The following is a 122,439-nucleotide window of genomic DNA, read 5'->3' on the forward strand; positions in this document are numbered from 1 at the left end:
TACTATTGAAGTTAGTGTTACATCAAAATAATGTAATAGGTTGGAGACGATCTTAAATATGATCTCTTTTTTTTAAGGCTCTTAAATATGTTATTTGGTTATGTAATTTATGCTAGCATATAATTAATATCCACACACATACGTCCATTTGTAAAAACAAATGGACAAATTATAAATGTGGAATAATGCAAGGATATCATGGGCCGAACAGAATCTTGGCAAATCCCAAAAGGACTCTAGTCTCTATATTATTAATTAAAAATAGCCGTTAAATTGATGCTCAGTTCTTATACCCAAACTCAAATATATGATTAGTTTCTGTCAAAAAAAATAATTGTTTACATGCACTTAACTTCTTGGGCTCACATGATTTTTTTCGGATAAAAGTCGTTACAAAAAATTAAAAATATGGTATAAATACATGATATTCGATGATTAGTTGGTTTAAATCTGATACAAAAAATAAAATTTTGAATATAAAATCTAAACATCTTTATCAATTTAATTACCCTTAAAAAGCAGGTGCCAAACCAAATTTTTATTTAAAAAAATAAAAAATAAAATTGTTCGTCACTACTAGTACAAGAAAGTAATGTACAGTATTTTCGCATGATTTGACAGAAAGGAATTAAGTAAACCTAACTTTGTCGAACGAAAAGTCTAGCTTGAAGTAGACCAAACAATATAATTTTTTTATGCAAAGAATGCAACCATGTATTTAATTAGATTATATATATATATATAGACTGAAATGCTTAAGTTGTTTATGTGATCATATGCTCTCCGCATTCCTCAAGATTAGTTCACTCCAAGTTGGGACTTAATTAGTTGATGGTGATCGAAAATTTAATTCGCAAACGGAGTCGGCGAAAATTAGATGACATTAAAGGAAGGGCGTTGGAATGGGTTGAATAGGTGATCGAAATCAGGGTTGATATTTGAAGGGATCCTGTGGCTAGGGTAGGCTCCAGCCCCACTTTTTTTTTTAAAAAAAATAGTAGTTTTAATTTTTAAATTTTCTTAATTCACTCTCATGCTTTAAAAATAAATTAAATAAAACTTCATACCCATGTAAAAAAAATTAAAATAGAACAATTCTCACAAATCACACTTCATTCACGTCTATTGTTTAGTTTATTGTCGTAGTTTTAATTTGAAATTATGCGATTTTAAAGTAAAATTTGACAAATCTAAAATTATCTTGCATATTTAATTGAAATTTATTTTCAATTGACATAATATTGGCTAATGATTTATATAAATTTGGATTTTTACCCTAAAAATCTATTGTTGCGAATTTTGGTAAAAATAACCAATTAGTTGAAATATTTGAGAATTATTGATGCTTCAATTATTTTTGGTATTGTATTGTTATTTTTCGATTTATAATAACAAAAAAATTAAATATTTACGAGATTTGAAAATTAATTCTTTTGTTGAAATTTTTTGGGATAATTAGATTTCTAGTTCGCTAACTTAGGGAACGAAGAAAATAAAAAATATTAAGTTATTTTTAACCAATATAAAGCATAAATCTACTACGGTATAGATGTGATCAAAATATCCGTTTTAACCAAAATAATCAAACGAATGAATTAATTTGAAAAATTGTTTAGTGTTTATTATTTTTTGTGTTTTAAAATATCGATTAGTTCAGTTGAGTTTCGGTTTTTAACATAAAACTTTATTTTGGTTAACCGACATATCGAACTTTTATATAAAAAAATTAATATTATTAAATTTTTTTAATTAAGTTTATTAGGATATAAATATTAAAAAAATTTAATAAAATTTTATTGGACAATTGAACTAGACTTGAAAATATATTTTTTTAAAAAAAATTAAATTTAAATTTATTGTGTTCAATTTTTATATTAAATTTTGTTAGTTAAAGCTTCAATTTTTTTTAAAAAAATTCTATAAGTTCAGTTAATTCGGTTTATAAAAAATTTTCGGTCTGGTTGTAACGTTCGTTGTATTCGGTTAAATTTGCCGGTAATTCAATTTTAAAAAATTTGGTTCGATTTTAATGGAATGCTCACTCTAACTATTACTAACACGGGGAGGAGCCAGCTCCAGCTAGTTTTTATTCCTTGCTCCGCCCCTAATTAGGGATCTGTAAGTATATATAATTTCGAAATTGAAACCTATATATACATATATTAAATTAGAGAATTTTTACTAAACAGATTCTATGGATTGCCAGCACTAGCTGTTTTGAAGCAATCTACAAAAAAAAAATCCCAAAATTGTAGATTGTTTCTTGAATGAGAAATTGTAGATTTGCAGTGTGATCTTATTAGGCAAATCAATTGATGGATGGATATATAAGGTTTAATTCGAGTGGGACGTACAGTGGGGTCACTCTCAAAAAAAAAATTTCAACAAGCTTGTAGTATATTAATATAGTTATATGTATATAACTAAGGAGAAATAGTTTAATATTTGGTTTCTTGACCAGGGTGATCACCAAAAAATTGTCCAAAAAACTAGGGTTTCTATTTTTGGTGGATGGATCAAGCTAGGGTTTCTTGGCTTGTATAAAGACTGTGATCCTGACCAAAGATGTAGATATCAGCTATTTCCTTATTTAACTGGTGAACATCCCCACAATCACCATTTTGGAAACAATGGGGACTTCGTAGTGTTCTTTCCATTATATATAGCTTGTCAGTAATTCCAAGTGAACTCTTAGCTTCCAACTGACTATATATATATATATATATATAGAGAGAGAGTTTCGATTACATGGACAACCATCATGGACAACTACGTGAGCAACAGCTGATGTGACACCTTGTACATCCAATGGGTGTCAGCTGTTGCTCACGTAGTTGTCCATGGTGGTTGTCCATGTGATCAAAACTCTATATATATATATAAAAAGATGTGAATGTTACTTATATAAATACGAAACAAGGGGAATATTCATATATAAAATCTTGAGAGGATCGATGAGATTAAGTAAGAATAATTACCATGTGTTGATCTTGCGAAAACCGAGGCTTATAGTTAATTCAAAGGGGATGCTTAATTCGGATTCCTGCTGATGTGTTGTTCATCACGTTGGGCTTTGTTTTGATGATTGATTTTCTTGATCTTCTTCTTCTTGTGTGGAATCCCTCTAGCCTTAACTTGAATCTCCTTCACTTCCCGCAAATAAAGCCGGATCGACCCGTCTCCGAACGGGTTAGTCTCTGGTGATCCCCCGTGCTCTTCGTAAGCTGCTCTGAGCCGTCCGACCAGAGCATCTAGGCTGCCCCAAGCCTGCCTCAGCGGGCATGTGCACGGCGCCTGGGGATCGGGCTGCCCGAAGAAAACACACCCATGCAAGTGAACCTTAGTTTTCCCGAACTGGTCTAGGTATCGGAGGAATTCCAGAACGTGGTTGTAGTTAAACTGTGAGAGTGCAACGGAAGGTCTCATCTGGTTCTTCAAGTACTGACCGAAAGTGTTCCAGTCTCTTCTCTTCTGGGATTCGTAGCGGCTGAGCTGCCGTGGAAATGGTGGATTACTGGCGGAGCCTCCTCTAAAGATGATTGGATTCATGGGTTTAATTAATTTTGGAAATCGGACAAGAAAAAGAGAAGTTGGAAGAAAATGCTGGAAATGGATTGGATTCTGTGAACAAAGACTGGGATACTATATTGAGGGGACACGAGATTCTATGCTACACTTGGAGTACTTTTCCCCTATGATGTGGTCAAATATCAACCATTGGATCATCAACACATATGTCAATTTCCATAAAAATATAGGGGTCTCACGTGATCTAATGATATTGAAATAGGGGAAGAAACACTCGCATAGACTAACCCGGAGACATGATATGGACCCTTAATTAGCTTTCAAAGTGCTTTAATTTGTTCTTGATTTTTCTTTTTTTTTTTTAGTTTTTTTATTTATATTTTGTTTTCCCCCTCTCCTTTCATTATTCATTTTAAACTAAGGCTCCGCTTGGATAGAACTATTTTAAATCTATGGATTTCAAATGCATTTTTGTTGTTTAGAGAATTAAGTAGTACCACAAACATCAAATCTACTTCTTTTATGTTTATATGGTAATTCATGGTAGTTAGGATGAATTTTAAGTTCATCCAATAAAGTGATGATTTAGAATCCTTTTTAATCCATCTAAGTAATGTGTAAATAATTAAGTTATGAATTTGAGATTTCTCTATGTTTCATTGTTAACACAAAAATTATAATCGAAATCTATGGATTTGAATTACTAAAATCCATGGCGCAACCTAAGTGTTTGATAGAGCTTCTAGCTAGGAAGCACTTTTCAGTTTTTCCTTAACAATTTATCAAAATTTGTAAAGGAAAAGCTGAGAAGTGCTTCCTAGAAACTCTCCCAAACACTAACTAATTCTGGTTTGTTTTTAGTTTGAAATCTTACTCATAATAAATTATTTCTAAATATAATTCATTCAAAAAATTGAAAATAATAAATAATCTACATTACAGGCTTTGGAGAAATTTCTCTTATAATCTATACATAAGTCATAACATATCATAAGAAATTTTTTATATATTAAATTGTATATAATATATACATAAAATTAATTATAAAATATTCCTTTTAATTGATAAAAATATCATAAAAAGCTATTTTTAAAATTTTGTATATAATATATACATAACATATCTTTAATTTTTTTAAAATTTTTATCTATGTATAATTTTGAATTTTCAAATGATCATTTCATCCATGACGACATTAAAATTATTAGGAAAATTCATTTTTAAAGATTTTAATTTTATTGTATTCTCTAGATGTTTTACACAGATTATTTAACACGCAAAAAAATTAATACGTATGAAATTCCAAAAAAAGAATTTAACATTATGCACTTATCGTGTACCAAGAGGCATTAGTGTGTGTATAAAATTAAACTTGAGGCTCTTATGTAGTTATATTGTTAACAAACTTTTATGCGGTGGTTCGTTTGTTATTTAATACCAAATTTTACCCTATTTTATTTAACACATTTGCTAGTTATAACAAAAAAAATTATTATCGTAAATTTATCAGCACATAAATTAATTTGAATATATCTAAGGTAGTGTTTGCAACCTCTAAAAATAAGTGATTATGGAAATTCTCTTTATTAATTTGTGAAGAGAATCTCCATAATCACTTATTTTTAGAGGTTGCAAACACTACCTTAGATAGTGTTATTTAAATGATCATTTCATCTCTGATTTAAAGATTATTAATAAAAGAAAAATTCATATAAAAAAAATATACAACTTTTTAAAAGAGTAAAAAATTAATTTGGTACACGAACTATTGGTTAAATATCAAATTGGTACATGAACTATTGTTAATGGTTTAATTGGTACATGTCCACCGGATTCCGGTCAATTTCAAGTGACATTTTTGTAAAATGTCCAATTTGCCTTTTATTACAAAAAATATACATTTTATTTTTAATTTTAATTAGATATATTTGTACATTATATTTTAGACGTAAAAACTGATTTGATTTAAAATTTTATTTTTACATAATATTTATTATATTAGATATATTAAATAGATTATATATTTCAACGAAAAGGATTAGATAAATTATATTAAGGCATACAATATCTACATAATTATATATAAATAAATTGATATCAGGGAAAATAAATAAATATTTTTAAGCTAAAAATTTGATTTTTGTGTACATAATTTTTTCATTAAAATTTTGAAAAAAATATTGAATAAATAGTGATTGTGATAAAATATTTTTTAATATTTTAAAAATGTAAAAATTTATTAGATATATTATTTTAATAAAAATATTACGTAAGGTCTAATAAAAATTAATTTAAATTTTTAAATTATATTTATAATAAAAATTCATCAAAACATCAATTAAACTCCGCCATAACGTGTCACATGTTTTTTTAATCAACAAATAAAAAATTAAAGTTTATTTAAACACAATAATTTTATAAGAGAACATGACTAAAAATAAATTGAAAGGCGTTCTCGGTTTTTTTGACGAACAAAAACGATGAAGCTGGTTTTAAAACAAAATAATATTATTGCATTTGTATTATCAAAAGACAATTATACCCTTTTCTTCAAAATAATTTGGTCAAAATCCAGTGGACATGTACCAATTAAGCAAATAACAAAAGTTCGTATATCAATTTGACATTTAATCAATAGTTCATGTATCAAATTAATTTATACTCCTTTTCAATGTTTTTGGAACCGAACCGGACCGGCCGGTTCAACCGGGAATCGGTCGGTTCTCCGGTCTGGACCAACTCCAAAAACCGGAAAACCGGTCCAACCGATCAAAATCGGTCAAGAACCGGTTGGACCGGTCAAGAATTGGAAAATCGGTTCAACCGGTTGAACCGGTTTTCAGAATTTTATTTATTTATTTATTTAAAATTTAAGATTTTTTTTATGTTTAAAACTTTAAATTTATTATTTATATATATATATACATTATTATTTATAATTTTTACTTTATTTAAAAAATTATTTTAATAATTATTGTTTTTTAAAAATTAAATAATTTATTATTTAAATAATTTATAATTATAATTGTTATTTTGAATATATTTAAATATTTATTTAGTTTTCAAAATATGTTAAATATATATTTTTTTGTCTATTTATATAATTTTTGAGTTTTTAAAATTTAAAATATATTATTTATTATTTTAAATTATATAAACGGTTTTCCGGTTCGACCGCCCGGTTAAAACGGTCCGACTGATTGGACCGTTTTTTCCAGGTAAACCAGTTCGATCACCGGTTCGGTTATGAAAACACTGCTCCTTTTTTAAAGTTCATTTAATCTGTACATCTTTTTGTATACGCACGCATCACTTATCCAAGTGTATTAGTTTTCTCGTTATTTTTTTGAGTTTTATATGGTCAAGAGTATCGCGTACAAAATATAGATTCTAACGGAAAAACAAAACAAGAAACACAAAAATTACTAGTATGAGACCGACACGTTATTTTTGTTAGACGAATTTCCTATTTGGGTCACCCATAAAAAATATTATTTTTTATGTCAAACATATTATTTTTTATTGTAAATATAGACAAGCATAGTTGACCCGTCTCACAAATAAAGATTTATGAAATCGTCTTACAAAAAATTTACTCAAAAATAAATGTTTTAATTTTCATGTACGATATGCCTATATTGATGAATATAATCCACCTTTGACATTTGCCTTTCAAATTTATATATATACTAATCGCGTCTGCACACGTGTTGCGTGTGTAATTAAAATATAAATATTATTTATTGTATACATATATTATATTTTTGTTTCAACCCAATTTAAATTTGAAAATAAAATGAAAGCACAAAAATGGAGGAAAATCATGGACGTACAAATGAAGTTTGAAATAAAGATAAAGATAAAGATTTTGTTCCTTTTTTATGAGTATTTTAGATATTAATTCATCTTTGGTTACACCAAACTAATTTTAATTCGGTTAATAAATTGTGCTCTTCTTTAATAATATAATAAATAAGATATATATATATATATATATATAATCAAATCACGTGTCGCTTGTTTATATTACGAAAAATAACCTAATGAATTTACGCGGCATACAAATTAAGTGAGATTGCATGAACCAAGTCAAAAAATAAATTTTTATAAATTATTTTTCCTATGAAATTAATACAAACATGGATGTTAAATACTTTATTTTATCCGAATAGGTTTAATTTGGTTTTTTTTTCCTTCTTTGAATTTGGGGAGAAAAAGATGGATGAGTCAGATTTGTCATACATGCTTCAAAAAGATGATAACTCGAGAAAAGATGTGTCATTCTTTTGGTAGATGAGATCCTAGCATATGGGTAATAAATATCCAAATCATGCATTCAACGGTTCATATTTTTATACATAGGCGTAATAAATTATATATTGTTGACGTGACAAATCACGGAACATTAGATATTCTATCATTGTGATATTACCCATATGCTAGGTTAAAATCTATCTGTTTTAAGGTTCCTAAATTTGAAACCTCAAATTACAGGAAATAGGCCGTAGGTTCAAGATTTGAAATAAATAAGATAAAAAGTAATACCCTTTGATATATAATAATGATAAAAAAACTATTTTGACATTGTCTCATAAGTCAATTTTGTGAGACGGATTTTCGATCGACCGAACTGATGATAAAATAATATTTTTTATGTCAAAAATATTAGTTAGGGGTGTCAATTCAGGTGGGTCGGGTTGACGAAAATAACTCTAAAAATTTTATCAATCCGAACCCGAACCAACCCGAATCCGACTAACCCGATCAACCCGAACCAACCCGATTTTATTTTTTATTTTTTAACAAAAAAATTAAATAAAAATTTAAAACACAATAATAATAATAATATTTAATTTAATCATATAATAACAAAATCTAATCTTATATATAATTTAAATTTGAACTTTTAGTTGTAGAAAATTAAAAGTATACCTATTACAAAAAATAAAAAAAATATTTTAAAAAATATAAATTGTACAAAATAAACATTAAATGACGAAAATCTATTATATTAATATATAATATTTTTTTTTCAAACTTACAACGTATAAAAATGTAGTAAATCTATCTTAATTTTATATAAAAATAATAATTAAAAGTTTCGGGTCATTTCGGGTCAACGCGGGTTGACCCGAATCCAACCCGAACCCGATTAATTTTTTCGGGTCAACCAGATTCTAATGTGGTGTGTATTTATTGGTATATTAATTTAAATTATTTATAAGAACATATATGGTGATATTCTCTATCCATATAGTCTCATGTGCACTTACTATGTTGAGACAAGTAGGGGATGTTGGACCTGCATGCTTTCTATTCCTTACCAACCAGCTTCAGTAGCTAATCAGTTGTTTACTAAATTCTAAAAATCGGTAAATGATTTTTAATTTAGTCATAATCAATAACTTAATTGTTCTAGAAAATCATCAATATATATCTTAAAATATAATCAATAATTAACGTAATTAGAAGCTCGATAAGAAGGAAAAATTTCATGTTAGGTAACAGTACTACTTAAAAAATATTTATCTTTAGATGCAGTACTCTTAATTAAAAGTATGAGTCGAATCTTAAGAATCTTAAAACATACACAAAAACATACACAAAAGGAGTATTAGCCTCAACGAGCTGAAAAGAAAATCTTGCAATTAGATACTGTCTCCTTAATTGTTACTTTATCTTATCTCATGTGTTTTTTTTCCCTAGTAATGCTATTAATTCCCTCTCCACTTGAAATATTATATTTCACATAATATATGGTTTTCTTCTTCCTTTTTTCAAAACAAAATAACAACAACAACAATAATATTTCAAAAAATTGAGATTAATTGTAATATATAATCCGGCCCGGCCATTTATTATTTCCAGCAAATTAAACATAATAAAATCACATGGATAAAAAGAAATGATACATTCATTAACATTACCTGTGCGGGCAACCACCATTTAAACCACTTTTTACTCGTACAGGTACAGTTTGGATTTTGGAACTGAATCGGCCCCCCTCCCATGTTAAATTTTGGGGCCTTCAATTTTTATTTTATTTATTTAATTTTTTTTTGAGGCCCTTGTGCATGCATGCATGCCCCACTAAAATTCTCTTCGTCTTTTAAAGATGTTTTTTGTTTTTTGTCCAAATATCATCACTTAATCTTCGGACCTACCCTATTCAATGTAAATAAAATCCATTTTACAAAATTTATAATTTTAGTGAGTCAAGAGCCAAATGTAATCTTTAATATCTTATATATATCTTTTATATTTTTGTGCAAAAACAAGCTAGAGAAAAAAAAATCCTTTAGGTTAAACATTAATGTTTCAGTTTTTAATTGATATTGTCATTTGTCCCTCTATACATGGTTCCAGACTTCCAGCCAACCCTAGCCTAGCTATGTCACGTGATTTCGGAAAACGTACATATTGAATAGAAATACATTCTAGCTAGAAATATACGGTTTTGTGCATTTATTTTAATTTATGAATATATATACAACCGTATATTTCTATATATGCGTGTGTATTGAGCTTCATAGAAATCTATATATATATATAAGCTTAATTAATATCTTCCATGTAATTATGTAGATATGTTATACCTTCTTACATGAAATATTTTCAATAATATAACTATAGTATATTAGGGTCTAGGGATATATGAAAAAGATAACTCGTTTCACAAAATTATTATATCATCTCTAATAACAAAATTATTATAAAATACCATAAAACCCAAACATAACAAAAATCACCCTACACTTGAATTTTTTTAAAAAAAAAAATCATAAAAATTCATGTAAATTGATATCAAATTTTTTAATATATATAATTCAGTGTGAGATACCAAATGATCTGGACCATATAATACAATAATCTGTCGGATCGAATTAAAGGAAAAGGAATATTAAATTGTGTGATTCCCGTATCGGGTCGGACCAAACCTCTCTTCTAGTCTATTTGTCTCTACTTCATGAATATTCATGCCCCCCTTCACAATTCATCGTCCTATTTTATTATTTGTATAATTTATTTTACCTTCTCGTTGTCCATTCCTTAATAATATATACATATATTCAAATTTAATTATATATTAATATCCTAAAATTATATTTTTTATTATTATTACTACAAAATAGTATTTCATATTGAGTGCATGCACTTTTTTTATTTGGGTTTTAGGAAGAAAAAATCGTAGCGAACGCCTACTACTCGTCGATTTCCGAATAGGTAAATCTTCGAACTTAATACATTGATTTACAAACAACGTTAGTTATTTAAACCACATAATACTAGTACAATGATAGATTAATTTTGATCAATAAAATTTTGATAGGGAGAATTGATATCGTTACCATTTAGGTATTGTTTGCAAGCTCTAAAAACAATGTATTATAGATTTTTTTCTTTACAATTTTTTTTAAAAAAAACCCATATCACTTATTTCTAGAGCTTATAAACATTCCCTCGGTATCGTGCTTATAACTTATTCCATTAACTCGAACCCTTGTCTGAGAGTGTGGACATTCATATTTGTACTTTATAGTGCAATTATATTTTTTACAATCAAAATTCAATAATTTAGAAAATATAATGAATATACATAAATGATGATACAGATTGAATATTTACTACGTACTTTTAATTTTTACAGATGAAAGGAGGTAGTGTAGTACCTATGAGTTTGAGATGGTCAGTACGACTTCTCCTTACAGGTAGTTAAAATATTAAAAATAAATACAAAATGTACAATTCTGTGATTCCACCAACCCAATTTATTTTTATATATTAATTTCATATATATATGGAAAAATAACCATGATTTAGCCTGATTAAGATGGCTAAGAAAATTTTAGCCAATTTGTAGGCCCAAGGCAACGTCTCCGAACCAATTTGTAGGCCCATAAAGGCCCAACCATAATGTCTCCTTGTGCTAAAACTGACTAGTAGGTACAGATTTAAACTGAAAACTTTAAAGCCCATATATCGGTCTAGTACCAAAATGGATAACAAAGGAGGAATTTATCATTAAGAGATTGTTTGGTTGAATTTAAAACAAAACAACTTGTAAGTTATTTTAATTTGTTTGGTAATAATTTGGTCAAACAACTTATAAACGATCAAAATAAGTTATTTGAAGCTTATAAGCTATTTTTTAAAAAAATTGGGATAACCCGAAGTTTTTAAAAAAATTTTATTTTATAATTTTACTTCTCCAAAATAGACTTTTATATTTTCATAAATTTCCGTCATGTTCTCCACTTATTAAATAATAAATATTTTTTAAAAATGAAATTTCCAAAGAATATCAATTTTTCAAAATTTAAATATGAAATATTTTTATTTTTTGTAATATAGGTTTAATATTTAAGATAAAATTTTAAAAATATTTTTAAATAACATTCATAGTATTATACATTTTTTTTAGTAATTTTGACAATAAAAAGATCTTATAATGTTAAACACATCAACAGCTTCATTTAAAATAAGTTTATCTAAACACTTTAACAACTTATTTTTAAAATAAGTCGTGACAGCATAATAAGCTCTTAGAATTTATAAGTTGTTTTTAATAAGTTTAGCGTAAGTTCAAATTGCAAAATTTATTAATTATTAAACTCGATCGACAAATGGTTAAATAACTGATCAAAGAAGACACATATAGTGTTCGTAAAATATTATATTTTAAAAAGTGATTAAATTTATATATTATGATAAAGTGAACATTAATAAGAAGAGGGTATATAAGTCCAAAAAAACTGATAATCGTATAAATTAATTTGTGAAACGGGTATCCGACCGACCCAATTTAACTAATGAAAAATAAGAAAATTATTATTTTTATATCAAAAATATTATTTTTAATTAACTACAATATATATTGAATCAATGAATATAGATACTCGAGACCCACTCATATTATTTAGTAGTGACATGTTTTCACTTTTTTTATGTTTGAAAATAAAAATAAAATTTTTAAAGATACAATAGTTGTTAAATAAATGATTCTCATACCACCTTTTAATAAATCAACAAAAATTATTTTATTCTTAATTTCTTATTATCGAGAGCACATATTTATACGTTGATTTGAAAGATTAATTGTAAGAGATAATTATCTATTCTATATCTCTATCCTTTTAAATATATCACTTTATTTGTAATTAAACAAAAATATATGGGGTAACTCATAACTAATTTATTTAAGCGAAAACTAAATCATAAACTTTTTTATTGATTGCGAACATCCCCTCGATGATAATCATATTTGAAAAAAATATTGCATGAAAACCTAGTGATAATTATTAAATGTCAATTATCTATATCTCATTTTGTAAAGAATGAGAGTGTTGTCTTCTGTAATTAACTAATCAAACAATACAATTATTTATGTGAAAAATAAACAATACAATCATTCAATACTTTATATTATATATGTACGTATATGTGATGAAATGAAGAGATTTTTAAAATAATTAATAATATATAGGAATTTGTTTTTCTTTTTGAAAGTGATGTGATATGTAGGAAGTTTAGGATATTTTAGGATAGTAATAATTCATAATTTCCTCCAAAAAGAGATAAAAATCTAAAATTAATTGCAGCGTGACGAATCTACAACTCAGATTCATATGAACCACACCTCCATGGATAATCCTGTCATTTCACGATGGACCTAGGCTCACGCCTCCGAATCCCAGGCCCATTTATGTCCTTTCACTTCTACTGTCCCCAAGCAAACCTCGAGCTCAAGCTGCTCCAATGGCTTCCGGGATTACGTAGCATTGGCTTCTTCTCCTACTTCCTTTTCGCATTTTTTCACCTTCTCTCACGCAGAGATTGTAAAGTGTTTGTACCCACACACAGAGATATATATATATATATATATATATATACATACATACTATATCACTCACTCCGCAGTTCAGCTACTGAAATCCCCCAATTTGTTCACATTTCATTCGTTTCTGAGGCAGTATAGATTTGTTATATCAGACCGTCACCCGCAAAGATTTTGGGTCTCTCGGGTTTGTTTTTGCGGTGTGAGTTGTACGGAAGACGATGCCTTTGGTGAGAGCTGAGGTGAGGAATTGTTATAGACTCGGAGTACAGGAGCTGTACAGGGAGGCGAACAAGGAAGATCCGAAGGAGATTCTTGATGGGGTCACGGTGGCTGGTCTCGTCGGCATCTTACGTCAGCTCGGGGATCTCGCCGAGTATGTTATTCCTCAGTTCTGTCTGTATGCGTCTTAAATTTCACTCTATTGTTGATATTTGGAGGTTTTCAGTGGTCTTAGAGTTGGGTTTATGATTTCTATTGCAATAAGTTGCCTGGTTGGATTTTAGATATTGTAGCTTATGTATAGTAGTGACAATTACAAACCCAACCAAATTGCTAATTTCGTGCATTGAGAAATAATATAATGCTCTATGAAGCAGCATGCGAGTGTGATGCAAAACCACTGTGACAAGGAACTCAACCAGACGATTAAAACAAGTCCATTTGTGCATCGGATGAAACATTTGAAATTAGTTTGTTGTGCTTGATGATGATGTCACTGTAAGGATCACATATTACAGAAATAAGGCTTTAATATGTAACGATGGATGTCAGCCTCGATGGCTACGGTTTTGAGTTAAAGTTGGCTTCAAACATGTATGTTTAGCTATTTTTCATACTGTTTCTAATCTCTATTTTTCATTCAATCGCATGAATAAAAAGGATCCTGAGGTGTTATTTTAATGTGTCATTGATAGTTATTCTGCAGAAGCTCCTGGTTCATCACAAATAAATGTACTGGAATGATGCTGTTGTTTACAATCCCCATTTGTCGAAATTTTCGTACCTGATTGTTTATAATTGCTGCACGTCGTAGGTTTGCTGCAGAAGTTTTTCATGGGTTGCAGGAAGAAGTGATGGTTATGTCTTCTAGGAGCCATAATTTGAGAGCCCGCATGAAACAAATTGAATCTACACTTTCTCCACTTGAGAAGGTTGTTCTTGCACAGAGGAGCCATTTGCACTTTGCTTATACAACTGGTATAGTTGAGATCCTAGCTTTGTTTTTTTACACCCTTATTGTTCAGATTGTATCAATCACATCTCCTTTCACTTGGCCATTACACACAGCCAGGTGCCCTCTGGTCTATTTATTGAATTTTGAGGTGGATGGATTGTTGGTCTTATGGTACAAAGATTTTTCGTATTTTGAGTCTTTATGAGAAAAATGTTTGCAGGTTCTAACTGGCATGCTCATATCCAGTGCGACCAAAGTAATTTTGTGTACAGTGATATGCCTCAATTTATCATGGCTTCTTACGAAGACTGCCGTAGCCCTCCCCGATTACAATTGCTTGACAGGTATTGGCAGCTCTTAAGATTATACGATTATCTTTCTGCCCATCCATTGGCATAATGGTTTTTCCTTTTATAGGTTTGACCCTGGTGGCCCTGGATCATGCCTGAAAAGGTATTCAGATCCAAATTTATTTAAGAGAGAATCGGTGGCATCCGGTGAAGTAAGCGACGAGAAAGTTGCAAATGATAAGAAACGTCTCAGAATTAAGGTATTGTTTTTTCAAAAGAAAAGTTGAAGCAACATCAAGACACACCAGAAGAACATGCATAAGCTGTTTGAAGAAATATGCTTATGCTTCATGCCGCTGAACTGCTCCAAGGACACACTTTTTTAGATTCAGTTAAATTTCTGTGTATCAGCAAGCCCTTGACACCTCCGTGTGTCTGAAATAACTTTGGTCATACTCATGACTTGCTTTGGCTAAAAAATTCTTACCTATACGAGAAAGGTCTGAAGTTCATGATTCTGATTTATGTGAAATGATCAAAATGAATCAAATGATGTTTACACACTAGCCATTGGAGTTTGTTTTTTTTTTTTCCTCTCCCCCTCCCGCTCCCCCCCACCCCGATTTACGGCCCGAGATATGTGCTATGCAATATTTTTTGTCCTTCCAAACTTTCTTATCTGCTATTGGACTGAGGTTGTGAAACTTCAACAGAAAAAAAAGATGTGGGCCAGGAATGGGGAACTAGCTCAAGGGGCATCGTTTTCCCATCATGACGGCAGGTGCATGTCATTTCATACTTAAACTCCGGTGAAGACATGGAACTAACACGTTAATTGGATTGTTTAATGTGCAATATTTACTGGTTTTAGGTGGCAGGACTAAATTTTTTAAGTTTGAATTTTGCAGAAAGCAGGCCACTCGATTCAATGTTGGTAATAATTCCACTCAAATAATGTCCGATATGGATGACCAATCAAGTTTAGACCTGAGAAATGGGTCAACTTACAGTGAGGGTGATTTCCATCCAAGTCACTCTGTGCAAACGGAAGAACCTGGGTCACGAGAATCCATTTCTTCTCCAGTAAAGAGGCACTACGTTGATGATGAATTCTTAGACTACATTTTCCTCCAGGAAAAAATTACCGATGCATATGATTATATTCAGATCAATCTGTCACAAGACCCAGCAGGCTGTAGTTCACCTTCTATTACTTGGGACGAAAAGATAGAAGCACTCGAGCCTAAAGCACGAGAGCGTGATTGTGACCTGACACAGAAGGATTACCATGATAGAAATCAAGAATCGTTTTCCCGAAAGTATGAAGTAGAAACTCTTGGTGACACCTCTTCAAATTTTGAAACAGTTGGAAAAATGGATAATCAGCCTTTGAGTGAAGCTCTGCCGACGTTGGAGCCTGATGAGATCCACCTTGATGATATCGAAAGTGAAACAGGTTGTTTAATGGATGCAATGAACACCATTGAATTTGATCATCAAATGGAGTGCAGGAAAAGACAAGAAATAGAACATTTTCCCAAGATGTGGGGGAAAGCAGTAGACAGTGAACTGGAAATAGGAAAACATAATTCGGAATGTCATTCATCCTATTCTGAATCCGATTGTCTGGTCAATAGTTCAATGTACAATGACAGTAGTGGGCATAACCCCATTTCAGTGTCTCCAAAATCCACCTCTGCGCAATACTATTGTGATAATCCAGTGGCATTCAAAGATGTATTTGATTCAATGTCTTCAGTGGAGAAGGCTTCATTGCCAGCTCAAAAGCCTCCAGAGTCATTGAACCATAGCAGTCTGCCGGGTGTTGATTCTTTTGAGACTGTTAAAATTGATAGCATCACAAATGAAGAATCTGTTGCAGGCACTTCACTTTACTCTTTCAGGGATGACAACTCTGGTGTGCCAATGATCAACTGTCCAAGCAGTCCCGCGCATCAGAAACCTGCAATAAAAACTTCATATGTTACTCCTGTCATGTTCTGGACCAATGGTGGCTTGTTAGGACTCGAGCCTTCAAAACCACCAGATCTCAATTTAAGAAATGGTATTCCTCAAGATCCTGCATCTGCCAAAGACGAAGAAATTAATACATCTAGTCAGCTTTATGGTGATAAAGATTCACAGAAACCATATCAAATACAGACGTTCAAATATTTTGAAACAGGCCCTAATACTCAAAGCTTTATATGTCAGGAACACCGAGAAAGTGGCACACATTTTAGAAAGCCATCTTGGAAAATCTCACCTGCTGATTTAGGAATCAAGCTTGGAATAACTAGCTATTCACTCTCTTCTAATAATGCTAGTTCTCCCCAAGCAAGGGCAATGGCACCTGCAAGTTCTCTTCCTGCTAATGCGATGCTCAAAGATGCCAAAAAGGGTGAAGAAAATAGCAGGAGCGCAGTTCAAATAGCTGACCTGCGCAATAGAATGCAAACTACTGGATCTAACACAATACCATTACATGGTAGAGAAGATAACTCCTGCCCTTCCGGCTACCGAAATTCTGGTTCTTTTGAGCGGAACCATAATCAAAGTGTTGCATATAAAAAATTTTCTGGACATGCTAAAGGTTTGTTTGGCTGTGAATCATCTATACTGTCACCTTCTTCATCTCCTCCTTTAGGGCACCTGAAAATATCATTTCAGCCAATAGATGGTGTGGAGACTTCCAAGCTAAAGCTAAAATTTCCCGATGGAAATGTTAATCTTGAAACCAGCAGAGATATCTTTCCTTCTTTTCAGCTGGTCCCTGAGATATCCATTATACGGCAAAACATTGGTTCAGACTCAGACGACACATTCTGTAGATCATCTTCTTCTTTGTCAGATGATTGTCTTAGTCATCAATCTGAATCAAATTCCGTGCAGTGGGAGTCTGACCAATTACATCATGGGAAGGACCTTGACTTGTATGATGATCTTCGTAGAATCTCCTTGACATCTGCTCCAACAGATCATGGAAATGGTAGAAGTCATGGAGAGATCCACTATGGACTTCAGTTTCCTTGTGTTGAATACGACGAACAAAATTCTGGCAGTTCGTTTGATTTTCAAAGCTTGGAACCTCAAATTCAAGTCACCAAGGAACCAAGGAAATATGCCAATTCGAAGGATATTGTCAGGCGACAAGGTATACCTACTCCCACTACTCCACCTTCAGTGCAATGGCGGGGTTTGGAGTCCCATCGTGATGATAAAGAAGGCAAGAGAGAAGCATTTATCGAAGGATCATATTTTGACTTTGATCTTAACTTTTCGGCATCGACAACTTCTCAACAACCTAAGCCCGCCCCCGTCGATCAATATCAAGATATCGAGAGTGCAAAAATGCAAGATATCAAGGTGTTATATCTCGGATACTCCCGCACCCACCCTGCACCCACACACTTGTTTTGACTCAATGCAGGAGATGATTCGAACTGTTGTGAAGATACCCATTTTACTGCCCGCATTTAATCTATATTTTTTTTACGCAGCAATCGGAGTCGCAGACATCCAATCAAAGAAGAGATGCAAATCAGCTCAAAGGCACGGATGAAAAGGAAGATTTTTTGCACCAAATTCGATCCAAAGTAAGTTGCTTTAGTGGACAAATGTTCTAATTTTTTTAAAAGACTAGCAAGAAGCTCGGGTCTTGCACTTGAATACCGTATTAGATATAATATAAAACAAAAATAACTTTAGAAGTTTAAATTACTCACATTTAATAAAATAAGTAATAATCAAAATTCAAATAATCTATTTATTTTATTTTTTTGAGATACATTAAGTTTCTAATAGTAGTTAAAGGTATTATGTTTGAATCTTAAGTTTCTTTCGATAAATATGAATTAAGTTTTGAAATTTGCTCTTCAATAATTATATTCGACTTATTTATATTGATGAATTTAATTTTTAATATTTATTTTTATTGTACAACAATTTATTTAAATATTTTTGACACTTATAATGACATTCTAATTTACGTGACTACAAATTTTGCTTCATTTATAATTTATTTTAAAAAGTTAAGTTAAAATAAATTAATTAACATAAGTTTAATATTATTTAATTTGTTAATGCAATACATTAATTACCATTTTGTCATTACATTGAAATGCATCGATCTATTTCTTGCTTTCATATCACTTGCATGTAGTATATGGAAAATATACTAGGAGGAAATAAGTGTTGAATTTGTTGTTAATTGTTAATGCAATACATTAATTACCATTATGTCATACATTCAAATGCATCGACCTTTCTTGTCAGTTTAATATTAAAGGTATTAATTTATATTAATTATAGTTTATATAAATAATCATCATCATCTAATCATCTTAAATAAACTTAGTCATTATTTTTTGAAGAGATTAATCATGTTATTATATTATGTATAAATTATAGTTCACTAAGTATTATTTCATGTGAATTAATAGTTTTAATTATTATTTATTATGTATAAATTATAGTTCACTAAGTATTATTTCATGTGAATTAATAGTTTTAATTATTATTTTAATTCTCATTCTAAACATATCATATTAAATTAGCCTTTTTTTGTCTTTCTTTTCGTTTACCAACTAAAAATTAAACACATCAGTATAATGCCGCTGAATTATGATCATTTTTAGTTATAAACATTTGATTATTAATCACAACTCTCTATTTTTTTTCCTTTTTGGACCACTTTGAACTTATAAACTTATAATCATAAATTACGCATCCTAATCATTAATTAATAATTAGTAATAGTAATAGGAAACAAGTTTAATAAAATATAATAGTAAAAAATTATTATGCAATTCATGAATTTTTATTGTTTTATTATTATCAATGAAACAACGATAAAATCTTAAATTCATACCTTACTTATTTACACAGTAATACAAAGTAGAATAGATTTCAAATGACACCTTATTGGATAAATTTGAAATCCATCATAATTAATAATAAAAAAAATCAATAATTAACATGAAATACTATACAAACATGTAAAGGGTGAATTTCAAGTTTATGGGTGTTACTTCTCTAAATAGCAAACTTGTATTTAAATATATTTGAAATCTTTTCATCTAAACACAATTTAAAACTCAACAAAAATTAGTATAATATTAAAATTTGTTTTTTTTAGCAAAAATCATTGAGTGAGTCAATTTAAAACTCAACGAAAATTAGTATAATATTAATTTTTGTTTTTTTTAGGAAAAATCATTGAGTGAGTTTTGTGACGACGTGTTCATTTTTCTTTTCTTTCTAATGTGGTGTGTATTTATTGGTATATTAATTTAAATTATTCCTAAGAACATATATGGTGATGTTCTCTATCCATATAGTCTCATCTGCACTTACTATGTAGAGACAAGTAGGGGATGTTGGACCTGCATGCTTTCTATTCCTTACCAACCAGCTTCAGTAGCTAATCAGTTGTTTGCATAGTCCAAATATCACAAGCATTTTCTGCTATGTTCCTTTTGAATCAGTGTAAGGACGCGATTCTTCAATCAACTACCTTGAGTGGATTGTTGAGAAAAAATATATGTGATCATGATACTAACATGAGTCATGATCTTGTAAAACTACTAGCATGGAGATAATTATTCATATATCACTCTATGAGGCGGTAGTATCAGAATAGCTTGTAAAGAAACTGTAGTTGTTTAAGATGTAGCACTAAGAAGTAAGAACTCACCTCTGTGTACACCTTTGTTTTGTGGCTCCAGTCATTGAATCTGAGGCCAACTGTTATTGGTAAATCAAAATATGAGGATCCCACCTCTAATGTCCATGTATCAGCCATTCTTCGGAAGGTGAATGCGATTCGCCAGGTATCAATAATCTCTATGTCTTCATAAACAAAGAGATAGTTAGATGAATCTGCTATTAACTTGTTTGTGCATTTCTGTGTCTCTTTGTTGGCAAGTCAGGTTGTTGGAAGTGATGATGGGGAAGGTGAAAGCAACTGGAGTGATACTTGATTTTTCTTCTGGGGTGATTTGCAAGAAAAATGGTCTAAGCCATGAAATTTTGATTTCCAGGTTAGGCAAATCCGTGATGCATATTTGTGAATAAGCCCTTTTCCTTGTATAATTGATTTGTAGGTCTCTTGTGAATTGTAACGACGCCATCCTCTTTAGTCCAATTTACTGCAAATTTTCTGTAGTCTATGCTTCTTTATCAGATATGTTTCACTTTCACAGGTTATCTATGCTAGTAGCATAGACTCAGTAGTGTTTGAGATTGCTTCCAAAAAGTGTTTCTGAGTTTTTCCTCAAAATTTTGTGAAGGAAAAATTCAAAAACACTTTCTGGAAGTAATCACAAACACTATCTTAACCTTGTTTCATTGGTGGTAAAACTTATCCCCACATTCAAGGTGATAGACTGGTTGGGACTTGGGTCTATGGCAAACAACTCATATATACAACTCAAGTGACAAAATATACATCATATATATTTCACAAGTACGCTTACATAAATTTACATGCTCTGTTCCAAATTTAAATTTGACAATCACATGATAGAGCAACCATGAACATTCTCATCACTGAACATGTATCTAGTTCCCTCATCAACAAGAGCAGAGGAGAGTGGCTGCTGGTAGTAGCCATGCCCGTGCCCATTGTAACCATGCACAAGATAGTTGTATACTGAGGGTGGCTTAGACTCCGTTGAATGTTGAAGGCCTCCACCTCTGCTTCCGGAGTAGAAGTTCTTGATCGGAGCCGGGCTGTCAAAACTATTGTTACTGAAATAATACTTGTGGGCATAGCCGTGGTATTCCGGGTTATAGGGATATGGCCAGATCTCTGCAACCCGACCTGTATTCCTCACAGTTTTCAGGATTTTTTTCTGATCTGCCCACCCCATCACCGTCACCTTTTGCATCTTCATATCTACGTAGATGTTGTCCACTCCTGCAAGTCCATTAATTAGTATAATTGAAGGGTGCAGAGTTTCTAGCATTCTTGTTACTTTCTTTGATTGTACATCCATCATATGTTTCAAATATTACATAGAACAAATTTGATGCTATGGCACGTGGTTCGATTGTCAAATCATTGGAGAAGTGGACCTAATCGGGATGTTATTGGAATGAATATATATCTCAATAAGATGTAGAAACAGAGGAATAAAAATAAAATACCTTTTAGTTTGGAAAGAGCTTTTTTTATTCTGGTCTCACATCCTGGACAATCCATGTGCACTCTCATCTCCACAATCTGAAGAGCAAAAAAATTAAACCGGCTCTTGCCTTGCTCGATTCGGGTAAGAGATATTCTCCCTTGTAATTATTGTATTTGATACTTACAACTTACAAGTCACATCCATATCATTATAAGACTTATACAAAAAAACACAATTCTATATTCATTAAACATAAAGTACGAATGCAAAAAAGCTCATTAAAAAGTAGTGCTAGTTATAACGCCGGAGTGAAGTAAACTTAAAACATCACGGGGAAGTGTTCTGAATCTAAACCATCACTAAAATTTGAACATTAGATTGTGAGATAATATTCACATCAAAAGTGAAATAAAAACAATGCGTGTATTCAATTTTTTTTTTTGTAGCACATACATAATAACCGAATTATGAAGATGAATTCATGCTAATTTTGGGTAGGATTTATAGCATATATAAAATAAAACATCGATTTTAGGTTGCAAGCTTAAGCGTAAATTTGGTGAGAGGCACAAAGCCTACGCACACACCAGTGCTGATGATGAAAATAAAAGTAGAGATTATCAGCTTACCGACATATTTAGAGTGGACTTGAGAGATACTCAATCTTGCGAAGAAGATTTTGAGGTGTGATGAATTTAAGTAGAATTTTTGTTCTATATATAGAGGGAAAGTTAATTGGAGAGCAAGCTGTGTACTCTTGCTTAAGCATGCAAGCAAAGATGAGGAAGACAAATAATATATAAAGTAATTACCCCGAAGTTGGCTCGATTAAATAATTATTAATTGACCATCAAGTGACAGCAACATTGACGCAATTTTGTGTGAGAAACATATACTTTGCTTGTTTATTTTGGAGTTAAGTCTATCTTCTGCCCGGAATAATAATTTTAATCATATCTCAACATCATTTGATTATGCCAGTTTCTCACATTTTAATAGAATCGGGCATATCATTGGTGGAAAAAAACCGTGGGTGTAACAAAAAAAAATATTTTATTTTTGAGTTAGTATATCCTTTACCTCGAGTGATTTCATCATATTTCAACATCATTATATCATGTGAGTCTCTCACGTTTTAATGAAAGTTATAATCATACTTTAATGATCAAAGGGTTAAAATTTCACATATCATATAAGAAAAAACACTGCAGATACACGTAGCATAAAAAAAATCATTTATTTTAGAGTTACTTTATCATCTACAAAAGTAATTCTATTACATCCCAACAACATTTGATTTAATGATAGAACATCGTAAGTTGATGATCCAAGGACTAAAATTTCATTATATCATACGAGAATAAACACTAAAGGGGTAGCACAGAGAAATCTTTAATTTTGGAGTTAGTCTATCCTTCGTCGAAGTAATTCTTACTCAATATCTCAATATTATTAGATTATATGAGTCTCTCACGTCTCAATGAAAATTGACATTATACGTTAATGATAATATAATTTAAGAATCGGTATTTATTTTAATAATCTTTTACATTAATATGTTAGGTTGGTATCGATGTGAATCGTAAAGTTTATCCAATCCTGGATAATCATGATAAATGGTTTATTCTATGTGCACCTAATAATATTTGATGGATGCATTTGCTCGTATAAGAACAATAATTTAATGCCGTTGGTGCTCGGCGGGACATTGGGGTTTAATCATAATTAGCAAAGTCCAACTCGACAGATCAATCTAGTAGTATATATAATAACAATAGAGAATATAGTTTTATTTAATTTAGCCATCATTTTTAGCTTCAATTTCGACCATTAAATAAGTGGAGAAAGACTTGGTCTTTCAAATGATTTGTTAATTACCTGGTGATGTCACATATATATGACGTTGTACAATGACACAAGCAATAATTGAAGTCAGACGACTTAACGTGGCAGAAAATCTAATACGAGCACTTTTTGCTAGGTAATTACTGAAACATCGACTACCACTCCTCGGGCTCATCTCGCCAATACCTTTTTTATTTATTTATTTTATTTATTGGAGCTTTCAATTTGTAAGTCAATTCTCCATTCTATTGTAATTAATTAGGTATTTAGAATCTTTTAGATCCAGTTTTTTATTTAAAAAAAAAAAAAAACTTTTAGATCCATTCTGGACTATTATATTATTTTATTACCTCTAAATATTCGACTTTTGAGTCGTTTGACAACTTAGAAATCACTTCGAAGCCCACCAGTAGGCGAGAGCCCAATTCTAAGTGGCCCATGCGCAATCCTTAGCTACAAATTCAGAAATTCTACAAATTAAAGACCGAATCTGTCGATGCTGGCTTCAAAGCTCGGATCATGCAGGTCAAATCATTTGACCTGCAAAAAGATTCAGGTTGTCCGTACACCACTCGGGCACTACCCGGGTGGGGTAGCATCGACAAATCCCTAAAAATCATGGTATGGTATCGCGTAATAGAATGAAATGTTTTTTTTATTTAGAAATTCAAATTTAAAGTTAACAATTTTTTAAATCGAAATAATATGAGATAAAGATATATAATGAATTTGTAAATTATGGAACTGAATGATTAAAAGGTATTTTTCGAATTATGGAAAAAACTTCACCAATATATATTACAACTTTGATAACTTGTTTGACTCATAACGAAATGAAGATTCATAATATAAAGATTGATAAAATAAGACAATGGTGCACTCGAGCCACACATTGAACAAAATCAGATGAGTAATTAACAATCTCTCATCCGGTGTTTAAAAAAAAAAAATTTAACAATCTCTCATCCTCAGCATGAATGGAGTAGTATGGAGTAGGGGTGCAATCGAATCGATCCGAGTATCATACTATTTGAGCTCGAGTTGGACTCGTATTTGACTACCCGAACTCGAGCTCGAGCTCGATATATATATATATATATATATATATATATATATAAATAAATATAATATTATATGTATTATATTTATATACTTATATTTACTACTCGATCATATATATATAATATAAATATAAATATAATAAATATAATATAATATAAATATAAATAAATAAATAAATAAATATAATATTATATGTATTATATTTATATTTATATTATATTATATTTATTATATTTATATTTATATTATATATATATGATCGAGTAACACATACATTGAAAGCTCGAGCTTGATGTATGTTCGAGCTACTCGAGCTCGAACTCTAGCTTGGTCAAATCGAGCTCGGGTCGAGTTTTGACCGAGCGACCACTAGTAGAAAAATCGCGTAAGACTTCGGTTAATAACCGAAGTCGTAGGCACTTAATTACCGAAGTAGTGTCACGTGAAGTAATAGGGTATTTTTTTACTTCGCTGAATCACCGAAGTCTTATACCTTAAATTACCGAAGTCTTTGGTCATTTTTTGGAGGCAGAATTGGACTGGTGCCGAAGTAAAAACATATATTTTACTTCGCTAATTTCATAAGTTACGAAGTCAAATATATTCTTATACTTCGTCAATTAATGAATTTGCCGAAGTAACAACTATGATTTTACTTCGGGTTTTGGACGAAGTTAAATATTGTCTATTACTTCGTTAATTTTGTATATAACCGAAGTAAAATGTATTCTTTTACTTCGATTTTTAATCAAATTTTCGAAGTTAAATATTGTCTATTACTTCAGTAATTTCAATAATATACGAAGTGAAATAATGTCTTTTACTTCGTTAATTTCCTATATTACCGTATTAAAATGCATTCTTCGAAGCAATAGAAAACATTTTCTAAATTAAGATTTAGATAAAATAATGCCATAAATATATTTTTGAAACTTAAAAATACACTAATAATATTAATTAATCCATCCCAAAACGACACATACATAAATCAACAAGTACTCTATCCACCAAAATACACTAACAATTTGAAATGACATATTCAACCACCAAAACGTGTACACATCCACACGTATTTCGTAAGAATTGCTACCTAACTGAGAGTAGGAATGTCGTAAACTGGATTCTAGCTTTCCATAGGTCCCCTGAAGTTGCTCTATGTGACCACTGGTGAAGTCCTGCATAACATAAAGATAACGTCCACCTCATTTTTTATCTTTAGATAACAACAAGGCCATTTGTATGTATAGTAACTTCCTTACGTTTACTACTTCAAGGAAATATTTAAACCAAATTGTTATCAAAATCATATCAACTTAGTTTCTCAGCCCCTATTTGGGGATTGAACTTTAAGGCCAAAGAACCAAAGTTTATGATCATGAATTCATGATCAGATTAGGAAAAAAGCCATTAAAAACCGAAGAGACTTTAACCTGGATAAGTTGCTGGGCTAGTTGAACTTGTGAACAGGTGCCTTTTATCTCCACGGTGATTTCATCATGCAGGCCCCTACTCTCTTGTAATCAATATTTGCTCCCTGAACTCCAATTATATCCTCTGCATAAGAAAGTGGTACTTGCATTGTCTGTGCAACCTGCCACAAGGAATCAACATGGCATATTTACAAGAATAAATAGTGCAAGCAGTAACATCCAACTCCTAAATTCAATGAACAGAAGCAATATTCAAAGTACATGCCCAAACCTGAGTGACAATAGGCCCGCCAGAATGTCCTATTGCTGAAGGGCGGCTTCCAAGTCCATGATCTACTCCATACACTGAAAGTCTGGACGAACTAAAACGGGATTCTAGCTCTCTTTCACGGTCAAGGAAGAGTGAATCCCGCTATGGAGAAACAGAGTAATCGGAACCTAGTGACGTTTTTGGGGTAGTATGCAGTGATGTTTTCTCAGCCCAAGCTTCTACTTGTCGTTCTTGCGTCGCCGGAGCATTATACTGCAAAAATGAGTAACATTCTCACGATAGTCTCGTGATCGCATGAAGCCAAAAAACCTATACCAGGAACTTACACTCTTCTCAAATAAAGGAAGAACTGTGTGATCCACCAAAAACTTTCTCAGGTGACCCACCACAGCTTCCAAGCCTTTTAGGATTTTGACAGCTTCTCCTTGTAAATCAGCAACCCTTTCATCGGAACTAGCATGATTTGCAGATCGAAGGCAGATTTGCAAACTGAAATGTCAAAAAAAAAAAGAATACGCAGCAACCTATTTTGCAAACAAAGAATTGGACAAGCAAGAGTTGCAAATTAATTTCCATAAAAACACATAAAACCAACTGTACTATTAGTTATTTAGTTTTTAAAAACCAAAAAGAGTTTTTAAAAATGGAAGGCTTACAACCACCTCTGTCGCGCAAAAGATCAATGTGACTCTAGAAATTAAATCAATTAATAACATGAAAAGTTAATTTGCATCACAAAAAGTGCTTATGTTAAAAGACCAAAAAGGTTTAAAATAATCATCTGCAGTTTTCAATCTCTAGGAATAGTTTCACAAAACAATTGTAAACTCAAAAATGATTTACCCAAGCTCAAATACAGGAAACTGTTTTCAGAGCCCACTTCACCACCACCAAAGACTCCTAAGGAACCAAATTCTCCTATTTCACCTCCTAGTGAGAAACCACCAAGCGTTCAACGACCATTGACTTATATTAGCACTCTCAATCCAAGCCAACCAATGGCTATCAGCCCACCATCTACTAGAGCATCATATGCACAATCTCCACCACCTGATACTTCGAGTATATCCCCGTCACACTGTCAACTCATGTCAACATCCACCAAGCTACTCATTCCCTCCACCACCTCCTATGCATTCGCTCTCGGAGTTTGTGTTGCCACTTTAGGTGAAAACTAGCTAGTTATTTTTATGTAATAAATTTATTCACAATGTCATCTAATTTGAGTTCCATAGCTAAATTGCATTTGGAACGCTTTCTAGTTTATTTTTTCATTCAATTCAACTCTAGTTTCAGAAAATAAAAGAGAAAAAAGCATTTCAGTTGCCGCTAGCGAATTTCTCAGCTTATTTCATGTAAATTGGTCGTATGAAGCACGAAATTTTTATAAAAATAAGTAAATAACGGCGTTGTCGATACAGTCATATTTAGAAGAAGAATCAAAGAAGATGCGCACCAAATCAAAGAAAAATTACCTTAAATCAGAGTGGAGTTGCTTTTTTGAATTCAAGCATTCCAAACTCCAAAACACCTTAAAAATGCTTGATAAAATGCTCCGTGAGCTTACTCTCACTTTAAATTCGGTAAAAAAAATCAAAGAACACAAAAAATCAATGTGAATTGTTATGATATGGGAAAAGAAATCAAAAGAGGTTAGGCCATTAGAGCTATTCCTGGAATTTGGAGGGGAAATTGGGATTTATTATTATTAAAATAACAAATGAAATTTAATGGTGCGAAGAACTTTTCCTATATTCAAACCCCGAAAATTGAAAATTAAAATTAAGGAACTCAATAATTAAATACATAAATATGAACTTCGATCATTCAAGCTAAGCCCTAAATTAATTCATTTGTTTTTGTGTCTTTTCCCAAATCTCATATATACCATGTTTCCTATCCATATGTTTATCCCTATAATAAACCGAAAATTGTAAGTAACACAAATTATTTTATTCAAAATAAAATAATAAGAATAAAATAATAACACCAAGCAAAATGAAATGAAAAGAACGAGAACACATAATAGGTTTTGGTGCAACAACATTATCCAAGCACGATTAATACCAAACAAAAGTCACAAAAGTAGAGAATAAACAAAATATGACTTGAAAGATAACTCCAATAACCAAAGTAACTAGACGTGCTGAAACGACCCTAACTCTATAATTAATAAATAAATATGCGGAATTTTTTTTTTTTTATACTTACTAAATAAAATATGCACATATATGCCCATACATACATGCACAGAATAAAAAGATTTAAAATAAATAAATAAATAACTTAAATAAAAATTGCATTCTTTAAATAAAATAAATATCTGAGTCAAACATTTAATTAAAAATACTGCATAAGAAAAATGATGTAAAATTTGCATGCACTGAAAATATTCAAATAAAATATTCAAAATCACAACCACTGAAAAATAATTAAAAAGTGTAACATGCTGACATAATTAAAACATGCAATGTGACTCAGACATCTATCACGGTCACGGGGTCACTGCATGTCCGCTCATATGTCCTCGCCGCCGGTAGGAGCTACATCCTCCCCTACGAACTCACCTGCACCATACCAGTGTAGTGAGCCTAGAGGCCCAACATGCTAACATAACAAGGGTTTAAAATAATTTAAATCACTTTGATACTAATACATAACATATACATGAATGAGCATGCTTAAAAATATCATGGCATAAACATAACTTAAATTAACTTAAATAACATAATACATAAACATTGTTGAGCAGTTAAATTTCTAACATCGCATGGTTGTATCCGTAGTGTAACCTTAAATCATACATTAAATACTGATCAGCGTGGAAACCAACGTACGTGGCGGTGACGAATCACCTCTTAAATTGGCAGTAAACTGCCCTTCAATAGTTCACATATGGAGACGAATCCCCCTTAAATTGTCACACTACTTCAACTTCCAACATAAAATATTTTATTATTGCTCAACCTTAAACATTTAATTATGCATAAAATTATTTCATGAATGCATGTACTTAAATAAAATGTGTGTCCTTCATATATATTTAATTTAATTTCTTACTAACATATAAATATTAAAATAACTTCAATGCATAAAAATAATTAAATATATAATCAGGACACATGCAAATTTCTCATGGATTGTACTGGACTGCTGACCCTAACACCCAATCCCATTTACTTAAATCTGGCCCATTAACACTGAGACTGGCCCAATAACATACTTAAGCCCAATAAAAATTATTCTAAGCCCAATTAAATAATTAAAGCTCATTAAAACATTCTAGGCCCAATAACAACTTAAACTGGCCCAATGGGCCCAAAAGCCCAAAGACTGGCCCAATAACTTTTATGGGCCCTAAAGCCCATAAAAATTAGTGGGCTCACTTAATTAAAATTATTTAAGCCCAAATAATTAAATTCAACCCAAAAATAATTAAATGGAACCCAATTAAATTTTGAGATTTAATTAGGCCCATTAAACCATTAATTAAACTAAAAACTTAAAAATAAAAATACCCGAGCCCAACTAACTTAACCCGGACCCGGACCCAACTAACTTAACCCAAAAACTTCCAGACCCGACCCGGACCCAAGACCCGACCCGGACCAGCCCTGAAACCCTAAACCCGATCAGCCCTTCCCTTCCCTTCCCTTCTCGGCCGCCGCGAGCAGCAGCCCTTCTAGGGCTGCTGCCGCCCTTCTAGGGCTGCTGCCGCCCTGCTCCGGCCACCCCTGGCCGGAGCCCCGCCGCCCAGACGTAGCCCACGTCTGGGCGGTTCGAACCTAGCCCCTGCCCCCGGCCCATGCATCCCACCGGTCATCCGCCGAGCCCCCTTCCCCGAAACCCTAGCTGCGCTTCCTTGGGACCCGATCGACTCTAGGTGGTTTCCTGGGCTCGTTTGGCTCGAGCCACTCGAGCCATTCGGTCCAGACCCTCCTCACCCTACCTAGGACTCTGACCAGCAGCCATACCAGCCATGGTGGACCTAAAAACGTGAACATGAAGAAGGAAAACAAGGAACCTTGCGCATAAACCGAAACAACCGAACCATTTTCTGAAAAACTTGAAAGTTTTTGATGCATACACAATCCACACAATATAATATCTGATAGGTACGAAAAAAACGGAAGAAAATCATGCCTTTCACCGAAATTGAAGAGAAAAACGTGCGTGGGACGATTCCGGGACGACGGGACGACGAGCAACCTTGAAACTTCGAAGAAATTCGGCTATGGAACCTCCTTGGCTGTGGTTCGAGGAAGAAGATGATGAATAGTAGGGAGGGAGGCGGCTGAATGTGTGAGTGATCGGTTAGGTTTTTGGGTAGATTAGGTTTTGGGTTTTTAATATAATTAAAATAGGTTTTAGGATAATTAAAAGTTTTAAATATAAAATATAAAATTTAAAAACTCCCATTAAAAGTTAAAATCTGATAATTTAAGCTAAAAATATAAAAATACCGAAATTACAAATTTAGGAAATTTTAAAAATAATTAAAAGTCATTAAAATGGCTAAATTTGGATAAAAATGGACTCCTAAATTATATAAAATTAAATACTAAAAATTTTGAGGCAATAAAACTCAAAATAATATTTTTGGGCTAAAAAAAATGCTCATTGAATAAATTGGCTAGAAAGTTGTCATCTCGTCCGTCCACGGTCCCGTCTACGCGATCAAAACAATTAAATACTAAAAATCATAAAAATCACTAATTATGGGTTAAATGCTTAAAAATAAATTAACTCATGCACAAATAATTCACATAATTATTTAACCCATAAATATAAAATTTAAATAATTAAATATCCTAATTATGCATGCAGATTTACGTATTTAAAATACCGGGTGTTACACGTGCAGAATAGTAGAGATATTCCAAAGACCACGAAACTTAAAAATCAATGAAAAATCTAAGCATAAGTTGAAACTTGAAAAGAACAAGAATAACAAGAACGTAAATAGATTATGGCATACCCTAAAATTTGAACTTGGAGATGAAGGGAAAGCTTGAGAATGGTTCTCTGATGTTGGTAGGGAGCAGTAGAATGATTACCTAGAATTTAGGAGAGAAATCATAGACAAAACAACAGAATGGACCAATTATTTACAAAAAATTAACCCCAACAGCAACTGACTCGGGAAGATAAAAATTCTCACTAGAATACAATAATATATGTCAAATGAAAAAAATATGAATATGAAAGAAAATGATCAATATTTGCAGGGTAGCGGTAGCAGCGACATTAGCCCCAAGTTGCTCGCAAGGGTTTCAAATCTGAAATTGGGGAGGAGAATATATATAAACATAAGCATGACAAAAAATAATAACAAGAAGTCAATATATGTGCGTGTATATAATTTACCAGACACGCTTCAAAACTAACATGAACACACTTGTTGAAAAACTACATCAGTTCAATACAAAAAAATCAGTTGAGCACTCACCAGTAAAAAAACCAAAACCAAAAACATGGATGTTAAAAAATGAATGTTATGAGCAATAAATTAATATATACAATCATAGAAACTTTAAACTAAACATGAACTCACCTAAGAGCTACTCCAAAAACTGCTGCTCCGGCCAAAATCACCAGCTAATGTAAACAAATGGGGCGACTTGGTTCAGCGCCTGACCTTTCTATCCTAAGAAATTTGAAAGAATGTACAGATGGATTTTGCAGTACTCTTCCGATAAGGGCCTTCGAGAATTATATGTTGTATATTGTCACCACCCTACAATAAATGTTCTATACTCGATGACTGTTAAAAGAATGCGAAACAAGGAAATATCTTACAAATCAAAGCAAAAATCACCAACTTCTTGGTTTGAATCTCCAACTTTGAGCAGAGTCACATAGTCCCCGCAACGCAATGCACCACCAGAAAATTCAACCTAACAATATAGCATATGTTAAACCACGTGAAAATCTAAAAAAAATAAAAAAAAATTAAAGCAAAGCAGACTAATAGAGTGCCTAAGGCCAATCAAAATTTTGCCACTCACTCAAATGAAACAATAATAAAAAAGGCAAGCACAACGGTAGATTGGCAGCAGCGTAACTAGTGAAATAAGTATAAAAAGTAAAAACAGATGAATTAATGTGAGAATCAAACAACAAGAACAAAACATCTCGCCAAACATGTATAATACAAATAAAAGGGCATGTAGAAAAAAAAAAAGGGAACCCGATCTTCATGTAAAAAGAGATAAACATCTTTCAAAACATCTAAAACCCAAATTGATACCAAAATAGAAGTATTCAGACCTTGGGCTTTCGAATTATGGCATTGGAGAGCCGTTCCTGGCGGTGGTGGATGCTGGAGATTCAAATCGGCGGCCTTTAGGTTGAAGAAGAAAGGGATCGCGAGCGGGAGACGATTAAGGTGAGTTTCTTTTTTTTTTTTTTTTTTACTTAGTGATAAAACTTGAAAGAAACATAAGTAATATAGGGATCCGATTCATCTTTTTTACTTCAGCATTTATAATTAAAAATTTTATTTTTTTATTTTTTACTTCAGCAAAAATAATACGCCGAAGTAAAATGCTACCAAATATTATTAGTGAAGCCCGGGTTTTTTAAGTACCGAAGTAGAAAGTGCACTTTTACTTCGCATGTGTTATTGCCGAAGTTGATTGTTACATTTTACTTCGTAATTACTAATTGCCGAAGTAATTAGTGGCGAAGTAAAATGCAGAAATTCTACTGGTGGACTCGCGAGCTACTTACGGGTAGCTTTACTCGTTTGCACTCGTAGTATGAAGGCATGGACTATATACCTGTAAGAAGATTATAAATATTTTTCTAAGAAAATGAAAAAAAAAAAAAAAAAAAACTTAATATTTAGTGCCTTACTATATAGTATGGACTATTCTATGTCCACATGTGTTCGTCAGTTTCAATATGTTTGATTTCTGTGATGAAACTTATGACAAGAATGTACTAATTAATACCACACACTACCTATTTTCACCGGTGATCAACACGAAGTTCATCACTTCGAATCCCTCACCTCATTTAATTTGTTTCTTGCAAGCAATTCCTCACTATATATAAATCACATGATCCCGAGTTGAAGCGAATCCAATATCGAATATCATCAACTTCTCCACTAAACAAACCCGACGAATCGAAACCCATGGCAGAAAAGGAAGGAGCCATAATCAAAAGTGGCCATGAAGAAGGGCTCAAAATGGCTGCATCCCTCCTCGACGAATTCGAGCTCCCGGCCGGTCTACTTCCCTTAGCCGACGTTCTTGAGGTAGGGTTTGTGAGGGCCACGGGGTACATGTGGATCCAGCAGAAGAAGAAAGTGGAGCACAGTTTCAAGATCATCAGCAAACTCGTGAGCTACGACGTCAACATCACCGGATACGTGTCGAAAAAGACGATCAAGAAGCTCAAAGGAGTGAAGGCTAAGGAGCTGATTCTGTGGCCACCAGTCAGTGAGATCACCATCGCTGATCCTTCAACCGGGAAGATTCAATTCAAGAGTCTTGCTGGTATCACCAAGACGTTCCCGGTCGAGGCGTTTGCCGCCGGGCAGTGATCATCATGAAGCTAGCTAGTATGTCTATCCATGCATTCCCCCGTATTTAACAATGGAAGAATTAAGTCAAGATTTTGCTTTCTATGAGTTCTTGTTGTGAAGTATTGTATTTGATGTCTGATGCTTGTTTCAGGCGATTAATTAATATAGAATAAAAAGGTTTTCTACTTATGTAATGGAACAAGTATTATTTACACACAATTTTTGCTTTTGTACGTTTATATATGGATGCTAGATATACATAATATATATTAACGATCCGTCACGTACATGCATTTCATAAAGAAAAAATTGAGAAAATTAAATAAGGAATAAATAAATATACGGAGTCGAAAGAAGTTAATAAACTGATTACATTGCGAAGGAAGAGAGATCGAATTGCAAACTTTGAGACTTTGGTATCGGGCGGGTAACATGTAATTCGCTGATGGGTTTATTTTTAAATAAAATAAAAATGTATTAAAATATTGATTTTTTTATTAAAAAAATCAAATCAAATAATAACACCATCATAATTCATAAGTACAAACTAGAAAAAAATAATTCAAATATTGAATTTACTAATAATATCAAAACGGGTGCTCAAAGGATAACATCATCATAACTCAAGTACAAACTAGCAGCCCATCTGGGAAAAAATTGATAAAGCCCAACAAAAGATTTTAGGCCCAACAAATGAATGACGCGGCCCAATGGAGGCAGATATAAACCAGGTAATCCGGTAAGGCGGTCGGGTGAAATAATATCTCATCTTTATCTTTTCTTTTATATAAAAAGGGGTCGCCACGGCCTAGGGTTTTTCAGCAGTTAAAATAATTTGGAGGTTTTTCTTGTTTTAGGGCAATTGCGAGGAGGAATCAATTCTGACCCATGGATCTCACCAAGAAACGCAAGGCTGACGAGAACGGCGGAGCGTATTTCGTTCCGACCGACCTTGAAACCGACACTTTTTCTGCGCAACTGTCGCGCAGCATGTCCCCGGAGGACGCTGAGAAAATCATCGAACCGTTCACGAAGGAGCAGATCCTCCCTATCCTTCGCGCTGCGATGGTCCGTCACCCTGACGTCTTGGAGGCCGTGCGCGCGGTGGCTGATGCGGACCCTGTGCAGCGTAAGCTCTTTGTTCGCGGACTCGGTTGGGAGACCACAACCGACAAGCTTCGCGAGGTTTTCTCTACCTACGGAGAAATTGATGAGGGTAACAGTATTGTTATTACTGATAAGAACACTGGAAAGTCCAAGGGTTATGGTTTTGTGACATTTAAGCACATAGATGCTGCTATATTAGCCTTGAAGGAACCGAACAAGAAGATTGATGGCCGCATCACGGTGACTCAGCTTGCGTCTATGGGCAGTTCAGGTAACTCTCACTCGGGCGATGTGTCGACGAGAAAGATTTATGTTGGTAATATTCCGTTTGAGATTACTTCGGAGAGATTGTTGGCTCACTTTTCGATTTATGGAGAGATCGAGGAAGGGCCATTAGGGTTTGACAAGCAGAATGGCAAGCCAAAGGGTTTCGCCTTTTTTGTCTATAAGACTGAAGAGGGAGCGAGGGCTTCGTTGGTTGATCCTATGAAAAACTTAGACGGTCATCAATTGATTTGTAAATTGGCTACTGATAATAGGAAGCAGAAGCCTAACATGGGAGGAATGGTCACTGGGATGCCAAATGCAGGTCCCATGGGCTTTTCTGGTGAAGGGATGCCTGCTTCGAACTATGGACCAGGAGGAGGTTACATGGGTTATGTTCAGGGCCCAAACATGCCCCAGCGGCCACAGCAAACTAGTGTGATGCATCAAAATACAGGGTTTAATGCTGCTATGGGTGTGCAAGGTGGGCAAGGTTATGGCGGTGTGTATGGAGGTGGGCCATCACAGTACAGCAGTGGTGTTAATGGTGCTGCTTCAGGGGATCTTGGCGGAGGATTGAGCAACAATGGAGGATACAGAATGCCTCCTAGTACTCTTGGGATGCAGAGCTCAGGAAGCTACCCAGACAGTGGGAATTATGGGTTTCAACCGGCATATCCATCTCATCAAAACCAGTCTGGAACTGGGCCCAGGTTTCCTTCATATCATGGTGCACCACCATATTATTGAGGTAATTCCTTCTTGAAAAATTTTAATGAGTTACGTAAACTAACCATTTGCATTACTTTGCATGTCACATGCGCTCTTAAAACTTCTTTTGCATTTTTACTGCTATCTTGCTTGGTAGTGATGGTAAATTCTAGCTTGCGACATTCTTTATGATGTTTATGCTGGCTACATGTCCTGTTTAGTTAATTGAACCATTTATTTTGCCACCTTGTACAAAACTAAGACTTAAAGCCATTCAATTATTAGGAAGATTTGGAGTTTGTGTGGCATAGCAAAGTGATGTATAGCAGTATAGGTTAAATATTTGAAGGTTTTGTAGATTCAGGAGAGGATCTTCTCCTTATGAGCATAGTAACCCAGAAATCTGTTTCCCTTGCTTCCTTGGTTTCAGCTAATTATACATAGAGAAACAATTGCTGCTTCTTTATAGCCGCGCATCATAGTATATGAAGTCTTCTTTTTCTTCACTTATACGAGGTTATGAAGAAGCAAAAAGGAATTTAGTAAATTGCATTTTATGCTCGAATGTTAACTTGTGTTCATATATTGCATGTTTATATGTTTTGATTTGGATAATGGATTAAGTTACATATGGGTGTATGTTCAGGTATTTTGACAGCTTCTTGGACGCAAATGCTTTAAATGGTTGTGGTGATTACGTGATTGCAAGACTATGAAATCTTTGGCTGATTAATGGACTGCTGTAGATCTTTGGCTGCTTTAATCTCTATGTGCTCCAATAAAGTTGTGGATTAAATCTATATTTCGCTAGGATGAGCTCGAAGTTTTTACTTGGAACGTTGCTTTGTAATTTGATAAGTGACTGAAGTTTCTTAAAATGTTTGGTTTTGCCTTGTTATTGTAGCTATTACATTCCCTTTATTTAGCTTTTATTTTTTTATCTACCTTTTCATAATTGTACTTTTGATTTTACTATATGTGGTGTCTTTATGTTATCTGTGTAATTATTGCCTTTGAGATGGTGCTGGAATCTGAATTAGCTTATGCTTCTTGCTGTTGGTGAAAGTCGGCAATTCCAAATTTTGTCGCTGACATGGGGAGATGATAATTTTCAGTATATTGTTGCTCATCTGTGAGTGACTGGATAAATTATGTGGTATAAATGATTTCTACTTTCTTGATCAAATAGTGACAGGTTGCAGCTCTCCTTGTAAAACATGCTTTACCCTTCTTATCTTGGCTCGAGGGGCACTTCTAGAAATTCTGGGACTCTGAAATCTCAAGTTAATTTTCCATTATTGTGTTGAAGATGGGTGCAAAGTGCTTGATATATATATATATACATATATATAAAATATATATATATATATATATATATATATGTCTGGAGAAAGTTTCTGGCACTTGTTGACTCTGCAGTTGATACAGAACCATGTGTGATTACTTTTGAGCTGATTATTCTAAGAAATAGAGTGCTTTGGCCTGAAAAGAATGTTGATCTACTTGTACAACATGTACTTTTCACTTCTAGAAATTCTTGGACCGTTGAAAATCTCAAATTAATTTTCCATTATTGTGTGTTGAAAATGGGTGCAAAGTGCTTGATGTATGTTGAGGGAGAAAGTTTCCGGCACTTGTTGACTCTGTAGTTGATACGGAACAATATGCGATTACTTTTGAGCTGTTTGTTGACTTTATTCTAAGAAATAAAGTGGTTTGGCCTAAAAGAATGTTGATCTACGTGTGCAACATATAGTTTTAGAAGACTAAAGTCCCTCTTCCTTTCAAATAGATTGGGTATTCATAAGTTTAAGTGTTATGCGATCATTTTGTCTAACCGTCAAAATTGTTTTTTTGTTGGGGTTTCTATTACTACAATTTTATGTGATTATTTTTGCTAAGATTACTAATATGTGAATAAAATGTCTCGGTTCACACTGCTATATTAGAATGCATTTGTTAATGGTTTGCAAGATTCTAAAATGAAATAAATATTAGTGTATGCTTACTTTGCTACTGATTAATCATATTTGGTCTGGAATCTTGCTGAACTTGAAAATTCATGAGGTGTTGGATGTTGATTCCTTGCATGTGTTTTTCGTGCATTCCTTGGCACTGTGAGATCATGTCTAACTTATCATATCTCAAAGACAACATACTTGATTTGTAAGTATAGGGAAGGCTGCAAGGTTGGGTTTTTCCCTATGAGATCCCCAAAAGATCTAGCTGAAAAGAGGCCCCATCCCCATTTGGCAGAATTGCAACAATAGCTGCATTGGTTCTGAAGTTAGATTGCCGATCTTCACTTGACTATTAAGATTTAGCTGAAAAGAAGCCATGGCCTGATTTGGTATCATTGCAGCAATGTCTGCCCATGGATCTGAGGTAAGATTGTTGGCCTTCAAATCGACTTTGCATGCGTTTTCCCCTTTCTTGCATTGACGGTCAAGGTGATTCGTCACTCATATCCAAGGGGACTGGGATTGAATGGAGTAATTAATGCTGATCCCGGGCCCTTCTAATGTATTGTGCAAGTGATGTGCGTCGAGTGGAAAGATAAAGAGGGATATTTTTGGATCAACAGGAGGGTTTGTGTTCATTCACAACTGTTCGCACCCTTTGGGGGATAGTACGGTGGCAAAGCTCCTGTATAAAAATCGAAGTTTCAGATTATTAACTATTAGATGTCATTTATACAGTTCTAACGCCGAACCCCCAATATTTGAGATTTGTGTGGGTGGCGTTGCAGAATGCAGCTTACAATTTCCGTGTAATGTAACACAAAATTTAAAGATTCGATCACCTCCTTGGCCGAGTGACTTTGATTATAACTCTCAAGCGTTGTGTTTGCGTGGGCATAAGGTGTACTTGAATTATTTATGTTCGAAATATTTAAAATATTTTTCCCATTATTTTAATCGAAATTAGTCAAAATTAATTTTGTGCATGCATTATGTTAGCTGACTCAAAATATCAGTGTTTTAAAAAGCGCGAAAAAGCGCCGCTTAAGCGCGATTAAGCGTGAAGCATGAGCAAAAAGTTTCGCTTTAATAAAAGCGTGAAAAAAGGTCAACCCCTTGGTTGATCATATTAAGCGCAAAAAAACGTAAAAAATCTCGAAAAAAGCGTGAAAAAGCTCGAAAAAAGCATGAAAATATAATTTTTTTAAAATAATATTTAATTAAAATTTTAATTTTTTTAATTTTTAATTTTTTATTTTAAATGATAAATATTTATTTTAAAATTTTTAAGTTTATATGTTATTTATTCTATTAATTAATTTAAAAAATGAAAAAAGATTTTTTCACGCTTAACCTTGTTCTAAATTAGCTTAAACTTGTAAAGCTTGAAGCTTGACCGTGACGCTTCGTCACGCTTGACGCTTTTTAAAACCTTCTGTGTTTTTCTTGTCGGGACATTTCGGTTTTGTTTTTGCATTAATTTCAAGATACGGATCTTTGTTCTTGCTCTCATATTTACATGTAAAATTGTTTTTTTTTTTTTTGGAATTTAACATTCACTTTTTTTCCAAGACTACTTTTTTGGATTATCATATCATAATAAAATGATACATAATTTAAGATGTAATACATGGTAATTAGAAAAAAAAAATGTTGGATGTACACTTTGTAATGTACGCTTTAGTTTACATCTTTATTTAAAAATTTTTTCAATTTTCTCATTAAATATAAAATTAACATACACTAAAATGTACATCTATCATTATTCATGAAAATGTCTACTTCCGAAAACAAATCAAAGCACTCTACGTCAATTTGAATTTGGACTCTTAAAAGTGTACTTTCTTGAATTATCAAGGATAAAAAGAAAGAGAGTGTAATGCAATGATTGCGTTTTTAAGCTCTAACTTAAAATCCCTCTCTTCCTCAAAAAAAAAAAAATCTCTGTTGCAGTATTCTTAAAAAAAAATAATTCGTGATTCGAAAACACAGTTGTGAGCGCGCAATGTGCAACGAAAGTATATCAATGACAAATACTAAACGAAAATTGAATACATTCAACTTATTTTTACTGAGTTTTATGCTATTTTATTTTTCAATTTATAAAAAAAAAATTGTGTTATATTTCCGTGGGGGATGAAAGCATAATGATTACTCCTTTGTTTAGAGGTGGAAACGGATTTTCGAGTTTCATTTCCAGTTCCAACACACATACTTGAGTTCGAATTACAACTAAGAAACTGATATCACTGTCCAAATAAGAACTTGTTGACTGGCACTTGGTGAGGATCATGGCTGCAATTGTTGTTTCACTGATTGTGTTATTGAATTCATGATCGGCTTCGTCACTTAGACTACCTACCTGTACGAGAGAGTAGATGGAACCTATAACACGGAAATATGAATCCTCTCATGTTGCCAAGAGGCTAACTAGTTACTAGCCAGTCTCTATAGCAAGCGATGCCAGTGCATCCAACTTCCACACTCAAAAGGAGTGTTCATTGGAGGATGTGGAAGCGAGCTGGACGATGGTGTGGCTACTGTTGGTTATTGGTTGCGGGAAAAACAAGCTTTGATGCAAAGTAGTTGTATGTTGAAAATTAACAGCCAGGCCAAGAATGAAAACATTAAGAATGGAAAGGGTGTATTGTGGTGGAGGGTCACTGTGCCATCACAATTCAAGCTTCTTTTCCTACTGCTCAAAACTACTGAACAGTTATCAAATCCCAAAAGAACCTCAAAACATCATGCTTCCCTGTGATTATCTGATGTAATCAATAGTTGGGTGTGTGTGTGGAATTGTCAACATTAAATAATATGGTGGACAATTATATAAACACGAGTTTCTTTCTTTATTCTGATTATTATTTGGTTAATAAAAATATAGAAGCACTAATAAGGAAAGGTCTCGTTCTTGGCTGTTAGACTCGATGCATGCTTTAAAAAACGAGTAAAATATCACACTCGAAGAAGAAAACATAATATTGATAATCCTGGAACCAATCTGTCTTTGAGAAAGGTGTTATATTCTATCTAAATATCTTATCATGGGCGGAATGCCAAGACAGCAACTGGACACAAGTTCCTCCAGTTGGTTCACAGAAAATTTGCTAAAAGAACCCAAGTAAAAACAGAATGAACATGATTATATTGAAATAATTAGACATGCTGGAATTCCGTCAAGAAAACAGATCATTTCCACAAATTGATGACCAAAAAATAAATCAAAAGGAATTGATGCAAATACATCAGCGACTTAATGTGTTACCTATCAGAACTGATTCCCAAAATGAAACAGCCGAATGATCAAGCACGTTTTCCACTGTTAGGATTTGTTTTTGTGCACAGGATCCATCGTCCCTTTGCACGACGGCGTTTGATGACTGCTCTTCCATCGGTAGTGCTCATACGTTTGCGGAAACCATGAGTCCGAGCCAATGATTTCCTGGACCTGTTCCTCTTGGTTTGACAAAGAAGGTATTTTTTTGCCCTCACCACCAAGCCACGTCTCTTATTAGCCCTCATGCCAATGCTGGGATTCATGTCCAAACCCAATGATAATCCTGAAATTCAGTATAACCAACGTATTTCGCTTCTCAGCGTTCAAAATGTTCTGCTACAATTAAGTTTTCATTGTTTCTTGCACTCGACATATTTGCCATTCATTAATTCACCAAAAAATTAAAAAATTTGCCGAGTATCTTCATGTTTGAATATAACGGACCAACATCCATTCAGTTTAACAGAGTGTACTATATCTAGCATCGGGAGCTACATTTTGTTATTGTATTCATTTCAAGATTCAGAAATATCCTATCTTAATAATTCTTCAAGATTAAATTTCTAAATAAATTCTTCCCCGATTCCTTTTCAAAAATACATATCACATGATCGTAAGAAATGACATCCCTAAGCTCAATCATAATTCCAGTATTCCACACAAGCGGGCAAGGAACAATACCATCAGAACCAAACAACTGAAACAATTAATCAGAACTCTCCCGAGAATTACCAAACAACTAAGAAGCATGCTATCAATACAATAATACCATTATGGCATTATTATTTCACCTAACACCACCAGACAAAAAACCAAAGAAAATCCTAAATTCGATACAGCAAGTAAACCAATAATTCATGCATACATCATACATTGTCATTAAGCAGAAAATCCACAAGCCCACAAAACAAAATCACGAAAACCCAACAATCAAGCCAAGATTATTCCTTTTTCTCACACTGCATTCCAGTAGAAAACTTCCCAAATAAAGACCACATGACCTATTGAGCTATCCAAACCAGAAATTGAAAAGAAACAAAAAATAAATTCAAAATTCAAAATTCAACTAGTTACCCGAAAAGAACGAGCGCGAAGTGGAAGAAAGAACACAAGAAGGAGTGAAGGAGCAGTGGAGGAGCATCCCCCCTGAGGAAGCTGCGGCCCTGGATTTCACGTTGATTGAAACAGAGGATTTTGCTCTCGAACCCGTGAGAAGCGAAAGTGAAGCCGTGGCGCCATTAACATTGCTGCCTCTGTAACAAGTAATTGTTCCCACTGATACGCAGCAAGCCATTTTTATCTTCTTTGCTTGCTCTCTCGAGTGCCTTATCTAGTTATCTTGTTCTTGGAACGATTTGTAAATTTCAAGAGTTTGTGGGGGGTTTTGTGATTTATATATAGTATGTTTGGGTTTCGGCTCGAAATTGGATATGTTTTTAGTTCATATATTTGTTATGTTTATGGGATTTGGATCAAACCCAAAATGATAATGATTGCAAGTCACAGTTAAACCTGAAAATGAGCCTAAAAGTTCTGAACGTAAAATTTTTCAATAATTATAATATTTCAAATTGGGCTTTAAAATTTTATCGAAACTCTGTTTCCAAGCTTACATATCTAAACAAATCGGCTCACACTCGAATACCATTACCAACGAAAGCCCAACTGATTTCAAAGCCCATACATGTTTTTGAATGTTAAATTCGGGCCCAATTATTGGAAGGCCAATTTATTTCAAAGCCTAGATCCTTGCTTGTAGGGCCACTTCGGCCTAATCTTTGAGGAGCTCTTTTGGAATGGTGGGTATATGCATGCGATGCATTTATACTGAACTTAGTTATTTTGCATGAGATACTTAATGTTTTTGTAACTAGCCTAATGATCCATAATGTTGAGGTACTTGCGTGATGATTGTGGCATTATTTTGATGATATGATTTATGTTCTGTCAATTTTCAGCATACCTGATGGGTTGTCCGTTTTGGCGGTGTGATTTTAGACCCAATTGTTGTTATGCAGCCCGATCAAGTCAAATCTATGCACGTTCCGGATGAATGTAGTGTTTGGGAGAATATATAGAAAACACTTCTCAATTTTTCTTTCGCAAAATTTTATAAAACTTTAAAATTTTGTGAAGAAAAAACTGAGAACTGTTTCTTATAAGCTCTCTCAAAAACCACGGAAGTGTTAATCTAAAGGTAAGATCATTTGCCCTAAAAATGTAATCAATCGAATGAGTATGAAAACATATATCTTTCCGAGTATGTTACACCAATATCTACAACATTAATATATTTATGAGACCGTCTCACGGATTTTTATATAAGAAAAAGGTAAACTAAATTTATATTTACAATAAAAAATAATAATTTTGACGTAAAAATTAATATTTTCATAAGTTACTCAAACAAAAGATATATGGCATAAAATTAACATATGAAATCATCTCACATAATTTGTTATGAGTTGTGATTTGATAAATACTTAAATTTAAGATGCAACACAATCCTTGAATCGATACGAGTCTCACCTAAAATAATGTGCCGATCCCAATGGATGTGATATAACCGATGGACATGGTATGTAGAAGTGACAGAGCAGATGGGGACTATTTGGGAAATTGCTTCTCATCTTTTTCGAATGATTAATGGAGCAGTGAATGACAGACAGCTAGCGCTTTTGTGGTCCGACTTCTTATTATTTGTTTGTTCATGCTTTAACTTTTTTTTTTTTCTCTTTTTTTTTTAATGGAAGTTTCTATATTCCTTCGTACATGTAATTATGTAAACCAACATTATAATTTTTTAAATAAACATAATATTTTTTATTATAAATTATTTGTCATTTCTATATAATAGCAAAATTATAAGTAAATGAATTATAAGGATCAATCAAAAAATATATATATATAACTATTTCCGACGCCCTATATTATAGTTCAAAAAAATTGAAAAGAAATTCACGAACATAGAAAACAAAATTCTTTTTTCGAGTAATCACAAAAATTAATATAAGATGATCTCATTAGTCAATTTTATGACATGAATATCTTATTTAAATAACCGTGAAAAAATATTATTATTATTATTATAAATATAAAAACAATTGTATCGTTACACCGGATAAATATTCATTAAACCGTCTTACACAGTTTGAAAAGTGTCATGTTTGTTAAGATTGCTATTATTGCATGCTAACTTCGATTAAATTGATGGAGAGTATGGAAGAAAAAGTTGTTTAAAAATTCTCATGAAAATTTGATTTTAATATTTGTTTATTTATCCAATGAGTATGACGTCCCGTCGGCTACACTTCCATATGCGACAACGAATCCAATTAAAAGCATATATATATTATTGACGCACACTTACAAACAACACAAAAAATTCATAAAAAATGATTTTATGTGTCAATTTTATGCAAGAATAAGAAACGAATCCCCACGGTCCCACCCGACACAACTAATAAAAATGTAATAGTTTTTATCTTAAATATTATTTTTTATTATTGATATGAACGTAATATTCATTCATAAATATAAATTTATAAAATTGTTTCATGAAAAATAAATTCTACATATATTAGAAAAATGTTTATCATTCTCATAATGTATTTTTACAAAAGATGAACTATGATCTTCTGAATTTAAAATAAAATATAAAATCGATCAATTTTCACGTGAACATGTTATATGTTATTGGCAACTCTACTAAAGATATAAACAACTAAACAAGCATCCAACGAATGCAGTGCCCCACACATTTACCTCAAAGTGCACTTTTCACTTAATTATTAGCTATCAATAATGCATAATTGTTGTGTTCGTGCCTAGTGGGACGATGATGGTTACGTGCGCTTTTATCAACACAAAATGTCATATAGACTATATAGTTAATAGTTAATACAAAGGGCAATACACTTGCAACATTTTTATGTGCACCAACCGATGAAATATAATTAAGGTAACAATCAAACATCTCCAGTAATTAGGAGAAAACAGTGCGGAGAAATGATATTTTAGGATAGAAAATTTGATGTGTTCGAAAAATCTTATATAATATTTTTACTTAAAATATAACATATATCTATATCATTATTACACATTTTATTGATTTTAAATAATATAAATAAATAGTATATTAAAATTACTTAATAGAGGAAAGATGTATTTTGAAATAATAAAACACCAAATCAAACAATCAAAAAATTATTTACACAAGGTATTTGAGAAAACGCACGAGCAAATAAAACAAATCAAAGTATTGTTATAGTACTATTCTTCGTTAAGAAATTAATATTTTTCCAAACATATAACTTTGAAAATTCAAAAATCATATTTGTAAATGTGTTAAATCTCTCTGAAGTAAAGGGGGCTAATTGCATACACACTCCCTGTGAAAAGTCTAAAAGCCATAAAACCCCTTAAGAAATATTAATAGGCTAATGCATCCCTCAGTTTTTTAAAATGTAGCACATTTCACCCCTATGTTATATAAATTCGGGCACATTTATACCCTCTCATAGGGGTTTTTATGCTAATTTTTTTAAAATATAGGGTCTAGCATGCTATTAATTTTACACAGGGGGTTTTATGTCTTTTAGACTTTTTACATGGGATGTGGATGCAATTAGCCCGAAGTAAAGGTGTTAAAATAGGGTAGACCCCGTTAGATTGATTTGTTCCGTCATACAAAATTGATGGTCTGACTCGCCCCGCCTAATGGTAGATTGTAACGAGTTGTGTACCGACCCATCCCGCAACTCTTTTTGAGTTTTTTGACACCTCTGCTCTGAAGTCATGTCTGGGACTCACTCGATTTCCCCACATTTCACAAAATCTAGTGAACTTGAAAAAATTGTAGATATCTAAAAATTACTCCGTTGGAAGCATAGATTACCTATAACAGTCTAAAACAACTTTTTTTCTTAATATAAGCATTATCATCATCATTACTATATAATGCCAAATTTGTGGACGCCTTTCAAACATACTTTTTCTCGATAATTTTGCTTGATTTTAAACTCAAACTGGAGCTTTGAGTCCCGAAAACCCAGCCGCGCGCCTGCCATAATGGCGAATACTGCAGGGTACGAACACTTGGTTCTTGAAATCCTGTTTTTTGTCTTTATCCCGCTGCTGCTACCAGCGCCAGGTGCTAGCTCGGAGCAGGAGCTGGCGCTGCAGGTGCAAAATAATTTCACCTCTCTCGAAGGAAGACAGCTAGCCAGCGGCTGCAATTTGTTTCAGGGAAAATGGGTCATTGATGATTCGAATCCTCTCTACGAATCCTCAACCTGCCCGTTCATAGACCCTGATTTCGACTGCATAAAATATGGTCGCCCAGATAAAGATTTCCTTAAGTTTTCTTGGGTACCAGATGCCTGCACCTTGCCCAGGTAACACGTCCATTGTCACGCAGCTTGGTTTATAGTCTCTGTTAGTTAGTTAGTAACAATCCCCTGTTCTTTTCACAGAAATGGATAGTTCTTTTTTATACAAGAAGTGAAAATATATGGTCTTTCTTTTTTAATGTGGATCTTGATGATGGCTGATTCTCTGTAGATTTGATGGGTTGGGATTGTTGAAGAGCTGGAGTGGGAAAAAGATAATGTTTGTGGGAGATTCATTGAGTTTGAATCAGTGGGAATCTCTTGCCTGTATGCTTCATGCGTCCGTCCCCAATTCCAAGATCTCCTTCCTTAGACGTGATTCGCTGTCTTCTGCTACGTTTCAGGTAGAAAAGTTTCATTCTTGTTACCCGCAGCCGACAAGTTTCCGGTTCACATATTTAATGGTGTCATGATGCATTATGCTTCTTGGGCATATGAACCTTTTTTTAAATGCTTTGGCTAGTACTATTAGATTATAAAGTTTTCTTTTTTAAAAAACAATAAAAATATGTAAATTCTAGTCCCAAAATGTATTTTTTTTTTAACCCCGACCTTTCATTACTCCAAGTATTCATTTCTTTTGTAAATGGCCACTTGTTTTTTTTCAAGTTAGTCCAATGCATTGTACCACATGAAAAAACGACATATCCTATCAGTAATTTAATTCATAAGATAACCGAATTTATATATTCTTTATTTGAAATCTCATGCGGCACTATTTTTTTTTCTCTTAATTGTAGGATTATGGGGTTACATTATTATTATTCCATTCTACATATTTAGTAGACATAACCCGAGAAAGCATTGGAAGAGTACTGAAATTAGACTCCATTCAACAAGGCAATGCATGGAAAGGCATGGATGTGCTTATATTCAATTCATGGCATTGGTGGACACACAAAGGCAAAGACCAACCGTAGGCTTTCCTTCTTTTCTATCTTAATTTCTTCCATCTCCATTAGAAGTAATGGGAAATATGCTGATATGGAGAGAACCATCTCATACATCATCTGTTTTTTTTTTTTTTTTTAATCTAATCATATGTTTTATTAGTTGAACATGTTGGTGTTGCTTTTCTGCTTGCAGATGGGACTATATACAAGATGGTTCCACCATAATTAAAGACATGGATCGTGTGACCGCGTTTTACAAAGGTTTGACGACTTGGGCTCGTTGGGTCAATCTTAACATTGATCCTACCAAGACCCAAGTGTTCTTCCAAGGAATTTCTCCAACTCATTATCGGCAAGTACTTTAGAGACGGGGGGAAAAGAATCGTTGTAATTAAAAAGCATTCAAATTATTTAACCACTTTCTTTGATAAGTTCATGAATCCGCTGTTTCCTGCAACAGGGGTAAAGACTGGAAGTCAGGATCAAAGAACTGCTACGGCGAACGACAACCATTGACAGGTTCGTCATACCCAGCTGGTACACCCCCGCAAGTAGATGTTGTCAAGAAAGTTCTCGCGGGGATCACAAAACCGGTGTATTTGCTCGACATTACAACATTGTCACAGTTGAGAAAAGATGCTCATCCGTCGGCCTACAGTGGTACTCATTCCGGGATCGATTGCAGCCATTGGTGCCTCCCTGGATTGCCAGACACTTGGAACCAGTTACTATATGCCGCTCTCACCGTGTGACTGTTTTAAGATTTTTTAAAAAAAAACACAGAAAAAAAAAAATTGAGGTGTATGGGACAAAGTCTCCACATTATGTAATTGACATCAAATCTGAAAATACTGATCATTTGAACACCTTATAAGCTTTGTGAAAAAGAATCAATGCACATTCTGATACCCAGGAAACATGGCATAAGCATTAGTTTATATATTCAAGAGTACAGTCGAACTGAGTATTCGGTCGGATGCATACTGGAAATCTGGTCAAATATGCATCGTGGATTACACGCACCGGAGAGTTGAAGATTTTATGAAGTTTGAAACGTACATTTGGAGTTTTAGGCGTGTCGTTCAAATAGCTAAGTTTCATAAAACCTTCAACAAGTGAGGAGGGACCCGAGACAAACATGTAGTTTCTTTTCCATCTTTGATCTAACATAGACAACAAAGAATAACAGTGCGAGAACAATAACTGTATTACATATTCCATTCCAACCGATCACATGTTCAATCTTCTCATCGAAAATTTCCGAAATTCCGAAATGCCCGTAATTGTATTCACAAATGGCCGTTTATGTAAAATTTCTTTACAAGAAAAAGTATGGTACGAGGGGGGGGGGTACCATTTCTGAAGCTAAGTTTGCTGCAGATCAGTAAGAAACAGAGGACCTGTAAACAAGTTTCTGTTGATGCTGATTGTTGTATTGCACGTTGCAGGATCGAGCTTTATCCCTCAGTTCTTGAAATGCTTTCATTGTCTCCACATCAAAACCACCCGCAAACTAAGAAAATAAAAGCCGAAAAAACCCGACATCATGAGCAGCTATAAGATTACAGAAAGCATTTATTAAAGTTTACTTTGGTCAATGAAACACGGGAGTTTTTTCATAGAAGATAGATGCATGTAAGAAACAAGAATTTATGTACCTGATGAACCCGGAACGCAAACTTTACACCTTGAAGAATGAGCTCTTCTTCTTCCGGACTGCCCCAAATCATTTCAAGCTCGGCGGATATCCGTTTCATGTACTTCATGGCCAGTTTCACTGATGCCAGCTTGATCTGCAGTTATAGGAAATCATGAGTAAGTACTTGACCAAAAAAGTGGGGCAAATTTCTCAGCTTTCTTTCGAATTCTTTACAAAATTTATTAAAAGATTATCAGATAACAAAATCTAGAAACAAAAAGTTCAAAATCTGTCAGTCTCATAAAACTAGGAAGAATTCAATAAAGTGATGGAATACAGACAAGGAAAACAGGCGTGGGGCAAACAAAACCAGGCAAAATCTCTCCATCCCCTTAGTCAAATATCCTCGTTGTTTTAATAAAGACGTAGTAGATTGTGCCCTCTTCATACAGTTTCCTTTGCATCCCACAACTTTATTGTTGTATAGATAACCTAAAAGGGACCACTGAGCAGACTATCTAATCAGTTAGTAGCTAATAAATTGATCAATTAATTAGCCAGCGATGGATCTTTTACCACGGAACAGTCGACAGTCAAACTCTTTTTTTGTTTAAAAAAAGAAAATCTTTTCAAGTTCTTGCAGTGAAAAATCACCCCGCTGTGTTTCTTAGTCAATCTTGAATTTTCTATGATGTTTTGCTAGAGGGTTCAATGAGCTAGAATCATCCAATGATTCAAATGACTCGAGAGCATAAGAAAAGGTTAGAATTCCAATTCAGATAAATCACAGATTCATGCCAGTCACAGTTAATTAGTATTTATTTTAACCTGGTGGATTCTCAAAAACAGAAAAATCACAGAACATATCACTTGGTAGAAAGTTGGCAGCTAGTTTCATATTTTAATTCAAGAAAAGATTAATTTTACCTGGCTTACGTAGCCGGTATCTAGCATCCAGTTCATAGGAATTTGAAACGCATTGTATCGTTTGGCAGCTGATTCTCTCATTCTTGACAAGTTGTATACTCCATGCTCCAATCTGTTATAATATTTCAACCATTTGAATCTAAAAACAAAGTCATCCAGACAAATCAAATGACAAAAGTAGCATTCATTTAACTTTACTTCTCAAACAAAGACTGCATTTTCTTGAGAGCATGAGAACAAGGTTGTCTGGGATCATCTCGAAATGTCGAGGCCTCGGATTCGAGCTTTTTCAAATCACAGTACCCGAACGCTGCTTCTCTTAAAACATCTGCCTTCTGCTCAGGCCATTCAAAGTGCTTCAAAACTGCCCTTTCATCAACCTAATCAAAGACAATCTATCTATCACAAAATCTAACCAAAATAAAACATAAAGAAATGCCACAAATTACTATAAAAAAACATGGAAAATATTTACCAAGAAAGATAGCTCGTCATCAAGCCATTTAACAAAAGGCACTACATCTTCTATATCTTTGAAGGCAGCACCTTCAACTTCTTTAATCAAAAACCTGACGAAATCCCCTTGAGTTTCCACATCTGTCTTAATCTGTTATTTAAAATAATTTAAAACAATCAACATAAGATAAAGATTTAATCTTTCTTGATCTGCTATTTGAATTCATTAGCACAATGAAAACAACACTAAATTTCATAAAAGCTCACATGGTTTCATTCAATTTTTAACTTTTTGTATTACCAATTCGGATTTCGAATCTAAAGTCTCTGTCATATATTTTGGAAGTAATCAGAAAAATTCCAAGAAAAAGCGCACCAGGGCCGGTCAATGTCACTATGTCAGGCCCAGCTTGGTACAATTCAATTCAGTAGCAGTACGAGTAAATAATACGGTAAATATAGTAAAACTTACAGCCAGTAAATGAGAAGAACGGTTCGCAATCTCCCCTATCATATCCTTGGCCGCAGCTCCGGCCGCCTGGGTATCGACTGAGCCACCACCTCCGTTACCGGAATCCCGCCTCGAGTACGCGTCCCTCCTCATAAGGGAATGGTAGAACTCGACAACCTCCGGGGCCCTTCGAACCTTAGCCTGGACAGGCCTTGTTGCCCCTTTGGGAGGAGGCGGAGGAGGAGGTGGTGCAGCTTTCGAACGTGGTGGTGGAGGAGGAGGCGGTGGAGGACATTTCGGGGCGGAAACTTTCACCGGAGGCGGAGGCGGAGGCGGAGGAGGCGGTGGCAGAGGAGGAATGTTGGAAATCTCCGCCAACGCACGGTCAGCTGAATCGGATAAAGAACCATACGAAGGAGAAGACATAGAAGAAGATATTAAAGATGAAGAGGAAGAACATGATGACAAAATTGAGGTGGATGGCCTCGGCGGCGGCTTAGGAACACGAGGAACGCGGGGTCTCAGCCCCATTAACCCATCAGAAACGTCTGGAATTTCTTCAGAATTACTCCGAGAATGCCGCGGCCTTTCAGATATCTCAATTACTCCAGCATTTACCTCTTTCTTTACCTCGATTTCTGGCTTCAAATGAATCGTACCAGTTTCGAAACCACCCAAGTTAATACTATTTTGGGTCATGCATTTTCTCAAATACTTTGTTGTGGCACTAGATTTATGATTATTCGCCGCATCGTAAAACCTCGTAGTGGTTGATGAAGATGACGCCTCTTCTTCTTGCTCTCTCTCCGCGACAGCTTTCTTGATATCGGATAAATCAGCCTGCATGGATTTGATTTTCTCCTCATACTTCTGGTTTTGTTTGGTGAGCTGCATGTGCAAATACTCATTCTCTTCCCTGAGTCTTTCATTCTCCGTTTCCAAGCATTCGATTTTCTTCCCGGATCTTTCCAGTTCTGAATTCTTGCTGAAAATCTCACTCTCCAGCACAGGAACAATGGCGGCCGACTCTCTAAGCAGCTTGTGCTCCAAAATCTCAGTTTTCAAGCGGGACTCCCGTTCTCGTAACTCTTCCACGAGGCGTATGAGCTCGGCGACGTCAGGGGGCCGAGGCTGCACCTGGGCGGAGGCGCGTGGGAAGTAAACGCCAAAAGAACGTGAATAGGCGGCGGCGGCGGCGGCGTTGGATCCCTTCTGCTGCTTAGCTGAGCTTGGGGTAGATATCGACGGTGTCTTAGGGGACACATCAGGCTTCACCTTGGCATTCGCCGGCGATTTCTGCAAACCCATGGCAACTTTTACTTTGCCAGCCACCATTATCGCTTTTAAAATTCAAAGGAAACTCACCTTTATCGCTCCTATATTGAAATTTTTACAGCGCCATTATTTGAAATCTGTATAGAGAAGGACCAGACTTCATTGGTCACTTTCTTTGTTATCTGTATTGTATGTGTACTGGGCAGCATTATACACAAACAAAACTCCTAGTTATTTCATTCTTCGAACGTGTCCCCTGTGAGTGAAGCTCACGCGCTGGCTCCGAAGGTGAACTTTGTTTTGTCTCTTTTCATACTTGGCGTGTAGTTGTAAGAATTTAATTTTTTAAAGTACTCCGAACGTTAAATAATTTAGAAAAAATCGAAAGGCCCTTCCTTCTAACGGTCGAATTGTAGAATCTCGATAACTTGATTCCACATTACCCCAGATCTTCTTTTGGTAGCTTTTAAACTGGACTTTGACCCTCGATGGATTATGAAATCTAATTTGCTTAATTATTATTTTATAAAGTAAAGTTTTTCGAATTCTCTAGATATCCCCAACTTATATATAGAATATTCATTATCAACTAGTACAAGTTTTAAACTTGTGTCTATTTGTGCATAGTAAAAAAAATGCAAAAAATTAAAAAAAAAAAGGGATCTAATTTAGGGATATAGGTGGAGAATCATAAATAATTTTGAAGGATGATAAATCACCATCAATACAAGGGGGCTGAGCAAAATGAATGTGACCATTACCCAACTCTGCTCCTTCTTTTTCATTACATTTTTTGTCTTTTGTTTATTCCATCCCTGTCTTTTGACCCGATCTGGTAAATCAATCAAATGCCCATTTCAAATATGTTTATACATTGAACAATAATCTGTTAAGCTGGACTAAATATAGAATGGGATTTAATCACAAAAAGAAAAGAAAAGAAAAAAGAGAAATTCAATCATTTCTCTTGAGCTAAAATTTGATCTATCAAATCTTGAAACCTGAATGACTGGGAAAAAAAAAGTTTAGAGAAAGCAATTAATTTTGTGAAGATAACGTGGCAATGTGTGAAGGGTATGAAGGGAGTGTGACAGGAGTTGGGGGGGAATAAATGAATCAATGTAAAGTGGTCCATTCGGATCCTCAAATTCTTGCACCACCCGTTGCAACGCCCCCTACCCTTGTTATCTATCTTGGTAAAATAAAATGTCCTGTTTTTCGCAATTTCGTTGACGATTTACCAAAATAAATTAATTTGCACGAAAAATATAGTATTTAATTTTCACGATCGAAAATCTCTATCACACGACAATTCCACAGATCAATTTTGTATGATCAATCTTCGATCAGACTTAACTTTTAAAATGTTATTTTTTTTATTATAAATATGGGTTAAATTGTTTTACCGATCTTCGTGCCAGAAGCTTTCTCCTGTATTTATTAATATAGGGGCACCTACAATTAGCAAGTCGATGGGACTAAAAATGGTATGAAGGACAACTATTTAGCCATTAATGTCGTGACGGCATCCAGTTCTTCTCCATCTTCTGCCCAACATTAGTTTGATATTGGGCTTATTGGGCTCGATTGGAATGACACAGCAAGCCCAGTACAATCATGGCTGCCGAACATTGGTTTCACATTTTTTTCGAGAAACAAAATTAATGGCCTAATACGGCAATTTCGGCCGTAATTTTGATCAAAATTTTTTATTTTTTATAAATATAAGAGGAACAGTGTGTTTGGAACATAGGATTTCTATGGTATTTTATGGGATTCGAAATTACAAATATCATTTTAGTGTTTGGTAAAATAGGATTTCGAAATGAGATTGGTATTTGACGGGATTTCATGAGATGTCATTTAACTAAATAAAACTCTTATGAAATTGATCGGATTTCGTACGATTTCATAGGATTTGAGTTAAAAATTATATTTATATAACTTAATCGTAGATTTCAAGTTTTCTTTGCAAATTTTACAAAATATCATTTATCTAAAAAAAATTATTTTATCAATTGACACTATTATGTTTTAATTTTTTACCAAATTCCAAAATGAAATTTCAATACCATAAATTTCAATTTCAAATCTAATTCCAAATTCAAATCTAATTGCAAAACCCATTTTTTATAGAGCCAAACACACTGGAATTATTGCTCGGATTTTCATAAATTTTAATTCATACAATATAATTTGATGATTTTTTTTAAATATTTAATTAAAATCCTTTAAAATGTAAATAAAAGGTTAAGAAATATGACTAGTTGACTACCTATGGAATAGCAGTATTTATGGGCACAACTGGAGACTCTTTCTTAGCATTGATTTGCGCTGAATTGTCTTAATTTAGTAGTATTTCTAAACTTGGATATGGATGGTTTGAGTTCGTGTTAACAATTAACATCAAATAATATCTTAACGTTAAATTCTACCCAAATTTGATTTGAATATGTCGAGTATATAAAAGTATATGTACTTCATGCAACCAAAAATAAAAATTAGATTATTATGAGGATGTTATTTTTATGTTAGTTAGTACTGAATCTAAATTGGTATGTTGGTATGACCTCGTACTATATATAATAGATATTTAATAAGCATGTTGTAACCTGTAGATCGTCATTACTTTTGTGAAATATATTTTGAACTGGGAAAATAACATATTTATCTATCTAAACTAAATAAAATAGAAAGCAATTGTATATGCACCCATCGAATAAACTTGCTGATGAAGGAAGAAACGATGGTTAAAATTCATATTCATATTGTTCAAATCCGCCGATGCCAGTTTGCCTTGTACTAGTTGTGCTGGAACGGTCTTACCCAAAGGATTCTTATCAATAATAAATTCCTGCCATACGGTGGATTTCCATATGCAACTTTAAATTTATTATCCCACTTAGTAAAAACAATATTATTCCATGTCAAATATATTATACATCAATTACTATTTATAAAAAGTAACATTTGATTGGCCAAATTTAGATAGTGTTTTAGAAAATTTTTAGAAAACGGTTTTTTCACAAAATTTTGTGAATAAAAAACTGAAAAATATTTTCTAGAAACTCTTCCAAACACTATCTTAATAAGATGATTTTCCATCGGAACAATGAAAATTATTATTTTTATATTTAAAATATTTTTTTTCTACCGGAGATGTCAAATGTATTAGTTTTTGTGAGTTTCTTAATCGAATGAAAATTCTATTATTTACATGAAAAATAAATTACGTAATTGTATGAGTGGACCGAGTCCATCAATTAATTAGAAATTCATAAAAACTTACATGATATCATTCTCATAACAAGAAATTATTATTTTTTATATTTAAAATATTATTTTTCATTACAAATATATTATTAGTTATCTTATGAATAATATTGGATAATATATACAAACTTTAGTGAAAAACACTCTTTGTTTTTTTAAATAAAAACACTATTTGTTATATCAAAAGTATATTGTTATCCCGTTTAATTGTAAGTATGACTCGTGTTTATGAATATCTGAAGTCGAAAATAGAATAATATTTGTAAAACTTAAATGTGCAGACTAGGGATATCTAAGTCCTATAAATCTTAACTGGTTATTTGATGATAGGGATATTTTATAGGGAAAAAAGAATGAGCAAACGAGAGATATAAATTAAGAACTTTCAGAAACGTCATCGAATGAATAAATATATATAATATAATATAATATATTGTAATGATAAATGTTCTCGTCACTGCTTTGTATTCGAAGCCTCGACAATCTGCAAGGCAAAAATGAGGAGGCCAAAGATCTATCTGTTTGGAGACTCCATTACGGAGGCGTCGTTCGCAGATGGTGGGTGGGGTTCTTCTCTTGCGAATCACTTCTCTCGCACGGTGAGGATTTCATAGGCTTGTTTTGTTTTTTTTTGTTTGATTTGGGTTTTTTTTTTTTTTTTTGCTTTTGCTCTTGATTGACGAGATTCGTATTGGGTGTTGATTTTAGGCGGATGTGGTGTTGAGAGGTTACAGTGGGTACAACACGAGATGGGCTTTAAAGGTGAAAGAGAAGGTGCTGCATCCGTCGGAGAGCGGCCTTTCTCCGGCGGCGGTGCTGGTGTTCTTCGGCGCGAACGACGCGTGTCTCCCAGAAAGATCTAGTGCTTTCCAACACGTGCCGCTTGAGGAGTACAAGCAGAACCTCCGCACTATTGTTGCGTTTCTCAAGGTATTCATGGGAGAACCTACTAGAATCTTGGCAAATTTTACTTTTTACAATACCTCATTATTTACAATAATTCCATCTTTACTTATTACAGTGGGTGATTGTGTAATTTGTAATATCCATTTGTTTGTTTCTTCTCCACTCAAATATGTAATTTTAACCGGAGCATGGACTAAAACGAAAGGCAGGGGATGTAGGGTACTGGTTCTTCTTCCCCTCGATTTGATCTTGTTAATTATTTCATGCTTTTAGATTTGTGACAAACTTGATGTTGGTGTATTAATTTTGCTAGCATACATACATCAATTTGGTCATGTAAACTTTTATTTTTTCTTAGACGTCTGCTTTTATTTTCTACTCTGAACATAATAATATCCTTGTCGTGCTTTAGTCGCAATGCTTTGTGTAACATTACTACCTTCTTTTTTACGGCTTCAGAAGCAATGGCCTTCATCTTTTATTCTACTCGTCACGCCGCCTCCGATTGATGAAGCTGCGCGTCTCCTGTAAAACAAACTGCATTTCTAGTACTTTCAAAAATTTTAAGAATGACATTCTTTAAGTTGCTATGCTTTTAACGTTTCTTGTTGAATGTAAAAATTAATTCAGTCATCCGTTGAGCGAAAACTCGTCCGGCCTACCTGAGAGGACAAATGAAGCTGCCGGAAACTACGCCAAAGCATGCCTCGCAGTTGCATCTGAATGTGGAGTTGCAGCTGTAGACCTCTGGACGAAAATGCAGCAGTTTCCTGGATGGCAAAAGGCTTATTTAGCGTACATATGCTTCTTCTTTTGTTCTAAATCTTTCCATTGTAAACAGGGTGGATCCAGGAATTCGATGGAGGGATTGGGACGAAATGGGGTGACTTAATGAATTTGGGGGGAGATGAAAACAGATAAAAAAATATATATAGATTTTTTTTCCGCTTGATTTGGTCTTATCCCCTTTGTTTTTTTTATCGAATCGTTCTCTTCTCATGTAATATTTGAACCCGTTCTTCTCGTGCAGGGATGGTTTGCATCTAACTGGGAATGGTAACAAAGTCTTGTTTGAGGAAGTGGTCGCCCGGCTCAAGCAAAAAGGCATAAGCCTGGAAAATCTGCCTGCGGATCAGCCTCTCCTTGCTGATATTGATGCCAAAGATCCTCTCAAGTCTTTTGAGAATTACTATATAAGATGAAGGAGAGGAGGATTGGTTTAGCAAGTGTTCTGTGGCTGAAGTAGAAACATCAGAGCATATGGGATCTTTGGTAGGATCAGTTGGTTAATCTCTATTAAATATGTTTCGAGTTAAAAATAAAAAGAATAACACTAATAATACTCTTATCCTTCAAATTTGTAGATTTTTTCTACTGTTTTATGTAATGTTTGTTTGATTGGATTGTGGATATGCTGATAATTTAAAACAAATCATTTTGTTCTGAATAAAGAAAACTCTGCTAATATTCTCACGGTATACTCACTTACTCGGTATAAATAAAATTATTAAATAATGCTATAAAATCATCCGAACGAATTTATTTTACGAGTAAAAATTAATTTGGTATATGAACTATTGATTAAATGTCAAATTGGTACACGAACTTTTGTTAATGACTTAATTGGTACATGTTCACCAGATTTTGACCAAATTATGATGAAAAAAGGGTATAATAGTCTTTTGATGATACAAATTAATTAAAACATTAACATTATTTTAGTTTCAAAATCAGTTTCATCATTTTTGTCCTTAATAAAAATGGAGAACGACTTTCAATTTTTTATTAGTCATGTTCACTTATAAAATTATTGTGTTTAAATAAATTAAACTTTCAATTTTTTATTTTTTTTATATATGACGTGAAAACCCGCAACCGCTACCTTTTGGCGCGCACTGGGTAAACCTTCGCACTAACGCAATTCAATTTTTTATTTGTTGATTAAAAACATGTGGCACGTTATAGCGAAGTTTAATTGGTGTTTCGATAAGTTTTTCTTATAAATATGATTTAAAAATTAAAATTAATTTTTAGTAGAAGTTTCTTATACATTTTGGTTTATATAACTACTACGTAAATTAGTAATGTTTGAATTTGAGATTGAATCTATTGTTCATTGTTAAAATAAAATTATAATCGAAATCAATGAATTTGAAATCTTTCGTCCAACTAACTACGTGTTGCAAATTAGATGGACCACACCGTCGAAATAAACACATTTTAAAAAAATATATTTAAAATAACCATACATAAAAATTATAAATAATATACATTGTCAAAATAAATTAACCATGCATAAATGATTACAAATATTATAAAATTTTCAAAATTAATCAATTATATAAATATTATTATAAATATTTTAAAACTTATTAACCATACCTAAAGTTAGGCATAATAAAACTTTAAAAAGAACTTCTTGTTGGTTTTCATGGCTCTAAGTTCTTTCCATGTTAGAAGAACAGCGAATGAAATTATACACTCTATTACGTGTTTCGCTATTTCCTTCCCCTCCCAATTTGTTTGGGAAAGTGGAGATTTTTCTTTTGGTTGGTGAATCTTATAATGACTGATTTGTTTTTGTCTTAATATTATTACAAACTTTTACCGTATAATTTTTTTTTTTAAAAAATAACGGGTCAATCTGTTTCATTCGACGATCCAAACACGTCACCAAATCGCAATGCAGTACATCCGTTTGTAGTGACGAGATGATTGACCTGATTAGCTCAATTTGACAACTCTACTCTATAATAACTATATCAAGCATTTTAAACTATATTTATCATAAAATTTGAACCAAATACAAGATGATGATGGAAGGAAATCAAAAGATGCTTTAAATATTATATATAAATCGTTATGCACATTAGTTATGGTAAAGACAAATGTGCGCTCCAATACTTATTATATATTTATATACCGAACACACACAAAAAAAAAAAAAAATTAATTTGATACACGAACTATTGATTAAATGTCAAATTAATACACAAATTTTTGTTAATGACTTAATTGGTACATGCCCACTGGATTCCAAAATGTCTAATTTACCTTTTATTACAAAAAATACACACTTTATTTTTAATTTTAATTTTAATTATATACATTTTTATATTATATTTTAGATGTAAAAATTAATTTGATTACAATTTTTATTTGTACATAATATTTATTATATTAGATATATTAAATAGATTATATATTTCAACGAGAAGATTAAATAAATTATATGAAAATATACGATATCTAAAGAATTGCAAATAAATAAATTGATATCGAAGAAAATAACTAATTATTTTTAGTTAAAATTTTGATTTTTTATTAAATAAATAGTGACTGTGATAAAATATTGTTTTAATATTTTAACTATGTAAAAATTTATTGAATATATTATTTTAATAAAAAAATTACTTAAGTTATACAAAAAAATTAATTTAAAATTTAAAATTATATTTATAATAAAAATTCATCAAATCACCAATTAAACAACGTCATAACGTGTCACACGTTTTTTAATCAACAAATAAAACATTGAAAGTTTATTTAAACACAATAATTTATAAGAGAACATGACTAAGAATAAATTGAAAGTCGTTTTCGATTTTTTCTTGTGGACAAATTGATGAAACTGGTTTTAAAACAAAATAATATTATTGTATTAATTAATTTATATTATCAAAAGACAAATATACTTTTTTCTTCAAAATAATTTGGTCAAAATCAGGTGGACATGTACCAGTTAAACCACTGACAAAAGTTTGCGTACCAATCTAACATTTAATCAATATTTCGTGTAACGAATTAATTTTTACTTGCAAAATTTTTTTCTTGATTAGTTTATTGTTGTTATTATAATTATTATATCATGATACAAGCAATTTTAAGACAATATAGGATGCGTTTACTTGGCTTGATAATCATAGGATAAGCTTATTCATCCAATCTCATCCGTTGTTTACTTACATAAACTCAATTTTTCTCAAATCTCGTGGCCCGTTATTCAACTTTGATTTATGGGATTTGTCATCCTTAATTACATAAAGTATAACATATCCTTGACAATATTTGTAAGAATTTTTTTTTATAAAAAGTCTTATATACCCTCCTTTAATTCCTTTGTTTCCCTCTCAATTTCTCCTCTTTTTTTTATAACTTAGTTTATCAATTTTATCTATTTTTAAAAATGCATATTTTCCCTTACAAAAATACATATTTTTATACTAAATAATTTTTATAAGAGATAATCAAATTTGAATCAATAATATTTTACAATATTCAACAATAATCCAATCCAAATTATATATAAGATTATTTATTATAGGTGGAGGGTAAAACTGTAATTCATCCATCAATCGTTATTTCATTCCCAAAATTAATAACTCAAAGTAAACATGTTATAGTTTATCCATCATTATTCTACATTCTTCAAAACTATGTTGATAATCCTAGTATAATTTATCTCGTGTGATCTCATCCAACTAAGTAAACGGAGCCATATAGATATATAATCATCACATTATATTAAAAAATGGTAAAGGATTTTGTAATCCAAACATTACCAATTGTTGTCTTCTAAATTCTAATTCTATTTCTCATTAAAAAAAAGTTCAGGACAAGCACGTAACGTGGCCGGATATACTAGGCAATCGGTATACCTAAATATTCGAGGACAAATATATTTTTAATATCTTCTGGTACTAAAAATATAACTCCTTTTGTCAAGTTTTGGTGATTGTTTTATTATTTAGTGATCTCATTTCAAAGCAATTTCAATAGAAGATGATCAAGGATCGTTACATACTTGAACAAAAACCATCGAAGTCAATTATATGGTCTATTTAAAAGAATATATTAAAATTTAGACAACTAGTTAATAAGAATATGTTAACTTGCATATCATGTGAGAAATTCAATACTTACAAAATTATGAAATAACCAAGAATGCCAAAAATATATACATATAAGTATCGTATGCCAAAAAAAATATTTTACATGAATTTTGGGGATGCCATGAGTATGATGGTTAACAAGAAAACACTCTATAATTAGTTAGTTAACAAAATGAGTTATTAGGAACACGAAAGTCATCGATAATACTTTTTTATACAAAAATTCGTGTGATACAGTTTGACGAGACAATTTTATAAAACAGATATTTTATTCGTCCCGATTTATTGAAAAATATTATTTTTTATAATTAAAATATTACTTTTTTATAATAAATATGAACCGAATCCATCTTTAAAAATCTTTAAAATATAGAAAGAGATATGCTATAAATGCTATTATTAGAAAATAGAATACAATGTCCCACCACCTGCACAGTTATTTCCCAAAAAATAACCGTGAAAATAAATTGACATTAAATTGAGAATTCCAGTTGTCCCAAAACTGGTAGTTGCCTGCATGATACGCATTTAGTAGACTGCAGACCAAACACAATTAAATTTTCGCAGTATATTGCATCCATTGTTGCTAGATTATACAATCTGGAAAAAAAATTGAATCTTTCCATAGAAAGAATAATATACATTACTATGTTTGATGCTGACATGTAGCAAATAATACAGGAACGCGTCAAAAAATCATTGTCAAGAGGTTGTCGCGTCTGGTGCTGCTGTCGTAATAGCGCCATATATTTTCTTGGATAATAATAATTATGATACATACTACGATTCCTAAGGCCGACGGAATTTGATTAGGGATGTAGTATAATAAAATTTTTAATTAATTCTTTACTCAAGGATTAATGGTGGCTCTGATTTCCTTGTTTCTTGATTATATACTTGTCTTTAATGATGGTGATAATAATTGATCACCCGTTTTGGAAGTCAATAGTCGTGGGCCATTGCAAGTATAGACAAGCCACCCACTTTTTGTTCTTTCGTTTTCCTTTTACCTTCCCATTTAAGTTTATGCCTATAAATGTTCATATTTCTTCTATTTTACTCTTGACATAATAATCCTGCCCACCTCGATTGAATTTCTCAGCGTCACTGCATTTGCATCTATTTTCTTGGTGTTTCTTCACGTTTTGGAGATACCCTTTTGCTACAAAGGGGGAAAGTTACTGACTTTATGTGGGGTTCTATTAACTGGTATGTGATTCTTGGATAGCCCATTGCTATTAATGTGTTTCTTCGTATGGTTTCACCGATTCAAGTAATGGATGCGCATCTGAATTCTTTTTTTGGTGTGAAATCATGAAAAACGGAATGGGTCTTTTGTGTAATCTTGAATTAGTTCTTGACAATAGTTTTACATGGTCATTTGTTAGAATTTGATTTGAGGCAGTGAGGAGTTGTGGTAAGGATTATGTCAAATTGTGATGCTTGATCTTGGTTCCTATGGTGTGAAATATCCGAACAAAGGGAGGTTCTACGTCTTTCACATTGTTGATTATTGAAGTCATCTTCATGTAATCTTTGATTCACAAGAATAGGAAGGGGAACTGTATTATCAGTAATTTGCGAGGCTGATAGGTTCTTACGCTGATGGATCTATGAAACCAAGTATACTTAATTCGAGAACTTGCAATTTTTGGTCCCTTGACTCATTTGATGAATTTAGAATATTCCTTTTTCAAATTTGTTGGTGTCCTCTTCACTTTCCTGAAAATCTCTCGTCTCGAATATATGGATTATAAGAGAGAGATGATGTCTCAATCTTGAGTCATCTTTATATGATTTGCTCCATCCTTATATGTACCATATTGCAATGTGAGCTGAAATAATTAAATACCAAATTGACTTCATCTTGTTCCGAGATAGAATACAGATTTTGCATTAAATTTGCTCATATTTTCTTTTTACAATCTCCTTTTGGGTGTTCTATTACATGATAGCGCAAATTCTTGACTCATGGCCTAATCTTGAAACGTTTTCATTTATTGACTACAAAAGCATGAAATAGAATAAATTTACAGCATTTCATGGTTGATATGTAGGCTTGTTTAGCTATTTAATCCTGTGAGAACGCTAGATATGACTTCGACGATATTCATGGGATACAGTCATCTGCAGGTACCTTTGTTGTATACAGTAAGTATCAAGAATGGGTTCGGGAGTTTGGTTTAAGAATATAATCACTAGAAAGAAAGCCAAGGGTAAAAGATCACAAAAATCGCAGGTTAGACTTTTTTTTTTGGTATTTCAATCTTGCTATAAAGTCTGACTACTGAACAATTAAGCCAATATTATACAGATATTGCAATTATAAGTGGGCAAGTAGAACTCCAAAGATTATTCAATCCTTTTCCTTTATTTGACTTTGAACATGTAGCTTTCTGGATTCTGGATATCTGAATTTATGCATTTTGTGTTCGTGTTTTCGTTATCGAGCAGAAGTATTCAGCATCCGACAAGTCAAATGGCTATAATGAGGAAGTCTTGGGGAAAGATTGCCCTGTATTGGCCAATGGGACTTCTGAGGGAGACCATATACGAATCCTAGCTGAGAATAGGGCTGCAACTCGAATTCAGACCGTGTATCGAGCATATAGGGTATGTGATACTTCAATGTGGTGAATAACGTACTTGTCAAGCTTACTCTTGTTTACTCACAAATGTGTATTTTTATCTAATTGTGAAAACTAAAATAATAAGATGAAGATGTAATTTTTGATATGATTATATTGTGATTTAGCTATAAGAAAAATTTCCATGTACATGCATTCCAATGCATTTTCGTCTATATAAAGAGGTGATTATATTCTAAAATGAGCCTGCCTAAAAAAGTGTTCAGCCTCATGGTTATTGTGTCGTGTATGAAGGTCTCTATGGTTGTTCAATTGTCATTATATATCTCTATCTCTCTATTTCAAATACAACATTTGTTTTAGGCTCGGAAGAAATATCGCCAAATGAAAGGAATGACAAGGTTCAAGGATCTGGTGCAACGTGATTCTGTCAAGAAGCAAGCATCAACCACGCTACGTCATCTCCACTCATGGAGCAGAATTCAAGCCCAGGTTAGAGCTCGGCGAGTTCATATGGTTACTGAAGGTCGTCTCAGGCAGAAGAACCTCGAGAATAAGATGAAGCTTGAAGCAAAGCTTCATGACCTCGAGGTAAGACCGAATGCTTCCTCCATGTGGCCAGTATTTAAATGTTTCGAAATTGTATATTGAACTTGACTCTGCCATATCCTCCACGGATGGATTACCTGACAGGTGGACTGGAGTGGAGGTTCTGAGACAATGGATGAAGCTCTTGCAAGAATACATCAACGAGAAGAAGCAGCAGTGAGGCGGGAGCGAGCAATGGCATATGCCTTCTCTCATCAGGTGTGAAAAAAAAAAAAATCCGTGAATCAGAAGAGATATATTCAGATTACAATATAGATTTTATATATGCTTCTTTATTTTATTTTGAAATTTAGTTGAACGAAACATTTCCTACCATATTTATCCCATGGAAATGGAGGGTGATTGTTTTAATATAATTCTAATATCATTAAAAATTTTAGTTATTTGGGGATGGTATCATCAAATCATGTGTGTGGGACTTGGTAGCTGAAACACAGATCCTGTGCCGTGTTGCATGCTGTCTTTGCTAACCGAGAGTAATGACCAAAACCATGTTTTTTATTATTTTAATTTTTCAGTGGAGGGCCAACTCCAATCCGAATTTTGGATCAGGAAACTATGAACTTGGCAAAGAAAATTGGGGATGGAGCTGGATGGACCGGTGGATTGCTGCTCGACCTTGGGAGAGCCGAGTTCCAACATCAGCAAGTCCAAAGAAAGCACCAAGTCACCAGGCAAGTAAGACTCCTAAAAACAAAACTCCTCCGTCGATCAAAACATCAGTTAAAATCAAGTTGGTTTCTCCTAATGGAAAGGCTGCTGGAAGATCCCGAAAACTGTCTTATGAAGCATCTGAGAAAACATCTGTTCCGAAAGTGAATGCCAAAGCAGAAGAGGGTGAATCCAAGAATGAACAGGTTGAATCCTAAAGTCAAGTTTTCAGATTCAAGAAGAGTGTGAGTAAGAAAAACAGCCATTCGGTCTTGGCATGCTTTTGCTTGTTGAGCTTGAACAACTGTGTGTTTATCGGCAGCAAATTTCAAAAGTAAAGAAAAATTGGATTTGGGTGTGATTCTTGATTTACTGTACATTAGGAAGAGTGTAATTTATCATCGGACCATTCTGTAAAGTATATGTCAGACCCGGTCTCTTCTATTTCTGGTTTGTATAAAGTCACTGTTCTGTTTACTTTCCAACGTTTCAATCAAATTCAAAGGAGAGTTGTGCTGATTTATTTCAACGGAGTAGTGGAAAACACAGGGAAATTGGTCATTCCAACTCCAAAAAACATGCGTATGACATTTATCAATAAATTCCCGTAAGACGACGGAAAAAAACTTAATTAGCTTATATTAGGTATTTGTCTGAATGAGAGGTTGGGGGAACCAACCCAACACAAAAGTGAGTTGGAGACGTAGCGGCCACAATTACATCCCAGACATATTCATTAATCCTATTGAATAGGAAACTATACTCTCCCATACATATAAAAGAAGAAAATATCAATTTTGTTACAAAACCAAACAAATGTGGTATACAAAAGATTACAAAATCATGGAAGATCGTCTGTTTGAACTGATCACTCACTTCATTAATCTTCTGCATCTTTATATAGCTTCAATAATCCCGTTCTTTTTATTTAGCTACATTATGGGCATATCTAACGCCTTCAAAACATCTTTGAACTCAAATTCACGTGTTTCTTTGTTGAATCGCTCCACCAGTTTATACCTTTGATCGTTTAGGTAAAAAGACTGAGCAGTTTCCAAAAGCCACTTTGCCTCTGAGTCACTCAGCTTGCTAGGAAGCACTACATTGCCACGAATAAGCACCAGGTTTTTGCTGTCTGCAAATTCTGTGTAGCATGAAACAGTAAAGTACGGAGCGGCTTGGGTTCCTCTGGCTTTATAATCTTCAAGACCAGTGAAAAGCATGTGTGGCATTTGAACTGCACAAGTTCGATACATAATCAAGCAACATGAGATGTGTTCTGGTAATAAAAAATAATCAGCACTTTTCGTGAGAATAATCATGTACATTTTGAAAGTAGTCTGGCAAGTCTCTTCACGCACTCTTCAAAAGTTTACATTATTAAGGCTACCATTTATATATTAAGCAGTCCAATCCTCCATTATCTTTATGTAAGTAAACATCATGCTTCCACAGAAATCTTTGGAGATTATGTCAGGTTAAATAGTTCATACAGTTGTACGAAATCCTCCCTATCTTTATTTAGGGCCATATTATACATGATCAAAAAATGGGTAAATTCAGAAATGACCTTGCACAAACATTGTTGTATAGCCGCTTCCTTTCCACATTGGAATTACAAAATAACGGCTGCAAAAAAATGAAAAATTAAAATCAACTTGAAGAAGAAATGTTTTAAGAACAAAAATCAAGTAGATGACTTACCAATCTACTGCTCTGTGCTCCACCAAATGGTATAATTTTGCTTTCATTGATGCACCAATATGGCCCCTTCCCAAGTGATACTGAATACAACAAAATTATTAGCAACATCTGGACATTTCCACATAAAAAGTTGTTTTTCACAAGTGACTAAATTTATCGAGTGGAAGCAAAATACTTGAGGAAATTACATCGTCCCAAATATCGGCAAGTTCCTCGGATGACTTATTCTTTGCCCTCTGAATATCAATAATTTCTTCCAAAGGCTTTAATTGTAATGGGGTAAATCCAGTCGCGAAACTAAATGTTCTATGGAAGCCAAGTGAACCCCACTTCAAGAAATTACCGGAAATCGCAGGCTTGTCCATACTCGTAAATATTCGTCCCATAGTTGAGATGAAAGTATAACCATGTTCAGGGGATACAAAAGAACATGAAGCATTGCCACAGAGAGCCGCCACTGAAGAACATAACCTCCTCCTTGCAACTTTGGACGCCACATACATGGTATGTTTATCTGCAGCACAACAATCTAAAATATTTCAATGTCTTCATTCAGTCGAATGGGAAAAGTAAAACACACAATAGACGAGGGAGAATCCGTTTCTCTTCACAAGTGAATCTTGATATGAGAAACATTGAAGAACTCTATAAGTAGCTCATCTGAACACAAACAAGGACACACATACAGAAAATATCAAATCCACAATTCCACAGCGTGTCTCTTGTTACTTCTGTTGAGACACTATTTCAGCCAACAGAGCCACTTCATACAAATGGGTCGAATAACTCAAATCATGATAGGGTAAGCTGATCAGGGACTTTCTAGGACTTTTCATCAAACGTTTGGTGGATGACATTGCTAAAACAGATTCGTGCTTTTCACCAAACCAATGCAATTGCTTTATTGTGATCTTTAACAAATGTTCTTGCATTTCGAGGTAATAAATTCAACTGACCTGCAATTACGCTGAATTCCAAGAACGTGAATCCTGAACATTGAGGGAATGTGGAACCAGAAAATATTGTTCGCCGATGCAGAGATCGATCAAGGTTTTTCTGTTCGCCGATGTACATACCTCGCAGAAAAGGACCAAGAGTACGGTAAGCCCAACTTTAACGGGCTTGAGCCCAATAACTGGGTCCATCATTTGGAGTACCGGGTTGTTTGGGCTTACAAATTGGTTATCATTAGGTTCCATTTGGTAGCCTATATTATTAATATGTGTATAACTAATCCTATCAAATCTCACGTTTTTCTCATCATATTATTTATTCATCTATTAATTATTTATTTTACATCAATCAAATTATCAATTATTTATCTTACATCAATCAAATCATTTAATTTAAATTACTATATTACCCTTATAAATAATATTATTCATATTTTATTTATTGTTAAAAGGGTAAAATGATAATTTGTCATTTTTTAATATAAAATTTTATCAATCAAATCAATAAATTATAATCCATCAATCAAATCAAATATTATATACACTATCATTTTTTATTTATTTTTTATTATATTATATTACTTATCTAAGTATTATTTATCATATCATATCTATCAAACGGTAACTTAATGTGTAATTATCTTCTCTCTTTTTCCCCGTTAATAATAATAATTAAAAAAAAAAAGAAAAAGAAAATGCGAGAACAAATTTTCTACAAAATAGTTTGCGAAAGCACCGCATGCATGTCAATAAATAATTATATTAAATACCAAGTTGTAATTTTTGAACTACTCTTATTGCATTCACTGAAAAGTTAATGTAGATTGTCTCAATACTAATATCCCTATGACTCTATCTCTTTGCACGTGAGTTTGTTTGTATAACTTATTTATTCTTTTAGTAAGTACTTTTGTTAAAAAAAAATTAGAAATTAAATTATAAAGTTTAAAATTTTATGATTTCAAATAAGTCTTTAAAAAATTAAATTTCTCGTGTTAAAAAATAGAGGGCATTTTGAGGATTTCAAAAATTCACAATAACACCAATTTGTCTCTATTAGGCCCAAACTTAATATATAATAATATAACAAAAAGTTAGATAATCCATAATTTTAAGGTTACAAAGAAGTACCTTAAAAAAAGGTTAGAAAAAAGTTAAAATCTCGTTGACCCTTGTCATCTATTTACTTAAAAAGATGAAATAAAATCAACAAAATCTGATTACTAAAATAACATAGGATCTAATAAGTGTGTGTGTATATTTATATATTTCCATTCGGTCAATTATGATTTTTAGTATTGACTAGCGCCACTACGTGTGAAATGCTACAAAAGACGACAGTGTAAAGCGTTTGTTATTTGGCAAAAAAATAATGCCAAACCTCATATTATAAGTTTTTTGTATATGAATGTCACAGATGACAATTTTCTTCGCGGATTTGTTATTTGACAAAAAAATAATGCCAAACCTCATATTATAAGTTTTTTGTATATGAATGCCAGGATGACAATTTGCGTATCCGCGGGGAAAACCCGAAACGGGACGGGTTTGGGGAGTATTTTTGGGTATGGGTTCGGGTTCGGGAATTTTTAAAAATCTCCGAAACATATTGGGGAGGGTACGAGGATGCTATCCTCATCCCCGAATCCGCCCCGATAATAATAATAATAATAATAATAATAATAATAATAATAATAATAATAATAATATACAAATATTTTAATTATCAAATTTTATTAAATCTAAAATATTATTAAAAATTAAAATTAAAAATATTATTATTATTTCGTTTATATATATATTTATACATTATATATAATACATCCGTTTATGATAACGTAATTTTTTATAACATAAAAATATTATTTGAATCTCATTCATGATACATATACATATAAAAGATCTATATTAGTCTAATCTAAATATATATATATATATATTATTTATTTTGATAAATTTAGAAACAATATATAATCTTAATAAATTTTTGATACATAGTATATTCTTTAAAATAATAAATTTGATTCATAGAAAGATTTTGTATTTAAAATATTTTTATTAATTTTAAAAGTTAATATTATAAGAAAAAATTTGACCCAAAATATTTAGGTATTTTATTATAAAATTGAATTATAATTTTTATATAATAAAATTTACTAATTCATATATATATATATTATAATATAATAAAATTTATTCATAATATATGTATATATATATATATATATATATATATATATATATATATATATATATATATATTTTTGGTTATGGGGATGGAAACTTGGTCCCCGCGAGTATGGGTACGGGAAATCTCCGATAAGAATTAATGTGGATTGGTGCGAGTATGTGGATCGAGATTGAATTCGGGGACGGAGATGTTTTAAATGAGCCCATATATACAAAAATCTCTGGTATATATATAAACGCTCATTTGGCTTTCAAGAAATGGCCATTTAGGACAAAAGTTTAAAGAAGTTTAAAAGTCTATAATTTTGCTCATGACTTATAACTCATCTGATATCAAGATCTAAAATTTGGAAAGCAATTCTGAACAATCAATAATTTTAGTACATGTTGAAGTAAGTGTCCTCACTCGAGTTATCAGTATTGCCCTCGGTCCACACTAATTCATAAATCTTCACAAAGGAGCAAACATTAACATATGTAAGAATGAAATTAAAAATTATGAGCATAAGAAGTGTTTGAATTAGTGGAGTATGTGAACATTTGAACAGTCGTCACCCTATCTGTAATAATCGAAATAATTGAATCGACTAAGTCAAAACATACAACAACAAAGAATAATCCTGCTGAATTGCGGAGTTTTGCTCACCCCTACCTTTGACAAGAGATTTGGAGTAAAAGTATGTTTTAATTGGATCTTGTTTGCATCTAAAAAGAAAATAATTATAAAACAAAATAGTGGATGAAAAGGTCCATTTTCCATGACCATAGAATGTGGCAGTCCCAATTAAAAGAATTTGGAGATGAATGGAGTTGGTCCACATATATCTTTCACAAAACACACACCAAAAGGCTTCTAATTTTCAAGCCAAGATAAACAAGAAAGCTAGGCAATTGGAAATTAATTAATGACATTGTTTGCCGAGAAAGCAACTTGTGATACGATCACTAATTAATGGGATTGGTTGGGGAGCAATGTTAAAGTTCGTGCATGTATATATATTAGAATCGGACAATTTCTTTAAAAAGTTTAATGCTGAAAAAGATAATGTATGTAATGTACCTGTGTGTCAATATTGTTTGAGGGGGCTCTGAATTCTGAGACAGGTCTTATTAATGACTACTATTGCTTGAAATGAATGGTAAAAGTACTCGTGAACTTTATTGGTATGTGCTAAAAACAATATACAGATTTAGTTGCACATGCGTGTATTAAATTGTGCTGTTACATGCTCAATAGCTAGCATGGCAAAGGGGATAACGAGTACGACTGAAGAGTTCGAGTTCGAGTTCGTGTTCGAGCGGGCTTCTGGAATTTGATCGATGAAGGCATTAAACGTATGCAACTTGCTTTCAAATTTATCAAGTCTAACCAACTCCATGTAATCAATTTTTTGGCTTCTTTTGTTTGGGAAAAAAGGTTGAATAAAAGAAAATGCGTATAAAGTTTCATTAATGTAAACTTCACGGGTGTTGATTCTCCCTATTTAATAAGGTCACTTCAGCTGATTAAAGGCAGTATATATAATGTGGCATTGACTATGCTCGAATTCACTGCATCCACTGTCATACAATTTGTCCCTTAGCAACTTCTACATCCCACAAAACTATAACCAACAATAAGTTCTCATGTCTTTCTCCTCCACTAACTTTGCTGCCATTTCTTTCACCTTTATAATTTTCCTCCTGGACTTGGCCACACAGCACTCTTTAGCCAATGTCACAGCAAATTCAACCCGCCGGCCTAGGCCGCAACGCCTACTTTCAGTCGATTATTACTCCAAGACTTGCCCTCAGGTTGATCAGCTTGTTGCATCCGTAACCTCGCAGCAGTTCAAAGAGGTCCCCGTCTCCGGTCCTGCCACCATTCGCCTCTTCTTCCATGACTGCTTTGTTGAAGTAAGCCCATGACTTCTTCTGCATTAATGCGAAATGTCTTGATTGCTCAGATCATCATTGATGATTCATTGCCAAAATCTTGAATGATTTTGAGTGATGCATCGAACTTCGTGTCATGATGAGCCTGTGATAGCTCATATCATATGGTTCACTACCAAAATCTTGACAACAATTTTGAGTCACACAACAATCTCACCAGCCCATTATGACAGCTTAAACATAACATTTGATTACCAAATTTTACACGAGCACCGCGAAAAGAGTCTGGAATTGTTTGCATGATGATGAACAACGCTTTCGAATTAATCCAACGTTCTCCTTTTCGTTGTGCTTGTAAAAGGGTTGCGATGGCTCCGTACTTATTTCGACGAAACAAGGAAGCAAAGAGTTGGCAGAAAGGGATGCGGATGAAAACAAGGAGCTGGCAGTGGAGGCGTTTGATAGCATAAATAAGGCCAAAACGTTAGTGGAGAGCAAGTGCCCTGGAGTGGTATCATGTGCAGATATCCTTGCGATTGCTGCAAGAGACTTTATCCATTTGGTATGTGCAAAAAAATATCCCAAGACACTGGCTTTTTCCTGCCTTTACCTCCACCTTTTTGCCTCGGCAATATATGCGCTTCACATGTTCTTTGATGGTGACATTTAAACTTCAAATTCTAAAGAAAGACAATTAATACTAATGGATAATTTTCTATCTGGGATTTTTGAATAAAATGCACACTAAACTTTCTTGTAGATTTGTATACTTCCTATATATTAAATTAACTACACAAACTTCTGGTAACTAAGTAAAGTAATACACCCGCCAATTACAAAACAAGATTCAAGTTCAACCAACTTTCCGGTAAATAATAAACAAATTTAACCAATCAACTAAGCTCAGTAGCAGATCACTTAGTTTCTAGCAAAGAGTTAAGTGTGTGAATGCATGAAAAAACAAGGAGATAAATTATTTTGTTAATTTATACTTGTCAGATTGAAGTGTTGTCATTTTTTATAGGCGGGAGGTCCATACTACCAAGTAAAGAAAGGAAGGTGGGATGGGAAAATATCAATGGCAACAAGAGTAAACGCCAATCTCCCCCGCACCAACTCCACCATAGATGACCTAATCCAGCTCTTCAAATCCAAAGGCCTAACACTTGAAGACCTGGTAACCCTCTCGGGTGCGCACACCATCGGTTTTGCGCATTGCAAGAACTTTCTTGCACGACTGTACAACTACAAGAACACGACTAAACCCGATCCTTTCATTGATCCAAGGCTCCTCAAGGCCTTAACAATGTCTTGCCCACGATTTGGTGGGAACACTGATATTGTAGCACCATGTGATGTAACGACACCATTCTTGTTTGACAATGCTTATTATGGAAATTTGGAGAGTCAACTGGGAGTTTTAGCTTCTGATCAAGTGCTGTTTTTGGATCCAAGAACAAAGCCTCTGGTGCAGGCGTTGGCTAAGGATAACGCGAAGTTTTTTCAAGATTTTGCGGTGGCTATGGATAAAATGGGGTCTATTGGAGTTAAGAGAGGACGAAGACATGGAGAGAAAAGGATAGATTGCAGCATGCATGAACTTTAGTGATCACTCGAGTTAAATTTCCCTGACTTGTGGTAGATCATGAACTACAAATAGATTCACATTAAACTAATTGGACTGATTAATTATTCGTGTAACACAGAAATAACTGAGATTGCTACTTTCTGGTCTGTTTTTTTTTTCTTGTTTTATGGAGGGCATATACTTTTCCTTTGAATTCTTTAGCATTTGCTGCTTGTAGTTTGGTTTTCGTTTGTTTGTTGCAATGTCTTGATTCTTTGTGAGTTGGAAGCACCTGCTGTGATTCTTGTGATATCAGACATATTTGGATTGAGATCTTTTTGTTTAATCACTTACTTCATGTTGACTCTTTCTTGTGGTGGGGAATCTTTTTTATTTTTGGTCTCCATCCCAATTCTGAGTTTTTGTATTATTTATTTATCAATGTCAATGAATTTAAAACATCCTCATAGTTGATGTTATTGAAAATCCAAGTTTTAAAGTATTTTCCTGATCATTCCCTTGAATTGAATCTAAAAGACTCTGTGTAGATGACACATGAAATCCTGTATATTGTACTTGGGTGAATAAAATAAGTTTACACGTAAATAGATATATAAACTATAAAATTAAAATATTATTTGATGCGAAGAATTCTTACGGAGGCATAGACTTAAAAACGAGTGGTGCATTTGAGAAGTAGTTGTAGTTCGGTGGCAGCCAATTACCTATTTATCGATGGTGATTTATGCTATTCAAATTATCAAACAACTAACAAAATCCTCACCCCTCCAAGAAAAGATGATATATTGTAATAAAACCAGGATGGGAATACCGCCATTTAGCTGTCACTGAAAACAAGTTGGCGGACGACTAAATACAAATCATACAACACCGTGCCATATCATTGTTCGGTTTGTTTTGATGACAAAAGAAGAGGTAAAGGAAGACAAAAGTGACTTGATTTGAAGGCACTACATATGGAGCTGCGAGAACTCACAGTAACTCTCCATCTACAATCACTTCAGACGACAAAAATGTGCACACGTTTTTCCTCATTTACCTTTTCCACACTCCCATTCGATAATAGAACGCATGCTCCTACTCGTAGTTCCAGCGGCTTCAGATTTGATAGATTGGCAAGGAAAATGCTCAAAACCTCTCATGATCACCTGAAAGAATGTAAATCAACAAAGCCAAGAAATGTTGCAAAATCAACTTAGTAAACCATAGAACTATAGTTCCTTCTCTCAGGCATCCAACACCAGTAGTAGAATCAAACTCTTCTGAGTTAAAACGTAATTTTGTTACTTGCTAGTTTCATTCAATCCGCTACGATTTAGAATGTAGAAACAGGAGCAAGAGACATAAGCAACCAAAACCACGCGACCACAAAAATGTCTTCAAGCTTCAAGGTAAATTTTCATTCATATATATGCAGTTGCCTCTTAAATTAAAATCCATAAATCTTGTATTTAAGATAAGAAGCATGAGGTCAATCATCAATGACACAATTCTACTAGCTAGCCAATAAAAAAATCATGCCATATTTACTCCATGACCCACGCAAGTCCTGAAAATTAAAGGCCTCGATCAGGAAGAAAGCCATGATAGGTTGAAAAAGGGAGCAACTATAATGTTCCATAGGAACAGGCTCGACCGAGCAACATTATAAGAAGTGTTCGGTTGTCCGCATATTGGAGCAAGATTCTGAAGATATTAAAGCTAACAAGTGACTAAAATTAAAATATGTTGTTCCAACACTTTCTTAATTGCCAGAATTTCTTGTAAATTAAAAGCAAATGAAAATTTATTCTAGATATGTAACCGAATCATTCAATCAATAACATAGAATTCGAGAGTTTGATCTCTTGGAAACCAATATTTAGGTAGTGTTTGCAAACACTAGTTAGTCACCCCAAATCCCAAACACAGAAAACAGAAATGTCAAAGACGTCGGGCTAACGCAAGCGAAAATCGAAAACCAAAATTACAATGTAATAAGGAATAAAAGCCATCAATGGCATCGCAAAATAAAAGGGGTTGTGAAAGCAAACCAATCGCAATCATCCAGGTCGATTAACCGATGTGGCAACTCCATCCCTGCCGTTACTAGAGGAAGAGGCGGACTCCTGTTCTCTATTATTACTGGAGGTAGTCCCGGCGGTTAATGAAGGTAGAGGATTGGAGCCTTTAATGATCCAACCGAGAGCGAAAAAGGAAAGACCTGCGAGAATAGCTGTCCCCCAAGCTTGAGAATACCACCTGCTGTACTGTCTAATCGCGAAACGCCATTGATCTCTCAGAGTCGCCGCGTCCGGATTGAACGAATCCGGAGGGTTGGGATAGTGGGTTCTGTGTGGGTGCCCTCCACCGCCGTGAACTTTGGATGGCTCCGTCGTAGGCACCGCTTTGTCGGCGGGTTTGGCATCTTTAGCTTTCTGGTCGGTCATCGGTGTGGCTTTTCACTGCGGGAGGAGTATCCAGCTACTCGTTGAGCAGTTCAATACGGCGTCGCATTTAGAAACTCTTGAGAGATGGCACTAAATTTTTTAAAAATTAAAAATTAAAAATTATTATTATTATCATCATTAATGATAAAAAGTTTTTATTTCAACAAATTCAGTTAATTACAATATAAGGCCAACGAGGTGTTCAGAACTTTAACAACAGAGAGATTTATGTCAAATAAAAAAATAAAAAAAAAGATCAAGTACAGACTTTTACTTAATTTTTATTTTATTATTATTCTCAAAATCAAAACCTTTTTTTCAATATATTTCAAATTATACTCAAATTCGAACCATTTCCCGTCATTATTTTCATATACTTAGATATCATTTTATGCATAAAAATCGAAAACCAAAAGCCTTGTTCGATAGAACTAATACTTTATTTTTTGAGTACTAAAACTAGACAATTAAACTTGAAATCCGTGTAGCCAAACGATAATTGTCAAATCCAAAATTTGGGTCAAACTGTCATTTGCATATATTTCACGTTAATAAAAAAAGTACTTGGGTGCACAAGTCGAACATTGTAATATAACCAAGGGCTAAGAATTTCTCACAACTCCAAAAACTGGTACAAAATCATGATCAGAAATGAAACTAGCATGATTCCCCAACCAAATATCATTTTGCTAAATTTCTCGTCAAAATTCAGAAATACAAAATGAGAATCGATAATATATGTGCTTCAGTGCTTGCAGTATTGATGCCTAGATATAGTAATATCTAGTGCGCCAAATACAAATGGTGGAAAATGAATAGAACTCGTATTACGCTCTCTCCAAACACAATAACAGATGAGAAATGGGGATAGACAAATCACCAACATGATAATATACTAGTCGCTGACTAAAAGTGGTTCCATGTACCCAAAATGCACCTGTTCTAAAACATCGAACTCATTTGCGAGCTTCAACCTTCTTTTGTTCTTTTGCTACATGGATAAATAGAAAATTCAGAAAAGATGTGAGTATGGTCGGCAAAGAGGGAGTAAATTGATTATTAGTCAGCTGGTAGATTCAGACATATACCAGCTTTCTCCTCCTCCCGCTTCCTAGCAGCTTCCGCTCTTTGTTCACGTATAAGAACCAGACGATCTGCAAGTAATCCAGAGAAGAATATTCCAAAAGGCATAAAATTCGTTATAATACCTTGTCAGACAAAATTGTTTATGATGCATTAAAAATCATTATGATGCTTTGTTCACATGTAAGCGCCAGATGTTAATGAATTGATAGCTCTAAACGAAATAATATGTTCAAACCAAAATATTGCAATAACATAGCAGTAGAACATGATTAGATCCAGTCCATTAGAAATAAAAAATAATGGACAATAGAAGTTCCTTGAAATGAAAAGGAAGGTTGAGTAGGCAAAACACAAGCAAAGCCGTAGATCCTAAGTTCTATATATGTTTTTTTCTGAAAACCTATGAAACTCTAGTAACCCCGTACGCAATAAGAACTTTCAGATAATCAGAAAGCTCAGGAAGTTAAATAGATCCTAACTTCGATCACTGATAAATTGGTTGTGCAACACTTTATATGCATAAGAATGGCAAAGCAAAGTTATATTCACACTGCTAACTTTTTAGATATGGATTATCTAACAAGAAAGTGGTAACCATTATCAAAGAAAAGTTGCCATGATCCATAGATGTGTCAAGGATAACATAACAAGGATAATGCACAATTGCGCTCGGAAGTTGGAAAAAAAAATACCTAAATCTTTCTTCGCCTGTTCCGTTTTCCCTTGTTCCTGCAGCTTCATGTACCTTTCATGTGCTCTCTGCTTTTCAATCTCTTCCCTGACAACAACAAAGTTTTCATGCAAGTTATAATAGGACCATTCACAGTTATAAATCATGAAACGAATAATAGCATCTTCTCAAGTTTAATTCTTGCAATCACTAGATCACCTAAATTGACTCGTGAAACTTTGAACATTTTAAAAGGAGAATAAAAAAAACTCATCCAAGCTGCTGCAAATGGGGAACTTAAAGTGCTTTCGCTATACCAAGTAAAAGGACATAAAAGAGTGTTCTTCGGAAATTTCTAATGCAGAGGACAAAAAAATGTAAAAAGTTTTTATTAGGGAAGTAACCAAAAGGAGTAATAGAGGACACGAAAACCGGCAGCAATCACATTAAAAGAAAAGAACAATGGCAGCATTTCCCACATTGGCAAAATGCTGACTATGGTAAACAGGTATTGCAGTTTGCTCGCTAGTAAATTAATTCTTAATAATTCCATTTTTAAAGATTTTTCTCCAAATACAGAAGCAAAACAAAGAATGTACAATAATCTAATGGGTATCATCAATGCAAATTCACTGACCTTTCACGCCTTGAAAGCTCAGTTGTTTTCTCTAACTGCAGAAATAAAAGTTTATGGATCATACAAGGACAGCTATTGAGAAAATAGTCAAATTACTCGAACTCACGTCAACGTCACGTGCTTTTAGATTCTTCGACTTCACCAAGTTGGGATTTTCAATCTGAATGACACCTTCTGCTCCTTTTGGTTTCTGTGAATAGATAATTAAAAAGCTGGAGCATATGCTGATAGCTTGCAATTTCGTCTAAAACAAAGCCTACTAAAATACAACCACAATGTACTGACTTCAGATTCATTCTCAGACCCCTCTTCAGACTCTTCATCAGACCTCTCATCTTCTTCCACTTCAACTACTTCCTGCCATAACACTAGTATAAGTTGGTAAGAAAATGAAAACTACATGAAAAGGAAGGGCACATGATGGCTGATGCGGGGCACAATTATGGCAGATCTTTCATTTATCAACATAATTGATATTTGTCAATAAAGGTGCACTAGAAAATGAACTGGCAAGAAACATAAAAAGACATGTTAAAGAAACCAGTAGAAGTACCTTAATTAGCTCCTAAGAAGACATGCACTCTTGCAAAACCTAAAATCCGTCTACTTCCAACATTGAGAAGTACTGGGGAATAATGAACTTACCAGGGACGCTTCGACCAATTACAAAATACATGGCATTTAATTAAATAAATTTCAATTGAATTGGTCCAATTAAAAACAATACTTAGTCAATTCATATTGTCATTCTAAAGGATAGTAAACATGTCATGGCCATGCATAACATGATCTTAGCATTTATTAAAAGTCAATTTAAGATTCAAGTCAACTGTTATAGTACAATTTAAAACAACTGTTAGATGCTTCACACAGGCATTAAAGACGACGTCATGGCCTTGAAAGTTCTTTACAAGATCGCATTAGTCAGTGTCTACAAAATTTAAAGGAACGCTAGATGTTACCTTTTTGAATGTGCGAGGACGGGAAGCAGATGTACCCGACACTGAATTTATTATGCAAAAAAGGAACCAAGTCACAGTTGGTTAGGATATCACAAACTAAAAATTAAATAAAATAAAATAACCCATAATCGAAAGCAACAGTACCACATACAGTAACAGCAGGAAAACCCAACAAAACTGCGAAATTCGCATTTCCATTTACAAGCAAACGAATCACAAAAACATCAATCTGCACTCCGGTGGAAGCCTAACTAAAATCTCCCAATGACACTAGAATTTTCAAAACATGAGAAAAAAAAGTAAAAGCAAACAAATAAACAAACGTACGCAAACATAACCAAATAATAAATAAAACCAAAATACAAAAACAATGCAATAAATGATCGGAAAGAAGTTAGAACACTAGCAACATATTCAACAAGCCTTCGATTTTTTAAGAAGCATCCGCTTCCTATCGGGACCATAAATCATTAATCAATCAGATCTCTAAAAAAGATTAATTTTCACAGAAGCAAAAAGAATTAGAAGACATACTCATTTGTTCAGGTGTAGAGAACTGGCGGCGGCCAGTGGGCTTGCCCTTGAATTTCCCTCTTCCCATTTCAGGGAGTTTTTTTTCCAAACACAAAGAGTGACGCGTCTCGGAAAGTAACGAAGCAGGAAATTGTCTCAAATCTTCGAATTCGAGAAAGAAGCAGAATGGGATGGAAAATTATGGGGTCCTTTATGAATCCAACAATCGTCCTGCGTCTCCTCCGTTCTTAAAAAACCCTAATTAAAAAACGAGTGCGTGTCTTTGCGAAATTATTTAACTAAACTATTTTTGTTTGCCCATCAATTTCAAATCTATCTTTCTGATATATATTTACCAGAAAACTGAAAATATTTAGTGTGTTGAAAAACGGGCAAATTATTTTAAAATTCCCAAACCCAAATATTTATTTCTCTTAACTCCCTAAACTCCAATTTCTTTGTTTCAACTTTCTAGTGGTCCCTAAATTTGTTTTAATAAAGTGTTTAGCATTTAATCATTTGTATGTGACATTGTTTTACCTATCGAACCAGTTCAGGCTAAGCCGAACTATCGGTTACGCAAGATTTCCAGCCGATATACTCTGGATTAGGGTCCAACATGCTTTCATAAGATGAATTAAATTCAAAAACCTCTTTGACCATAGTGTCGTCGGGTCATACCTGCCGAGTTTTACGAAGTGCTCCTCACACTCCAACCACGCAGTCGCAACAGATGGTTTCTGCACAAGCTCCTTGAACGACACCCAGCACAGCCTTAATTCGTTTTCTACCTTAAGGCGTATGGTATATGAATTTAATTATAAAATATGAGCATGAAAGAACAAGAGACTTTAGAAAAATTATTCAGACATAATATTATTACATAAATCAACTCCTTTGAAGAGGAGAAAACAACTTGTTTAGCTACTCATAGTAGCCTTGTTCTTGAAATACATAAACGAAAACTTATATCAATAGAAAGAAAAACATTACAACAATTTATTTGTAAGAAAACTGAAGGGAATGATCGATGTCTTCAGCTTCCTTGAACGCTTGTATTTATAGCTGAGGTTCCACTCGTTTTACCGAGAAACTTCAGGGAATCTTACAGTTGTTTGTCTTGTCCTTTTATGCCATTATTAATGGCATCTTTAGCTAGTGGATGAGTCACCCGTTATTCACCTTGTCCTGTTATGCCATTATTGATGGCATCGTTTGTTGGTGGAGGAGTCACATGTCGTCCTTTTTCTTTTGAATTTATGCTCCTCACATGTCTTCTTTATTGTTGTCGGGGCATCTTCTGCTTTTGTAGTGGTCCCCTGAAAAAACGCATCTTTGGTGGTCCCTGTCCACCTTTGCTTGTCTCGGAAAAATCTTTTCGATCCGTTCGGGGTTTGAATGTTTTTTCGAACTCTGGCTCCTTCTGATCAGGACATTCTGGGCAGATAACCTCAGACCATCTTCCTATGTGAGCCATGTTACAAAATTTTCGGCGAGTTTCTTTACTCCCCGGCAGCTTGTTGTTCCACAAAAAGTTTCTCTTCTTTTCGAAGAGTTCTTCCGCGAAAGCTGTAGTTTTTCCTGTCATTGTATTTAACAGGAACGATCCATTCACAGAATTCTGGTAGAATTTGAACGAAAATTTGACTTTGTCCATCTCGGTGAGACAGACCCAAATACCCCATGCCCTTCTGGTTGAGATTTCATTTTCTCCAAAAGTGGACACCAAAGGTATTTCTTCAGCTTTAGGATCCTTGATAAATTTATGGCCCGTCATATCAGGTCTCCTTAGCTTGATGAAATGAAAGGGTTCATGTGATCCTTTCCCTGTTGGCTCTGGAGCTGCACTGAAGAAATATAGTTCTAGCACATCTCCTCTGGACAAATGATCATTATTTGTCCATGTTTCTTGGACTGCTTCTGGGATCCATTTTGGTAACTGTGATATCTCCGGGAAGCTTGGTGACGTTGTATAAACTGAGGCCAAAGCCCCAAATTCATACCAGAGTTTTACATCCTTAGGATTGACATTGTTTTTTAGCCAAACCCTTGGATATATTCCTGCAACATCAACTCTGCAAGTATTTGGGTTGATTTCACTCCTTGTCTTTAATTTCTCCCACTTCTGTTGATAAACCTGAAATGGAAAAATAATAGCTGGATTAGTATCAATCTTAGATTTACCCTTGTCAATGTTGGGCCTAAGATTGATCTCTTCCTCTTTTACCCCAGAGGCGGAGGGTTGACTTGATGAATTATTCTCATCAATTGTTGCTTCATCCAATTCATCAAAAGCTGATGATAGATTAGCACTTGTTTCTTGGGTTTTGGAATCTTCAACCCTTTGTTCTACAACCAGTGGCTGTGTTTTTTCTTCTTGTAAAACCATGATTTTAACTTTTCCTGTTTATGAGAAACCAATGGTTTCTCTATAGCCTTAACAATTGGCCCTTGAATAGCAGCTCATAGTTGAGTTTGAGCTTGCATACATCAAGTAATTCGATTAGATACTTTGATCCGATCAGCTTGTTGTAACCTGCCAGCCATTTCAGCATTAATGACTAACTGGTTGAACTCGGTTTGAAGCAACCCAAGGTGTTCCCTGAGATGCCTCTGCATTTTCATGATGGAATCCACGTCACTGCCTTCCATCTCTTGTTAAGAAATCTGCAAGAATATTTTCATGAGATTTAATAATAACAATATCAAAAATATAATTTTGACATAATGCTTGCCATCTTAATAACCTAGCTTTCTCAGGTTTAGATTCAATCTTATTTCTTAAGAATGCTTTTACCTGGGTGTTATCATCCTTCAGCGTAAATTTTTTAGCAAGTAAAAATAATGGCCATTTTTCAAAAGCCCTTTTAACTGCATAAAATTCCTTCTCGTTGATATGCCATCTGATGGCCTCTGATTCTGAAAAAAGATCGCTACAGTATCTGCATGGTATTTCTCCATCTGGAGTGATCTTGGTAAGGACAGCTGCCCACCAATCATCACTGGCATCTGTGAATAATATCAGATCATCTTCATCTACGGGTATAGCCATTTTTGGGAGATTCTTGCATATCTCCTTTAATTGGTTTACCCCTTTAGTATGGTCATCGGTCCATATAAACCTGACATCCTTTTTTAACAAAGAACTGAACACCTTTCTATACATTGCTAGGTTGTTTATGAACATCCCTGCAAAATTAACTACTCCTAGAAAACTCTGGAGTTATTTTACATCTTTGAGTTTATCTGGAAAATTCTTTACCTTTTCCACAATATGAGGTTGTAGAATTATTCCAGTTTCATCAATCTCAATACTAAGGAATTCAATTTTTCTTGTTGCTATGACTGCTTTCTTTTCAGATAAAACCAGTCCTTCTTTTTTACAAATCTTAGAGAAAATCTCTAAGTGTTTAACATGTTCGTCTATGTTTTTTGATGCTATAAGAATATCATCAATATAAACAAACATAAAGTTGAAATAATCTTTAAAAAGATTATCCATCTTTCTTTGAAATATTTGGGGTGCATTGGTCAATCCTGTTAGAATGAAGCACTTAGATCCAAAAGCCCGAAAGAATGAAATGTTAGGCTTTCTCTCCCTCCATAACTCGTATGGAGTTTTCTTGAGAATTGGCCTTATTGATACGCGATTGATGATGTAACAGGCAGTGTTCATTGCTTCAGTCCAAAAATATTTTGGTAGAGAATGCTCACATAACATGGTCCTTGCAATCTCTACTAGTGTCCTATTTTTCCTCTCAACGACCCCGTTTTGTTGAGGAGTCCTAGGACAAGAAAAATTGTGACCGATGCCTTTTTCTATACAAAAGTTTGAAAAATTCTCATTTTGAAATTCAGTTCCGTGGTCACTACGGATCTGTTTTATTGAAAGATTTTTCTCATTCTCAACTCGTTTAGCAAAAGTTTTAAAATACTCAAAGGCATCATTTTTGTGAGCTAAAAACAATGTCCACGTGTAACGTGAAAAATCATCTACAATGACAAACGCATAAAGCTTTCCTCCTAAACTAGCGTTCCTCGAGGGACCACATAGATCTAGGTGGAGAAGTTCAAGGGGCATAGAAGTGGATACAAAATTTTTGCTTTTAAAAGATTCTCTTGTATGTTTGCCAAATTGACACGCATCACAAACAGAATCAAGTTTCAAATCAAGTTTTGGCATACCAACGACTAAGTCAAGTTTTAAAAGTTTTTCGATGGTACTAGGACCAACATGACCCAATCGTCTATGCCAAAGAATGTTGTCATCAACATTCACGGATACAAGGCTTTTTATATTTGATAAAGATAAATTATTTAAAGAGACCTTGTAAACGTTCTCACTTCTATATCCTTTGAAATTTATGGATTTGTCACTAATAAATGATACAGTGCAGTGTTGGGAAGTGAATTTGACTTCATAACCTCTATCGCACAATTGACTTATGCTTAGTAGATTATGCTTAAGTCCTTTCACTAGGAGTACATCATCAATTAGACAAGAATTAGATATACCTATTGAGCCGATGCCTTCAATTACTCCTTTGCTGTTGTCTCCAAAGGTAACAGTCCCCTTCTCCTTTGGTTTGATTGATTGAAGAAGATCCTTGTTCCCCGTCATATGTCTAGAACATCCATTGTCTAGATACCATATGCTAGGGAGAGCATTTTTCTTGTTTCCCTGAAAATAATTGATTTTGGTACCCTTTAGTTCTTTTGGGTCCACAATGTTAGAAAAGAGAGATACAAAATAGACTTCTAAGAGTTCAGTCTCTCATAGCAACATCATCGCCACTTTCCAAGAGTGCTCCCAGTAGTAGGTAGGGCATATGGCCACTTTAAAAACCTATTTCCTTGGACAGAGCAACGTTCAACAGGGAGACCAGCCGCAAGTCAAGGCATTTTTAAGCCGGTCTATATTGAACTCCCTTAGATTGTGATTTCATAATGCCGACTAATGAGTTGTTAAGTACTCTTAGGCCTCCATTTCATATAGCTCTTTTGAACATATTGATATTTCAATGATCTGCATTTATGTCTAACATGACCAGATTTGCAACAATAAGAACAAGTAGGGGGTGATCTCATTTTAGCTTTAGCTATTAGACTAGCAAAGTCTATAGAGTTTTTACCATAGCCTATTCCTCCCTTATCAAAGCTACATTTCTGCATGCTAAGTAGGTTGTTCAATTTATTGCTACTCACATTGAATTTATCGAAAGATTTTTCTAAGTGATCTAAGTCATCCTTAAGTCTAAGGTTATCATGCTCCTTAGTTTCTAATTCCTTTTTAAGATTTCTATTCTCTTTTCTAAGAACCTTAACCATATCAAACATATCTTTATAAACATGTAAGAGTTCATCGTAAGTAGGTACCTCGTCATCGTCGTCAGAGACGATGTCATCACTTTTAGCCATTAAGCAGAGGTTTGCTTCCTCGTCGTCGTCGTCGCTATCACTCCAGGTAGCTAGTAGGGTTTTCTTCTTTCCTTTGTCCACTTTCTTCTTGAGTGGGAATTCATTGGCGTAGTGACCTTGTTGTTGACAGTTGTAGCAGGTCACTTCTTTCTCAGGTTTCTTGTCCTTTTTGAATTTGTTTCCTCGCATGAATTTCTTGAATTTTCTTGCGAAGAGAGCCATGTCATCATCGTCATCTTCTTCGACTTGTGTAGTCAAGGCTATCCCTTTGTGCTTGCCTGTGTGCACGATTTCAATCATGTCCAAAGGAATCACATTTGTTCGCCTTAAAACGCATTTTTAAATATCTTTCAAATACTCCAAATCTCGGCTTGTGGTATTCGAAAAATTCTTTCTTTGATTTAAAAGCTTACTGTGATGCCGACTTTGGTGGATATAAGGTGGACCGAAAAAGCACTAGTGGAACCTGTTTCTTTTTAGGAAACTGTTTGGTTTCTTGGTTTTCCAAAAAGCAAAACTGTGTTGCGTTATCAACGACCGAAGCCGAATATATGGCTGTCGGTAGTTGTTGTGCGCAAATTCTTTGGATGAAGCATCAATTGCTCGATTATGGCGTCTCTTTTTCAAAAATCCCTATTTTCTGTGACAACACTAGCGCCATATGTCTTACAAAGAATCCGATTCAACATTCGCGCACCAAACATATTGACATTCGTCATCATTTTATTCGTGACCACATCGAACGAAATGAAGTTGAACTTCAATATGTTGACACGACAAATCAAATTGCTGATATTTTTACAAAACCACTAGATGAAAATACTTTTATTCGTTTGCGTGGTGAACTTGGAATGATTGAATTGTAATCATTTGAAGACATAAATAAATTTAATGTCATATTAAGGGGGAGCTTAATATAAAATTCGAGCAAATTTAATGTTGGATAATACAAATTAATTGTATTTATTCAATATTAAACACTCATATTTTGTTAATTATGTGAATTTATGTGTTGTATTTAGAAATCATATTTTCTATTTTTTTCATTTAATTTTCCAGCCTTTTTGATTATCACAAAAAGGGGAAGAATATAAATGGTTAACTAAGGGGGAGAATAATATGCTATAAAAAAAGGGGGAGTTTTATTTATGCATAGTTTTATTCTTGCAATTATATTGTGCAAATTTAAATTGTTTATTTAATATTGTACTTTTATTTCCCCTATTTAACCAAGTTTTGTGATCATCAAAAAGGGGGAGATTGTTACGCCTTAAACGCATACAAATCTCGTGTTATGAGATTAATGTTTTTAATGCATTAACAAATCTCATATTATTATGTTTTGATCATTACAAAACTCGGTTAATTGTTACTAACCATTTAAAGTGAGACTTTGCAGATTAGATCATATTAACAATCAAATTCTTGGAAGTTACTTTGAAGTTGTAAAAGAAATGGACAAGGACAAGCCAATATTATAAAGCAGAAACTTGAAAAATTCACCGGGCACTTTCCAGTCATCCAAATCAGATCTCCAACAGTGAAAATCAAGATCAGGATGTTCTCAAGCTTCTCTCCAAATTTCATAGCAATCCAACGGCTGGATATGGAGATATGATTTTTTTTAACAAAGCTGCACAGTACTTACTTCTGCAAGGAATGAACTATGAAGACTCAACTTCAGAAAATACCTGGGAATGCTTCGGTTATTAAAATCCGATCTCCACCGATCACATGGATTTCCATGATGTTTTAAAGTCTATATACAAATTTCAAATCAATCCAACGGCTGGATATGGAGTTATGATTTTTGCAAATATGTTGAACAGTAGCTATTTCTGCAAGGAGCTAACTGCTGAAGTATCGGATTCAGAAGACTACTGGAATCTATGGAGGCATCCAAATCCAATCTCCACAAATCACTATCAATATCAGGATGTTACAAAGATTGTGTGTTAATTTCAGGCCAATCCAACGGATGGATTGTGAGATTCGAATTTTTGAAAAGTAATGCTCAGAACAAAAGCGAGAACGTGATTTTGCGACTTCCGAGATTTACTGGACGTGTTTGATTCTTTCAAATTCAATCTACACCGTTCATATTGAAGATTGAGATGTTTTCAAGCGACTGTCCAAATTTGAGCTCAATCCAACGGTTAGATTGAGAGATATGATTTTTCCACAAAATATGCTTAGTGCTGGAAAAAGAAGGCAGCGGCGCCTACACTTTGTCTCTACTCCTTGGCTTCCCAATAAACGCTCCAAGCACACAAATTCAAATTCAAATCTTTGCCAACTATAAATAGAGGCTTGCCAAGACCATTTAGAGACATCCCAACTCATTTCTTCTCTCATTTGCAAGTAATATTCTCTCTACCAAAGTGCTCAATCAATATTTGAGAGTTATTTGTGAAAATAGTTTGTGAGTTGGTTGTGCTATTGTTGTACACACTTAGTGTGAAGCCAAGTGTATTGTGAGATTGTTGTAAACACTTGAGTGTGAAGCCAAGTGTTTTTGTTGAGGCTATCCTTGGAGCCATTAAGGCCAAGTGTTCAAGTTGTATCGGCGCGGTGATCGTGTTGAGTTTTAAAGGCTATCCTTGGAGCCATCAAGGCCAAGTGTTCGAGTGCTAGTGGATCCTTGGTTAATCGTACTTAACCAAGAAGGGGAGACGTAGACGATTTATCGTCGAACTTCCATAAACAATTCCTATCTCTCTTTTACTGCTTTATTTACTTTACGCATTTATTTACCGCTTTATATTTGATTGCTTTACTAGTCTTCCGCTTGCGTTTAGTATAATCGCTTTAAATTGCTAAAGTTGCCAAAGAACCTAATCCCCCCCCCCCCCCATTAGGTTCTAACAAGTGGTATCAAAGCCATTTGAAAATACTTTTCAAAACCTTTTTATGGCAAACCTAGCAAGTGATTATGCTCAAGGGCAATCTACTAATCGTCCTCCTCTTTTCAATGGCATAAACTACGGGTATTGGAAAAATCGTATGTCCCTATATATCCAATCCGTAGACTATGACCTATGGAAAGTGACGGTGAAAGGTCCCTATACACCTATGAAAATAGTTGATGGGGTTGAAATTCCTAAGGGAATGGATGACTTTTCAAAAGAGGACATGAAATTAATTTCGCAAAATGCTAAAGCTATGAATATCTTGCATTGTTCCTTAGATATAAACGAGTACAACCGGATATCGATGTGCTCATCTGCTAAAGAGATATGGGACAAGCTAGAGATATGTCACGAAGGCACCAACCAAGTGAAAGAAACAAAGATCGACTTACTCCAACTCAAATACGAAACATTTGAGATGGAATCCAACGAAGATGTTGACACCATGTTCCGAAGGCTTACTCAAATCATCAATGAGTTAGCACAATTGGGAGAACAATATCCTACCAAGCAAGTTTGGAGGAGAGCTCTTCGTGCCCTACCAAAAGAATGGGATGCAAAGAGAACCGCCATCATCAAATCCAACAAAGGGGACACTGCCGCCTATGATCTTGATCAACTACATGGGACCCTAAAAACCCATGAGTTAGAAGTGTCCACAAGAAAAGAATCAAAGAAAGAAGATGTCAAGCACAAAGGGATAGCCTTGACTACACAAGTCGAAGAAGATGACGATGATGACATGGCTCTCTTTGCATCCCATTCTTTTGGTAGGGCACGAAGAGCTCTCCTCCAAACTTGCTTGGTAGGATATTGTTCTCCCAATTGTGCTAACTCATTGATGATTTGAGTAAGCCTTCGGAACATGGTGTCAACATCTTCGTTGGATTCCATCTCAAATGTTTCGTATTTGAGTTGGAGTAAGTCGATCTTTGTTTCTTTCACTTGGTTGGTGCCTTCGTGACATATCTCTAGCTTGTCCCATATCTCTTTAGCAGATGAGCACATCGATATCCGGTTGTACTCGTTCATATCTAAGAAACAATGCAAGATATTCATAGCTTTAGCATTTTGCGAAATTAATTTCATGTCCTCTTTTGAAAAGTCATCCATTCCCTTAGGAATTTCAACCCCATCAACTATTTTCATAGGTGTATAGGGACCTTTCACCGTCACTTTCCATAGGTCATAGTCTACGGATTGGATATATAGGGACATACGATTTTTTCAATACCCGTAGTTTATGCCATTGAAAAGAGGAGGACGATTAGTAGATTGCCCTTGAGCATAATCACTTGCTAGATTTGCCATAAAAAGGTTTTGAAAAGTATTTTCAAATGGCTTTGATACCACTTGTTAGAACCTAATGGGGGGGGGGATTAGGTTCTTTGGCAACTTTAGCAATTTAAAGCGATTATACTAAACGCAAGCGGAAGACTAGTAAAGCAATCAAATATAAAGCGGTAAATAAATGCGTAAAGTAAATAAAGCAGTAAAAGAGAGATATGAATTGTTTATGGAAGTTCGACGATAAATTGTCTACGTCTCCCCTTCTTGGTTAAGTACGATTAACCAAGGATCCACTAGCACTCGAACACTTGGCCTTGATGGCTCCAAGGATAGCCTTTACAACTCAACACGATCACCGCGCCGATACAACTCGAACACTTGGCCTTAATGGCTCCAAGGATAGCCTCAACAAAAACACTTGGCTTCACACTCAAGTGTTTACAACAATCTCACAATACACTTGGCTTCACACTAAGTGTTTACAACAATAGCACAACCAACTCACAAACTATTTTCACAAATAACTCTCAAATATTGATTGAGCACTTTGGTAGAGAGAATATTGCTTGCAAATGAGAGAAGAAATGAGTTGGGATGTCTCTAAATGGTCTTGGCAAGCCTCTATTTATAGTTGGCAAAGATTTGAATTTGAATTTGTGTGCTTGGAGCGTTTATTGGGAAGCCAAGGAGTAGAGACAAAGTGTAGGCGCCGCTGCCTTCTTTTTCCAGCACTGAGCAGATTTTGTGGAAAAATCATATCTCTCAATCTAACCGTTGGATTGAGCTCAAATTTGGACAGTCGCTTGAAAACATCTCAATCTTCAATATGAACGGTGTAGATTGAATTTGAAAGAATCAAACACGTCCAGTAAATCTCGGAAGTCGCAACATCACGTTCTCGCTTTTGTTCTGAGCATTACTTTTCAAAAATTCGAATCTCACAATCCATCCGTTGGATTGGCCTGAAATTAACACACAATCTTTGTAACATCCTGATATTGATAGTGATTGGTGGAGATTGGATTTGGATGCCTCCATCGATTCCAGTAGTCTTCTGAATCCGATACTTCAGCAGTTAGCTCCTTGCAGAAATAGCTACTGTTCAACATATTTGAAAAAATCATAACTCCATATCCAGCCGTTGGATTGATTTGAAATTTGGATACAGACTTTATAACATCATGGAAATCCATGTGATCGGTAGAGATCGGATTTTAATAACCGAAGCATTCCCAGGTATTTTCTGAAGTTGAGTCTTCATAGTTCATTCCTTGCAGAAGTAAGTACTGTGCAGCTTTGTTAAAAAAAATCATATCTCCATATCCAGCCGTTGGATTGCTATGAAATTTGTAGAGAAGCTTGAGAACATCCTGATCTTGATTTTCACTGTTGGAGATCTGATTTGGATGACTGGAAAGTGCCCGGTGAATTTTGCAAGTTTCTGCTTTATAATATTGGCTTGTCCTTGTCCATTTCTTTTACAACTTCAAAGTAACTTCCAAGAATTTGATTGTTAATATGATCTAATCTGCAAAGTCTCACTTTAAATGGTTAGTAACAATTAACCGAGTTTTTTAATCATCAAAACATAATAATATGAGATTTGTTAATGCATTAAAAACATTAATCTCATAACACGAGATTTGTATGCGTTTAAGGCGTAACAAATCCCATAGGCATAACTTCCCAAATATAGTGTCATTGTGGAGTAGAGAAGGTTGTGAATTTCTTACTGCCTTCTTCCATTCTTATCTGGTAGAATCCAGACTTACAATCAAATTTTGAGAACACTCTAGCATTTCGTATACAGCTAATTAGATGCTCTCTACTGGGTATGAAGTACCCATCAAACTCCATGATTTTATTAATACCTTGGTAATTAATAACTAACCTGGGTTTTCCTCTTTTTATTTTACCATGATTTCTGACCAAAAATCCTGGGCTGCTATATGGTGAAACTCCTTCTTTGATTAGACCAAGGTCCAAATGTTCCTTGATAATCATTCTCATATCCCTTTGATCTGTTATGTTCATCGGGATAGACTTATATTTGACGAATTCATACTCTTTGCCTTCTTTTAGAGTAAGACTGGCTTTGAGTTGATTTCTATCCCACCATGCCAAAGAGTGCTCATTGTAACTTTCTTTGAGCCTCTTTTTGACATCTTCAAGGGATACCTTATTTTCTAACTCTATATCTCTGTGATGTAGAGTTACCTTGAGAAACTCCATATCCTCTGTTTGGAGTTCTTGTTCTGTTGTTATTTTCAACATGGTTTCTCCAAACCTCCTTGGATCTTTCATTTTTGGGTGAAAAAGCTGTCCTTTATCACCACGCTGGCTGCGAAATATTATCGGCAATTGTCGATAAAAAACAACTTTGAGTCTTTGAACGATAATTTTATGATCACAAATTGTAGTGAACATAAGTCTTCTTGACTCATTGTCTTGTGTGTACTTCTTAAACATTTGTAAGAAGTTATTTCCTAACAGGATATCAGCTCCTGTATCATGGAAATAGATTGGTGGTGTCTTTACCTTGTACCAAGGTGTCTGCCCTGCTCCTCCCATAAGGATCTCTACTTCTTTTATTCCTTTGAAAAGAATTAAAATTCTTCGAGAGAAATCTCGTCCAGCAATTTTTGGCAAATCTTCTTCACATTCTTCAGGGAAGACTCCTCTTTTTGCTGTACAAATTTTTGCTCCCGAATCGATATAAGCTGCAAAGTATTTAGCCTTATATTGTTCATACAACATCCCTATCGGAATGTATATGGAGAAAGGACTTGTTGTCATTTTTTAAAGGGATTACTAAATGGCCCTGCCATTTTTAACAAGCTGTGTTGTAACTCAGTAATCCGTTTAAGACTATTCACCTTTAGTCTTCCTAAGGCTTCAGAAGGTAGAGTATGGTTACTCCTTTCTACCTCTTCAATGCGATCTAGTAAATCATGTTCATGACTTACTAATTTCAACAGTTGCTTCTTCCTCTGTTTGTAAACAGAGTTTTCGTATCTGATTAAGGGATTGTCCCTTACCCAATTCTCTTGGTTTTCCATTCCGTAGAATTCTTATTGAATCCTCGAAGTCTTTTCTTTTGCCATGAACTCTATTCCCTTTTCAAGGCGTTTCCATGGTTTATGATCCTCCAGAAACTCTAGGCCAAGAATGAGCTGATCCACTTCTTTTCCTGGAATTCCACATATTTGAACTTCCAATTCTCCAATATTTATCAATCCTTGGTAAGTTCCTTTTTCATGTTGTTCCAAATATTAAATCGAGTTACAAGGGAACTGGTTCCGATGACTTGTAATATCGAATACTATTATAGAAAACTCTTTTTCACTTCTTTCCATCCTTCTGGAGATCTAAGTTTTCCTATTATAGAAAACTCTTTTTCTTCTGGTGGAATTTCTTGAATAGGAGATTTGTGTCTAAGCCCTAGGTTGCCTAAGACTCTTTCTACTTGTCCTGCCGAAAATCCCTGGTATTTTTGTAACGTTGGATTTTCTCTCATAATCCTTTGGACCATATTATGAGATATCGTGGTTTGGCTAAAGAATCCAGCCAAACTTTCATGTGTTTCATGCCGAAACACTTCTTCTTTATTCTGATTCTGATTCTGATCCATCCTCAGAATCTTCTTGAATAAACAATATCTCTTCTTCGTATATGCTTTCATCTGAGGGGATATCCTCTATACTTGGACTAGATCTTGAAAGAAGACCGCATCATCTATATCTGGTGTTGCTTCAAAGAGTTTAACTCCTTTTTTCTCATTTTCTGGACAATTTGTAGATATATGTCCTCTTGCTCCACATGTCCAGCAGTTGCAATCCTTGAAATTTTCACTTGCTCTTGTATGAGTTCTTCTGAAAGTTCTTCTTGATGGTGTTCTTCTTGTTACTGGGGATGTTCTTGTAGGTCCACTTCTTTTTCCTAACCTATAAGATCTGGCCTTTTGTTTGGACCAAATTGTTCTTGGTTTCCAAGAACTTCTCATTCTTTTATTGTTGGGATTACTTCTGAATTTCTTCCTTTTAAATCCCTGTGATCTGTTTCCAATGATCGTTGAAAGATCATTATCTTTACAACATAAAGGTGTACGTTTATTTATACCCCTTATTTTCTTGTAGTTCTTCTGTAATGCTGCCATATGGCACCATTCTGCCAATTTTCCTTTCAAAAAGGACGCGCGTCTTGCCAAAGTATCAAGATGACCTGGAACGTATTCTTTAATCAACATTTCTCTCCAGGGACTTGGCATTTTTGCGAAAAATAGCTGAATAGCTACATTTTCCTCGACTCCTGAATTCCATCTGTATTTAGTGAATAACATAATGTATTCATCAACTAAACAGATATCATGTAACTCGAGGCTATACAGAGCTTGAGTATATCTTCTCTTTTTCTCTGTATCTTGATTGTTGAAATAGTCCACCCCTATGAATTGTGCTTTAAATAGGGTGGCCATTCTTTCTCCAATTTCGCTGAGGGATTCTCCTGCTAAGATTGATTCCTTCGTATCTAGCATAGTCATCTCCCAAGCAATCTTGACAGATCCCATTAGACTCATTTCTAGAAGTTTAATGAATCCTTCTTTATTGAGATCTAATGTCCCTGCTGCAATTCTCATAGCTGACGTCCAATCATCTATAAGATCTTCTCTGTTTTTGAAGTCCAAAACATCAAGGTTTAACAAAACCCCGTAAGGATGTATTGGATCTAAAATAGTTTTTCCGTAAGGAGTTTGATGGAGTGGGATTTTACTCCTTCTTGATCTGGTTCCTGCTGGATGTGAATTTTCTCCAACCTGAAACTCACTATGTGGTTCTTCTGTTTTAACCACATATATTGGGGGATTCCCTATGGGTTGTTCACCCTCAGAGGAGTTCATTTTTAGATCTACTACTTTGAGATTCGCAAAAGAATCCGCGAGATCTTGTAGATCCTCGAGATTTAATCTCTCTAAAGTAGTCATCAGATAGTGTTTTTCTCTGATACTGCTTTTATAAGATTAATCATCCTTTCATCATCAGTTAAAGGTTTTTGAACCATTTTGGTTTTACCTTTCTGATGTAACAACGATTCGGTACCAAACGAGAGTGGTAACCTTCCTCCTGTATTTCCTTTTCTAGAACCTGAAGTTTGTTCTAGATTTGTGATTTTAGTTTGAAGATCCTTTAGGGTTACAAGAATTTCTTCTTGTTTCTTAAGGATTCCTTCAATCTGCCGAGGTATTTCATACAGCTGATTGCTGTAATATTGTATCGTCTTTTGAATTTTTCTAAGATCTTCGGAGAGTTTAGAGGAATCTGGTGTAATTTCTAAAAATTGAGAGTTAGAAATCATCTTTCTGTCTTAAGTAATCTATTGTGAACAAATTAACTTGTTTATAGGATTTTATATATATAAAATCCTCTTGATTCAAACCTTCGTTTGAAGTCATCTTTTATAAAAAATCTTCTTCTCAACAAAGAAAAGTATGAGTTAACGAATAATATTAAGTCTGAATATTTAACCTAAGGCTCTGATACCAATTTTGCGGATGATTCGAGTACCATAATTGAGCACAAACATTGCATAAATGTAGTACATAAATGCATAAATTGGGTACAAGAATTAAACATTGGATTTGACCAAGTTTGGTGGTCCTAGGGAGTTTTAAGAAAGAATTTTTATTGTAGGAATTTATAAAAAAGTTAGGTTTGAGTTTAGGGATTTATTCACAATTGACTCTTGAAAAACACGTAAGAAAGTCATTTACTAAATTTAAGAAGGAAAAAAAAAAACTTTTGACCATTATAATCCTCACTATCCTCGTTTATTTAGCATTTGTATTTGCTACACAATTGAAAGTTATTTTGTTAAGTTTTTTTTTTTTTTGAAAGAAAGTCACAAATAAAAAAATATATTTGACCAATGTCATTTTCAAACTATCTCGTTTCTCCACACATGTTACATTTTACTTGTTTTGACCGTCTAAAATAAAGGTTAATATTAAAAATATGGTTATTTTCATTCACCTCTTGCATTTTCATAGACTTAACAATTTCCCTCAAAATTATAATTATGACAAGTATTCTCGCATGCACGCATTATATATATGTACCATCTTTTTTTGTAACGAAAAAAAAACTATTGAAATAAAAAAAATAAAAACGTTTTGGCAAATAAATATCCACAAAATTTTGTGATAAAATAAATATGGTATTTAAGTAATTAAATAGCTATCCAAAAAAAAAAAAAAGTGTAAAATCTCACTCATAGTTTGATATATAATATAGAGATATACCATAAAAATGAGTTAAATACTTAAAATTTAGGGTTAATTACATGATTACATCCACCTCAAGGGAGGTTTTATGATATTACAAAAAGGTCTTATTATATTTAAAAATTATGGCACCCTCCCACCCTTCCTCAACTTTGTAGGGGTGTACAAAATATTTTAAAAAAAATGAGAAATGTCTATTTTATCTTCTACAAATTTTTATAAAAATAATCAAAAACGAAAATCTTAAATTATGGTTACCTAATGTTTTTTTATTTTTGAAAATATTAAAAATATGAAAATAAAATAAAAAATTAAAATTAAAAATAGTCAAAATTACAAGAGTATATTTGATTTTTTTCTCTATGTTATATTTTAACTTTGATATATATAAGCATCTGTTTTTTTATTATTTTAGTTTTATCATATATAACATTCCAAATTTATTAACTTAAATTATTACAACTTATGTTAATTTTTAATGTTTTCATAGTTTTTTATATTTGTGCGAACAATTTCGTTCCATAATTGTCATCTAGATCTAAAATTGTATTTAAACTCTAAAAAAATGTTTTCATAATTTTTTTTTTAAGTTTTAATAATTATTTAGATTAAATAAATCATCTCAATATTTGAAATTTTGTTATTTCAAATAACTATCAAATTTGAATGTATTTGAAGTACTTTTATTCGTGTGACAATTAAAAATCGAGAGACTAAATAAAAAACATGACAAAATTAGAGACTAAATATAAATTATCCCATCATTAAAAGACATCAAACTCACCTTTCCATGTATCAAAGTTATCATATAGCAGCCCTAAAAAAATGTTATTATATAGCATATAATAAGCATGATGGGTTGGAAGATTACCTTCGGTGTATAAAATACATGTTTTTAGGAGTACCCCTTCTAAATTTGAATGATCAAATCAATAAAAATTTATTCTTACGAACAATGCATCTCTTCGTACTAAACATAAACATGCTATCATGATTACATGTAAACCTATAAAGTATCAAGAAATAAGTAATAACACGAACTCATATGATGGGGGAAAAAACATTGCATGTTAATCAATTTTTATCATATTTTGAAATAACGCATAATAAAAAATTGAATAATCTTACATATAAAATAACGTATTTAAAAATATGTATAATTCATTAAAAAGCTTTGTTAGACAAGCAGGGACGAAGATGGCATGCTGCAAACAACGAATATTCGATAATTCTTATGCTGTTCACTTCTCACCCTCATTTTCAGTCCTTTTTATTGCAGGGCCCCGCGCAGGACGATTTAGTGTTGTAATGAAATCCAGGAAACATCCAGAGGGACATATATCATCTAATATCATCGGCCCTAACCAATGCAAAACACGATTCAGGATTAATAGACATCAGCAACTTCAGTACCAGAACATCATTTGGACAGCTGATCCGAAGCCCAGGTTCAAAAAGTCCTGCATTGCAAATATTACATCTCAATGGCCAAGTCATAGACTGATAAATTGAAATGCGAGGTTTATGTCAATTGTCATCCCATGTAGTATACTGATGCCCACATGACCCCAAACAACAGACTGGAATTGCATAAAATTTACCCGGAGAAAGATTCTTTCCACCATAGAGTTCTTTGGATATTGGGTTTGCTGCCCAGTTATTGACAGCAACTCGATTTGAAGGTTGAAATCCTATTATACTTCCCTCGGCCGACAATACAACCTGATTGGTGCAGAGCCCAAAGGCCAAAATTAGGAAAATATTTCACATCCAACTAGGATGCAGTCAACAGTAGACCGAATTATTATTGAAACACTGTAAAAAGTTGAAGCAATGTGAAATAAAGTGGGGAGACAGAAATCAAGCTTACCTAAAAACCACCTTCAAGACTGATGAATTAACAAAGGTAGGCACAATCAAAGCACAAAATTTTTTTGGGCCGGAAAACCAAAAGGAGTACATTTAAGTTGTTATCAATGTTCAGTACGTTAGAAACACCACTGTCTACTTTATGCCCCCAAGTTTAACTTCAACAGTTTAAGTCAACACAGAACGAAGAGATTAAAATGCATTAGTTTCAAAAATTACCTGATAGCTAGCAATATCTTGCAGTGTTTTCATATCTTCATCACCTGCTGCTAATGATTTAGAAACGGATGGTGTGCCAATAACATTGGATTCTATATCATCCACTACACTCAAGTATGAAGGGAGTTCTCCAATCCATGCATAGCAACCATGATTCATCCAGTTAACTTCTCCAGGCCAACCATAATAATTCTTGACTCTTCTAATTATTTCAACGCAACAAGATTCCACCTGATACAGAAAAAATATAACGGAAAATCAGACCATGGGGACAAGAGGAAGTAACAACAAAACCAAGGCAACCACAAAAATATACAACGAGGAAGACAGTAATAGACATTAGACAAGTATAACCCACAAAGATGTGAAATCTATTCAAGATCATCATTTTTAATCTCAATAAACAGCAAGGCAGCTCTTCGTCTTATTCCAGAGCAATATAAATGCCATGATTGAAAGCAAAAATTGATGGAGAAAACAAATCCCCCAATACCGTGCAAGTTTGATATAAGAAAAGAACAGACAGATATACTGGCAATATGTGCTACCAGCAAAACCTCTTGATTAATCTTGAAAATGAATGAGAAACCGAGCATCTCTTTACAGAATAATAAGATCACATGAAGCTTCACAAATCTCAGTTCTCAATCAATTCTGAAGTGTGTCAGCCGACAGAAAAAAGAAATGGAACCCCAGGGAAGACTTTTGCATTTCACAATCTGCAAACAAGACAATGAATTACTCTTAATGTCTGCGGACCTTAGAAGATTCCATGGAATGGTGTGGCACAGAGTCCACACAAATTGACTGGGGTGGGGATCCATCCAGAATATCTCTCTTTCTGCTAGGCAGATGAGGGAAATTTATCTTTGCCACAACACCAATGGCTACAAGAAAAATCCCACCAGCAAGTGCAATGGAAAACATCTTCAACAAAGAACTTCCCTGTTAGAAACATTCAGAGTGAGAGAGGGTTATTATAGCATGCTCACAGAGCACAAAACAAGTTGAAGCTGACATTAGTATAAGTTTTATTTATTTTTTAATCAGACAATGTATGTGATTTCATGTGATATGAAGAAAAATATGTGACCAAGAATAACAGAAGTTCAGTGGAATGCCTTATTTAATGCCAAGTTGGATGGTGTTGCAACTGCAGAACATGATAGTCTCTCACTAGGCAGAGTGAACACATCCTCATAGTACATATCAAGTGTATCAGCCAAACTAACCTACAGGCATAGCAGAAATAAATTAACAAGAGCAAATAAATTCAACTGGCATGGACAAAAAGAAACATTAGGTTTAGAAAGGTAAAATAAGATTAAAAAGGCTATCAAAGAAGTTATCATCCATCTTCACAGAATATGTCCTTTCCCAGAGGAAGAACTTCACAAGATCTTTTGTGATCTTAAAACAGATAATCGATGTTCTTGGTGACCATTATGCCACAGGTCAACATCAATAAGGAAAGCCAAATTCCAAGTATACCAAAAGATCCATTACAGTTAACAAATGAAACAAAGAAATGCAATCTAAATGGTTAATATACTGCAACATAATTGGAACTAAAGGATAACCTTGTCAATGGACATTACACACCTAACAGCTAGCAGTAAAAATCAACAAGTAATACAGAAACATCAAATCCGTAAAGCATAAAGCTTCCAGAAGAACTCTTCTGCTTGTCTCTAAGAAACTTGCATAAAAGCCAAATTGCATATGGATAAAACTGATGAGATGTAAAATTGCAATCCATAGGGCTGATATTTGGCTATATGATTGGAATGCTAGGGATTTGTCCACGGATATAATGCATCTGCATCTAAACTTGATCAGCAAACCCCCAAACAAAAATAAGCAGCACAAGCAGTTAGAAATAATGACATCAATTCACCTCAAGTCCTCAGCAGTATTAAACTATTTAACAAGAATGCATCTGCGCGTGCAGTGCAACCATCATCAAATAAACTACTTACTTCTAACAGCATTCGTGACCGCAAACATAACAAAACCCTCTGAATATGATCACAAGCCACCAAGTCCAAAGATAAATGTAAGAGTGCAGATGTGATTACCAGTTGGGAATGAGTTAGAAAGACTTCCAACTCATTTGCCTCTGATTTATTCCATCCGTCAAACTTCACATTGCTGAATTTGTTAGCATCAATTTTTAAAATATAGGAAGGCACACATTCACTTATCCAAGAACAAAACTCAGGACCACCAATCTTTTCCAGTTTTGAGAATGCGAGGGACCTCCAGCAACTTTTCTTCAATTTTGTCTCCTTAAGCTCGTAACTTGACCTTTCTAGATTAAATTTTTCCAGTAGAATCTTGGCATTTGCAAGTACATGATGGTCAAGGAGATTATACAGAATAACAGAGGAATCTCTAGATGACATCTGTTTGGATTTGTTAAACCAATCGAAGAGCTTATTTGATGCTCTGTGCGTCATGTCACGAAGAAAATTTCTTTCAGTGTTTTCAAGGGCAGAAAGGCAAATAACTTCGGCAATTACAGAAATGATCTGTTTGTCTGAGGAGCTGAGGTTTAAAAATGCAGGTACCTGCCGATAGGAAATGAATAAGATAATTCAACCCATCAATATGTGTGGCACCTGCATATCAGAAACATTAAATAAAATATTACTGACAGGTAAACCATGACATAATATTGCAGGCACAGAAAACTCATATCTACCTCTTTTGGATTTTCAAGGTTGTTCATATCTCTATCCCTTCCAGGGCTAAAAATTTCCAATTCAAAATTCCAAAGCTGCTGGAGAACTACTTGTCTGAAGGTCATGGCAAGTATGTTTTCAGAGGTCGTGCTGGCAAATATATCTTTGGTCAGTGATTTCTTCAGCTTTATAGCTTTCTCTTTAACTTTCCTAGCGGGTAAAAACTGAAAAATAAAATAGCAAGCACATTAGAAGTTAAAAATTAAACGAAGCGTTACGCTTAAACAACAAAAGTCAGAAGGTCCGATGACCTAGAAAAGAGCATCTCGTGTGTTAGTTAGACATAATAAACTTTAGACATCCAGGAATCAACTTTGAACTAACCAGTCGCGTGGAGATGGTACTGTGCTCGTCAAATGGTCCCGGAAATAGGGTCTCCACGACCATAGCGGCAGTTCCAGACGAAATATGCTCATCAGCAGCTCCGCCTCCATCGGCGGCGGCGGCGGCGAGGGCTTGCTGGAAATTCACAGAGCCAACCACCGTCAGGCGAGCCAAGTCGTTCTCGTACGTCCTGACGACTGGGAGCGATTTCGCGTCGGATTCTACGATGGCTTCAAGCAGTGCTTGCTCGGAAGTTAACGGCGAAAATTGGGAACTAGAAGATGATTTAAGGAGGGAATTTTCCTGCAGCTTGAGTAACGAATTGGGGTACAGCTTACTAGAGAATTTCAACGTGGAAGAATGACAAGGGAAAATGGAGGAAAGAGGAAAACGAGGAGATGAAAACGCCATGGAATTTCAAATCCTCGAGGATGCGTTAGGGTTTATGTTTTCTCTTCTTCTTCTTCTGTTTTTTGAAAAATGCCAAGGTTTATGTTTTTATTTATTAATTTCAAGAAAGAAAGAAAGAAAGAAAAATAAGCAGTTCAAATATTTTGATAAAATAAGATTAAAGATATTAATAATTAATACTAGTATTATGATACACGCGTTGTGTGTTTGTATAATCTATTTTTTAATATAAATAAATGATGAAATAAAAAATACAATAATGAAGTTTCGATACATAAAATTATAAATATCTACCAAATGCCAAAAAAAAAAAGTAAATGTGATATTTTCGTAAGTAAATAGCTATTAAAACACAAAAAAATATCGGGCATATTAATGTACTAAAGTCGCATTCATGTTTACTATGGTGTGTTAAATTAAATTATGATATATTTAATATTTCAATGACAGATCATTACGCTAAAAGGTCTCAAATTTAATAATATAATATTAATAGATAATATTAACAATTTAACAATTATTTAAAATTATTATTTACGTCATATATTACATCTTTAAGTTTTCCCAAATATATATATATATATATATATATATATATATATATATATATATATATATATATATATATATGTATAAAATTCAATTGACCCAAATCCTCGTCCAAGATTAAGATTTCGATTTCGATTGTCTTTGATGCAAAGACCAGGGTGTCTAAAAATTTAACCTAAGTTACAAACGTATTTGTTTGTCTGTTCTTTTTAAAATAATTTTTTTTTTTTAAAAAAAACATCAATATTATCTGACTTTATTTTCCTTCTACAATGTCATTTTCAACATTATTACTTTCACGTCAAATTATTACCAACTCCTCAACCAAAAACACGAAAGAACCGAGAATCTGTTGAATATTGTTCCACATCGGTTGGATAGAGTTTCTGGAAGCACTTAATATAAAACAGGGCAACCATCCTCTTGAGCTATTTTTGAGGTGAGTTAGGTCTTAGTCTCATTTCTAACATGGTATCAGAGCACAGACCCTCCGTGTGTGTTGGACCGCTCATAATTGGGCTGCCTATAGTTAGGTCACCCGTTAATATCTCCACGCTCCAGATGTTCATTTCTGGGCGTGTGGAGGTGTGTTGAATATTGTCCCACATCGGTTAGATAGATTTTCTGGAAGCCCTTAATATAGACAAGGGCAGCCCTCACCTCTTGAGCCCTTACCTCTTGAGCTAGCTTTTGAAGTGAGTTAGGTCCTAGTCTCATTTCTAACAGGATCAACTAGCACTTAATCCACACACCAAGAGGCTCATTCGTTTAATGACCATTGCTGCTGTAGCATCTAGCAATAGCACCACAATCAATAGACGCTTGTCTTAGGTATATAGCAAATGAAAGACAGTACCCATGAAAGACAGTGTCCAGCGATGAACACCAAAAAGATGGAAGTAGATGTGTAAATCCAACACAAAAAAATAAAAAATCATGTATTTCATAAAACCCAGTTAGATGATAATTAGATTTAGCCCTTAATATAGACAAGAGCAACTCTCACCTCTTGAGCCCTTACCTCTTGAGCTAGCTTTTGAAGTGAGTTAGGTTCTAGTCTCATTTCTAACAGGATCAACTAGCACTTAATCCACACACCAAGAGGCTCATTCGTTTAATGATCATTGCTGCTGTAGCATCTAGCAATAGCACCACAATCAATAGACGCTTGTCTTAGGTATATAGCAAATGAAAGACAGTGCCCATGAAAGACAATGTCCAGCGATGAACACCAAAAAGATGGAAGTAGATGTGTAAATCCAACACAGAAAAACAAAAAATCATGTATTTCATAAAACCCAGTTAGATGATAATTAGATTTAGCCCTTAATATAGACAAGGGCAACTCTCACCTCTTGAGCCCTTACCTCTTGAGTTAGCTTTTGAAGTGAGTTAAGTCCTAGTCTCATTTCTAACAGGATCAACTAGCACTTAATCCACACACCAAAAGGCCCATTCGTTTAATGACCATTGCTGCTGTAGCATCTAGCAATAGCACCACAATCAATAGACGCTTGTCTTAGGTATATAGCAAATGAAAGACAGTACCCATGAAAGACAGTGTCCAGCGATGAACACCAAAAAGATGAAAGTAGATGTGTAAATCCAACACAAAAAAACAAAAAATCATGTATTTCATAAAACCTAGTTAGATGATAATTAGATTTAGCCCTTAATATAGACAAGGGCAACTCTCACCTCTTGAGCCCTTACCTCTTGAGCTAGCTTTTGAAGTGAGTTAGGTCCTAGTCTCATTTCTAACAGGATCAACTAGCACTTAATCCACACACCAAGAGGCTCATTCGTTTAATGACCATTGCTGCTGTAGCATCTAGCAATAGCACCACAATCAATAGACGCTTGTCTTAGGTATATAGCAAATGAAAGACAGTACCCATGAAAGACAGTGTCCAGCGATGAACACCAAAAAGATGAAAGTAGATGTGTAAATCCAACACAAAAAAACAAAAAATCATGTATTTCATAAAACCTAGTTAGATGATAATTAGATTTAGCCCTTAATATAGACAAGGGCAACTCTCACCTCTTGAGCCCTTACCTCTTGAGCTAGCTTTTGAAGTGAGTTAGGTCCTAGTCTCATTTCTAACAGGATCAACTAGCACTTAATCCACACACCAAGAGGCTCATTCGTTTAATGACCATTGCTGCTGTAGCATCTAGCAATAACACCACAATCAATAGACGCTTGTTTTAGGTATATAGCAAATGAAAGACAGTACCCATGAAAGACAGTGTCCAGCGATGAACACCAAAAAGATGGAAGTAGATGTGTAAATCCAACTCAAAAAAACAAAAAATCATGTATTTCATAAAACCCAGTTAGATGATAATTAGATTTAGCCTTGATATAGTCCGGCTTCAACATATTCTCCCTACAAATTGCACCAGAAGTGCACATGTAGTCTTCAGAAAAGTCAGAGATCAAATCGATGCATTCTGGTTCGAGTCATCTATGCATTGACAGCATTGTACATGGATGCCATAAATACCCACTATATCGAAGATCTGACCGACAAAATAAATACCTCACCAATTGCCTGATGGTCGAGTGAACCTAGCAAGATGATGGCTGCTAATATTGTGGTACTGTACTAAAATGTTTCGTGTTTCCTTAGCATCCCAATTCACTTAATCAAGTCAAGTCGTAACGCTTCATGTTGTCAACAAGATAATCGTTTGTCGCACCACTCGAGTAATCTAGCCCTTCAACTAGACTAGCTGATTGATCTGAAGTAGAATTAATGTTTTGTGTTTCATCTTTTGCTTTTCCCCTTCCCTTAAGGGTTCGCTGCTTTTCATTTGGAAATTCGGCTGTCAGCCTACCCATTTGCTTTTGCATATCAGCAACTGAGTCATTCTCTAATTTCCCTTTGGGACTTTTCTTCCCATCAGAACGTTTAAGTTCCAATCTATATAATGTGCACTCAATATACTTCTTTATTTCATATTCATAAAGGTGCCACTCAAAATTTTCCATTGACTGAGGGTCCATATAATAGGATCGCTTCAGTCCGTTGAATTCGTTCATCACTTGTTTCCTTGATTCGTGCCAGCCCCGCCCATTATAATCTGGTAATGACCTTTGCGTTCTACTTCCATTCTCAAATGCTCTTCTAGGCTTATAAAAAAAAGTCATTCTTTCATTGTTTCACCATCCAAGACAATAAAATCAAAGAGCTCTGCTTAACACAAAAAACAGATTATCAATATCAAATGAACAAAAACATGATCACGTGTAAATTCAACCATTGTGTGGATAAAACAGGCAGGGAAGACAAGCAAGAAACAGAACTTACCAGGTGCATTCGAAGGGGATTTTGCAGTAGCAGCACCCTCACATTCAGGAATACCAACATCTTTTCCTTGTGCTCTCAAACTTAGAGCAGCAAAGAGCAAGTTATCCTTTAAGCCTATGCCTCCCGATCGTACAACTGGAGGCCTTGCAAGATAGCCTTCAGTAGATGCAAGCTGAGCATGATAAGTACTGCAATAGTCATCAAACTTTTGACTCCACTCTGACGCTAGTGCAGGTCGGGGACAGTCCCAAAGGGCACATTTTGGCCCTAGAAAGACAGATGGACAGGTGCCATTAAAACTAGGGAAACACCGTTGATCAAGGCTTATGCTATGCTACTCCTGGAGATATACACTCCAGGAGGAAATGGTGACATGTGTCCATTATTTGCCCATTATTTATTATTAATTATAAATTATTTTCAATTCTTCTAACCATGGACGGAAAATGAGAGTAGGTAGAGTTAAAAAATCTAACTCACAATTTTTTATTTTTTCAAATTATATATTATTTTTTAAAATTATATAATCAAAACTAAAAATTTGAAATACATGTTTTTCCCCGACAGGAAATTAACCAATTTTTTTTAAAAATAATTTTAACCAACCGAGTTAATTATGTCGTTAACCAATTTTTTTTTAAAAAAAATTATTGATTGAAAACCGAACCAAATTATTAACCGCTTTAACCGAAATTTTATAATACTAAGCTAAATTTCTAAATTAACCAATCGAATTTCTGAATTCATTCGGTTTGATCATTTTAGAGTGTGTTTGGGTGAGCTTATAAGCTCTCCAAAACTGTTTGATAATTTTTTTAAAAAACAGCTTATAAGCTGTCAAATAAGCTGTTTTTAAAAAAATAGATACACCCTTACTTTTTAAGAAAATATCTTATTTTAATATTTTATTTCCAACTATTATCCTTTTATATATATTTTTTTCAATTTCATAATATATTCAATTACAGTTTTCTTTATCAATTTGTTATATATATTAAAATAATATTTTGTTCCCGGTCAAAAAAATAATGTTTTGTTCTATAATTTTTTTATAATTTAAAAAACTAAACTATCGATATACTATTTTAACATTAAATATATTTGAAAAAAAAATTCAAAGCATACGATTTTTATATATTAAAATATAAAATAATATATATATAATTTTAAATATTTTTTTTCTATCGTTTTCTTATAATTAAAAAAAAATATACTATCAAGATATTATTGAGTAATTTTAAAATAATACATATATTATTTTTAAAAAAAATTCATAGTGTAAGATTTATATAAATTAAAATATAAAATAGTTTTTATTTAATTTTAAAATTTATCATAAAATTTTAAAATTATATATATATATATATATATATATATATATATATATAGATATAATATTTACATCATCTTCATGTTATTATACCATTTTGGTAATTTTAACAATAAATAGATCTTATAAAGCCAAAAGCATCAACTTATTTAAGTTGTTTAAAATAAGTTTATGCAAATATTTTAACAGCTTATTTTTAAAATAAAACCTAACAGCTTATAAGCTTCTAAAACAGCTTATAAGCTCCTACAGCTTACAATAATACTCACACATACCCAGATAGATACATATTCTTCTACAAAAAAATGATTTTAATTATAAGATACATTTTCATTTAGCAATTATAGGACATTAAATTTTAAAAATTATTTTACAAATACCTATTAATAAGGTATCCAACCTCAAATCACTTGATTAATGAAAATGAAAACTGTGTCGCTGGATAATGGAAATGGCAATTTGAGTGGTGGGCTCGTGGTGATGGAAACCTCAGTGGCACTGTGGCGGGAAGAATATATGTTAAATGACTGGGAAATTTTTACCCAGGTAAGCTTAACTCCAGTTAAAAAATGGGATATAAATTTAAATGTAAGAAAATAGTGTTAATTGGACACATGTCATGCAAATAATAGGCGAGAGCTCTACTCCTGAATTAGCATAGCCGAAGCCGTTGATCAAGCTCTGATTGGAAATCAAATGAATGATAATCTAGTTGTTCGTTTAAATCCATATGATCAACTCCCATTTCAGAACTTCTGCTTTGATCAACTATACGTAAGTCTTGTTCTTGAATCCCTTTAGAGACTTCAAAACCCTGTCATAGACAAGATTTCAAAATTAGCATTTATGAACTATTTACAATAGAAGGACCAAAAAGAGTGAAAATACTACTTATCTACAAGCTGAGCATACATGTTTGAACTGGAATATGGAAACAATGAAAAGGGCAAAATCTATCATACAATTGACTGAAGCAATCTTTTAATCTTGACAAAACTGTTTATCACATAGAGGAATTTTCAAGATGTAGTCCAGGTCTATCTATTGGAGAATAAGTACTTTTATTATATCACATATAACGGAGTGTAAAGAAGGTAGGGTAGCATTTTAAAGCTTCAAAGTCCAGCAGATATAATTACAAACATCAGTTCAAACTATCACGATTAAAATAAAGGAATAAACATAAGAATCCAGCTAATCCATCATGTTTTGATCGATTTTCTTCCTCCCAAATGTTGCGAACCCTGATTTTTCCACTCTATTGTTCCCAATTTGTATCTCAATCGAATATAGCAAGAAAAAGGCAACATAGGGCTAAGCAACCTCTATCGATCTAGACCATTGGCCACATCCGTACAACTCCATAATATCAAACCAAAAAGGCTGGATTAATTTAGTTCGGACATAAGCCGAAATCCATAGCCAAGAAAATTTCTAATGCGCCATATCAACAAGTCTGATTTTTTTCTTCTAAATTTAATACAACTACCAATCAATTTGCAACGAGTAGATTTCACAAATATGGAATTTGGAATTACAAATACAATTTTAGTATTTGGTAAAATAAGATTTCGAAATAAGATTGATATTTGATGATATTTCATTTAGTTAAATGAAAATTCTTATGAAATTGATCAGATTTTGTGGGATTTCATAGGATTTGAGTTTTAATAATAATAATAATTTTTTAAAAAATATATTATATAACTCGTATATTTCAACTCTTCTTTGCAAACTTTACAAAATATCATTTATCTAAAAAATTATATTATCATTTAACACTATTATATTTTAAATTTTTACCAGACACCAAAATAGAATTTTCAATTTCAATTCCAATTTTTTTTTTTATATAAATCCTAGCACACTGTTAGTGATCGAATATTTCTGAGTTCTAAAATCTAGTTTCTCTTTCGCTTTGGGATAAAACGAAAATTAAATAGCATGTATTTAGGTTTTGGTGTTATATATATATAACTTTTTTTTTAAATAATACTATACATATACGCCCATACATATATGTATATAAAAATAACATATATTTCTTAAATAACCTGAAAAATATTAAATAAATAAATCCTTAAAAATGTTTCATGCATCAATTTAAAATGATAAACAATGCTGCTGAAAAATCTCATATGCGGAATACTAATAAAATAAAACATGTTTCAAAATTCCATCATAATAGACTAAATAACTGCGACGGTCACGGGGTCCACTGCTCCGTGAGCTCATACGTCCTCACCACCGGTAGGAGCTACATAAATGTCATCATGCTCACCTGCACCATATAAGCGTAGTGAGCCTAGGGGCTCAACATGTCTAATCATTTATAACAAGGTTAAAAATAATGCATCACGTAGATACTAATACATATACATGTACATGAGCATGCATGGAAACATTTTTCATAACATAAATGCTGAATCATAAATCTTAAACATAACATAACTTTCTTCATCATACATAACATAATTGAGCATGTCATAAACATAAAACTGAGTATGGTCATATCCATGAATGTGACTAATAACTGTGCCGACTGATCAGTCTAAAGAACCATCGTACATGGCGGTGGATAAATCCACCTCTATGCTGGTAGTAAACTACCTCTGTGCCAGTGGTAAAACCACTTCTATGCCGGTAGTAGAACTACCTCTGTGTCAGTGGTAAAACCACTTCTATGCTGTCACATCACTTCAATTTCCATAAAAATATTTTTCATGCTCAATTCTTAATCATAAACACATCATAAAATATTTCATGTATGCATGCACTTAAAATATGTCCGTAATATATATTTAATTCTTTTTTTATGCATGAAGTTTATTTTAAGTATAAGTATATTTATATTTATTTATATATATATATATATATATATATATAGTTTTGATCCCCGTCCCTAGGATGCGGGAGATCTATGTGCACTCATGCCCAAAACAACTTCGATTGTCTTGAAATTTTCACGGTAGGATCGTCTCGAAAATATTTCAAGGCAATCGAAGTTGTTTTGGGCACGGGTTGGACTGAGCGCTTGCCATTTTACCAAAAACTATAATTGGTGTAATGGTGAAACTCAGATATTTTAAATCGCACAACAACGTAAGCGTCAAGGTTCGATCGTCCTACCAACAAGAATTGTACGCCAACAATCTTCATCTCAATAAATGCACTCCTTGCAATCAATGAGAATTGAACCTATGACCTTGACTCTGATACCAATTGTAGGACCGAGCGTTTGTCGCTTTACAAAAAACTATAACTGGTGATAATGATGCAACTCAAATCTTTTAAATCGCACAGTAGCTCAAGCGTCATGGTTCGATCGCCCTACCAGCAGGGATAATTATTGTACCCCAATAGTACTTACTAGATTCAAACTCAGCAATCGCTCGTTTCACAGGATCTCTTCGAATGTCGTATGCATAGTTGGAGGGTAGGGTTCAGATAAAATTTGGGGGAATAAACCGATATGACAGTCACTTGCACGTGCTAAATAAGTTACATGCACGAATTTCATTTAGTTTAACATTAAATTGGATGGAAGGATCAATTACGGAAAATGTAAGAAAAATAGAGGACCAAATCGGAACAATTGAAAAACGAGAGACGAAATTGAAACGCGACATAAATCGAGGGATTAACCCCGTGGACAGCTAGCTACATGAGCACCGGCTGACGCGACATTCACTTATTGGATGTACAAGATGTCATGTCGGTCGTTAGTATATTTTTTCTGATTTAAAGGATATTGTGGAAAGAAACTAATTCGAAAATTATTGCATAAAAAAGATAAAATTCAGTATTGAAAAAAAAAAAAAGTAAGGGCAATTTTCAAATATTGAAAATGGATTCACCAAAAGTTTGTTATATTAGGGTACTCGCTTTATTAACAGTATAATATAATATATAATATTTTAAATAAACTAAAATTTTAAATAAAAAAAACAAAACTGTACAAATCATGTCATTCCGGAAATCTGCTTTCCACATTAGTGAAGATGTTCGTAATAGACTATATCCAAAAACTATTAGTGACGAAAATCAAACTCACGATTATTTGGTCTATACACAAATTATTTGGTCTCTATACAAATGTCTCAATTAGATTATTTCATGAGTTAATTTTGTGAGACAAATATCTAATCTAACTCGATCCTTTAAAAATATTATTTTTAACTAAAATATATATATAATCCACCGTATCAAGATATAGATAGATAAGATCATTTTGCATGAGAATTGCTCTTTGATCAGGATAAGAATGACCATTTTACCCGCGAATGTTGCCCAAACGGAGACGGATTCATGATCATTTATTGCGTAAGAGTGCAGGTTCTGTTTTGCGCTTGCAATATTGGGTTCTCGATATTCTAACATTTCATTTTTTTAGTTTGGGTTCTCAATAATCTTATGTTTCTTTTTTGTTTTAATTTAGAAATTAATTAAAATGCTCTACCCTTTTTCACCTACTCTCGGCATTCTTATTTGTGAATTCATAAATATTGATTTTTATATTATTTTAATATTTTATATCAACAATTTTTTTCATACAGAGTTATAGACATCATTATATATTCCCTTTTTGTCAACCGTAAACAAGTTGTTATTTGATGACGCTCAATAAAAAAATTAATATTTTGATCAAATAAAAATAAAATAAATTTGAGTATTAATTATATCAATAGATGTATTTATTAATTATTATGTTTCCAACCGGAAATAGATTTAACGCCAAACTAAATGTGTTTCTTTTACAAATTAAACGAACGAAGTTGTTTTTGCAATAAGCATTAATGGGTCTTTATTTAACGCGAAAATTTTATCACAAACTATACAAGCCTAAAAAAAAAAAAATCCAAAACGAACATTCTCAAAAAAAAAATAAAAAAAATAAAATCAAAACCAACAGTTTAGGTCACGAACCACTCGATTAGTAAAACCAATTAAAATTCTATGGAATTGGAGATAATTCCAAGTTCTAAAATGATTAATTAGTGCTCTTTTTCATATTTGTTACTTTTCTTATATCGGAATATCAATTATATATATGATCAAACGCTGACCAATTTATGAATAAAATTAGGAAAACATTACGAATCAAGTTCTTAATTATCTCCTCCTCCAACATAGTCCAATGTCATGTGGATTTAAAAAAATCTGAACCACTTATCTATTCCTATATATTATGTAAGAGCACCTTAGTGTGGTCTCTTAGTGTGCCCATTAAAATAATACATAAATAGAAACAAAAAACATACACGCAACCTCTTTCTTCCACTATCTCATTTTTCTCTCAGTTATGACCTTTTTCTTCTTTTTTTTCATCTAACTATTTTTTTTTATTTTCTTACCAATTTTTGTATTTAATATATATAATATAATAATTTTATTTGACAGTTTTATTTGAAATATAAATTTATTATAAAAACGGATTATTAGCACGCAATGCGTGCAACAAAGTAACTAGTCATGATGATGCAACAGTAACAGCCATTTCTTAAAATAGCAAAATTTATAACTTTGTCCGGCTACAGAATTTTAATTACTTGTAAAACAAGAAAATGTTTGGTCCATGCTTGTATAAATATAGTACTCAAATATTAAATCCAACAATTCAAAATTATAATTTGAAAATATAGGGTTGATGAATTCATGTAGATCTCACATAACTAAAATAAAATTAGATTTTTAAATTTAGTATGGGTATATCGAAAACGCCACCGAAATTTCCGTCTCATTCTATAAGAGCTGATCACTTTATTTGTTATGTACGTTTAATTTTTGGAATTTTTTTTTTCTTAAATATGATTGCTCGTTTTATATTGAAAAATTAGTAAATAAATTACCATACATAGTTAAATTGTTTTTTCGATTTCTTTTTTAATTATTTTATCGAGATCTGCAAGCTCCTAAAATCACGCTTCTTCAACCTCGCATGTATTGATGAATGATCACCCTTAAAATTATCATGAAGTAGTGTTTTTGTAGGTAGCATGAAATATTCTTAATATCAAATTTTTGGGTTGAGACATCGACTTATGTTTTTATACTAATTTATTTATTCTTTTTACTGACTCTAGTTTTTTTGTTTTTTGTTTTTAGCAAATGTCAATTTTTTGGGTCGATTGAACAAGATATCTGTAAGGTCCGGAATTATTTAATTTTAATTCGAGAATATTTAATTTGGGAATATTTAGAGTTTAAAATTAAATTCTAATATTCTTAAATTAAAAAGGATTGAAATTGATTTAAATCGCTTCTCCGGGGACTGAATTGCAAATAACCAAAAGTTCAGGGACTAAAGTGCAAATATGCAATATATATATAATTCTCTACTTGAATTATCTCTTTTTCACGTGGAAAACATCAGAAGAAAAGGGTAGAGAGGCAGTACACGGCTGAAACCCTCCAAACTCCATTTTTTTCTCTTAAAAAGCTTCGATTTTGTGCGCTTCGGTTGTCAGAAATTCCAAATAAATATATATATGCGATCACCGCTCCGAGACCTTCGTTTTGGTACAAGTTTCATTCATCTTTCTCAGACTTTATTTTTATGTTGAAGATAGAAATTTATGATTTTAAGATATAAGCAATTATGAGCTGTACCGATTACGTATTCGCAGACGGTTCGAAAAAAGACTATCGTTCGGATTTTATATGATTTTATGAAGCAAAATTCGAACCCTACCCTATCTGATTATGATGTTTTTGATGATATTGATATGAGATTATAAGTGATCTTGATTGTTGGATTGTTTTGGATATTGTTTGGATTGCCGGTTTGTAGCCGTTACGCCGTCGATTCGCAAAATGTCAAGAATTTGATATGATTGATTAAAAGGAGCATGGTTTGAGTTGCATCTGATCTTGTTAGTTATTTGATATGTTATTTCTCAGCTTTCATTCGAAGATTGACGATTCGAGAATCCCGATTCGAACCGAGAAAGAGTTGAAGCAAGGTTTGCTAGTATTGTATTTGAAATGAAGTTGAGAAGCTGAGCAAATTTTGACATGTTGTTGTTGATTGTATTTACAGATTTGAAGTACTTTCAGACTCGACATCGAAAGGTATAAATGACAGCTATCCAGATGGGATAGAACCCTCGAGATAGCTATTATTCTCGAGTAAATCACATATGTTCTTGTTATTGTTTTGTTATGTGCTTCTATGTGATTTATATGAGTATTGATGCTTTGTTTAATTATGTGATTACATGTTCAAGATGTTTTACAGTCTTTAATGCATACAGCTTATGTTGCATTCATCTTGAACTCCAGCCTGTAAAGCATAAAGGGCAGATTAGCCTAGAGTGTGAAATGACGTTTGGAGAATTATAGTTGAGTGGCATGGATTGAAGCCTTAGCTTTTAGAGCCAGAAGACTCTCTATAATTGCGCCAAAGTCAGAGGATTAAAATACTTGATGCCGCCTCGATTGGGAGTGTCGGCGGTTTGATAGTTATTTTATTCCTCGGGATCCCAAAGAACCAAGCTTTATTGATATCAGCTTTGATAGCCTATTCTTCAAACATGAATTGCATTTATTTTATAGCATTAGATGAGATGCTATTGTTATTGCATGTTTTGTTATTTATACTGGGATTTTATTCTCACCGGAGGTATCCGGCTATTGCTTTGTTTTGTATGTGTGCATGGCAATAAGTGGGGCAGAAGCTAGTCAGAAGAGACAGTGATGGCTCGAGATAGAGTTGTAGCATGTGAGGATACGGGTTGTAGCAGCAAGATATGTACTTTGAGTGGATAAACATGTTAGAAAAGAATACAAGAATTTTGTATAAGTAGTTGAATATGTCTTAGCTTGTGTATGGAAGATTATCAGATGTTATTAGATTGCATGTTTATTATTTTGAAGCTTGTATCAGAGTATGTGTTGGTATGTTTCAAGTTTGGACAACAAAAATATTTCTTGCATTTTCTGGAAAATGTAGCCCGCTCGATCGGTAGAAATTCACCGATCGAGCGAGGCCCTTATTTTGCAAGGCAGAGAAATCAAGTTTTGTGCCCGCTCGATCGGTAGAAATTCACCGATCGAGCGAGGCCAAGAATGTCCTAGACCCGAGAGCTTCAAGTTTGAGCTCGCTCGATCGGGCAACTTTTGCCGATCGAGCGAGACAGTGTAATTTTAAAAAAAAAAAAAATTTAGCTCTTGGTTCTTTATATTGTTTGTGTACTTGATTAATTGTTAATTCTAATAAATTGCCCCAAGATAAGATTAGCAACCCGGGTCCCCACAACAGGTGGTATCAGAGCATAAGTTTGTGGATTTAGTTAGAAGTTGATGAGCGGGGTAGATTGAGTCTGTTTGATTGTTTGATATCACATGAGATTACATGTTATATCTGATTATGTGCATTATATGCTAGCATGCTTTATATTGCAATAATTATGTGACTGCATGATTATGTGCTTTTATTGCTACTGCATGCTATATATGCAATTGTATTCCAGATTATCCTCAGTCAGAACCTGAATTCTCATGAGAATGCATGAGAATGCTTATCAGAGAAGGATGAAATAAATTGTTGCATATGATATTGTTTATGCACTAATCTGTTTGACAATCAGATATGCCTCCCCGTAAAGCACCGGCCATTAGACAGCCATTAGTGGTTCCTCCAGCTGAACCATCACCAGTACCACCGCCAACAGTTGAACCCCAGAATGCACAGGGTAGTACATCTACTGATCATTTGGATCCTACTGCTACTCCAATGGAAACTTTGTTGAAGCGATTTCAATCATTTAAACCGCCAAATTGAAAGGAATAGAAAACTCAGTTGATTGTGAAAATTGGCTTGAAGATATAGAACAACTGTTTGAATCACTCGACTATACCGATGATCGTCGTATCCGACTGGTCATACATCAACTTCATGAAGTTGCCAAAAGTTGGTGGATTACTACCAAACGGGCATTGGAACAACGAGGTACGATTATCACCTGGACTGTCTTTAAAATTGAGTTCTATCAATGTTTCTTTCCAGTCTCCTACAGGAAGGATAAGGGTGCTGAATTTGCCAATCTAAGCCAAGGTAATTTGAATATCGAAGAATATGTGGCCAAATTTTCAAGTCTTTTGAAGTTTGCACCACATATAGCAGCTACTGATGAAGCAATGGCAGATCAGTTTATCAATGGCCTTAATCCCGATGTGTTTACTTTGGTGAATAGTGGACGACCAAATACTTTTGCTGACGCTTTGAACAAAGCTAAGGGAGCAGAAGCAGGTATATTGCGACAAAGAGGGGTACCATTTATTCCACAGCCATTTCCACAGCTTGTATCAGCATCACTTCCACAGAATCCGCCCCAGTTTCAGCAACCATCTCTAGAGTTGAGGGAGGAAGCAGTGGCAGAAAGGATTCTCGTTTCAAGCCTAAAGGAAAACAGTTTAAGCGGGCAGGCAATAGTTCTTCCAGTTCTAGTGGACAGAGACAGTTTGGTACAGGTCAGAGAACTGGTGAATCAGGAGTGTTTTGTGGTAAGTGTGGTGGACGACATGCTATCGAACAGTGTAGAGGTGTGTTAGGAAATTGTAATATATGTCGCCAACCAGGTCACTATGCCAAGGTATGTCCTCAACGAGCTATTGGTGAAAGTTCTTCTCGACCAGCACCTCAGGTGAAAAGGCAATCAGTGCATTCATTCCAGCCTCAACAACAGACCAGAGCAGAAGGAAGCCAGACTGTGACTCAACCTCTTAGACAACAGACTCGAGTCTTTGCACTTACTGAGGAACAGGCTCAGGCAACACCTGACGATGTCATAGCAGGTAACTGCTCTATTTATGGTTATCCTGCCTATGTTTTGATAGATACAGGTGCATCACATACATTTATATCTGAAAAATTTGTTATGATTCATTCTTTATCGTCTGGGCCATTGGCTACTGTTGTTTCTATTTCTTCACCTTTGGGTGAATGTATTATCTCTGTTCGAATGATTCGAAATTGTGCGTTGTATTATGACGGGAATGTGATTGATATAGATTGTATAGTACTTGGATTATCAGATTTCGATTGTATTGTCGGTATAGACATGTTAACCAAGTACAGGGAGACTGTAGATTGTTTTCAGAAAGTGGTTCGATTTAGACCATAAATGGCATCTGAATGGAAATTCTACGGTAAGGGTTCTCGAGCCAAGATCCCTTTGATATGTGTGTTATCTATGACCCGTTTATTGCAGAGAGGGGCGAAAGGATTTCTTATTTATGCAGTCGATGTATTGAAATCCAGTCCAGCAGTAACAGATATTCCAGTTGTACATGAATTTACTGATGTATTTCCTGATGAAATTCCTGGTTTACCTCCAGCCCGAGAGATAGATTTAAGTATTGATTTAATGGCAGGTACGCAACCAATATCCAAAGCTCCTTACAGAATGACACCTATTGAATTGAAGGAGTTGAAGGATCAACTGGAAGATTTATTGGCCAAAGGGTACATTAGGCCGAGCGTTTCACCTTGGTGCGCTCCGGTACTATTTGTACGAAAGAAAGATGGTTCAATGCGATTATGCATCGATTATCGTCAATTGAACAAGGTAACAGTCAAGAATAAATATCCACTGCCTAGAATAGATGATTTGTTTGACCAGTTACAGGGTTCAGCTATCTATTCTAAAATTGATTTACGATCCGGATATCATCAATTGAGAGTACGAGATAAAGATATTCTTAAAACTGCTTTCAGAACAAGGTATGGACATTATGAATTCATCGTCATGCCTTTTGGTTTAACCAATGCTCCTGCAGTATTTATGGGATTGATGAATAGGGTATTTCAGAAATATTTGGATGACTTTGTCATTATTTTTATCGATGATATCTTGATATATTCCAAGAATGTGGATGATCATGCTGAACATCTCAGAATCATTTTACAGACTTTGAGAAATGAGAAATTATATGCCAAGTTATCGAAATGTGAATTTTGGTTGCAGAAAGTTGTGTTTCTTGGGCATATTATTTCAGGTGATGGGATTTCAGTGGATCCAAGCAAGGTCGAGGCTGTATTGAATTGGCCTAGACCTACATCAGTGAAATACGAAGTTTTATGGGCTTGGCAGGTTATTATCGACGCTTTATCAGAGATTTTTCTAGCATTGCGAAGCCTATTACGCAATTGACTCAGAAAAATAAGCCGTATGTCTGGACTGAAGCGTGTGAAACTAGTTTCTTGGAGCTGAAGAAAAGGCTTACAAGTGCACCTGTCTTGAGGATTCCATCAGGTACGGGTGATTTTGTTGTATATTGTGATACTTCTCACAAGGGTCTGGGTTGTGTGCTCATGCGGCGAGGGCATGTTATTGCTTATGCTTCGAGATAGTTAAAGCCACACGAGACTCGATATCCTATCCATGATTTGGAGCTTGCCGCTATTGTCTTTGCATTGAAGATATGACGACATTATCTTTATGGTGAGAAGTTTGACATCTTTTCGGATCACAAAAGTTTGAAATATCTGTTTTCGCAATCAGAATTGAATATGAGACAGCGTAGATGACTTGATTTATTAAAAGATTTCGATTGCGAGATTAAATATTATCCAGGAAAATCTAATGCAGCTGCAGACGCCTTAAGTAGAAAGGTATGTTCTTTATCCTTGTCTATGATAGGTGTATCTCAATTGGTGGAAGATTGTTGTATTTTTGGATTAATATTTGAAATAGATATGCGACCTATTCGTGTTTGTGCTATAAGAGCTGAGCCAGAACTGTTAATGAGAATAAAAGAAGCACAGAAAGAGGATCAGAATATTCAGAATTCTATTGCTATTGTCAGATCTGGACATCAATCTGAATATCAGGTCAGTGCTGATAATGTGTTATATGTGAATAACAGACTTGTTGTTCCAAATGTTTCAGACTTGAAACAGCAGATATTGAAAGAGGCTCACATCAGTCGATTCAGTATTCATCCTGGTGGCAGAAAAATGTATAATGATCTGAAGACACAGTATTGGTGGAAACAGATGAAAGCAAATGTCACAGATTTTGTGTCTAAATGTTTAAATTGCCAACAGGTAAAAGCAGAAAGAAAGAAACCAGGTGGTCTATTGCAGAGTCTATCAGTTCCAGAATGGAAATGGGATCACATTTCCATGGATTTCGTTACACAGCTACCACGTTCATCCAGAGGGTGCGATGCCATTTGGGTGATTATTGATCGTTTGACGAAATCAGCATGTTTTATTCCATACAAAATGACGTATAGGCATGATCAGATGGCAGAAATCTACGTCAGAGAAGTGGTAAGATTGCATGGTGTGCCTAAATCTATCATTTCAGATCGAGACCCTAGATTTACATCACACTTTTGGCATAGCTTGCAACAAGCTCTTGGTACTCAATTGCATCTGAGTACAGCTTATCATCCTCAAACAGACGGACAGTCAGAGCGGACTATCCAGACACTTGAGGATATGTTGAGAGCTATAGTACTAGATTTTGGTACTAGTTGGCAAGATTCATTACCACTTGCAGAATTCTCTTATAATAACAGCTATCAGACGAGCATTGAGATGGTTCCTTTTGAAGCACTGTACGGAAAGAAATGCAGATCACCATTGTATTGGGATGATATCTCAGAAGTACCAGATGTTGGGCCAGATATGATCCGAGAAATGACTGAAAAAGTGAAGCTTATACAGAAAAGAATAAAAACATCTCAAGATAGACAAGCAAAATATGCAAATATCAGATGACGACCTCTATCTTTTGATCAGGGAGACAGAGTTTTCTTGAAGATTTCTCCGTTTAGAGGTACAGTCAGATTTGGCAAGAGAGAAAAGTTATTTCCACGTTTTATTGGTCCATATGAGATTATCGAGAAGATAGACGATCTTGCTTATCGACTCGCTCTTCCTCCATCTTTGTCTGGTATTCATGACATATTCCATGTCTCTATGCTGCGGAAGTATCAGCCTGATCCTTCCCATATTCTTCAGCCTGATGAAGCTGAACTTGATGAGACTCTCAGTTATTTTGAGCAGCCGATTCAGATTCTTGATCGCAAAGACAAACAGCTCAGAAACAAGACAATTCAGCTAGTCAAAGTTCAGTGGAGTCGACATGGCACTGAAGAAGAGACTTGGGAGACTGAGTCAGACATGTGACAAAGATTTCCAGAGCTATTTCATTGAAGTGAGTTCTTATTCTGCTTTATGTTCTTTCATTCTCTTATGTGTATACAGATTGTCTATACAGCTTGCTTATGATTTCGAGGACGAACTCATGTCTTAGTGGGGGAGAAATGTAAGGCCCGAGATTATTTAATTTTAATCCGAAAATGTTTAATTTGGGAATATTTAGAGTTTAGAATTAAATTCTAATATTCTTAAATTGAAAAGGATTGAAATTGAATTAAATCGCTTCTCCGGGGACTGAATTGCAAATAGCCAAAAGTTCAGGGACTAAAGTGCAAATATGCAATATATATCTAATTCTCTACTTGAATTATGTAGTGACCCGCACCGTGATCACCTACTAATCAGAAGCTTAAGCATGCAATTAATTAATAAAATAATCTTAATCAGAGAAACTGCGGAATTAAAGTAAGTCAAATACCAGGTAAGCAAAACCTAGTGGTCAACCCCGCTATCCAGCCTTGGTCACCACCTAACCTCCCTGTCTCCGGGAGAACTACCTGCATCTGCCCCATTGAATAGGGCATCCAGCCAACAGAAAAAATAACCGGAAGTGAGCCTAACATGCTCAGTACGAGAGTATGAGTATACACTATTAAATGTGCATGAATGAAAATGAACTGGGTACCAAGACACTCAGGTCAAGAAACAAGCTCAAAGACCGGGCCCAGGGTATATAGCACGCTGCGCCGTCGCATCAGGAGGTGGCTCATATACCCAGTGGATAATGGTGACTTGATACTAGTACATGTGTCCAACCATCACGGTGACCTGACACAAGACTTACGTATCCAACCATCCACAAACTCGTAGGTTGAGCGCCCTACTACAAGATACCTCTAAGGTAAAGGCTCAATATGCTCATGTATGCAACATACAGTCGTGACTTGCTGTATATAAAGGCATATAAAATATGCAATCACATAATTCATGCAAACACATAATACATGCATACTCAATCTGGATATCTCGAATAATACTTCTGTACCTTACTAAGGCAGATCCTAGAAGCTCCCCCTCTAGGTCCAAGCCTACCATGCAGCACTACAACATAAATAACCATGCATTATCTAGCATGCCAAACATCACCTACTAGGCTCTAAAAGCCTTAATTAAACTATAGCCTACTCCCTATTTACTATAGGTAACCAAAGCCATACCTTCGTCCGTCGTCAGCCCGCTGATGTCGCATGCCCCAGAGCCTGGGCATAACCTAGCTACGACTCCTAGACGCCTCGCCAGAGCTCCGCCACCTGGCTGCTACTGCGGACACTGTCCGCTATAAAATAAACTATTTTCTACTCCAACTCTTAAAGAAAGAGTCCCGAAGCCCTTAAATAGAGCGATTACCGGGAGAGGAGAGGGAAAATTGCACTTAAAAATGAGGGATTCGGACCCCTATTTATAGGCCACGATCGGAAGCTCCGATCTTCTGATCGGAAGCTCCGATCGGTGCATGTTTGCCACGTTTTGGACGGCCGAGATCGGAAGCTCCGATCGCAGGATCGGAAGCTCCGATCTCTTGCATCTGGCCACGTGTTTCAATCTCCTTGACACCTGTTTCTGGTTGAGATCGGAAGCTCCGTTCTCGGATCGGAAGTTTCGTTCTCGGATCGGAAGCTCCTATCTCGGATCGGAAGCTCCGATCTGCCCGGTAGCTCCGAACTGTTTCTCATGCTTCCGAACTGGTTTTGGTCCTCCGGGACCCCCGGGACCTACCCCACCATTTCCGGACGTTCCAGATTTGATTTTCCACTTATTTTAACCAAATAAGGACTCCTTAAACATTTTTTTGACACTTTTAAAATTATATGTCATTTTCTAACATGTTTAAAATCACTTAATTTTGTAAAATAGAACCGGGCTACTACATTCTCCCCCTACTTAAGATATTTCTTCCTCGAACAATCTTAAGTATTGAATGCAGTAAAATACTGAATAAACATCTTTTTATTCAAACTGATTCATTTTACAAGTTACAATCTGAAAATACAACAATTCAAAATCGCTCTGGATAATCTGTACGCATACGACTCTCAAATTCCCAAGTGGCCTCCTCAGTGCCTCGGCGCTGCCACTGAACTAGAACAAGAGGATTGGTCTTGTTGCATAACACCTTATCCTTGTGACCTATGATACGCAAAGGTCTCTCCACGTAATCAAATCCGAGTCCAACTGTACCTCAGACGGCCGTAAGATATGAGACTCATCCGCCACATACCGTCGTAACAGTGAAACATGGAACACGTCGTGGATACTAGACAAATACGGCGGTAACACCAACCTATAAGACAGATCTCCAACACTCTCCAGAATCTCAAATGGACCAATGTACCTAGGAGATAGCTTACCCTTGAGACCGAATCTCAAAATCCTGCGAAATGGTGAGACTTTCAGGATTACTTTCTCTCCCACTTCGAACTGCAAAGGTCTGCGCTTAACATTTGCATAGCTAGCCTGTCGATCTTGAGCAACCTTAATTCTCTTTTTGATATGTCCAACAATATCAATAGCCTACTGGACTAACTCTGGTTCCTCAACCTGTCGCTCCCCCACTTTTTTCCAGAACAGTGGAGTACGACATCGTCGCCCGTACAACGCTTCAAACGGAGCCATCCCAAAAGTGCGA

At 34.1% G+C, this 122,439-nt stretch overlaps 16 protein-coding genes across 21 annotated transcripts; 7 read left to right on the forward strand and 9 right to left on the reverse strand.

Moving 5' to 3' along the window:
* Window positions 1–3,030: 3,030 nt before the first annotated feature.
* LOC140869500 (protein LIGHT-DEPENDENT SHORT HYPOCOTYLS 9-like) lies at window positions 3,031–3,549 on the reverse strand. Its single transcript, XM_073272965.1, has one exon. The coding sequence runs from the start codon at window positions 3,547–3,549 to the stop codon at window positions 3,031–3,033; it is 519 nt and encodes a 172-aa protein (XP_073129066.1).
* A 9,668-nt stretch (window positions 3,550–13,217) lies between these two features.
* Window positions 13,218–21,230, forward strand: LOC140889095 (protein SCAR1-like). Of its 2 annotated transcripts, XR_012152109.1 has the most exons (10): window positions 13,218–13,739; window positions 14,400–14,563; window positions 14,761–14,884; window positions 14,958–15,090; window positions 15,544–15,611; window positions 15,739–18,196; window positions 18,331–18,426; window positions 20,557–20,661; window positions 20,761–20,871; window positions 21,034–21,230. XR_012152109.1 is itself a non-coding variant. In XM_073296805.1 (9 exons), the coding sequence occupies exons 1-9, from the start codon at window positions 13,585–13,587 to the stop codon at window positions 20,809–20,811; spliced, it is 3,354 nt and encodes a 1,117-aa protein (XP_073152906.1). In that variant the 5' UTR covers window positions 13,218–13,584; the 3' UTR covers window positions 20,812–21,025. The 2 variants fall into 2 exon arrangements, 1 of the variants encoding a protein (XP_073152906.1); XM_073296805.1 differs by lacking the exon at window positions 21,034–21,230 and having other exon boundaries at window positions 20,761–21,025.
* A 35-nt stretch (window positions 21,231–21,265) lies between these two features.
* On the reverse strand, window positions 21,266–22,742 carry LOC140889101 (heavy metal-associated isoprenylated plant protein 29-like). Its single transcript, XM_073296812.1, has 3 exons — window positions 22,590–22,742; window positions 21,980–22,055; window positions 21,266–21,749 (listed from the first exon to the last, which is right to left on the reverse strand). Exons 1-3 carry the CDS (start codon window positions 22,593–22,595, stop codon window positions 21,346–21,348), a joined length of 486 nt encoding a protein of 161 aa, XP_073152913.1. The 5' UTR covers window positions 22,596–22,742; the 3' UTR covers window positions 21,266–21,345.
* Window positions 22,743–33,709: 10,967 nt separating this feature from the next.
* On the forward strand, window positions 33,710–34,120 carry LOC140869516 (uncharacterized). The gene has a single exon (XM_073272966.1). It carries the CDS (start codon window positions 33,710–33,712, stop codon window positions 34,118–34,120), a length of 411 nt encoding a protein of 136 aa, XP_073129067.1.
* Window positions 34,121–34,872: 752 nt separating this feature from the next.
* Window positions 34,873–39,072, forward strand: LOC140890134 (UBP1-associated protein 2C-like). Of its 4 annotated transcripts, none has more exons than XR_012152173.1 (3): window positions 34,873–36,224; window positions 38,361–38,569; window positions 38,658–39,072. XR_012152173.1 is itself a non-coding variant. In XM_073297899.1 (2 exons), exon 1 carries the CDS (start codon window positions 34,991–34,993, stop codon window positions 36,221–36,223), a length of 1,233 nt encoding a protein of 410 aa, XP_073154000.1. In that variant the 5' UTR covers window positions 34,873–34,990; the 3' UTR covers window position 36,224; window positions 38,361–39,072. The 4 variants fall into 4 exon arrangements, 2 of the variants coding, with proteins under 2 accessions (XP_073154000.1, XP_073153996.1); XR_012152174.1 differs by having other exon boundaries at window positions 38,769–39,071; XM_073297899.1 differs by having other exon boundaries at window positions 38,361–39,072.
* Window positions 39,073–41,270: 2,198 nt separating this feature from the next.
* LOC140875757 (large ribosomal subunit protein bL34c) lies at window positions 41,271–42,776 on the reverse strand. The gene is made up of 2 exons (XM_073279543.1): window positions 42,500–42,776; window positions 41,271–41,708 (listed from the first exon to the last, which is right to left on the reverse strand). Exons 1-2 carry the CDS (start codon window positions 42,717–42,719, stop codon window positions 41,452–41,454), a joined length of 477 nt encoding a protein of 158 aa, XP_073135644.1. The 5' UTR covers window positions 42,720–42,776; the 3' UTR covers window positions 41,271–41,451.
* A 3,607-nt stretch (window positions 42,777–46,383) lies between these two features.
* Window positions 46,384–48,574, forward strand: LOC140884610 (protein trichome birefringence-like 38). Its single transcript, XM_073291414.1, has 5 exons — window positions 46,384–46,821; window positions 46,988–47,159; window positions 47,556–47,731; window positions 47,902–48,060; window positions 48,169–48,574. Exons 1-5 carry the CDS (start codon window positions 46,496–46,498, stop codon window positions 48,458–48,460), a joined length of 1,125 nt encoding a protein of 374 aa, XP_073147515.1. The 5' UTR covers window positions 46,384–46,495; the 3' UTR covers window positions 48,461–48,574.
* Window positions 48,575–48,835: 261 nt separating this feature from the next.
* On the reverse strand, window positions 48,836–52,708 carry LOC140884601 (protein INCREASED PETAL GROWTH ANISOTROPY 1-like). The gene is made up of 6 exons (XM_073291403.1): window positions 51,203–52,708; window positions 50,750–50,881; window positions 50,473–50,654; window positions 50,275–50,386; window positions 49,367–49,501; window positions 48,836–49,221 (listed from the first exon to the last, which is right to left on the reverse strand). Exons 1-6 carry the CDS (start codon window positions 52,514–52,516, stop codon window positions 49,090–49,092), a joined length of 2,007 nt encoding a protein of 668 aa, XP_073147504.1. The 5' UTR covers window positions 52,517–52,708; the 3' UTR covers window positions 48,836–49,089.
* Window positions 52,709–56,054: 3,346 nt separating this feature from the next.
* On the forward strand, window positions 56,055–58,045 carry LOC140875344 (GDSL esterase/lipase At5g45920-like). Its single transcript, XM_073279008.1, has 5 exons — window positions 56,055–56,328; window positions 56,438–56,659; window positions 57,095–57,162; window positions 57,266–57,430; window positions 57,666–58,045. The coding sequence occupies exons 1-5, from the start codon at window positions 56,227–56,229 to the stop codon at window positions 57,835–57,837; spliced, it is 729 nt and encodes a 242-aa protein (XP_073135109.1). The 5' UTR covers window positions 56,055–56,226; the 3' UTR covers window positions 57,838–58,045.
* A 4,273-nt stretch (window positions 58,046–62,318) lies between these two features.
* Window positions 62,319–65,852, forward strand: LOC140875110 (protein IQ-DOMAIN 9). Of its 2 annotated transcripts, XM_073278656.1 has the most exons (7): window positions 62,319–62,736; window positions 63,661–63,766; window positions 63,982–64,140; window positions 64,479–64,706; window positions 64,809–64,922; window positions 65,243–65,398; window positions 65,480–65,852. In XM_073278656.1, the coding sequence occupies exons 2-7, from the start codon at window positions 63,692–63,694 to the stop codon at window positions 65,591–65,593; spliced, it is 846 nt and encodes a 281-aa protein (XP_073134757.1). In that variant the 5' UTR covers window positions 62,319–62,736; window positions 63,661–63,691; the 3' UTR covers window positions 65,594–65,852. The 2 variants fall into 2 exon arrangements, with proteins under 2 accessions (XP_073134757.1, XP_073134755.1); XM_073278654.1 differs by having other exon boundaries at window positions 62,324–62,736; window positions 65,243–65,852.
* A 164-nt stretch (window positions 65,853–66,016) lies between these two features.
* LOC140875766 (uncharacterized) lies at window positions 66,017–68,183 on the reverse strand. The gene is made up of 5 exons (XM_073279553.1): window positions 68,036–68,183; window positions 67,268–67,593; window positions 67,080–67,159; window positions 66,946–67,004; window positions 66,017–66,612 (listed from the first exon to the last, which is right to left on the reverse strand). The coding sequence occupies exons 1-5, from the start codon at window positions 68,151–68,153 to the stop codon at window positions 66,308–66,310; spliced, it is 888 nt and encodes a 295-aa protein (XP_073135654.1). The 5' UTR covers window positions 68,154–68,183; the 3' UTR covers window positions 66,017–66,307.
* A 3,550-nt stretch (window positions 68,184–71,733) lies between these two features.
* Window positions 71,734–73,844, forward strand: LOC140876065 (peroxidase 19). Its single transcript, XM_073279919.1, has 3 exons — window positions 71,734–72,118; window positions 72,459–72,659; window positions 73,122–73,844. The coding sequence occupies exons 1-3, from the start codon at window positions 71,849–71,851 to the stop codon at window positions 73,701–73,703; spliced, it is 1,053 nt and encodes a 350-aa protein (XP_073136020.1). The 5' UTR covers window positions 71,734–71,848; the 3' UTR covers window positions 73,704–73,844.
* Window positions 73,845–74,468: 624 nt separating this feature from the next.
* Window positions 74,469–76,196, reverse strand: LOC140875071 (uncharacterized). The gene is made up of 2 exons (XM_073278615.1): window positions 75,719–76,196; window positions 74,469–74,833 (listed from the first exon to the last, which is right to left on the reverse strand). The coding sequence occupies exon 1, from the start codon at window positions 76,112–76,114 to the stop codon at window positions 75,728–75,730; it is 387 nt and encodes a 128-aa protein (XP_073134716.1). The 5' UTR covers window positions 76,115–76,196; the 3' UTR covers window positions 74,469–74,833; window positions 75,719–75,727.
* A 633-nt stretch (window positions 76,197–76,829) lies between these two features.
* Window positions 76,830–80,291, reverse strand: LOC140889388 (uncharacterized). The gene is made up of 8 exons (XM_073297103.1): window positions 80,004–80,291; window positions 79,470–79,510; window positions 78,793–78,864; window positions 78,614–78,697; window positions 78,508–78,542; window positions 77,893–77,978; window positions 77,203–77,268; window positions 76,830–77,105 (listed from the first exon to the last, which is right to left on the reverse strand). Exons 1-8 carry the CDS (start codon window positions 80,068–80,070, stop codon window positions 77,071–77,073), a joined length of 486 nt encoding a protein of 161 aa, XP_073153204.1. The 5' UTR covers window positions 80,071–80,291; the 3' UTR covers window positions 76,830–77,070.
* Window positions 80,292–96,916: 16,625 nt separating this feature from the next.
* On the reverse strand, window positions 96,917–101,510 carry LOC140891677 (uncharacterized). The gene is made up of 8 exons (XM_073300282.1): window positions 101,033–101,510; window positions 100,669–100,872; window positions 100,043–100,534; window positions 99,086–99,196; window positions 98,724–98,909; window positions 97,965–98,195; window positions 97,478–97,598; window positions 96,917–97,336 (listed from the first exon to the last, which is right to left on the reverse strand). Exons 1-8 carry the CDS (start codon window positions 101,441–101,443, stop codon window positions 97,218–97,220), a joined length of 1,875 nt encoding a protein of 624 aa, XP_073156383.1. The 5' UTR covers window positions 101,444–101,510; the 3' UTR covers window positions 96,917–97,217.
* Window positions 101,511–104,538: 3,028 nt separating this feature from the next.
* LOC140869532 (transcription factor VOZ1) lies at window positions 104,539–105,684 on the reverse strand. Its single transcript, XM_073272967.1, is given in 4 exon segments — window positions 104,539–105,136; window positions 105,139–105,192; window positions 105,310–105,608; window positions 105,662–105,684. Coding segments are annotated over 4 exon segments (867 nt in total). The 3' UTR covers window positions 104,539–104,645.
* Between the last annotated feature and the right edge of the window lie 16,755 nt (window positions 105,685–122,439).

The sequence above is a fragment of the Henckelia pumila genome, chromosome 1, assembly GCF_033568475.1.
Source record: "Henckelia pumila isolate YLH828 chromosome 1, ASM3356847v2, whole genome shotgun sequence".
NCBI classification, from domain to species: domain Eukaryota; kingdom Viridiplantae; phylum Streptophyta; class Magnoliopsida; order Lamiales; family Gesneriaceae; genus Henckelia; species Henckelia pumila.

Excerpts from the sequence above, each read along its gene's own strand:
- LOC140876065 (XM_073279919.1), top strand. The coding sequence starts at position 71,849 with ATGTCTTTCTCCTCCACTAACTTTGCTGCCATTTCTTTCACCTTTATA. Across the intron at positions 72,119-72,458 it reads TCCATGACTGCTTTGTTGAA|GGTTGCGATGGCTCCGTACT; the intron begins GTAAGCCCATGA and ends TGCTTGTAAAAG. Across the intron at positions 72,660-73,121 it reads CAAGAGACTTTATCCATTTG|GCGGGAGGTCCATACTACCA; the intron begins GTATGTGCAAAA and ends CATTTTTTATAG.
- LOC140869516 (XM_073272966.1), top strand. The coding sequence starts at position 33,710 with ATGGCAGAAAAGGAAGGAGCCATAATCAAAAGTGGCCATGAAGAAGGG.
- LOC140891677 (XM_073300282.1), bottom strand. The coding sequence starts at position 101,443 with ATGGCGTTTTCATCTCCTCGTTTTCCTCTTTCCTCCATTTTCCCTTGT. Across the intron at positions 99,197-100,042 it reads TTCTAACTCATTCCCAACTG|GTTAGTTTGGCTGATACACT; the intron begins GTAATCACATCT and ends CTATGCCTGTAG. Across the intron at positions 98,196-98,723 it reads ATTCCATGGAATCTTCTAAG|GTGGAATCTTGTTGCGTTGA; the intron begins GTCCGCAGACAT and ends TTTCTGTATCAG.
- LOC140875110 (XM_073278654.1), top strand. The coding sequence starts at position 63,692 with ATGGGTTCGGGAGTTTGGTTTAAGAATATAATCACTAGAAAGAAAGCC. Across the intron at positions 64,141-64,478 it reads CCGTGTATCGAGCATATAGG|GCTCGGAAGAAATATCGCCA; the intron begins GTATGTGATACT and ends CATTTGTTTTAG. Across the intron at positions 64,707-64,808 it reads CAAAGCTTCATGACCTCGAG|GTGGACTGGAGTGGAGGTTC; the intron begins GTAAGACCGAAT and ends ATTACCTGACAG.
- LOC140875757 (XM_073279543.1), bottom strand. The coding sequence starts at position 42,719 with ATGGCTTGCTGCGTATCAGTGGGAACAATTACTTGTTACAGAGGCAGC. Across the intron at positions 41,709-42,499 it reads TTCGCGCTCGTTCTTTTCGG|GATTATCATTGGGTTTGGAC; the intron begins GTAACTAGTTGA and ends ACTGAATTTCAG.
- LOC140889388 (XM_073297103.1), bottom strand. The coding sequence starts at position 80,070 with ATGGGAAGAGGGAAATTCAAGGGCAAGCCCACTGGCCGCCGCCAGTTC. Across the intron at positions 79,511-80,003 it reads CTCTACACCTGAACAAATGA|TGTCGGGTACATCTGCTTCC; the intron begins GTATGTCTTCTA and ends TAATAAATTCAG. Across the intron at positions 77,106-77,202 it reads GCGGGAGGAGGAGAAAGCTG|CAAAAGAACAAAAGAAGGTT; the intron begins GTATATGTCTGA and ends TTATCCATGTAG.
- LOC140875766 (XM_073279553.1), bottom strand. The coding sequence starts at position 68,153 with ATGTACATCGGCGAACAGAAAAACCTTGATCGATCTCTGCATCGGCGA. Across the intron at positions 67,594-68,035 it reads GGAATTCAGCGTAATTGCAG|ATAAACATACCATGTATGTG; the intron begins GTCAGTTGAATT and ends GTTGTGCTGCAG. Across the intron at positions 66,613-66,945 it reads TACAACAATGTTTGTGCAAG|TTCAAATGCCACACATGCTT; the intron begins GTCATTTCTGAA and ends GAACTTGTGCAG.
- LOC140884601 (XM_073291403.1), bottom strand. The coding sequence starts at position 52,516 with ATGGTGGCTGGCAAAGTAAAAGTTGCCATGGGTTTGCAGAAATCGCCG. Across the intron at positions 50,882-51,202 it reads GTTCTTCTCATTTACTGGCT|ATTAAGACAGATGTGGAAAC; the intron begins GTAAGTTTTACT and ends TTTAAATAACAG. Across the intron at positions 50,387-50,472 it reads ATGCAGTCTTTGTTTGAGAA|ATTGGAGCATGGAGTATACA; the intron begins GTAAAGTTAAAT and ends ATATTATAACAG.
- LOC140889095 (XM_073296805.1), top strand. The coding sequence starts at position 13,585 with ATGCCTTTGGTGAGAGCTGAGGTGAGGAATTGTTATAGACTCGGAGTA. Across the intron at positions 14,564-14,760 it reads GCACTTTGCTTATACAACTG|GTTCTAACTGGCATGCTCAT; the intron begins GTATAGTTGAGA and ends AAATGTTTGCAG. Across the intron at positions 14,885-14,957 it reads CGATTACAATTGCTTGACAG|GTTTGACCCTGGTGGCCCTG; the intron begins GTATTGGCAGCT and ends TTCCTTTTATAG.
- LOC140889101 (XM_073296812.1), bottom strand. Across the intron at positions 21,750-21,979 it reads AGCTCTTTCCAAACTAAAAG|GAGTGGACAACATCTACGTA; the intron begins GTATTTTATTTT and ends ATGGACTTGCAG.
- LOC140890134 (XM_073297899.1), top strand. The coding sequence starts at position 34,991 with ATGGATCTCACCAAGAAACGCAAGGCTGACGAGAACGGCGGAGCGTAT.
- LOC140875071 (XM_073278615.1), bottom strand. The coding sequence starts at position 76,114 with ATGACCGACCAGAAAGCTAAAGATGCCAAACCCGCCGACAAAGCGGTG.
- LOC140884610 (XM_073291414.1), top strand. The coding sequence starts at position 46,496 with ATGGCGAATACTGCAGGGTACGAACACTTGGTTCTTGAAATCCTGTTT. Across the intron at positions 47,160-47,555 it reads TGTCTTCTGCTACGTTTCAG|GATTATGGGGTTACATTATT; the intron begins GTAGAAAAGTTT and ends TCTTAATTGTAG. Across the intron at positions 48,061-48,168 it reads ATTTCTCCAACTCATTATCG|GGGTAAAGACTGGAAGTCAG; the intron begins GCAAGTACTTTA and ends TTCCTGCAACAG.
- LOC140875344 (XM_073279008.1), top strand. The coding sequence starts at position 56,227 with ATGAGGAGGCCAAAGATCTATCTGTTTGGAGACTCCATTACGGAGGCG. Across the intron at positions 56,329-56,437 it reads CGAATCACTTCTCTCGCACG|GCGGATGTGGTGTTGAGAGG; the intron begins GTGAGGATTTCA and ends TGTTGATTTTAG. Across the intron at positions 56,660-57,094 it reads CTATTGTTGCGTTTCTCAAG|AAGCAATGGCCTTCATCTTT; the intron begins GTATTCATGGGA and ends TTACGGCTTCAG.
- LOC140869500 (XM_073272965.1), bottom strand. The coding sequence starts at position 3,549 with ATGAATCCAATCATCTTTAGAGGAGGCTCCGCCAGTAATCCACCATTT.